This window comes from Asterias rubens, chromosome 22 (genome assembly GCF_902459465.1).
Source record: "Asterias rubens chromosome 22, eAstRub1.3, whole genome shotgun sequence".
NCBI lineage: Eukaryota > Metazoa > Echinodermata > Asteroidea > Forcipulatida > Asteriidae > Asterias > Asterias rubens.
In genome coordinates this window covers 4748143-4892321 of record NC_047083.1, presented here as the reverse complement: position 1 = coordinate 4892321, position 144179 = coordinate 4748143, and the positions used below count along the sequence as shown (strand labels likewise).

The window sequence follows — 144179 nt, the reverse complement described above, 5'->3', positions numbered from 1 at the left end:
CAAAGGTGTCCAGTGTCTTTAAAGGGAATGTTTACGTTTAAGAAAACATACTATTTGTTAGACGCCTATAGTAGCTTTCGATAGTATAGTTTAAATTATAGGTTACAAAATACAATGTTGTGTATCACAACGTTTGAATCCGAGAAGAGTTGCTCTCATCCATGCTTCTTAGATTGTGCATTCCTCACTTCGAAGGAGGTTAAACAAATTAAGATGGTTGTGCCCCAACGTTTAAGTCTGAGAAGCGATACTGTCAGCTATGCTTCTTATAGATTGTGCATTCCTCACTTCGAAGGAGGTTAAACAAATTAAATTGGTTGTGCCCAACATTTTCAGTCTGAGAAGCGATACTGCCAGTAATGCTTCTGAGATTGTTTGTGTAAATCCATTGAATGTTCTTCGCTCCGGAGTGTCGGCGATATCTATGGAAACGTAGTCTATTTTGCGCTCGATAATTAAAGGCAGTGGGACACTATTGGTAATGGTCAAAGACCAGTCTTTTCACTTGCTGTATCTCAACATAATATGCACAAAATAACCAACCTGTGAAAATTTGAGCTCAATCGGTTATCGAAGTTGCGAGATAATAATGAAGTAAAAAACACCCTTGTCACACGGAGTTGTGTGCTTTCAGATGCTTGATTTCGAGACCTCAAATTCTAAATCTGACGTCTGAAAATCAAATTCGTGGCAAATTACTTCTTTCTCGAAAACTACTCCACTTCAGAGGGAGCCGTTTCTCACAATGTTTTATACTACCAACCTCTCCCCATTACTTGTTATCAAGTAAGGTTTTATGCTAATAATTATTTTGAGTAATTACCAATAGTGTCCACTGCTTTTAAACACGCACTAAAAGTACATTCTGAAAATTAGTTTCTTGACGCAAAAGGCTTGGCCACGCAAAATCCAAAAGATTAACAAGAACGGAAAGCGCGGCATTCCTATTTATATTTATTTGTTTTTCAAATCATTGTGATTTTAATTAAAATGATCACAAGAACTCGTCGGACGGTCATGCAAAACGGGGCACTTCCAAACACAACTCTGCACAAAAACATGACCACCCTAAAGAGCCAATAAAGGATGATCTCAATATGTCAACTATTGGCTTTTTATGGCCAAATAGACATCGCAGATACCGGTTAATAACAATTTTACTCTCAAAATTTGCATTTAGTAATAAATATCTCGCGTCAAAAATGCACCCGGCCGCTCGGCTTTTTCAGCTGAGAGTCAAAAAGGGCTTATCTATTATAATGACCCTGGACGCCAGTGACGAATTTCCCCTATTGTTTTTGAACACATTTCTCCAGCTTTGGCATTTCCACACCAAATAGCCGCCACTGACGTCACGATTCCTTCTGTCGCAAGGGTTTGTTTGACCCCACGTTTTACAGAAATTGGGCTTGGAGCGTTCTGGAGAAAACCCATTTTTACCACGTTTAACGTGAGGTAAGAGACTCGTTATATTTTTGTTGTTATGTTTCCTGGATGGCATGCAGCTGTTAGAATACTGTAATATCTATATATCTATATTATTTGAGATCATTCTTATTGGCTGTTTAACATGCCTTTCACATGATAGTTTTGTTTTATACAGCCACACACTGAGGATTACAATTTTCGAACAATAAAAAAAAAAAAAAAAGTTTCACAATTTTATAGATTATACATTTACCTATTCAAATAATTTGAAAGACTTTTGTATTAGTAACAATATTTTCACTCTCAGTTAGAAGTAAAGTTTAAGAATATTTGCGTCACCTAACATGTTTACTCTCGAACACACTGACTACTATTTTGTTTTCGGCTGCCACAAACGAATTTATGAATTCTTTTTGTACGAAATGGTATTAAAACGCCAACATAAACTATTTCGTTAGCAGGTGAGGACTGTAAATTGGAATGTATATGTTGTTCTCCTCAAAAGTAAACACCTTTGTTCAGCCAAAAATGGCTGACATATTGTAGGTTTAACAAGGAGTGGTGATAAAATGTTTGCTTGGTTTTGTGTTCGTTGAGTTTTTTAAAAACAGACTGTTATCTTTAATCTTGTATACCAATAAATACAGTTTGCCGAGTGGTACATCTTCATAAATGTTGCACCTGGTTCGCAGTGTCTGTTAGACTTGACTCAAGTCCCAATCCCGTGCCATCACCAGAAAACTATTGTTTTGTGATGCTCCGCTCCCCCCCCCCCAAACCTGATCCGCACGGGACTACATTTTGTAGGTGAGCGCGCACTGTCGGCGTGTTTGCTATAGTTGGCGCGATATGCCTAGGGGAGGGACCTAAAACTGCCGGCCATATCTCGTTGGCCCCCTGCCCCGTTTTAAAGACAGTGGACACTCTTGGTAATTGTCAAAGACCAGTCTTCTCACTTGGTGTATCTCAAAATATGTATAAAATAACAAAACTGTGAAAATTTGAGCTCGATTGGTCGCCAAATATGCGAGATAACTATGAAAGAAAAAAACACCCTTGTCACACGAAGTTGTGTGCTTTCAGATGCTTGAATTCGAGACCTCAAGTTCTAAACTTGAGGTCTCAAAATCAAATTCGTGGAAAATTACTTCTTTCTCGAAAACTATGTTACTTCAGAGGGAGCCGTTTCTCACAATGTTTTATAATATCAACCTCTCCCCATTACTCGTTACCAAATGAGGTTTTATGCTAATAATTATTTTGAGTAATAATACCAATAGTGTCCACTGCCTTTAATGTTGGTTCAATTGCCAATCGTCTTCTGCGTTACAGTCAACATTGAGCGGGGCGGTGACAAACTTTTTATTCTCATTGGGAAATGGACAGGGAATTGTTTTATATAACGTTATGAATGGGTGGCCAAAGCATTTTGGCTGGGATTGTAGCCTCTCTCACGAGAACGGGACTTGAATCGAGTCTAGTTGTCTGTATGTTTAAAGTGTACAGTTTGTAATGGGTGAGGTCAACAACAAAACAATTCACACTTATGTACACACGCAGTGACAGAATATTTCTCACGCATGTAACAGTTTAAATAATATTTTCGTGTTCAAATATCGACTTTGAGTCTCTGATAAACTATCTGTTGTATTCTATTTAGACGTATAGGCTAGATGACGTACTTACTCGCATAGGCACTTAAGATAAATCCTCTCTTAAACATGTCTCAACTCGTGTTTATTGATAAACAAGTTTATTGATAAACAAAAGGTAAGTTAATCAATAATGTTAAAGACGCTGGACACTTATGGTCATTGTCAAAGACCAGTCTTCTCACTTAGTGTACCTCAACATTATGCATAAAATAACAAACATGTGAAAATTTGAGCTTAATTGGTCGTCGAAGTTGCGAGATAAATGAAAGAAAAAACACCCTTGTCACACGAAGTTGTGTGCGTTTAGATGGTTGATTTCGAGACCTCAAAATAATTATACAGTCTCGAAATCAAACTCGTGGAAAATCACTTCATTCTCGAAAACTATGTCACTTCAAAGGGAACTGTTTCCAACAATAATTTATACCATCAACCTCTCCCCATTACTCGTCACCAAGTAAGGTTTTGTGCTAATAATTATTTGGAGCAATTACCACCGCCTTTAAAGCCATTGGACCGTTTCGGTAAACAGTATTGTCCAAGGCAATCCCAACTTCTATATCAAACAAACCTGTGAAAATTTGGGCTTAATCGGTCATCGGAGTCGGGAGAAAACAACGGGAAAACCCACCCTTGTATCCGCGCATTTCGCCGTGTCATGACATGTGTTTAAAATAAATCCGTAATTCTCGTTAACGAGAATTGACATTGTTTTACTGTTTTCTCAAAAAGTAAAGCATTTCATGGAATAATATTTCAAGAGAAGTCTTTAACACTACCTTCTGTAAACCCTGTAAGTTATTTGTAAATCTGTGAACTTTTTTTTTTTCTTCCTGTACCGAAAGGGTCCAATCGCTTTAAGTGCACACATTACAACTATTTGATGGCCCTCACTACAAACACACCCCGACATAAGTTCGTACAGTCTATTAAATTTACTTTCAAAGTTCAAACATGTCAATCTCCTGCTAATTTATCTAAACTTGTTCACCATTAATCACCTACTCGGACTTTGCGATCATCTCAACAGTCATTGCTTTCAACTACTTTTTTAATTTTTTTTTATTTGTTATGTCACAACAATTCCTTTAGATTAAGGTGTGCATATTCGCGCCAGGCTAGTTCTTTACAATGTGTTAAAGGAACGTTACAGAATTGGTAAGAAACAAACATCGTAAAGCTAACACATTTACATAAAACTTACACGGTATAAATCGTTGAAAACATCCCTTGAAATATTTCTGTCTGAATTGTCATACTTGATGAGAAATAAATAATCTAACTTCGCGTTTGGAGTTTATCGCTCAGTGAGCGTTTTATTAATTTTTATTTTGGCATCGATAAAATGCAAAATTTGTAACCGGTTTTTAACTATTCTCTCGTGACCCAGATGGGCAAAATTCGTCCACGGTGAATTGTGCGACCGAAAGAGCGCAAAGCCTTCACGAAATGGGGTCTGTGACTCACCTAAGGGCAAGGGGAAAAATGCATTGTAGATGCTCTGAGATTCAATCTATAGAAGGCAAATTAGATGCACGTTGACGAAGAAAACGGAACAAAAACCTTTATTTTTTTTTAGAATTGGAAATTTGGGATTTAAAGCCAGTGGACACTATTGGTAATTGTCAAAGACCAGTCTTCTTACTTGCTGTATTTCAACATATGCATAACATAACAACCCTGTAACAATTTGAGCTCGATTGGTCGTCGGAGTTGCGAGATAACTAATAAAAGAAAAAATCACCCTTGTCGCACGAAGTTGTGTGCTTTCAGATGCTTGATTTCGAGACCTCAAAATAGTAAACTTGAGGTCTCGAAATCAAATTCGTGGAAAATTACTTCTTTCTCGAAAACTACTCCACTTCAGAGGGAGCTGTTTCTCACAATGTTCTGTACCACCAACCTCTCCCCATTACTCGTTACAAAGTAAGGTTTTACGCTAATAATTATTTTGAGTAATTACCAATAGTGTCCACTGCCTTTAATTTTCATTACGAAACATAGTGGGCAGTTCAAGAAATATGCAACACAATAGTCAGCATTAGACTCTTTCATAACTATGTTTTAGTTTGACTTACCCGTAAACTTTGCCATACTTGTTCTCAAAATCGGCAAAAGTTCGAGAAAAATTCCTGTTTGGATCATAATACGACAACGTAGTTAATAAATAACAAGCATCGGGAGTGAGAAAACATTCAAAATGTCAATAATGACGTGAAGATCACTTTGACAGTTGATGTGATTTCTTTAAAGGCAGTGGTAGCTACTCAAAATAATTATTAGCATGAAACCTTACTTGGTAACGAGAAAGAGGTAATTTTCCGCGGATTTGATTTCGAGACCTCAGATTTAGAATTTGAGGTCTCGAAATCAAGCATCTGAAATCACCCACCTTTGTGTGACAAGGGTGAGTGTTTTTCTTTCATTATTACCTCGCAACTTCGATGACCGATTGAGCTCAAATTTTCACAGGTTTGTTATTTTATGCATATGTTGAGATACATCAACTGTGAAGACACGTCTTTGACAATTACCAATAGTGTACAGTGTCTTTAACATTAAACTAATGTTGTATACATTATGCGCTTTTAATGTTAAACATGTCTATGTACTGAATACATCCCATAATAATTGTTATATTTGACGTCATTCCAGGGGCTCACCCAGGTCAACCCCAAGTGCCCTGCTTGTTGAACGGGTCACTTGGGGCTGGCCCGAGGTGCATAACGTCACCACGAGACAGTGAGTGACCGTTCGATTAGCGTACAGACCACTCCTTGCATAAAGAAACGCAAACATTTCCTTCGCTGACTATATAAACTGGTGTAGTTACTTCTTTCGTGGAACCATTCGCACAAACAGATTCTTTGGTGCCAAACCAACTTTGCCCAGTTGAAGAGGAATCTGGAATACAGATTGGATATATGTTTATTATTAATAATGGTTTTTAATTTATTTGAAAAAAAAATTGACACCATTCAAATTTACAAAGTGTTAACAAAGTTAACTATAAACGGGCTAACTCACGAGGCCTACACAAACACAAACGCATTTTTGAGAAAGTATAAATTAAGCATAAACAGACGACATTCATCAAATACAAACACAAAAAACATAGTTATGAGAATAGAGATTATAAATATACGGGTAAAGGCATTTACATCAATTCATGTATACAGTTTATTTTAAAACATGATTAAAAAATTGGAAGACACTTCTTTTATTATTAACCTCTACTGGCAGTAGCTGACATGTGCCGACATGCAATAAGTTTATAACATTTTATCGGTAAATGGAGCAGCTACTTTATGCTGCAGTAAACTCCAGCTGGTCAGAATTGACCCGGATTCCTGATAAAGTCCGATTCAAGTCTTGTTCTCGTGAGAGAGGTCCCTAATTAGCATATCGCGCCAATCACACTACTATAACCAAATAATCCGTTTAGCAGTGCGCGCTCGCCACCAAACTGTGGAACGGGTTGGGGAATGCAGACCGATAGCACGGAATTGGGACTTAAGTCAGGTCTAGGTTGCAGGGGCCTGACTCATTCTGGGTCAGGATGACCCGGAAAGTTGTACACACATTATAATAGACCATCATTATGCGGCCTCCATCTTGGCCATGATCCTCGCATCGAATAACAATAATGAATGCTGATAATATCAATTACCAAAAACCAAAACCACTTACCTGAGTTTCCGGACTGACCTCAAACCGGAAGTTCTGCATGACACGCAGCACCGCCATTTTGGTAACCAGTAAGGCATACCGCATGCCAGCACAGTTTCGAGGTCCAACACCAAACGGTAGGTAAGTACACGGTTGAATGGACTCTTTGTTCTCCGGACTAAACCTGTTTGATTGAGAAATATAATAAGATTGGAGTTGGACAGTAACAACGCAAAAAGATACAATCAGTCTATTCAATCACGGCCGTAGAAATTTACGAAATGAAATGAAGATAATGCAAGAGATTTTGTTATAATGACATGAGTGAATCATAGGCCCAGCTTACCTGAAAGATTTTTGACACTGAACGAGTTTTGTCAAGTGTGGACCGAATAAATCGTGGTGTAATGTACAGTAACATGGAAAAAACGTGGATCAGTTTATACAATACCTGAATTCAGTCTTTTCAACCACGTCCGCATTTGAACGCTCACTAGTTCATCCGACTTTTTAAAGATAAGGCTATGGCTTCCGGCTCCATAAAAGAAGAAGTGTGCTTTATTACGGGGCTCAATCGGGCGGAAACACCACAAGGTCAAGCCGCAGTTTCGAAAATGTAACAGTTGTTATAATTATTGGAATATCTTGTGAGCATTCAAATGCGGATGTGGTTGAAAGGAAGGGACGCACTGGATTACTGTGTACCTTTCGGGATCGAACTTGGATGGGTTTGGCCAGTACTCCTCGTTGTGATGAATTGTCCAGACGCTTACCATGATGGTAACTCCCTTTTCTATGGTGAGACCATTATAGGTAACGGTTTCGTTACAAAAGCGATCAAATCTGGAGAAGAAAAACTACATTTTAATGTCGATTTAATTTTTAAAGCTGGCAAAGAATCTTTACAAAAAAGCTAGAGCTTGAAAAAAAAACCCACAATAATTATAATAATAGTAATACTTAATTTTTTTTTAAAGACGTTAAAGGGTAAATTCGTCTTTAAAATACATCTTCTTACACAGCTCCTGGAGGATACATGCGAAGAGTTTCACTGACCACCTTATCAAGGTACTCCATCTTGAAGATGACGTCATAGTTCAGGCTGTCCCGCGTGGGGGCGCTGTCGTCAATTTCTGCATGGAGTTTTTCTTGGATGTCTGGGTTTGTAGCCATCGCGTAGGTAACGAAGATCAGAAGAGCGCTTACGGTTTCGTATCCAGCAAAGAAAAATATGATGCTCTTGAAAACAAAAGGCGGGGGAAAAAACAAATAATTGAACCACAATATGTTTTAACCCTCTTTCAAAAGAGTAAATACATCTTACTTTGTAAAATAGTTTTCTGTTCATTCACTGCTTTGCCTGGGTATATCATAATTCTGTTCTATCAGATATCAGTGACACCCTGGTTAAGATTTATAATGCCAATGATATTGAGAAAGATACATTTAACTATCTCCTCCCACATGACCCCCGTACAGCAAGGTTCTACCTTCTACCTAAGATACACAAGCCCAATAACCCGGGGAGACCTATTGTATCTGGGAATGGTAGCCCCACAGAGCGCATTTCTGAGTTTGTTGATAGCTTCCTCAAACCCTTAGTCTGCCGTATTCCTTCCTTCATCAAGGATACCAAAGACTTTCTCCACAAACTAGATGAGGTCAAGCACCAAATACCTGACTCTGCTATTTTGGTTACTTTTGATGTTTCATCACTGTATACTAACATACCCCATCATGAAGGCATGAGTGCATGTGTCTCTGCCCTCAATGCTAGTAATCAGTCCCGCCCCTCAGTGAGTCATATTAAGGAACTCATGAGCCACATTCTAATGAAGAATAATTTCACATTTTCTGACAGGCATTTTCTACAGGTACAGGGTACTGCCATGGGTACCAAAATGGCACCCTCATATGCTAACCTATTCATGTCTCAGTTGGAGGACAGACTCCTGTCCTCCGCCCCCAACCGACCACTAGTTTGGTGGAGATTTTTTGATGATATTTTCTCCATCTGGTGTGGTGACCAAGACAGCTTGGATGAGTTTATTGCCCATATCAACTCATTTCACCCCACCATAAAGTTCACTACCGAACAATCTCTCACCAGTGTGAACTTTCTAGATGTGACAATAACCAAGTCTCCTAATGGCCTTGTCACAGATGTTTACAGTAAACCCACCGACACCCACCAGTACCTTCTCTCCAATAGCTGTCACCCTAGTCACTGTAAGAAGGCAATTGCTTACAGTCAGGCCTTACGTATCAGGCGTATCTGTTCCACAGATACCCTGTACAAGAGGCGCTCATCAGAGCTAAGGAAACACCTTGTATCTAGGGGACACAGCGAACGTAGGGTCCAACTTGCTATCAACAGGGCTCTCAACGTACCTCGTCATACTCTGTTGACTAACACGGGAGCTAAAAAACCTCCTACCAATAGAGTTGCTTTGGTCACCACCTTCCACCCCAAACTACCCAAACTTCCCTCAATTCTCAATAATAACATGCCTATACTTCACTCCTCCAGCAGGTTACACTCAGCAATCACTGAGGTTCCCATGGTTGCATTCCGCCGCCCTAAGAACCTTGGTGACATACTAGTCAGGGCCAAACTTCCCCCAGGTACAGTCCAAACACAACCCCCGACAGATATACTGGGCTGTCACAAATGTACCCGTTCCAAATGCAAAACGTGTCTGCACATTAAGCCCTCACTTAAGGTGAAGAGTCATACCACTGGCTCTTCATACAACATCAAGACCGACTCTGAATGCAGCACGTCTAATGTAGTCTATGTCATATCATGTAAGAGATGTGGGCTACAATATGTGGGAGAGACTAAGACCAAACTTAGTCTTCGCTTTGCGAATCATGTCTCTTCCATAAAGACTAAGAAACCGTACCCAGTCTCTATCCACTTCAACAGCCCCAATCATAGTGTCATTGATGTTGAACTTCTGGTGATTGAAGCTTGCAATGGTGATGACACACACCGCAAGAATAGAGAATCACACTGGATTCACCAACTCAAGACAGTAAAACCCTTTGGACTTAACATAAACACTGGTGTTAAATAACTTCTCATTACCCTCCACTTCACTTCTGCCTAAGAGCTCATATGTTGTATATATTCTGTACATAAAGTATAAATTAACCTAGTTTAAAGTTGTTTTTATAAATTCATCACTGTAACTATCTGATGTAAGTAACCCCCCCCCCTTTTTTTCCACAGGTCCCTCATACCTATTTTTAAAATCATCATACCTTTGATCTTGCTATTCTTATTAATTGACCATTGTTAGTTGCATCATGATGCAACTTGCTCTCTAATCCTACCCTTTCATGTCTCCCTCCATTGTTGTCGAACAATACATTTACCACTTTTATGGTCCAGTAACCCTTCCTTTCATTCTAAACATCCTTTGTCCTCGCCACTTCACTCCTATTGGTTCATAGCCCCCAATATTGTTTCTGAAATAGGAACTTTGGTTGGCTGTTATTTTCCCGCTTCTTTCTGGATCCTTTCCTTAATCCCTTTCCCCCTCTCTTTTTCTATAAATGGATATGTATTTGTTTGTACTTGTCTTATGCCTCTGAAGAAGGTCCGGATTGGATCGAAAGCTAAGGCCATCTACCCTATTCATTATATTATATTATATTATATATTATATATTATATATATATATTATATATTATATATTATATATTATATATATCAAATAATAAACCACAAGGGAAACTGACTGGGAACATTTGTTTTAAATGATTTTGGATTGAACAAAGAAAATTGACTAGAGCGGGATTTGAACCAACGACCTCCGGTTTAACGTGCCGGCGCTCTACCAACTGAGCTATCTAGCCCTATGTTGGTGGTCTCCCAATTTTGTCAATATCTTTGTTCGGGGGTGCCTGTCAGAAGCCATTAAACCGCAAACTGCCGTGTAGCCAGGGATCACACCCGGGTAACGATACAACCTGGGAAGCGGCAGACAGGGGATCACCTTAAGGGGATGCGACTTTTTTATATCAGATATCAAATAATAAACCACAAGGGAAACTGACTGGGAACATTTGTTTTAAATGATTTTGGATTGAACAAAGAAAATTGACTAGAGCGGGATTTGAACCAACGACCTCCGGTTTAACGTGCCGGCGCTCTACCAACTGAGCTATCTAGCCCTATGTTGGTGGTCTCCCAATTTTGTCAATATCTTTGTTCGGGGGTGCCTGTCAGAAGCCATTAAACCGCAAACTGCCGTGTAGCCAGGGATCACACCCGGGTAACGATACAACCTGGGAAGCGGCAGACAGGGGATCACCTTAAGGGGATGCGACTTTTTTATATCAGATATCAAATAATAAACCACAAGGGAAACTGACTGGGAACATTTGTTTTAAATGATTTTGGATTGAACAAAGAAAATTGACTAGAGCGGGATTTGAACCAACGACCTCCGGTTTAACGTGCCGGCGCTTCACCAACTGAGCTATCTAGCCCTATGTTGGTGGTCTCCCAATTTTGTCAATATCTTTGTTCGGGGGTGCCTGTCAGAAGCCATTAAACCGCAAACTGCCGTGTAGCCAGGGATCACACCCGGGTAACGATACAACCTGGGAAGCGGCAGACAGGGGATCACCTTAAGGGGATGCGACTTTTTTATATCAGATATCAAATAATAAACCACAAGGGAAACTGACTGGGAACATTTGTTTTAAATGATTTTGGATTGAACAAAGAAAATTGACTAGAGCGGGATTTGAACCAACGACCTCCGGTTTAACGTGCCGGCGCTCTACCAACTGAGCTATCTAGCCCTATGTTGGTGGTCTCCCAATTTTGTCAATATCTTTGTTCGGGGGTGCCTGTCAGAAGCCATTAAACCGCAAACTGCCGTGTAGCCAGGGATCACACCCGGGTAACGATACAACCTGGGAAGCGGCAGACAGGGGATCACCTTAAGGGGATGCGACTTTTTTATATCAGATATCAAATAATAAACCACAAGGGAAACTGACTGGGAACATTTGTTTTAAATGATTTTGGATTGAACAAAGAAAATTGACTAGAGCGGGATTTGAACCAACGACCTCCGGTTTAACGTGCCGGCGCTCTACCAACTGAGCTATCTAGCCCTATGTTGGTGGTCTCCCAATTTTGTCAATATCTTTGTTCGGGGGTGCCTGTCAGAAGCCATTAAACCGCAAACTGCCGTGTAGCCAGGGATCACACCCGGTAACGATACAACCTGGGAAGCGGCAGACAGGGGATCACCTTAAGGGGATGCGACTTTTTTATATCAGATATCAAATAATAAACCACAAGGGAAACTGACTGGGAACATTTGTTTTAAATGATTTTGGATTGAACAAAGAAAATTGACTAGAGCGGGATTTGAACCAACGACCTCCGGTTTAACGTGCCGGCGCTCTACCAACTGAGCTATCTAGCCCTATGTTGGTGGTCTCCCAATTTTGTCAATATCTTTGTTCGGGGGTGCCTGTCAGAAGCCATTAAACCGCAAACTGCCGTGTAGCCAGGGATCACACCCGGGTAACGATACAACCTGGGAAGCGGCAGACAGGGGATCACCTTAAGGGGATGCGACTTTTTTATATCAGATATCAAATAATAAACCACAAGGGAAACTGACTGGGAACATTTGTTTTAAATGATTTTGGATTGAACAAAGAAAATTGACTAGAGCGGGATTTGAACCAACGACCTCCGGTTTAACGTGCCGGCGCTCTACCAACTGAGCTATCTAGCCCTATGTTGGTGGTCTCCCAATTTTGTCAATATCTTTGTTCGGGGGTGCCTGTCAGAAGCCATTAAACCGCAAACTGCCGTGTAGCCAGGGATCACACCCGGTAACGATACAACCTGGGAAGCGGCAGACAGGGGATCACCTTAAGGGGATGCGACTTTTTTATATCAGATATCAAATAATAAACCACAAGGGAAACTGACTGGGAACATTTGTTTTAAATGATTTTGGATTGAACAAAGAAAATTGACTAGAGCGGGATTTGAACCAACGACCTCCGGTTTAACGTGCCGGCGCTCTACCAACTGAGCTATCTAGCCCTATGTTGGTGGTCTCCCAATTTTGTCAATATCTTTGTTCGGGGGTGCCTGTCAGAAGCCATTAAACCGCAAACTGCCGTGTAGCCAGGGATCACACCCGGGTAACGATACAACCTGGGAAGCGGCAGACAGGGGATCACCTTAAGGGGATGCGACTTTTTTATATCAGATATCAAATAATAAACCACAAGGGAAACTGACTGGGAACATTTGTTTTAAATGATTTTGGATTGAACAAAGAAAATTGACTAGAGCGGGATATATTATATATATATATATAATTATTTGTCCTCGCCACTTCACTCCTATTGGTTCATAGCCACCAATATTGTCTCTGAAATAAAAACTTTGATTGGCTGTTATTTTCCCGCTTCTTTCTGGATCCTTTCCTTAATCCCTTTCCCCCTCTCTTTTTCTATAAATGGATATGTATTTGTTTGTACTTATTCATTATAATTCTGTTCTTTTTATATACACCGTTATAAATTTCACTTTTAGTTAAAGACACTGGACACCTTTGCTAATTGTCAAAGACAAGGGTATCTCAACATTTTGTGTACAAATCTGTAAAAGTTAATGAAAGAAAAAACACCCTTTTCACATATTAAGTTGTGTGCTTTCAGATACTTGATTTCGAGACATCACGCATGAGGTCTCGAAATCAATTCAAATATTTTACTGAAGTGTTACTTTGTAATTGAGAATATTGATCTTTGACAATAACCAATGGTGACCCAGTTCCTTTAAAGACAGATATTTAAATCTATGCTAAAGTCACCTGAGCTAAAATCTCATCAGCTGTTAGAGCCCTACGTGTCGAAGCGCCCTCTTTGGTAGAATTTGTCCGCTCATCCCCTGTTTCACCATGAGCATTTAGCATCAACTGAAGTATATCAATCCGCTATACAAGAATAAAATATAATAATATTGTCATTTTTTACAAGTAAACACAAGAATTAGATCTGAGCTCAATTTCATAGAGCCGCTGAGCAACATTTTTGCTGATCAGTATAAGTTTACCAGCTTCCTAATTACCATGTCCCATGTATAATTTGTGACTGGTATACTGTCCATTTCTACTAAAAGTAAAAAATTGCTAAGCAATAATTTATGCTTAAGCTCAATGAAATTGGCCCTGTGGTGACCAGTGTTTTAGTCAAGACGGGTACACCTGATACCAAGACCAGTGACTGGTATCCTGTCCATTTAGTAGAAAATTGCTAAGCAATAATTTATGCTTGAGCTCAATGAAATTGGCCCTGTGGTGATCGAGTGTTATAGTCAAGACGCGTACACCCGATAGCAAGACCAAGACCAGCATGACAAATACCACGACAAAGACCAAGACCATGCGTGTAAAACGTGTAAGTTTAAAGGCACTGTACACATTTGGTAATTGTAAAAGACCAGTGTTCTCACTTGGTGTATCCCATCATAAGCATAAGTTGCGAGAAAATGATGAAAGAAAAAACACCCTTGTTGGACGAATTTGTGTACTTTCAGATAGATTAAAAGACTTCTAGCTTGAAGTCTTTTATTATTTTTGTGAGAAATTACCTCTTTCTCAAAAACTACGTTACTTCAGTTGTTTCCCACAATGTTTTATACTATCAACAGCTCTCCAATGCTCGTTACCAAGTCAGTTTTTAAGTTAACATTTGTTTTGAGTAATTGCCAAACGTGTACCTTCCCTTTAATGCAAATCTATGGACATAGTGTTTTGTGTCATACAAAAAGTACCCAACCCTTTTAAGTTTGTGTTATTTATTTGACACTTTCTTACTTGGGAGGCGGACTTTCCTTCTTGTCTGCGAAGTTTACAAGTGTCGTTCGTTAATGCGGTGAAGAAGTCGACAGCTTTGCTGTCAAAAACACCAAAGTCGAAGTAGTCGAAGATAGGTCGAAGAATCGGGAAAATACCTAATCAGCAGTACAAATGAAACGAGAATAATGTGACTTGAAAAGTAAGATAAGAAATAGTTAATGGCATAATGTTTCGACCCCTTGCAGAGTCTTTCTCGGAGGCTAATTAAAGGCAGTGGACACAATTAGTAATTACTCAAAATAAATATTATCATAAAACCTGTTACTTGGTAACGAGTAACGGGGAGAGGTTGATAGTATACAAATATTGACTGCTTCGAGTGCTATGGTTAAAACTATGACTCCCGAGGTGATCCCCGGAGCGTTCTATTTTCCAGAGGCGAAGCCGAGGGAAAATAGAACGCTCCGGGGATCACCAAGGGAGTCATAGTTTTTAACCATTGCACGAGTAAAAGCAGTCAATATTTGTTTTATAACACCCCAAACATTTCTAAATACTGTACTATTATTATTAAGTTACAGACCTGAATGCTACAATCCACGGACGACGCGAATACAGATTGCAAACACTTTTACTTACTGTGTTGCATGTAGTGTCGTGCAATCCGAAATGGTTACAGACTATTAATTTATCATCCTCGTACACGCAACGGACGTCTGGGTACTGCACGCCGTGTGCTAGTCTGTCGGACTAGCGCACGGCGCCGTGTGCTAGTCTTCGGACTAGCGCATGGCAAACCGACGCACTATCACACGGCCGTCGTCTAGCGAAACTAAGACATGTCATGTGACGCGCTCTAAACCAATGAGCAGGCAGAATACTTGCAAGGGGTGTTATAATATAAAACATTGTGAGAAAAGTATAAAACATTGTAAGACACTGCTCCCTCTGAAGTGACGTAGATTTCGAAAAAAAAGTAACTTTCATCGACTTTACTTGATTTTTGATGCTCTGATGATTCCAAAACCTGTTCTACATTTTCCGGCACGCGCACTGTACTGTGTGTTTGCTACGTGTTCTTTTTAGAAAGTTGGAGTGACGTATGCTTAGGGACCTTTTACACGAGAATGGGACTGAATCATAATAATAACCGTATTTATAACGCGCAAGCACAATAAAAGTCCCCCATTGTCAATACTTACCACAAATCAACCTGGCTGGATTGTACAAGAAGAAATCGACGGCCTTCCTTGCATGCTCAACCAGAGGATCATCTTTGTTTTTCTGGGAGTCAACTTCCAATCCGAATCCACACAATGCGCTTGCATCCATAGCGAAACTACCAAATATCCTATAGATTGGTACAAATAAACATATTTATAATCGAAATAAAAGTTTGAGTGATTCATATTTGGTATTATGAGGAATGACAACCAAGCCTACAACCATAAAGGGTGCGTTCGTTTAGTTTCCCTGGGTCGACCCCGGTGTGTGGCGTTTTCTTTTCCCAGGACGAACGTGTGCAGATAATTACCCACGTTCGTCCTGAAAAAAAAAAAACCGCCACAAACCGGGGTCGACCCAGGGAAGCTAAACGAACGCACCGAAAATATGGACTGAAAAGGGGCAACCCTGCTTCAGCCATGCCATAAGAGTGGGTGGCAACGGCACCAGGAGTGGGTGGCAACGGCCCAACGGAAAAATTGGTTTGTAGTGGCCTTCAGGCCTCCGGGTGTCTGGCGACTTGCAAGAAAAAAGAAAAGAAAAAAAATGCAACAACAATTCAAATCAATTAATAATTCAATAAACATTTCTTTTTAGTATTGCCCTAACGTAATTTTTGTTTACATAATATTGGTGTTTCATAGTGTTAACGGTGGCAGTTAAAATGAGTAGCCAACATTATTAACAAGTCTGAAGGGTAAAACTTAGGATTGGGCGATGCCTTGGCTTTTGTACCATTACCTATTGACATACTACAGTGAATGTAAGACTCACAGAGACAAAGACAAGGGACAACAAGGACGGACGAACACGCGTAGGTGTGCCAACAATTATTTATAGCCGCTGCCAAAACATAGGATTCGAATTGCATAGGATTCTATAGCTACCGAGCAACCTCGTTAGTCTAGTTGGTAAGACACTGCTCTAGAATTGCAAGGGTCGTGGGTTCGAATCCCACCCGAGTAACATGCCTGTGATATTTGTTTTCACAGAACTCGGGAAAGTACTGAGTATACAGTGCTAACATACATCGGTGTATGGGTAAAAAAAAAATTGTCTTTATCACCGATGCAAATTTAACATCTCTTAATAATATTATACCTCATACTGTTAGAATCAACAGACAAATACATTTACAAGAAAACAACAGCAGACAACACAATCGGACTTACTCTCTGCAGTCGACAGATTTTCCCCCAGTCTGTGCTTTGTTGATATTAGCAACCAAGCTATCGCCGCAACCATTAATCAGTGGAGACATCTGGGGGAGATTAAACATTCATTCTTATTACACCTCAGACAGTTTCGCTATTCCTATTGGTGGAGAGCGCATCACGTGGGGGTATTTAAGAAAAATAATTGTGAAAGTTTTTACCAATTTCTCAAAAACAACAACATCAGCTCAGCAAAATATTTTAAGGGGAACTTTCTACCATCATTGTCTTCTTTAAGTTTAATGTAAATCTGTGGACACAGTGTTACAAAAAAAGGACCAAACCCTTTACGGTTTGTTTGTAAATTGTCACTAGCACTACCTCAGAACATGGATCTATGAGATATTGATCTTGTAATGTTTCTTATAAGCTGTATTCTTACAAGACGCATTTTAGAGGCACTAAAAGACGGCATGACGACGTTACGAACTTCCTTCCATTCTTGGCCCTTGAGTCGAGTCAAACCCTTGTCTCTCGGTTGCTGACACAATGGTAAAGTCTGCAAGGGAATGATAACAAGTCATTTAAAGGAATTGGACACTATTGGTAATTACTGAAAATAATTATTAGCAAAAAACCTTACTTGGTAACGAGTAGTGGGGAGAGGTTGATATTAGAAAACATTGTGAGAAACGTCTCCCTCTGAAGTAACGTAATTTTCGAGAAAGAAGTATTTTTCCACGAATTCGATTTCGAGACCTCACAATCCACGCTCGTAAATGTTGTAGCAATTTTGTTACTTCAATCAGAAATCTCACTCAAACTCCATGACAATAGGAGACTTTCCAACGCTAGGTGGCAGCAGACATACCGGGTAAATTTCCATTGTTTACGTAGTTCTGAACATGCGCATAATTCTGAGAACAATGGATTTACCCGGTAAGTCTGCTGCCCTCTATCGTCCCAGAAAGTCTCCCATTCCAACCTTCACATGAAAAATGTGCAGAATAGCAATTGAAGAACCGATGATTGAAATAATAAATGTCCACAAAAGGCCGTTTACAAACAATCCTACCTTACGATTGATGAAACTGGAGAAATTCTTGATGCACATTTTCCTGATGATCTCAGGATCGGTTACTATCAAAACAGGTTTCCTAAATTCATACATTCTGAAAAGAAAAGAGAAAGTAAGCTTTCATTGAAGTTTTCGTTCTCAGTGAACCTGCCGGAGCTGCATAATCGTAAAGTTTTTTTTTTTTTTTAGTTATGCCAAGGTTAAATAAAAACCTACTTTTAATTATGATAAAAAATGTAAAAAGGTCATTCAACTCTTTTATGATTTGTTTTAAAAAAGCAAAATGTAATAAGAATTCATAGAAACCATGTTATGGAGTATGAGTGAAGTTTAACCTTCAATTAATATTTTCAAACATTAATAGACAAACCAAATTACGATTCGTTGATGTCTTACCCAAAAACTTTGCCGTACTTCTTCGCAAAATCGGCAAAAGTTTGATGAAACCCCTGTTTGGTTCAAAACACAAAATACATAGTTAAGAGTCTTTGATGGTTTAACATGGGAAATGGCTCAAGATTCATAAAACTGTATCACCCTGCTGCAATCTTTGTGATGTTCCCTGAATACAAAACGGCAAAAATCATAGTTCAAAATCTATTTTTGGTACAAAGGGCACTCAGACTGCCCCCCCCTTCGAACCTCAATTTGGTCACACCGATGTGTATGGAGTAAAAACAATACTATGGTGACACCATTATACAGGTCTATTCAAGTAATGTTGACTCTTATTCACAGATATAGTTCAAAAGCACCAAAGCAACGCCACTGGACACTTTTGGTAATTACTACAAAATATAAGTTAGCACAAAACGTACATGGTATTAATGAGCAATGGAGAGCTGATGATAGTATTTTACACTATCAACCTCTACCCATTACTCGTTACCAAGTAAGATTTTATGCTAATAAATATTTTGAGTAATTACCAACTGTGTCCACAACTGCCTCTAAGCTATTGGCGTCATTTGAAAGGGATAATAATTTAGCAGTGGTATAGGTTAAAAAGAAACGTACATATCGCCATTGGAGTAAATTCCCAAAGATGGGGATATAGTCAGCAACGGGAATACCCAGTCGCTGGAAGTAGTGATGGCTCCACCAATCGTACCTAGAAGAAACAAAAATTGTAATGCAAATAATTACAATTGCATACTATGTAAATGGTTTGTGTTGTTTCAAAAAGTACTCAACGAAAAAGTTTGTTTAAGTCACACGTAGAATCGAAAATAAAAAGAGTTTGCAACACCAAGGCCCTATTTCAAATAAAGCTGCTTATTTTAGCACAAACCAAATTACGCTTACCAGTATATGGTTACCAGCCCCAAAAATAATGCCCCTCCTCATGTGCAGGCTATGACTGGTGTCCTGATAGTATAGCAGAAATTAATTTGTGCAAAGGAAATGTGTATACGGGACGCAACCCCCCCCCCCCCCCCCGTATTCTAGAATTGCCATTCTAAAAAAAGGTCATGATTTTTGTTTAAAGGCAGTGGACACTATTGGTAATTGTCATAGACTAGCCTTCATAGTTAGTGTATCTCAACATATGCATAAAATAACAAACCTGTGAAAATGTTAGCTCAATCGGTCATCAAAGTTGCGAGATAATAATGAAGAAGAAAAAAGAAAACACCCTTGTCACATGAAGTTGTGTGCGTTTAGATGGTTGATTTCGAGACCTCTAGTTCTATAACTTGAGGTCTCGAAATCAAATTCGTGGAAAATTACTTCTTTCTCCAAAACTATGGCACTTCAGAGGGAGCTGTTTCTCACAATGTTTTATACCACCAACCTCTACCCATTACTCGTAACCAATAAAGGTTTTATGCTAATAATTATTTTGAGCAATTACCAATAGTGTCCACTGCCTTTCAATGCTCCAATGAAAAGTGGTAATTTTGATGTACAGAACAAAATTTGCATACGGATCGTTTGGGATTCCAAGCGGAGGGGTTCCCATTTGAATGCACAATCTGTGTGAAGTAAAGGCACTGTCATGGCCACCTTTGGCAATTGTCAAAGACCAGCTCTTTTCACCTAGTGTAGCCCAACATAGATGCATAAAATAACAAACCTCTTAAAATGTCAGGCCTGAAGCCTTTTTAGGCATCTGAAAGTACACACGCTTATTTCAAACGTTTTTTTCTTTCATCTCTTGCAACTTCGATGACTATTAAAACGATAGTTTCTTTTTCACAGATTGTACACAAAATCAGAATAATTATATGTTCTTTGACAATTACCATAGGAATGCATATCCCGTGCCTTTAGGTTAAAATCCAAAGCAGGCCCTACTCGTAAATGTGCACATGCTAAGAAGAGTGCTTGTATGGTTTCTTCTTGTTTTCATACAGGGGTTATGCAAACTGAGTGACTCTTGTATATCTTGTGGTTATCAAGTATTGTCAGTGCCTTCTTCAATGGAGCCGCATTACCCTTAGACTTGATGCCAAGTCGTTAGGCGCTGCCTATTTGTCTGCCTTTCATGCAACAGTCACTGTCCAGTGCGATGTTACACATGCAACAGTCGTGTGTGTATCGTCTGGGATCGAGGGTGTGTGTATCGTCCCCGCAGCTACACCGCGCTGTAACTACACACCGCACTTAACAATTACCGTCTTGACTTCAAGACTACATTACCCTATGCGGCTCACCAACGTCAGTATAGGCTACGCAACAATTGTGTGTGATCACTAAGGGAATCAATGTGTGGTGAAGAGGTTTTCAACTAGTGGTTTAATCCCAACGAGACCTGGGCCCAATTCCATAGAGCTGCTTAAGCACAAAATTTTGCTTAAGCAAAAAATTCATTGCTTAGTAAAATCAGATAACCGGCCAAGATACCACTCAATTGTTATGCTAAGTAAACAACAGCTTAATACTGGTCATAAGCAATGTATATGGCATGAAATTTTGGCCAGTTTAAACATGTGTAAAAATAATAAGCGAGCTATTTTCGTGCTTTTGCTTATAAGCAGCTCTATGAAATTGGCCCCTGGTTCTTAAAGAACCAGGCCTCGGCGGGTTTAAACCACTAGTTGAAAACCAACACACTTTGATTCCCATTCATAAATACCTTTTCGGTCAAAAACATCATCACTTTTTGGTCAAAAAGTAAAATAAATGCCAAAATTAAATTGTTAAATGATTTCTTTCAACACAACACCCCTCCAGCTATGAAATGGTAAAGCCCTCCGCCGCCCTTGGGTAAACAACTCCTTATAAGGGAATGCTGTGCGCGTATCGCGTGATGTGGCACAACTGTTTCAGCCGTTGCTCTCGACCAATAGGAATGAAGAAACTGTCTTATACGAACAGGTGCAAGGTCGCGTGTAACGCCCATGAATTAACACCTTTTACCGGTCATAAACAAAGGTTTATGCACACCCACGTGACGCGCTCTCCACCAATAGGAATAGCGAAACATTCTGAGGTATTTATGAATGCATTTTCTTGCCATTTTGACTGGGCCACCATTTGTCCACTTGTACAATCTACAAGAGTCCTTCAGTTTTCATAAACTCAGTAAGGAAATCAATAGGCCATTTTGAGATGGTAGTGGACACATTGGGTGCGTTTGTTTAGCTTCCCTGGGTCTACCCCGCGGTGCTCACTCGGGTGAGCCCCTGACAAGAGCTAAACGTTGGATTTGAAACTTTGCATGGTGGAAATACGATATAGAAAGGTCATCTCCAGAAGACGATCAGAGCATACTGACGGAAACGTCGAGTTGAAACCAACGGTTCTTTTCAGAACCACCCCAACTCATTAGAGATAGTCATTGCATGGTGTTTACCGCAAACCTTTCTATAAAGAGCTAAACGAACAACCACTCACCGCTCTCGTAGTGACGTCGTTTACCTGTGGGGCCAGCCCCCAAGTGACCCACTCCACAAGCAGGGCACTGGGCGCTGACCTGGGTGAGCCCCTGGAATGACGTTGAAGGCTATTCTAACGCACCGGGGCAGACCGAGGATGACCCATGGAAGCTAAAGGAACGCACCCATTAGTATAACACCAAATTTGGTTTAGGGTAAACTTGTCTGTATTACACCCAAACCAAACAGTGCACTCATTTCTAAAAGGCTAATTCAAGCCAATAAGCCATTTTGAGATAGGGTGGACACATTTTAACTGCATTTGGTTTGGTTAATTTGTGTATACACCCAAACCAAACAATGCACCCATTAAAAGAGTGCGTGTGATAAGATTCCCTGGGTCGCAGTGCTCACTCGGATCATAGAGTACTGCTCGGATGAGCCCCTGACAAGAGCTAATCGAAGGATCACACTCACCCTCTCGTGGTGAAGTCATGCACCTCGGGTCACCCCACACGCAGGGCACTGGGGGCTGGACCGGGTGAGCCCCTGGATTGACGTCAAAGCTATTCGAACGTACCGCACCCAATGTGTCCGCCATACCTCAAAAAGGCTATACTGGAGCTGCATGACCCTAGTCAGGTACACACGCAACAGAGTGTGCTCCCTGTTCCGTGGGGGATAAGTCATGGGTAACCCAATTCAAATAACTTAATTATCAATCTAATCAAGTGGGTAACCCAATTCAAATAACTTAATTATCAATCTAATCAAGTAAAAAGAACACTGTAGGGTAGTGAATAAAGGATAGTATTTTTTATAAGCAAATGCAGTCATGTTAATAGAACAATTCACTTTAATTCCAATCCAATTAAGTTAACAAAACTTTATAGCGAATAAAGAACCCATAAAAAGATACCAACAAAGCGTCTATCAATAGAGCTGCAAAACCCTTATTGAGGCCCCACCATAGGGTGCATTCGATTAGCCTCCACGGGTAGACCTTGATCTTCCCCCGTACGTTTGAATATACCGATAGTGTCCACTGCCTTTAAAGGCAGTGGACACTATTGGTAATTACTCAAACTAATTATTAGCATAAAACCTTACTTGGTATTACGAGTAATGGATAGAGGTTGGTAGTATGACATTGTGAGAAACGGCTCCCTCTGATGTGACGTAGTTTTCGAGAAAGAGGTAGTTTTCCACGAATTTGATTTCGAGACCTCAAGCTTAGTATTTTGAGGTTTCGAAAATCAAGCATCTGAAAGCCCACAACTTCGTGTGACAAGGGTGTTTTTTCTTTCATTATTATCTCAAAACTTCGACCACCAATTGAGCTCAAATTTTCACAGGTTTGTTATTGTATGCATATGTTTAGATCAAATTTCCACAGGTTTGTTATTGTATGCATATGTTTAGATCACCAAGTGAGAAGAGTGTCCAGTGTCTTTAAAAATACTACGTCTATGAGCAGTACCACTCACCAAGCAGTCAGAGTTATAAGTCCGGTAACTAACACCCAAGTCACCGACACATCCATTCCCAAAATCTCCATCTCGAACAACCAGAGCCAAACTATTCTACCGTAGTAATTTATAAACACTCTTTGGCATGCATTAAGAAGAGAATGATTTGTAAAGTATGCATAAAGGCGTATTATAGCGCACAGGGTGCACTTGGCATCATGCGATGGCTCTATGCAAACCAATGTGCATCGAAGCGAGAGTGCAGTTAAAGGAACACGGAGCCTTGGATCGGTCGAGTTGGTCTTAAAATGCATATGGTTAGAAAGATGTTTTAAAGTAGAATACAATGATCCGCACACATTTGTCTCGAAATTGCTTGTTTTTCCTTTTACTTTGCGAACTAACACGGTCGGCCATTAATGTTATGGAATTTGACTCCCATAAATGGCCGACCGTGTTTGTCGACGAGTTAAAAGGAAAACCACGCAATTTCGAGTGATACTTGTGTGGATCATTATTATTCTACTTTTAAAATATCTTTCTAAACATATGCATTTTATAACAAACAGTTACAAACGATTTTTACAGACCAACTCGACCGATCCAAGGCAACGTGTTCCTTTAAGGTATTGTAATGTATAGCAATGTCATTACACAATATCGTTCACTTTTAGGGTATGTGTAATGTGTAATCCTTTTGGGTTGATTTTCTTTACAAGCATTGATAGCCCTCTGGGCCCCTGCCATTGATGAGCATCGGCGTGTGACGTCAGGTGTTCAGGCTATAATTATAACCTGGCCCTGGAGTTTTGTTAGGCCAAGTAAAAAAAAAACAAGGTTGGTCGTCCGCGTAAAAAAAAAAAGAGGAGGTCGAGGGCCTTTTTATTTGTTAGTTTTGTTATTTCTTTTAAAGGTGACCGCCAAGTATTTCAATTCAAACTGCCCACCGATTGCTCAGTATAAAGTCATTACCTACTTTATGTAGCTACACGTTCTTAAAAGACAGTAAGATTAATGAGAAATGCACAAACAAAATATGTTGTCTTTATAACAACAAATAGTAAAATCGAAAAATTAAAAATAATTGATGCAGCCTAACAATTGACAAGGGAGGGGACGATCAACTTGTATTTTGTTGGGCCAACACCCGCTTCGGAGATATGACTTTATGTATAGGATCCCTACTGCCTTAATCACGGTATAATATATTTTACAAGTTATAATAAACTATTAAAGTCACCTGGAAGTGGTATTTTGTCAAAATAAAGCTTTTGTCACTAAAATATGTGTTTTCGTGAGTGGAATATGAATAAACAAATAACTAAGTTTTAAAGAAATTCGTTTCCATGTTAGTTACAAAGTTGAAAAATAAGCCCGACCCGAGAGGGCGCTTTTCGTGACGTCAATCGCATGAATCGCATGCAGTGCCAACACAAGATAGTGACGCTTGGCGCAAGCTATAAACATGCCCTCACAGTTGAAACAATACCTGATTTTGTTCACGTTATGCAAATGCTCCTTAAGGTTCGTTACGTCTTTTACGTACCTTCTTCGACTTCAAAAAATGGTTGGGATGGCGTCATGTTTTAGAAAAGAACTTTTCTCTTCACGGCAAAATGTGTAGTGCATTCCGGATTCTCGAAGCACGACGGCTCGAAGTGTTTGCTGCAAAGCGCTGGAAAAGACTTGCAAACTGACCCCATCTTTAGTTGTTTTGCTGCATCCAGCAGCAATACACTTGGTTGACATTGCCGGAAAAATGCAAGATATTTTTTCTTTTCGAAACCACAAACTCACGACTAGGACTTGAATAAATTTGCACGTACGTGTGTTCGATGTTCGATCGAGGCAAAGTCTGCCTCAATTGACGTCACAAAAGGGGTAGGCGGAGTCACCCCACACAACTTTATTTATTCTTTTAAACATATAAACCGTTAAAAACAATTACTCAAAAAGTTATTTTATTGTTCAAAAACAAAATACTCTAATGTTTGAAGAAAACAAAAATTCTATTCTGAATAAACAGTTAACTGAGGTTCTAAAAAATTAGTTCTCATTTTATTTACAAAATTTAAGAGTAGACCCCGACCCGAGAGGGCGCTGTTCGTGACGTCAATCGAGGCGCGATATTTGAAGAAAAAAATATAATGTGTTTTCTGGCTCCGTACACTAGTCTGGGTACCTGGTCGGTATGATGCCTACGTACAGAACTACGGTCACGGAGCAGACTGCACGCACTACGGCTGCTGTGCATGCGGACGGTCCACTCGGATTACCCCGAATTTTTCGACTTGGCCTACGCTCCTCTAGGTTCGTCTCGTCTTTCAGGTATCTTTTTTGACTTCCCATCCTGAAAAAGTTGTTGAGATGCCGAAATGTTTTAGAATAACCTTTCTGGTGTATTCCGGATTCGAAGCACGACGGCTCGAAGTGTTCGGCTGCACAGCGCTGAAAAAGACGTCGGACCGGACCGCTATTGCTCTTGTGAGTTTGACTTTCGCGGCCCACAACCGCCCATATCAGCCGCTATGAGTGTATGAAGAATCCCTACTTCCTCAATCCTTCACAATCCACTGCTATGAGTTTATGAAGAATCCCTATACTACCTCAATCCTTCACAATCCACTGCTATGAGTTTATGTAGGATCCCTACTGCCTCAATCCTCCTAAATCCACTGCTATGAGTTTATGTAGGATCCCTACTGCCTCAATCCCCCACAATCCACTGCTATGAGTTTATGTAGGATCCCTACTGCCTCAATCCTTCACAATCCACTGCTATGAGTTTATGTAGGATCCCTACTGCCTCAATCCTCCACAATCCACTGCTATGAGTTTATGTAGGATCCCTACTGCCTCAATCCCCCACAATCCACTGCTATGAGTTTATGTAGGATCCCTTCTGCCTCAATCCTCCACAATCCACTGCTATGAGTTTGTGTAGGATCCCTACTGCCTCAATACTCCTCAATCCACTTCTATGATTTTATGTAGGATCCCTACTGCCTCAATCCTCCACAATCCACTGCTATGAGTTTATGTAGGATCCCTTCTGCCTCAATCCTCCACAATCCACTGCTATGAGTTTGTGTAGGATCCCTACTGCCTCAATCCTCCACAATCTACTGCTATGAGTTTATGTAGGATCCCTACTGCCTCAATCCTCCACAATCCACTGCTATGAGTTTATGTAGGATCCCTTCTGCCTCAATCCCCCACAATCCACTGCTATGAGTTTGTGTAGGATCCCTACTGCCTCAATCCTCCACAATCCACTGCTATGAGTTTATGTAGGATCCCTTCTGCCTCAATCCTCCACAATCCACTGCTATGATTTTATGTAGGATCCCTACTGCCTCAACCCTTCAACGAATATGGGTTTTAGTAAGATCCCACAGCCCAAGTTCCCCACAATCCACAAGTCATGCAATTATTATTGTCTTTTAAAATGTCACACACCAGACGTGAATATTGTAGTGGTTGTAGAAGATTTACTGGTGGTGATCATGTGGACATGCTTCAAAATACTATAGTCAACGTTTTTTTAGAGTGTAGGAAAGCGACCATCGGTTCCAAGGACGAAGCATTTTTTCAACTGGGATTTTAGATTGGTCTGCTCTTTGGGGATAGATGACGTAGTTGTAGTAGCGTGGGTAGATATGGGCGGGTCCGCAGTAGTAGATGTGCGTGGGTCCGGGATAGCTGATGTGTCTGAAATCTCGCATACAGTGTTAGGAATGTTAAAGTTCTCATTGCACTCCAAGATGTACCAAACTCCATCTGATTCGTGTACGACCGCGCACTCGCCGTCGTTCGTGGGTTCTAGCCATACCCAGTTAGTGTATGCTGTTTCACCATCGCATACATCCCATGTGCGTGTGGCAGTACAAGTGTAGCCCAGCCACGCCTTGAAGTTGCCCTTAGATGCCAATTCATCAGCGATGAATTCATTCTCTTCAGGCGAATCAATCACAACAAGTTCTGCATTCATCGAGGCGCAGTGTGATCTTGAGTTAACCCACACGTCCTGGTTATCGGTGAAAAGATACTTGGATGTTCCAAACGTAATCCAGTTATTGTTAGCAACACTTAGATGTATGTGAAGTACAATGGCAATGAGGGTTAGAGGGAGATGAGTACACAATCGTTCTTGTTGAACAGCCATCTTGAACTCAATCACAAAGTTTTGTAAATCTCAACAAAATGTATTAATTGACTCTGATAAGTTGTAAGAGCAAGCTTGTCGAAACGCTGAGAACGATGGAGAACTTAATGAAGTTAAAAACGATCCACTAAAAAAGTGATGTTAGTATAGTCCCAGTCGACACCCGCCGTCCAGGTAGTAGTTAAAGAGCAGTAGTTCTTTTAAGAACTGAGAAGTCTCCCGAAATCCGAAACCTACTCCACGATAGAGTAGAAGATGTAGCAAGCAAGTTCTCTACAGTACAACATCTACGTGTCAATTGTAAATACAAACATGGTGTTACCGCAAACCAACTAACAAGCAGTTACAATCCGTTCTTTGTGATGACTCCTCGCGAAAGTTTCAGTCATTACGGCGTAAAACATCATCCAAATACCATGCGTGGTGTCTCCTAAACAAAGTGTTATCACTTATAAAATGGCAGCAAAGAAATCTGAATCGCCAACACGTTCATTCACTTTGAAAAAGTAAGAAGTTTATCCCTCCTTTCTTGATGATGACGGATTGAAAACAGTGTTCAATCATTACGGGGTTTAACACACCCGAATAACATGCGTTGTGTCGCCAACTCCAACACCAATGGTGTCACTAAAATGGCAGCAAAGAAATTTGCGACACCTACAGGCTCTTGCTTTAAACAAGTAAAAACCTCCTTTCTGTTTGATGACGGATTGCGAAAATATTTAGTCATTTACGGCGTCAAACACATCCAAACTACTGTTCGTTGTCCCCAACATCAATGTTGTCCATTACAATGGCAGACAAATTTGCACCGCCTACACATGCTCTCATTTACTTTCAAACTGATTGCATGCAGTACAATTCTATGATGCTTGAAATTGGAAAAAAAGAAAGAAACGGATACCACAACCTCACAGACGATCGATATAGCACCCTGTCTCACGGTCACCTACCTCAATATGAAGAGCGCAAAGGGAGCTGCATATACGGAGCACCTGAAGTGCCATCCATCTTCGTCCTAATTATGACTCAGTATCAAGTCATTTTACGACTTGTATTTTATTAACAATTTTTTATAATATCAACATCAACAAGTCATTTTACGACTTGTATTTTATTAACAATTTGTAAACAATATAATTATGGCTTGTGCTAAGTCATAATTAGATATTATATATCATATTAGTGTTGCTTAATTATGACTAAATCTAATTAACTGTTATATATAAGTAATAATTATAATCACATACATATCATCGTGTGACACATGTCTACAATAAGTTGAAATCCCACGGCAAGATAGTGACATGATGTTAAAGGCAGTGGACACTATTGGTAACTACTCAAAGTAATTCTTAGCATAAAACCTTACTTGGTAACGAGTAATTGGGAGCTGTTGATATTATAAAACATTGTGAGAAACGGCTCCCTCTGCAGTAACGTAGTTTTCGTGGAAGGAGTTATTTTCATCGAATTAGATTTTGAGACGTCAGAATTAGATTTTAAGGTCTCGAAATCAAGCATCTGAAAGCACAAAACTTCATGTGACAAGGGTGTTTTTTCGTGCATTGTTATCTTGCAACTTCGACGACCAATTGAGTTCAAATTTTCACAGGTGTGTTATTTATGCATATGTTGGGATACACTAAATGTAAGAATGGTCTTTGACAATTACCAATAGTGTCCTGTGTCTTTAAGATGCACTGCAAAAACTGGTTGTTAAAAGTTTCACACATACCATTCTAGATACCACTTACATCAGGGTATTAAATTACTTCACTAATTTTCTACAAAAACAAACTATTAAAAATAAATAAATTAGGGAATTAATATGTGCTTGGCCGGTGTTGCAGTCTGGATGTGATATTACCCGATAATTACCGAAAAATACCTTTGCGTTAAACAAACAAATCAACAAATTTTGTCCTAAAGTAAAAAAGATGAAAAAATTATTGTTGTTCAATGAATTATTTCAACAAAACACCCCTCCATCTATGAAATGGTAAGGTCTCCTGATGGTGAAAACTCCTTATAAGGAGATTGCTGTGCGCGTTGCGCGTATCGCGTGATGTGGCACAACTGTTCCAGCCGTTGCTTTCGATCAATAGGAATGAAGAAACTGTCTAATAAGCATAGGTGCAAGCTCGCGTGTCACGCCCATGTTTAAACACTTTTTACTGGTGTTATCATCCGTTTAAACACCACACGTGGTGTTCTCTCAACCAATCAAAATTGAGAAATTGTAGTATTTACGAATTGGAGTTAATGTTACACTCTTAATTTAAATTATCCTTTCGTTTTTTTCGTGTATATTTATATATAAATGGATAACGTCCATGGTGTCAACTTCAACACCCCAGTTTTTGCAATGTGCAGTCTTCTCCATCAACTAACATGTGGTTCAAAAAGGTGGATGGCATTTCCGGAGCACTGTATACTTTGTCTCCTTAAAATACCTTAATTGGCTTTTCACTTTTCATAAGTTATTCAAGCAAAATATAGCGGTTTCGATTAGTAAAGGCCGTCGCTAGGCTACTAATGCAATACGAAGGCACGTATCTACCGTTGAAGAATATATAGATACTCTAGCAGCATATTAAACATATATAAGCACTTGGGCAGGCTCTTTATAGGTAGTCTGTAATAATAAACGACTTAAATTTCACAGAAGCATACTGTGTTTATGTTTTTAAAGGCACTGGACACCTTAGGTAATTGGCAAAGACCAATCTCCTCACGTAGTGTATCTCAAAAGTATGCATAAAGTCATAAACCTGTGAACATGTTTTGGTCGTCGGAATTGCGAGAGAATAATGGAAGAAAAAACCTTGTCACACAAGATGTGTGCTTTCAGATGCTTGAATTCGAGACCTCAGACGAGGTCTCGAATTCAATTCAAATATTTTAGTGAGAAATTACTTCATTCTCAAAAACTACGTTACTTTAGAGGGAGCCGTTTCTCACAATACTTTATACTCTCAACAGCTCTCCATTGCTCGTAACCAAGTCAGTATTGCATCCTAATAATTATTATAGCCTTGAGAATGATCCACAAAAATTTGCCTCGAAATTTCGTGGTTTTCCTTTTACTTCCGAACTAATAATGTCGGCCATTTATGCGAGTCAAAACCGTGTTAGTCGACGAGGTAAAAGGAAAACCGTGCAATTTCGAGGCATGTTTGTGTGGATCATTGTATTCTACTTTTCCACCCATATGCATTTCATAACAAATGGTTGCAAACGCTTTTCAAAGACCAACTCGACCGACCCAAGGCAACGTGTTCCTTTAATGTGCATTATAAACTATGAACAAGTGATGTGTTAATGAAAAACAAGTTTTTGTTTTAATAAAACACCAACGTATCATGTGAATACATAAATAAAAAAGTAAGAGTTTCATATTCGTGTTCTTTAACAATGCCTTTACAAAATTTGTATAAATGCCTACACTTGGTTATTTAAAGTGACCTCAAGTTTGAAGCAACTGCTAAAATTGTCTTTGCTGCACTAAAGACGTCATTTGTAAGCTGGACCACTGGGAATCGCACCCAAAACATGACCATCCGGTTTTCAAATTAAAGTTGCAGATGAAATGTTTATTGTGTACATAGATAATATGTATATGGGATTTAAACAACCGACTGGTTCCAAAAACCAAAGGTAAACTTTGCCTTTAAAGGCAGTGGACACTATTGGTGATATACTCAAAATAATTGTTAACATAAAACCGTACTTGGTAACGAGTAATGCGGAGCTGTTGATAGTTTGAAACATTGTGAGAAACAGCTCCCTATGAAGTAACGTAGTTTTCGAGAAAGAAGTAATTTGCCACGAAATCAAGCTTCTGAAAGCAAACAACTTCGTGTGACATGATGGTGTATTTTCTTTCATTATTATCTCGCAACTTCGACGACCAATTGAGCTCAAACTTTTACAGGTTTGTTATTTCATGCATATATTGAGATACACCAAGTGAGAAGACTGGTCTTTTACAATATACCAATAGTGTCCATTGTCTTATTATCAAAATAATTGATAGCATGAAAAATGTGTCGGTAACAAGCAATGGAGCTGAGAGCTGTTGGTAGTATAAAACATTGTGAGGAATGGCTCCCTCTGAACAAGTTTTTGAGAAGGAAGTTATTTCTCACTGAAATATTTTAAATGAATTTGAGACCTCATAAGCTGAGGTCTCGAAATCAAGCATATGAAAGCACGTAACTTGTGCGACAAATTAATGTGATTTTTTCTTCCATTATTTTCTCGCCGCTACTTCGACGACCAATAGGGGACTTTCGGGACGCTTGGTGGCAGCAGACTTACCAGGTAAAATCCATTGTTCTCGGTAATGTGCGAATAGTGATGAGCGATGCTTCGTGCACAAACGCAAGATGACAAGCGCGTCATTCTGCACGCGCGTTGAACATGAAATACACATAAAAATATAGAATTAAATAACTAGATCGGCCGCGCGTACATACGGGCCATTACCTGTGTAGAAATCAAAATTGTTCGCCATGGACGCGGTAAAAATTTTACGTTCGAAAGGCGACGCGCAAAAATTAACACGAGAGATAGGCCTTTGACGCGCTAAATGTAACGTGCTGACGGCAAAAAGTCACGTGCTGACGGCAACGCACAGAAAATGTACACGGGAGATAGGCAATGGCAGCCCCCATGCCAGAACCCGCGTATGTACGCGCGGCCGATCTAGTTATTCTATTCTATATCTATGGAAATACACGTTTGATTTTTTTAATTTTTATTGAACGCTCACGCGATGCTGTTTGTTCAACTTACAAAATGGCCGCACAGGCGAAAACCCATCAACACACGCTTCTCTGCAAGGACCTACCTTGTGTTATTGATCTGTTTTGGAATAATCTAATGCAATTGCACAGTGATAATGGAAATGCCAAGGTGGGAAATATCAATCGATTATAATTGCCTCTAAATTTTTTTTAAGATAGGTTTAAAGACACTGGACACTATTGGTAATTGTCAAAGACTAGTCTTCTCGCTCGGTGTACCTCAACATTTTTGCCAAAAAATAACAAACTTGTGAAAATTTTAGCTCATCCGGTCGTTCAAGTTGCGAATAATATTGAGATAAAAAAACACCCTTTTCACACGAAGTTGTGTGCTTCCTAATGCTTGATTCCGAGAGCTCAAATCATCAATCTGAGGTCTCGAAATCAAATTCGTGGAAAAATACTTCTTTCTCGAAAACTACGTTACTTCACAATGTTTTATACTGTCAACATCTCCCCGGAAAGCCCGGTTCATACTCCATGCGAACGCGAATGCGAAGCGAATTTGACGTGAATTTGGCGTCACACCCTCCTTTCGCAGCGATTATTCGCAAGGGAGTAGAGCAGAGTTCAACTGTTGCGAATTGTTCGTTGCGAATTTGTGACGTCAAGATTCGCTTCGAATTTTTTTTTGTAATTACCAATAGCCTCCACTGCCTTTAATGATTCCTGAAAGCAAAGAACGTATAATATTACGCTCTGATATGATTACTTGACCAATAAAGAAGAAAAAAAAGACACAATCTCCTCTGTACTGTTTTCCAGGGTCAATTGTGATTCAGACACCACCACGGCATTAATAATTGACTCACAGACAACTCATCAGGAGACTGATGTGATTATTATGACTTCTTGCTGAAGCACGCAATAAACTAATCAAAATCCATGGTTATCAATTTCAGCTTTATGTAGCTCTGGTGCCGTTGAAGTTGGGGCAGATTGGCTTCACTTAACTGCTTAGACAACAACAGCCACACCTCATTACCAGCAGCGATACGTGATTAATGTTTTGACGCGGCACAACCACTCGCATCAATGTACTATTGACGCCGTTTGCAGTGGCAGACACTAATGTAAAACTCCCTGCACCGACTTGTAACTTGGTGGTTTAGAAAAACAAAACTGGCGGAGAGAAACAAAAATCAACATCGACGTTTCGATCGGTATTACCCGAGCCGTCTTCAGGAAACGAATATGGTAGCCTATCTTGCGTCTGTATACGCTAGGAGATGTAAAACTGAAATGAGCATTATAACTCTATATGGAGGAGCGTATCAGAGTTACCCATAAGCTGAGCTCCCCCTGCCGTCTGTGGTTACCGGTTCGAATTCAACGTTTGACTTGCGGATAAGAGTTCAACCGTGTTTCCCCCAACATTATCAGAACAAGTGGTTGCTTCCGGACTGCTGATAAGCCTCGACTTCGGTGAGGAGTGTTTCATTCGTCACCACTAACAGTTACAAATGAGCTCTATCTGTCATTCACATCCGTGGTTACAGATTCGAACTCTACTTTGGACAAGAGTGAAACCGTGTCACTTCAAGGTAGCCCCACATCAGTTGTAGCAGAACAAACGGTTGCTTGAGATTGCTGATAAGCCCCGACTCCACGACTTCTTTTTCAATGGGTGTTTCAATCGTCACTACTATCAGTTACCTATAAGCTGATCTCTACCTGCTGGTTCATGTGATTACAGGTTCGAATTCAACTTTGGACTTGCGGACAGGAGTATAACCACGTTACGTCAATTGCCGGTTTTCTTACATAGGCATCACAACAAATGGTTGCTTCAGTTTGCTGATAAGCCTGGACACTACGACTACTTTCAAAGGGTTGTTCCAACCATTTACAGTTACACGTTAGCTGAGCTCAACCCGTCATTCACATCAGTAGCTACAGATTCGAACTCAACTTTGGACAAGAGTATAACCGTGTCACTTCAAGGTAGCCCCACATCAGGTACCAGAACAAACGGTTGCTTCAGGTTGCTGATAAGCCTCAACTCCACGACTTCTTTTTTTAAGGAGTGTTTCAATCGTCACTACTATCAGTTACCTAGAAGCTGAGCTCTACCTGCTGGTTCACGTGATTACAGGTTCGAATTCCACTTTGGACTTGCGGACAGGAGTATAACCACGTTACGTCAATTGACGATTTTCTCCCTTAGCATCACACAACAAACGTCCAGAGTCCAGTTTAAGATATTTGTTTGAAGAGGTGTGCTCTGAGTTGCCGTTTGAAGATTGACAGACGGTTGCTTCGTATATCTGACAAGCCTCGACTGTATGACTGCTGCTCTTCCAAGGAATTGTTTGAAATTCGTCACCAGTGAATAACAGTCGCATTGCAGTTAAGACAAAAGATTATTTTTCGCAGAAGGAACTTTGTGCACGACGTCCAAATCGGACTGACGACGGAGGTCTTCAAACGCTAGTTCCTCCAAAGGACAGATGCATTATCTATAATCAATAAGCTTTCAGATTGAAAAGATAAAAATCAACATGGTTATATTATAATCGGGATTGAACGTGTTCGATAGTACCAATCTGTAACTGGATCAATATGGTAACGTACGTACATGCTCGCTTGACTCAAATTGTTTTGATTTCCCTGGCTTGTTGTATGTGTGGACGTAATGCCCTATGCCCACCGACCTGGTCGGCCAACGGTACATCTTGTTATGCTACCTTTCCAGACGATCCGGTAGTTTTCCCCAAAGCAAGGGTTTACTGCAACGGGCTTAACAGCTCCCTCCTCACCATCGAGTCGCAAGAAGAAAACGCGTTCATCACGGCGGAGCTAGCTCGGGTTGAGAGGAACTACGCCTGGCTCGATTGCAACTCCACCACACTGGGGGACATTTGGGCGTGCCACAAAGAACGTAGCGGAAATCATCTGTATGGAAATTGGAAAAGGGGTTACCCCTACCGACCTTACGGTGAGTGTGGGGCAATTTACAAGCTTAGCACATGGTGGAACAGACCGTGCAATGCAACCAACTCACGCCCTATAACGATCTGTAAAATGCCAACTCAACAGCCAGTACTCTACGAATCTCGCATACCAGTGAAGTGCTTCGGTTTGAACCAAGATGGCCGCCTTCAACTGCCAAAGTACTAAAACGTGACATCGACACGCGTAAAGTGTCCGACTGATAACTTTGAGTTTTACAGCTGTTACTTCAAAGAACGACTATAAGCAAGACACTTGACCATTGCTTCGTCCTTCGGATGGGTCGTAAAGCCGTTGGTCCCATACGCAAGTGTTGAGCACTGCGCACCATTGCTGCGGTGTCTTCAGTGCCCAGTTTATGCACACAAGTACACCGCAGTTGTTAATTTTAGGGCGCTACCAATTTTGTTTCGTCGGCGGATTGGTCTATAAGCATAAGGAATACCTACAGTAAAATCTGTTTTATCTCCCGTGGACTAAAATTCCTTATTAAGGAGGTTTTACCTGTTAACGTGAACGCGAAGGTTAAAATCTCACGTTTTAAGCATAGGTGAAGTTACCATTTTTCACGTCAGGTGCGTACGTACGTGCAGACGTCATAAAATTATGTGAGCATGAAATAAACCCAAAGTAGTGACGTCCCCTATTAGAAACAACACATTTCTTTTACGTTCATGTTCACGTGTTTGCTCGCGTAACATGCAGCTAAACCTCCCCATTATTGTAAGGTATGGCCAATTTTAGACTGAGGCACAGAGAGTGGGAAATACAAATCAGAACGTTTGGGGCGCTTCACAAAGTATAAACTACCAAAATTAAATGGCCCATTATTTATATCATAGAGCAACACCCGGTGTCACGACAAAAAGTGTCCGCTGGTAACAAGTGTCGGCTCATTAGCATATTGCGTTCTGATTGGCCATGAGTCTATGACGTCACATCGTTTACATAAGCTTTCTAAATAGTGTCGCGGTTAGCGTGTATTATCATTCCCAGTGGGCACACGGCGACTTTAAGACGACTTATAGACGTAAATTGACGTCAACTTAACATAGTTTACGTCTATAAGACGACGGTCTTAAAGTCGACGTGTGCCCACTGGGTGGTGTGCCTTCTTCTCAGCTGTGAAGACGTCGTACAGATAAGATAAGTTTAAACCTTTTAGTTTTACGGTTTGGTAACGCTTTCCTGCGGAATATTATCCCAATCAGTTGATACAGAGAAGGCAATTGCTTACATAATAGGCTAACATGCCTTTAGTTAAAAAAAAATACGGAAGCCCCTCTCTGATCATCTTACAATAGCCTATATCCGCCGAACACACGACTAAAAACGGTTAAAATTCAGCAAAAAAAATTGTTGCCATTTTAGTTGAAGTATAATATGTCTGTATTAATGACATTCTGTATTAACGTATTTTAGGAGCACATGCAATTAAAAAAAATGTTCTTTGAGTGTGTGTGTATATACAGAAGTAATTTGGGGGTCTAAAACAACAAGTCGCACAACACTGCGCGCTTTAACTTTTCCGGACACTTTTGATAATGCTGTAACAAGAATGACTCACAAGTAATGCGTCTACGTCAAAAACATTGGATTTTCCATACATTATGTTTTGTTATCAGTTATCATGTTTATTGCAATTACATGTCATAACCTAGGTCTAATAAATATAGGTTTTCTCGGTCAATTCCGGCAAATAAACCGCCAATTTAACCACCAACCAATATTTATTTCGCGCGAAATCGATTGCTACTAAAAAGGATCATTCGATTTCGTTTGTGAAATGTAAGGTTTCGTCATTCGATTTAACAAAATATTCATTCAATTTAACAATTTATAAAAACAGCATTCAAATTCGCAGACGCTTCTTGAGGCGTGTGTCTCATGAAAAAGAATGACGATACGCTAAATTGAACAGAGTGCTCAAGGAATTTGACTTGACTTAAAACGAAACCGAATGGCCGAATTCTGAATTTGCAACACAGCAATAACTGGAGAGGCAAAACAGCTTTAATTCGAATGCATGAAAATGAAACTGGCCGCTCATTTGTCGAATTGGACCAAGAAAACCTATACAAGAAGTTACATTTAGAGTTATTGAGTTACAATAAAGAGTTTACTCCTGCACGACATTTACTTTGGTCTGAGGAAGAGTACAATCGGCCGGTGTTTGGTGCGGGTCGTGTCGTCGAGAGCTGACTAAAGTTTGCAGACCGCTGATTTATGCCAAGTAAAACAAAAAAACATGTTTCACGTCCTGCCTTTGTTTTAATAAGTGAAAAGGAAGGGCCCTTTTTTCCCAAAATGGCAGCCCAACTCAACCGGCTGAGCGATTTTTCAAATTGAATTACTTTTTGTCTGAGATCGTTAAAATGAAATTTTTTCAAATGAACTTGTTTGAACGTAGTATTATTCTTCTGTATCTGTATAATAATAGTTGAGCCGGCAAAAAAGAATGTCCAAAGACACTTCACACTGTTTGCGCATTGTGTGGATTGTACTGCTTAAAGTGCTTATTAGTGAGAGTGTCTTTGAAGATGTCTGATTATGAGTTGCTGGATATCAGACTACCGGAACCGGGAAAGGCATTCCAGTCCTTGATGGTGGCCGGGAAAAAACTTCTGCCGTAGATCTTGGTTGTCTGACGAATTTGAAGGAAATGCAGGTTATGTTTTCTGATTGAGGGTGGAGTGGAATGTTCTTAAAGGCAGTGTACACTATTGGTAATTGTCAAAAGACTAGCCTTCACAGTTGGTGTATCTCAGCATATGCATAAAATAACAAACCAGTGAAAATTTGAGCTCAATCGGTCGTCGAAGTTGCGAGATAATAAGGAAAGAAAAATGACCCTTGTCACACGAAGTTGTGTGCGTTTAGATGGTTGATTTCGAGACCTCAAGTTCTAAATCTGAGGTCTCGAAATCAAACTCGTGGAAAGTTACTTCTTTCTCGAAAACTATGGCACTTCAGAGGGAGCCGTTTCTCACAATGTTTTATACCATCAACCTCTCCCCATTACTCGTCACCAAGAAAGGTTTTATGGCAGAAATTATTTTGAGTAATTACCAATAGTGTCAAGTGACTTGATGCCAAGGGTCATAGGGTTTGATCATAGAGGAAAAAAAATATTGTTTTCCTCCATGGTTTGATGAGTAAACTTGAATAACATTTTAATTACTTTTTGTTTACACTTCAAATGTCACTAGTGTCACTGTTTTTTTCCTACTTTGTATGAACACGTACACCTGATGATAAAGAATTTTTAGAATTTAACATTACATGACTTTGAATCTGTATTAATAATTTTAAAAAGTGTCAAGTAGTTAAAAAAAATATGTAGGCCTACAAGACTTAAAATTCGATTGAATACTTTCAGCTACATGTAATAAATAAAAAGTTTAGTGAGTTAATGGAAGTTAGTATATGCAATTAAAGCACATTTGTCACAAAAAGCAACACCATTTTCATTTTGCCAACCGCACTTCCATTGAGAGAATGCAATTAAAGCACATTATGTCACAAACAACACCACAAAATTTTCTATTGATTGATTCAACACAGTTGTGTAAAGTACTTAAGTTCCGATTCCAAAAGTTGTGTAATTGGCAAGATTGTCCATCATAATTGCTTCTCTCCAACAGGGCATACATTCAACCTGTCATCACCAATATGAGCGATGAATCTCATCACTGGGAGTACTGTACATGTGGTCAGTGGTCACAAAAAGTAACACTGATATCCATTAACTTGTGTCATTGATGAGTCACTAACAAGACTGGAATCCATAATTGCTTCTCTCCGACCAGACCGCGAACCACTCTTATAATTGAGATTGCAACAAACATAGATGTGTTCACACCAACCACGGAGAACTTAAGTCAATGCCACGACCGTCCTCCATAAATGCCCCCATAAATGCTTCTCTCCAGCCGGGAATATAAGACCTGCTTTCACAGGCAGTGAAACTCGCAACTGATGAGAGTGGTGATATTCTAACAATCACAGTTGGGATGCAAACAAAACTTGAAGGTAGAGAGTGGGTTACACCTGTTACAGACAGGCGCTCCAGAGTTTGAAGTCGAAACAGTTAGGAGCGTCTGGACGAGCTAGTCATGCTAGTAGAAGTCGAAAGATCAATTCTTGCAGACGTTTGGAAGGACTCTGGAGTGCCTTGGTTTCAGACATCGATCTTGTTATGAGCCGAGTCAATGTACGTGTCATGTTAAAGGAACACGTTGCCTTGGATCGGACGAGTTGGTCTATAAAAAGCGTTTGTAACCATTGGTTTTATTAAATGCATATGGTTGGAAAGATGTTGTAAAAGTAGAATACAATGATCTACACAAATGTGCCTCGAAATTGCAAGGTTTTCCCTTTACTTTGGAACTAACACGGTCGGCCATTTATGGGAGTAAAAAATTTGACTCCCGTATATTGGCAGACCGTGTTAGTCAACGAAGTAAAAGGAAAGCAGTGCAATTTCAAGGCATGTTTGTGTGGATCATTGTATTCTACTTTTACACTGGTTTCTACCAATACGCATTTTATAACCACGGTTACAAACGCTTTTCAAATACCAACTCGATTGATCCAAGGCAACGTGTTCCTTTAAGTAAGCCTTTCTGAAACCACAATTTGTTTGGGTCAACCTGTTGTAGGTCTCGTGTCTCGGTCTTCCCCTCGGACTTTCAGGTCTCGGTCTTGGACCTCAAGGAAGCTCCTAGCCTTCTTTGGGACGCCTCCGGCGCGCGTGCTTGACACGGGCATAATACTCCCGTCACGTCACCTGCGTCTCACCAGTATTATTCGTTTCAGAGTCTTTGATAACTAATTGTATGCTCAATGTACAAGTGTTGCAACTGATGATAAGGTAGTTCTGCGTGATGTCATTATCGTTAGCGATATATTCCCCTCCACAACGGCAGGCATGGGTGTATACTTCGTCATCTACAACAAACATCCGACAACGACGGATTTATTAGGTCTGTAGTTTTTAATAAACACATCGAACAACCAGTTTGTTCTCACATTTATACTTTGATTGTCTTTGGTTATATATTTCATTTCTTCTTTGCTCAGTTGGTATTTTCCAAAAATTAATGTTTACATGGAAATTGTTTTTTTTGGTATCTTTTCAGGGGGTTGGGAACACCTTAATGAGACAGAGTTTAATTATACGTACACCATCCTTGTCGTGTCACATTTTCTTGATGTTACATTATTATGTCTCTAGTTTTTAAAAATCACATCGAACAACCATTCTCTGACAAATTATGAATTGTGATTCTGTTTTAATGCAAACCTTAAAAATGGTTTATGAGTAAACCGGGAGTTTTTCTTGGTCCTCCTATACGTACATGTTCTGTTTTCTTCATTGAGACAATCCAAACTAAGTGAGGATGTGGGTTTTTCAAACACTGTTTACCAGACTTTGAGAGTAATTCAGCAAAACAAGTTTCACTGGTCCAGGGGCCAATTTCATAAAGACCTAAAATTGATCTTAACTACAAATCAATCATAGTTGCTAATGTAAATCACTATGGTGATACAGACAATTTGTCTTGCGATGAAATTTATTGCTTTGTGAAATCAGCCCCAAGCCAGGAATTTCATCTTTGAGAGGGCAAGACAATTTTCATTTTGCCAACCAGCAGTCCAGCACTCTTCCATTGGGAGAATCGTCGAAGTCTATTGGAAACTTTTGAAGGGGCACCAAGGACACGACCATGGCTTCTGTGGCCTTCAGGCCTGGGCCCAATTTCATAGAGCTGCTAAGCAAACAAATTTGCTTAGCATGAAATTTCTTCCTTGACGAAAACAGCATTACCAACCAACTTTTCATTTGTTGCATATTGCTTGTTACTGGTATTCAACTGTTGTTTGCTAATATCCTGAAAAGCATGTGGAAATTTGGTTAGTAATCCTGTTTTTATCAAGGAAGAAATATCATGCTTAGCAAATTTTTGTGATTAGCAGCTCTATGAAACTGGGCCCTGATGGAGGATACGTTCTGCTGTTCTGGCATTAACTTTACAATCAGTGAGCTTTCAGACTGAAACTTATCAACTTTTTCTGATGATTGTCAAATGTACTTATGCCTTACCTTCCTGCCAGTCCATGTCCTCCAGAAACAGTTGTTCATTTACAGGAAACGGTTTCCTCAACTTTTGCTCTGAAAAGAATGAAAACAAATGTAACAAAGTAACCTATGGATTGAGATGTCAGTCGTCAAATACTAGCAACCTGCTCAAGTGATAGTATAATATTGACTCTATTCACTTTATGCTCAGTACATTCCGCATGTTTTGTGAAAACTAGTTGAGTTGTTCAAGTTACTAGTCAAAATTACATGTAGCTTCTCCTTCATAGCAAGATATTTAGTTCTTGAAAAAATATGGGGACAATCTTACTAAGTAGAAAGGCCGGACCTATATTGACATTACTTGGTATGGTTTTGTATAGACTTTTCAAGCTATTCGATATATTAGCTGCTTTGCTGATCTTTCCGAGGGCAAATGAATTTGAAATCGGACTTATGTAGGAAAAAGGATAACATGCCTGGTTGCCCTGATAAGAAAAAACTACCTTGTCCAGTTTGAATTTACAAAAAGAAAATAGCTCAGAAGCAAGGTCGAGCTTGGACACGCAGGCCACAAAGGTCATGGCCTATGTTGCCCCTGGTCTTGGCCTTGGTGCCCCTTCAAAGGTTTCCCATTGACTTAAAGATTCTCTAATGGAAGTGCCCTTTGCAAAATGAAAATGGCCTTGCTCTTTCAAATATAAAATTCCAGGCTTTATTTACAGGTATACTATCAACAGCTATCATTGCTTGTTTGATACCAAGTAAGTTTTTATGCTGTTATTTTGAGTATACTAATGGTGCCCAGTGCCTTTAAAGACACAAGACACTATTGGTAATTACTCCAAATAATTATTAACATAAACCTTACTTGGTAACGAGTAAAGGGGAGAGGTTGATGGTATAAAACATTGTGAGAAACAGCTCCCTCTGAAGTGCCATAGTTTTCAAGAAAGAAGTAGTCTGCCACAAATTTGGTTTCCGTTTCGAGACCTCAGAATTAGATTTAAGGTCTTGAAACAAAGCATCTGAAAGGACCAAAACTTGTGTGTCAAGGGTGTTTTTTCTTTCATAGTTATCTCGCAACTTCGATGACCAGTTGAGCTCAAATTTTCACAGGTTTGCTATGTTATGCATATGTTAAGATACACCAAGTAAAAAGACTGGTCTTTGACAATTACCAACAGTGTCCAGTGCCTTTAAAAAGGGCTTGTCATATGTACATGTACATCTCAGGAGAAAGGTAAAACAATCAAATCTTCAACGACGTTACCTGTCTGCGTGACATCGTAAGCTTTCCTGCTTGCATCGTTACATAGTGTTCTCCATGCCATATCAACTTGACTAAAGTGCTGTTTTGCTGCTGAGCGGTCTTCCTCGCTGACTGATCGTGGCAACTTGTCCGGATGACACTTGATCCCCAAAATGAAAAAAAAAAAATAAATAAAATATTTAGAAATAAAGTTTAATAAATAAAGAGCAAAAAATGTATTAAATTAAGTCAGTAGGATCTCAAATTACGGCTTACTGATTTATATAACACAAAAAAGAAGGAAATGTTATTCAAATGATGATGCATATTTGTTAGGCCTGGTCTTTATCTTTAAGTGGGCAATGGCCCTTTTCATTTTGCATAAAGCACTTCCATTGGAAAATCTATGTGAAACTTTTCAAGGGGCACTGAGGCCAGGACATGGGGCAAATAGACCATTGGCTCTATGGCCTCTGTTTAATTCCAGGTCTGATCCAATGATGGCTATGCTTAGAGATATATAAAAGTAAATTGACATCAACCATAACAACACTTCTCACTATTTTCTGGCAATTGAAGACAAACACAAAAAGCAACCATCACATTTCTTAAAAGCAATGTTCTAAAGAATTTCGTTTCTTCCTTTTTTACCTGTAGAATGGCTCTCTGGTAGCAGGCTTTTAATTCCTTGTATGATGCGTCTGGCTTTGCACCAAGAATGCTGTACAAACCCCCGGATGATGTTTCTGACATTGTGTTTGTGACATTCAGCAGGGCTTAGGCTTAGAATAATTATTTATTTCCTACAATAGGGAAAATAGAAAAAGGTAACATTTCTGACACTTTCTGGACTTTGATACTGGAAAGATTTCCATAAATCCTACCACCACTTTTTCAATAATTTGTACCGAAAGGAATAATTCTTTTATGTAACTAATAAGTTGTTCGGAATAAGTTATTTCTGTATTGAATGACAATGTAATGGCAAGACACAATTTTGTATATTGTTTTCCAAAACATCATAAAAGCTGCTATAGTGCTGTGTGAATTTCAAATGGGTAACTTCAGTACTCAGTAAGTGTACTTATGTAGTGTTTAAAGCCATTGGACCCTTTCGGTACAGAAACAAACAAAAAAGTTCACAGATTTACAAATAGCTTACAGGGTTTACAGAAGGTAGTGGTGGAATACTTCTCTTGAAATATTATTCCATGAAATGCTTTACTTTTCGAGAAAACAGTAAAACAATATCAATTCTCGTTAAACACGTTTAAACACATGTCATGACACGGCGAAACGCGCGGATACAAGGGTGGGTTTTCCCGTTATTTTATCCCGACTCCGATGACCGATTAAGCCCAAATTTTCACAGGTTTGTTATTTTATATATAAGTTGTGATACACGCAGTGTGGGCCTTGGACAATACTGTTTACCGAAAGGGTCCAATGGCTTTAACTGATTGTGTTAGGTCAAAACAGTAAATAATAATGTCACTGTTGTTCTAAGTGTATTAAACCAAATGGAGGAAGGAACAAGTATCTCGCGCCAAAAGTTCAAACTCTTCACACAAGCACGCTTAGCCTTTTAATCCAGAGACTGCAGAAAGATGGCGCTGTTTAAAAATAAAATTGTTTACAAAATAGTATATTACTATATTAGTATCTTATTTACCCAAATAAATAAGAAAATTTGTGTCACAACGAGTGAAAACAAGATGGTGGAATGGGATGTAAGGCACATAAAGTTATACAGAAACAGACCCCAATAATTTCCAATTTGCCAATGTTTTTGGTCACAAGCAGCGACTTCGATTCGAAGCAGACGGCAAGTCCTAGCATGTTCCGATATGGCGCCTGTCTATCCTCTTTAGAAGAAAATACAGATTTGTCAAGCACAACATGACGTCTGGGAACCGACCATTATAGCTCGTCAAACTTTTCGCAGAATTTACAAACATGAGAGAAAATAATGAGAGAGTATAACATTATTTTGGACCGAATTAATCCCCCCAAAACTTACCACTTTAAAGTTCACTTCTTTATAACCTAGATATGTACCTTTCTTCAGCTGTAACTTTTAATAAAAGAGCTCAAGCTTAAGATGTTTTTCGCGAGGAATGTCGGCCCTGGCGACGTCCATTCGTCAACTGCAACAGCTGATGATCTCACTGGTACCCTGTACGTCATCATCGTGTTGGTAAATAATGTGACCTTGAAATGATTACCATTGACGCAGCAATACGGAAGTGAAAATGGAAACAAACAACATTCTCGGAGTCTAAAGACAGATGTTCAAAGAGTTTAGGGAGGTGGCGGTCAATTTGAGAAAGTTCCTGCAGGATTTGTAAGTTGCCAACAATCTTGGTTTGTTCCTATTGTTTGATATTTGACCTTTTCTCTGTATTTTTGGGTTGATTTATTTTATGATCGCTTAAGAAAGAAGACACATTTATTTTGTTTGGCCTTCTTTGGGGACTCTGCTGAGCGCGTGAAAATGAGCGGGTTGGGATGGGCGCTGATGTACACTCGGTTTCTGCTAGTCCAACCTGGGCTAGGTTAGGTATGAGCACAGCAGTAAATATGGGGAATCGAGTTGGCAATGGCCAGCCAGACTGCATTGAACCTGTTATTGTTGTATTATGTGATAAGTTGTGTGTGTTTGTGAGAGCATGGACAAAGAAAAATACTAATGCCTAGCCTAGACTAGAGGCTAGCCCTGGTAGTAGGAAGTCCGTCATCAGTGCCACTGCTGCCTGCAACGGAGGAGTCCAACCTGGGTTAGCTAGAGGCCTGATACTTCACGGAGGCAACGAAGGCGATTGCCTCCGTGGCCCCTGGTCATTGCCTTGGTGCCCTTGAAATGCTCCAGTAGAAATGTACAATTTCCTCATACGGTGCCCTTTATCCAGAAGAAAATGCCTTGGTGCCCTTGCCCTTTCAAAAACGAAGCATACGGGCCTGTAGCTTCTTCCATGGTGAGAGCATGGAGGTAGAATTGGTGAGAGTAACATTTATCATAACAGTTTTAGGAAGATCCAAGTCTAACAAAAAACAAAGGGAAGGGAGATAAAGGGTTAGAAAGGTTGGGGTGGGGTGGGGGGGGGGGAGGCAATACTTCACTTTGACAGTAGTTTTAAGGGCTCACCACTGGTTTGTGTGAGCCTAAAATTCAGACAGGAATCTAAACTTGATGACCAAATAAAGTTCTTATAAAATAAATTTATAAAGCCAACTACCTACCCCCCCCCCCCCCCCACACACACACTTAATTAAGGGGGGTGCTTTTGAGGCCTACTTAACTAGAAACTATGACTATGGGCCTTATAGTTTCTAGAAGTAATTTAGGCCTAATTGAACTTTATTTGGCCATCAAGTGACATTTTCGTGTGTATGATTATAATATGACCCCCCCTTTTTTTTTCCTTTTTTTTTTTTTTTTTCCACAGGTCCCTCATACCTTTTTTTTAAATCATCATACCTTTGATCTTGCTATTCTTATTAATTGACCATAGTTAGTTGCATCATGATGCAACTTGCTCTCTAATCCTACCCTTTCATGTCTCCCTGCATTGTTGTCGAACAATACTTTTACCACTTTTATGGTCCAGTAACCCTTCCTTTCATTCTAAACATCCTTTGTCCTCGCCACTCCACTCCTATTGGTTCATAGCCACCAATATTGTTTCTGAAATAGGAACTTTGATTGGCTGCTATTTTCCCGCTTCTTTCTGGATCCTTTCCTTAATCCCTTTCCCCCTCTCTTTTTCTATAAATGGATATGTATTTGTTTGTACTTGTTTTATGCCTCTGAAGAAGGTCCGGATTGGATCGAAAGCTAAGGCCATCTACCCTATTCATTAAATATGACAGAGTGTACGTGTATCAAATAAGTTATTTGGATTGTAACCACTTTAAAACTATGTAGCTTCCTCTCTGACTTCACGGTGCAACATAATACAACTCTTCCTTCCTCCATGTTCTGATGTGTCTGCATTACATCAATTAGCATCAGCAATGTAGCCAGCTTTGATCCTGCCGGGCCTGTATGCTTCGTTATTGGTGCAAGAGAACCAAGTGATTTTTCCCTTGATAAAAAGGCACCAAATGACTATAATGAGGAAATTGTAAATTTCTACTGAAGCATTTCATGGGCACCAAGGCAAATGACTATAATGAGGAAATTGTAAATTTCTACTGAAGCATTTCTACTGAAGCATTTCATGGGGCATGGAGACAATTGCCTTTCTTGCCTCTGTGAAGTATAAGGCCTGCCCTCTCCGAAGAAATTCTCTGTGGGATATAGAACAAAGAATAGCATAGTTGTAATCGATGTTCTTTGTTGCTGATGGAAAAAAAAAAGAAAAAAAAAAGAAGCTTAGTGGAGATGTGTAATTTGGATATTGTATTAAAGGCAGTGGACACTACTGGTGATTGTCAAAGAATAGTCTTCACAGTTGGTGTATCTCAACATATGCATAATATAACTAACCTGTGAAAATTTGAGCTTAATCGGTCATCAAAGTTGCGAGATAATAATGAAAGACGAAAACACCCTTGTCACACGAAGTTGTGTGCGTTTAGATGGTTGATTTCGAGACCTCACGTTCTAAATCTGAGGTCTCAAAATCAAATTCGTGGAAAATTACTTCTTTCTCGAAAACTTACTTCAGAGGGAGCCGTTTCTCACAATGTTTTATACCATCAACCTCTCCCCATTCCTCGTCACCAAGAAAGGTCTTATGCTAATAATTATTTTGAGTAATTACCAATAGTGTCCACTGCCTTTAAATGTAGGCTAGATACATTACATTTTGTTTTTTGTGTATGCTCTATTGATGGAAACATACACTTTGAACTTCCTGTTGAGGATTTGTTTATGAAGTGATACAGTCACAAAAGTGACAAGGAAGTAACAATTCATATAACTATTTCATTCAGAATATCAAAACTTATTCAGATGAAATTTGTTTCCCTTTTGTGAGGGTTTTACAGGGTGTGTCCTTCCTTTTTATAAAATTTTAATATTTTATTTTCTTAGCACTAAAAAATGTCTTTTTCCCTCCAGGTTGTTTGTATTACACTATGCTGATCTTCGTAGTTAGTGCATCCTAAAGCTATCATGAGTGTCGTCATTACTGAGCGTGCTCGGAGTAATCTTCTCGTTCATCGAGCAGCCATCGCGCAAGATCTCACGGTAGACTACGTGATTGATGAACTCATATCAGATTTAAGCGTCACTCCTGAAGACTCAGAGTTGATAAACGCAGAGGTAAGGCAGGTGGTTTCACAAAGATCTATCGGTTACCCAGGGGTATAAATGCATTACCTGGTGTTGTGTATGAAAAAGCCACTGTAGCACCACAGCAGCCCACGGCAGTACTCTCCACCCCAGGGAGCTGAGAAAGGTTAAAGTAATGTTATTGACCAGGGCCAAATTTCATGGCTCTGCTTACCGTAAGCACAGAATCGGCGCTTACGGAAGCAGGGAATTCTGTGCTTACGGCAAGCGTATTTCACAGGTTAGCGGCGAATTTTGGCTTTTGCGCGTGCGTACTCCACGTTACTAGGCATTCTATGCTTACAAGGCTAGCACAGAATTCGGCGGTAAGCAGAGCCATGAAATTAGGCCCTGGGCACTATAACATGAAGCAAATTGAGACGATAAATTGTGAATTGCGGTATAAGAACTAGTTAATATTATTAATATTGTTATTGTAGAAATGAACATTCCAACTTTGTTTTTCTCGTTTTCAGCAAACACGGAGACGCAAAGCTACCAAACTTCTGGATATTATCGCCACTAAAGGACAACAAGCGTACAACAACTTGTACAAAGTACTGTGCGTGAGGCATAAACATCTGGCAGTGCTCCTTGAGGATGGAGTGACCGTGGACGGGGTACCAGTTTTACCTGGAATGTCTCCGGATATACTATCAGAAGATGAAGGTAAACCTACGAGACTCTAAATCAACCAGTTTGAACAAATAAGAGGTCACCCTTTGACCTCTGGGAGGTCGCTGTTCGAGCTTGCTGTAAAATTTAATTTATTTAATACTGACTCCGAAAATCTACTCCGTAGTAGAAGAATATAAAGCAAGACATTTACTTGGCACTGAAGCCTCTGAACCCCTCTTATCTCTTCAGTCTCCTGACGATGACTAGAGCAAGCTAGACGAAACGTTGAGAACTGACTCTGCGGTAGTGCCGTTAATTATGATCCTATAAGCTAAAGTAGTAGTCCCAGCCAATCTACCTTCCACTAGTGTAGTAGTTGAACAAAACAGTCTGACAGTTCTTTTTATAACTGAGAAGTCTCCTGAACATCTGATAAATCTACTCCGCGGTAGTAGAATAAAGGAAGACAGTTTTCTAAGAACAAACGCTACCTGGCAAGTAAATACACACATGGTGTTACCGCAAACCAAATAAAAATTGATACCTTACCATGCAATGCCTCAAATGCTACTTATATAAAGGGGTGACTTACCAGTCCGGTAAGTTACAGGCTGTTCGCACTTGGACTTAATATTGGCAAGTTAACAATTGGCGGCGGTAAGTTGACCCTTTTAAGTCCAATGCGAACACGGCTTTTGTGTCCCAGGGAAATCTGTCAGCTGGAGATTATGTCCCCCCATATGTATGGGAAATTAACAAAAGATTCTTAAAGGACGCTATAAGAAGAAGTTTGTTCACAACTAGTTGTATTGAGGGACAGAATCTGATAAGTTCTTTTTATTCCAACCTTGTACCATCTTTCTCTTTAAAATGTCTCCCTTTATAGTCCAAGTGGTGATGACGCGAGGTGGGGTACCGCCACGGCCAGCTGTATTCATCAGCCGATCAGACAAAATAAAAGAGATACGCGAGAAGTTGAACAAGCTACAAGATAAGATAGGATGGGTTCTTGTCCACGGTATGGGCGGCATAGGGAAATCTGTCCTTGCATCGGAAGCTGTGAGATATTCCAAGATCCTCTCCAGTAAGTGTGAAAATAAGGCAATTTGTAATTTCTGATACAACAAGACAGGTGCAAGATAATAGAATTAGCTCTTGCACACGGCTTACCAACCAAAAGGACCTATTGCATAAAAAAATTAATGCAAAAAATAGTAATGGCCTGACATTTCAACCTCAACAGAGTCTTTCTCGAAGGCTAAATGAAAACAAACATAAACAGGGTAAATAAACTAAGTGTAACATTTAATTAGTGCAGTGGAAATACATGAATAGAGAGAGCAAGTCGGAAAGCACACAGAAAAGGTTAATATATCAAAAGTTCATATCTCAATAACTAAGTATCATTTTGTCATAATTTTTACCTCAGTTTTGTAGGTCTGTATGCCGACTCAATTGACTCATTGAGGTGATACCTGTCTAAAGGCCATCTCTGGTCGGAATTGGGCGTTAAATAGGAAGACAAAAGGGAGGGAAGGGGCTGGTGTTTAAGGAAAGGCCAACAATTTCAAAATAACTAATCTTGTTGTTCTGCTTTGACTTCTACAAAAGTTTTTCCTGGAGGGGTCTTCTGGGTGTCTGTCAGTAACCGACAAGTCCAAACTGTTTACCATCAGTTTCAAAATAACTTATCCTGTTATTCTGCTTTGACTTCTACAGAAGTTTTTCCTGGAGGGGTCTTCTGGGTTTCTGTCAGTAACATCGACAAGTCCAAACTATTAACCAAGCTGCAGAATCTATGCGCAAGGCTCGATCGGGAATCCAGACCTCCGCCACTGAATCTTGAAGAGGCTAAAGATCGTCTCAGACTTGTTCTTGTTGAACAACATCCCAGGTAAATTTACTGGGTAAACTTCTTGACCCATCTCAACCCAATTTTATAAAGCCTGTAAGCACAAAAACTTGCTAAGCACAGAATAGTATATTGCTTAGCAGACACAGATTATCAGGCCAAATTACATTGAGTTTGTTCTGCTGGTGCCGACTCAGTTTTTGCTTAGCAAAGAAATTTATCAAGAAGTAACTTCTGCTTAAGCAGCTCTATTGAAATTGAGCCATGATAAACTGCTAAGCATAGATAAAATTCTAATGTCTTATAGAAGGAAAAGATTTGGGGACCCCACATGGTGTTACCGAAAACCAAATATTTAACAACGTTATTTACTCTTTTTGTTTTTGTAGGTGTTTGCTTATCCTAGACGACATTTGGTCCCCAAAAGTGGCAAGAGTTTTTGACGTTCAGTGTAGAGTTCTTGTCACAACTAGAGATAAAAGCGTTGCTGATGCTGTCGGAAGTAAGACAATTATTTAATTGTTAGATATCTTGTGATCAAACAGGTTCCTAATTGATTTGTAAAACTTTTGATAATTGAAGCTTTTTATGGTGTGGAAAATAAGAAGCAACTAGAACTAGTAAACATGCGGGTGCAATAATGTGAAAATAACCTTTGGGAACAGTTAATTCGTAATTAACATTTTGTTCAGTGTCAAAAAAGCTCAAAAAGCAAAAGAAAAAGCAGGCACTGAACGAGTTTTAACAAAACAACAAAAACAGAATGTGGTGCAATGAGAGAAATAATGTCTAAACTTGCAGGGTTATTTTTAATATTAAGTAAATGGCTGATTAAAGGAGCTTGACTTACTAGACAAGAGCTATGCCTAATAATGACGTGTCATGGCTGAGCGGACAAGAACACTTGACTCGAGTGGGTTCAAGTCCCGGTCGTGACACTTGCAAGACACGTGCAAAGACAGTAACCATTTTTGCTGCGTTTTAAAGATGGGTCGTTAAGCTGTTGGTCCTGTGTGTTGTGTAACACACTTATAAAAGAACTCAGTGCACTTATGTGCCTGGACTCAAGCTCTGGTGTTTTAAATCAGCAGAGTGTGGGTTCCAGTCCCGCTTGTGACACTTGTGACACGTGCAACGACAAGTAGCCATTACTGTTGCGTCTTAAGGGTGGGACGTTAAGCTGTTGGTCCCGTGTCTTGTGTAACGCACTTAAAAGAACCCCAGTGCACTTATGTGCCTGGACTGAAGCTCTGGTGTTTTAAATCAGCAGAGTGTGGGTTCAAGTCCCCGTTGTGACACTTGCGACACGTGCAAAGGCACGTAACCGTGTTTGGTGCATCCTTAGGATTGGGATGTTAAGCTGTTGGTCCCGTATGTTGTCTTACGCACTTAAAAGAACCCAGTACACTTTGGTTTGATCTGCATCATATTACGCCACAGCACATTATAAACCATTACATGATGCTATAAAAGAATAATCCTCATGCTTTAAATCATAGCCTCACATTCCTTGCAGGAAAAAAGTACTGAGCGCTTTGATATATCTGTTGAGATATGATAAAGCGCAATATGAACCATGTATGATTATTATTACAGGTAGAATGGGAGAAGAGAACTCTTACAACTCTCCAAACCTCACATTCATTATGTTGATCTCTAAAAAAAAAAAAAGTATTCCTATTTTATGAGATTAGCCGTTATTATTATTTGTTCTTAAGGTCCTGTTGATATGTAGTTTCCCTGGAACATGGACTCTCAGAGGGTCAGGCTCTAGAGATGTTCGCTATGTGGACTGACAGACCAGTTGGAAACCTTCCTCATGAAGCTCACGCCATTTATGAAGCTTTAAATGAGATTTTACCATCTGTATTTATTCCTTAGGTCCTGTTGATATAGTTAGCCTAGAACATGGATTCTCAGAGAGCCAAGCTCTAGAGATGTTCGCTATGTGGACTGACAGACCAGTTGGAAACCTCCCTCATGAAGCTCACGCCATTTATGAAGCTTTAAATGAGATTTTACCATCAGTATTTATTCCTTAGGTCCTGTTGATATAGTTAGCCTAGAACATGGATTCTCAGAGAGCCAAGCTCTGGAGATGTTCGCTATGTGGACTGACAGACCAGTTGGAAACCTCCCTCATGAAGCTCACGCCATTTACGAAGCTTCAAAAGGTAAACAGAGTTCTTTATTGCTTGTACTAAACTCATCATAGCATAACAATTAAAATTTATCGGGGTGGTCTAGTTGGTATGACATTGCTCAAGAATTGCAAAGGCCTGTGATTTTTTTTTCCACAGAGCTTGGGAAAGTACTGAGTAAACAGTGCTAACAGACATCAGTGTTTATTGGTGAAACCAAAATTATTACAGTTATTGTTGTTGTTCTTTTTGGATGATCAGGTAACCCTCTAGTCATCTCGCTCGTCGGTGGCCTACTCCGAGACCACCCCAATCGCTGGGAGTACTACTTGAAGAAACTACGCGATAAGAAGTACAGCCGCCTGCGTAAAGCGTCGTCGTATGAGTACGAGTCGGTCGACGAAGCGATGGGTGTGAGCGTGGATCAGCTGCCGGAGGAGTCCAGGGAGTTGTACTTTGATTTTGTTGTATTTGATGCGGGGGTCAAAATTTCTGCGAAGGTGAGTGCAGTGTTTCAATTTTGATTCATTTGTGGGTAAAACGCGCCCTCACTGGGGTCAAAGAAGGCAAATGATTGGACAATATATGTTTATTCTGCGTACAAATGTGTGCCTGAGCTCAGCGTCCCTGTAGCGTTTTGCGTTATGCAAGGGATTTATTGGTAGAGCGCCGGCATTTTAATTTGGAGTACGTAGGTGCAAGTCTTGCTTTTTGCATTTTTCTTTGTTCAATTCAAAATTATATTTCTTTGGATACACATCCAACACAAGCACCAATAACAGGATAAACAGGAGATAAGAAATGATCAGATTAAAGGCCGTGGACACAATTGGTCATTGCTCAAAATAATTCTTAGCATAAAACCTTACTCGGTAACGAGTAATGGGGAGCTGTTAATGGTAGAAACAAATCCCTCTGACATGTCTGAAGTAACGTAGTTTTTGAGAAAGAAGTAATTTTCCACGCTTTTGATTTCGAGACCTCAGATTTAGAACTTCAGAAGTCAAGCATCTGAAAGCACACAACTTCAGGTGACAAGGGTGTTTTTTCTTTCATTATTATCTTGCAACTACGATGATCGATTGAGCTCAAATTTTCACAGGTTTGTTCTTTTATGCATAAGTTGAGATCAGCTGAGATACAGCAAGTGAGAAGACTGGTCTCTGACAATTACCATATTTTCCAGTGCCTTTAAGAATTTGGAGGAAAATCCCGTCAAAATTTGTTTTTTGCAAACTCTCTTTGAAAACTTGCTGGAAATGTTAATGATTTTTGAAATTCCTGACTCTTTTGATCTTCAGGTTCTGAGCGTATTATGGGATGAGGAGATGGAATTTGTGGAAGATGAGATGCTTAAACTAGCCAACAAGTCCCTCGTGCGTCAAGAATGGGACGATAAACTTCGCTGCATGAGCTACACAGTTCATGACTTGCAACTGGACTTCATCAAACAGAACTCGGAAAATCAAAAGGTAAAAAAATCTCTTCTCAAAACCAATAACAGATATGACACAACAGCGCCCTCAGTGAGGGCAAAGGGAGAACTTTCATTGGCTGAGAGTTTTGCTAGTGTAGTATTAGCCTGAAAGTCTGACGTCACACTTCAAGGCTTGTGAATAACGCCAGAGACGGGCTTCAAAAACTGGCGTGTGGTTTAAAGGCAGTGGACACTATTGGTAATTGTTAAAGACTAGCCTTCATAGTTGGTGTATCTCAACATATACATAAAATAACAAACCTGAGAAAATTTGAGCTCAATCGGTCATCGAACTTGCGAGATATGAATGAAAGAAAAAAACACCATTGTCACACGAAGGTGTGTGCCTTTAGACATGTTAGATGGTTGATTTCGAGACCTCAAGTTCTAAATCTGAGGTCTCGAAATCAAATTGTGGAAAATTACTTCTTTCTCGGAAACTATGGCACTTCAGAGGGTGCCGTTTCTCACAATATTTTATACCATGAACCTCTCCCTATTACTTGTCACCAAGAAAGGTTTTATGCTAATAATTATTTTGAGTAATTACCAATAGTGTCCACTGCCTTAACCTTTGACCTCAGTCATGCACATAGAGATACACAGTCAAATTTTATTGCGGACCCGAGAGCAGTGTACTGTTTGGGCATATTGGGTGCACGTTTATCCAATATCATTGTATCCAGCGGAATCACTGGATTTGAGAAGCTGGGACCTGTCTTTATCCTTGCGGATAAAGACAGGGGCCCAATTGTAGTGTAGTATTAACTAATGGAACCTACCTGGATATCAAAGCTACCAACTCTCCCCTCCAGAAACTGTCATGAAATAAACCAATCTTTCCATGTCTGATGAACAAATTCAGAAGTTTTCTTGATTATGGAAACTGTTTACCTACATGTATTATGATGAACGTAATTCTAAGTATCTCCCTTATTTAATAGATGTAGATGTTAATACATGTTTAAGTTTGCATCGGGGATAAAGAATATATATTTTTTTTTAACCCAAATACACCGATGTCTGTTAGCACTGTATAAGCCACTTCAGAGTTCCAGCTGCGCATGTCTGTTACTGCTGACAACGCATGTTGTCTATCTCCAATAACCTTTTGACAATACCAGCGGGTATTGTCAAAAGGTTACGGGAGATAGACAAAATCAGTTGTCAGCAGCAACCGACATTCCGAAGTGGCTTATAATCAGTACTTACCCGAGTTCTGTGAAAAAATTACAGGCATATTACTCGGGCGGGATTTGAACCCACGACCCTTGCAAGTCTAGAGCAGTGTCTTACCAAGTAGACCACCGAGATTGCCCGGTATATAGCTAGAGGCAGCTCGAATGCTATATATTTTATCTGTGGCTACTGCAAAAGATTTAATGATAAATCTCCCTGATTGTTGTACAAAATATCCCTAAAATGTGGGCAGCTCTAGGATTAAGTGTATTGCCAGGGTTACATCACCATTATGACAAATTCTTTCATCATTTTGTACAGGAAGTCCACAAGAAACTCGTGTCAAGATATAAGAAACTTTGCAAGGGGAAGTACCACCTACTTGAAGATGATGCCTACATCCATGAGTATCTTCCAATGCACATGGCAAGAGCACATCTAAGTCTTGAGCTTAAATCCGTCCTCCTGAACCTAGACTGGGTTGATAAGAAACTTGAAGTTATGGGGTCCACGGCTCCAGCCTACGTCCTTAGCGACTACGTCAAGTACAGTCTACTCCTCTTGTCAAAAGAGGTATGAAAAAATGTGGTTACTTTTCCCACTACTTGTGGTATTATAAACCCTCTTTCATTTCGCCTTTAGCAGTCTTGATTTCATCTCAACTCTCAACAAAATTAATAATAACAAATTCTTATACAGCGCATTTCACAATGACCGTATCAATGTGCTTTACATTAGTGCCCTGGTCATAGGGCCAATAACATCCCTGTAACGTTTCTCAGCTCCCTGGGGAGTATACAGCCCTGAGCTGCCTGTGAGGTGCTTGTGGCCTCTACCCTCGCAGGTATCCATTTACCCCTGGGTGAAGAGAAGCAATTATAGTAAAGTATCTTGCTCAAGGACACAAGTGTCACGACCGGGATTTGAACCCACACTCCGGTGAATCAGCACCAGAACTTGAATTCGATGCTCTTAACCACTCGGCCATGACACTCTAGTAAATATGGTTTTAGATGTATCTCTATTTTGACTCTTGGTCCACAAGTGTTGAATGTTTTTAATAATAATAAAGAAAATAATAACTCCCTTGGAGTGTGCAAAACAACATCCTGGTTGAGCCGATAAGAGCACTGGACTCAAGCTCTGGTTCTCTTGTGTTTTTGATCAGCTGAGTGTGGGTTTGAATCCCGGTCGTGACACACTTGTTACCTTAACCATGATTGCTCCGTCGTTCAGATGGCGGGTAAAACAGTTGGCCCGTTGTCTTTGTAACGCACTTTATAAAAGAACCCAGTGCACTTATTGAAAATGAAAATGAGTTCTCCAAAGTATTCCTGGTTTGATTGGCTGCATATCGTTCCACAGCACCATGTAAACCATTACTAGCACTACGTAGGTAAAAGGAACAGGTCTTGAAATACAAGCGTAGCCCCACACATGCCTAGTGCTATTTAAAAGGAGTAGGTCTCATACTTTGAACCTTGGAGGTAAATACTGACTGTTGCAGCCCCTTGTGAGCGCCACTGATGAGTGAGGGATATTAGTGCTACCTGTATACAACAAGGATGTAATTTCTTTGTTTTCTTTGATAGCTTTCGCGCTTGCAAGTTCACACTTTGCGTTTGCAAGATTTATCGCTTGCGCACATAGTTTTGGGTTCTTTTTTTTCAAAAGCCTATCACGACCCCGATAATAAACACCTATTATTATTATGAAATAGGCAATACACTCTTTTATTTTTCACACACAGGAAATGGAAATTGCTAAGGAATTTCAACTCTTTATCAGCGTCAATGCTCATCTTCTAGTTCAAACCCCTCGACCGGACGTGACGCAACTTGCCTTGAGCCAGTCCTCCGACACAGTAGTTTTTAAACAAGCTCAAGCGAGGGCGCTGCAGAGCAAGTCTGGTTTCTACATAGATTGGGGGTTAGTATTAAGTATTTTGTCTAAAAAGGGTTTGGGTACGACACAAAACACAAATGGCCACAGATATTACATTTAAGGCAGTGTAGACTACTGGTGATTACTCAGAATTGTTAGCATAAAAATTTACTTATTAACAAGAAATGGAGAGCTGTTGATGGTATAAAACATTGTGAGAAACGGCTCCCTCTGAAGTAATTTAGTGTTTGAGAAAGAGGTTGTTTCTCACTCAAATAATAAATGATGTCAGGCATGTCGGGTCTGGAGCTTTTTGTTTTGTTCAATCATACTTTCCAATTTTGTGCTGGAATACAGGTTGCTTTTAAATATAACTAGAAAATAATATTCTATGCTGTGATTTTCTGAAAAAACTTGTTGAATGTTTTTTTTAATAAATACTTGGTTTGCGGTAACACCATGTATGTAACTACTTGCCTGGTAGTTTATTTCATTTTTTCATTTTTTATTTATCACAGCCACGTTATTTCCAATTTAGTGTCGGAATGTACATGTAGGTTGCTTTGAAATTAAACTAGAAAATAAAATGTTGCTAGTGATCTTGTTTAAAAACTTTTTAAATGTTCCTTTTTTTTTTTTAGCAATAGACCTTCAATAATGGACTCCATTTTAATGAGATGTAAAGCACATGAGGGCAGTGTTTGCTGCGCAAATTTCTCCCCGGACGGTGAAGTGGTCGTCTCTGCTGGTGAAGATGAAAATATCAAGGTAATGCTAGTACTGGAACGTTCAGGGCCAAATTTCTTAAAGATGCTAAGCAAAGATTGATTCAGGCACCAGCCACAAACTTATAAATGTACAGTTAAGTTAGGAGAAGGGTTCGCCCCGGTGTTCCTGATCTTATCGGCAGCATATTTTGCCAAAGTACAGCACTTATAAGCATTTCAAAATGTACATTGTGCTGTTAGAAAGAATCGGTTTCACATATTTAACACCTTGCTCCAAATACACCTTGAAGGAAAATACTGACAGCACATAGGGACCTTGCGTTGACAGTGCCCAGGTCGAAATTCCAGTTGAACCTGGTTAAACTGGGTTTAACTGGAACTAGTTGAAACCAGTTGATAAACTAGTTAAACACAGTTACAACCAGTTGGTTTAATATGGAAAATGGACAGAGACCAACTGGTTTATAATTTCAACCTAGTTGAACATGTTGAACACAGTTAAACCTAGTCCAAACCAGTTGGTTAATATGGAAAATGGACGAGTTTGATCACTATTCAGTTGAACCAGTTGACCCCAGTTAACTAGGTTCAACTGGAATTTTGACCTGGGTGTGCTACATAACAATGGGTTAATTAACTATTATTATTATTATTAGTTATACTAATACTAATACAAGTCTTTTTCACAAGGTAATTGTCGAGTTTCTGGAAGTACATGTACAATATAAAAAATATATTTTAAACTCCTTCTTGGAGACTTGTCATAAACATTTCAGTCACATTCAATAGACATTGGATTTTCTCATTTTTCTTGATCTTTGCCGCGCTGAAGGACAACCAAGAGGGATTTTGTTTATTGAAGAAAGCGCCATGAGCACTTGTTGTGGATACCGATGCTGTAGAAGACTTTATCGCTGTTGTTATTATTATTGTTACTATTTAGATTTGGGATTGTATGTCAGGCCGAGTGAACACCATGTTTGACCATCATGAAGACAAAGTGAACTGGTGTGAATTTTCTCCTGATGGGACAACGATTCTAAGTTGCTCATCTGATAAAACGCTAAAGGTTTGTGAACACTCATTCACAAATATTAAACCATACTCTTTGTAACATTTTGAGGCAAGTTGACTTAAAGACTCTGGACACTATTGGTAACTGTCAAATACCAGTCTTCTCACTTGGTGTATCTCAACATTTGCCTAAAATAACAAACATGTGCAAATTTGAGCTCAATCGATCGTCAAAGTTGCGAGATATTAATGAAAGAAAAAACACCCTTGCCGCACCATGGTCACACAAAGTTGTGTGCTGTCAGATGCTTGATTTCGAGACCTCAAATTCTAAATCTGATGTCTCAAAATCAAATTTTTGGAAAATAACTTCTTTCTCGAAAACTACGTCACTTTAGAGGGAGCTGTTTCTCACAATGTTTTATACTATCAATCTCTCCCCATTACTTGTTACCAAGAAATGTTTTATGCTAATAATTATTTTGAGTAATTACCAATAGTGTCCACTGCCTTCAAGGCAATGGACACCTTTAGTAATTGTCAAAGAACAGTATTCTCACTTGATGTACTCAATGATGTGGCCAACCCAACACCATGTCTGGTTTAAAAGCACCCGGACATGGTTGTAATTGTCAAAGACCAGTATTCTCACTTGGTGTATCCAAACATAATTATACAATAGCAAGTCTGTGAAAATTTTGACTCATTGGTCATCGAAGTTGCAAGAGAACAATGAAATAAAAAAACACCCTTGTTGAACAAAATGTGTGTGCTTTCAGATGCATAAAAAGGCTTCAAGTCTGAGGTCTTTTAATATTTACCCGAGAAATTACCCCTTTCTCAAAAACTACATTACTTCAGAGGTTCTGTTTATCAACAGCTCTCCATTGCTCATTAATACCAAACAAATAATAAGGGAATCAATGTGTGGTGAAGAGGTTTTCAACTAGTGGTTTAATCCCAACGAGGCCTGGTTCTTGATAATTTACCGAGACGAAGTCGAGGTAAATTATCAAGAACCAGGCCTCGGCAGGTTTAAACCACTAGTTGAAACCGATTCAACACACTTTGATTCCCATTCATAAATACCGTCCCGGTCATAAACATCATCTCTTTTTTGTCAAAAAGTAAAATTAATGCAAACATTATAATTGTTAAATGATTTCTTTATAAAACACAACACCCCTCCAGCTATGAAATGGTATAGCCTTCCGCTGCCCTCGCGTAAACAACTCCTTATAAGGGAATGCTGTGGGCGTCGTGCGTATAGCGTGATGTGGCACAACTGTTTCAGCCGTTGCTCTCGACCAATAGGAATAAAGAAACTGTCTTCATATTTGTGCAAGGTCGCGTGTCACGCTTATGAATTAACACTTTTTAACCGGTCATTAACAAAAGGTTTATGCACACCCATGTGACGCGCTCTTTACCAATAGGAGTTGAGAAACTGTCTGGGGTATTTATGAATGTATTTTTAACAATGTTTGTTTTTTGTCAGCTGTTCGACGTTGCCGGAGAGAAGATTATTGTGACTCTTTATGGTCATCTAGAGGAGGTTTACATGTGCGTCTTTTCCCACGACGGTAAAAGAGCAGCTTCCTGTTCAGAAGACAATACTGTCAAGGTTCGTTGAAAATTCTTTGAGCAAATAGAGTTTGGTAAGCAGCAATTGCCTAACCCCTAGAAGGCGGAAGGTGGCTATGGCCGCTTATCTAGTCCGGAATGCTGTGGACTGTGTATGTGGTAAGCCGTGGAATGCTGTTTGTGGCCGGTACAGCTGTAGGGAAACAAAGGCTGCTATGCAGTCATGCGTGTAAGCCGGGCATTGTTGCCCTGGATCGGTCGAGTTGGTCTTTTAAAAGCGCTTGAAACCATTTGTTATGAAATCGCTATGGATAGAAAGATGTTTTAAAAGTAGAATACAATGATCCACACAAATATGAAAGTTTAAGGTTTTCCTTTTACTTAGCAATCTAACACGGTCGGTCATTTTATGGAGTAAAAAACTTTACTACCTTTTATACCTAGCAAGAAGACACACATGGTGTTACTGCAAACCAAATATTGATACCTCGCCATGCAATGTCTTAATGCCCATATAAACTCCTATTTATATTACTGTGATTATTATTTGTAACTTCAACAGGTGTGGGACATGGGTGAGCGGCCACATTTGTTGCGGACATTGACTGGTCATTCTCTAGCTGTCAAAGGTTGCCTGTGGTCAAACGATGATAGCTTCATTGTGAGCTGTTCAGATGACGGAATAGTGAAGGTAAGAGTCAATATGAAAGAAGTGGCGTATCGTGACCGAGCGGATAAGAGCACCGGACTCGAGGTGTGGTGTTTTTCTGATCAGCAGAGTGTAGGTTTGAGTCCCGGTCTTGACATGGTGTGCTGTGGCCGAAGGGATAAGAGCTCCGGACTCAAGCTCTAGTGTTTCTGATCAGCAGAGTGTGGGTTTCAGTCCCGGTCTTGACATGGTGTGTCATGGCCAAGTGGTTTGGCACACTGGACTCAAGCTCTGTTGTGTCTGATCAGCAGAGTGTGGGTTTGAGTCCCGGTCTTGACATGGTGTGTTGTGGCCAAGGGGATAAGAGCGCCGGACTCAAGCTCTAGTGTTTCTGATCAGCAGAGTGTGGGTTTCAGTCCCGGTCTTGACATGGTGTGTCATGGCCAAGTGGTTTGGCACACTGGACTCAAGCTCTGGTGTTTCTGATCAGCAGAGTGTAGGTTTGAGTCCCGGTCTTGACATGGTGTGTTGTGGCCGAGCGGATAAGAGCACCGGACTCTAGCTCCGGTGGTTTGGATCAACAATAGTCACCATATTAATGGCAATTCAAATGGATAAGCAATGGATATATGCTTTCTTGGTCTTTCCAGATGGAAATAGTGTGATACACGGGTATTAATAAAAGGGAATATAAGGGTAGCAATGATTTCAGATACGAGTCAATATGAAACAAATGATTCCTGTCTGTGAAAATAAATGTAAATATTTTCTGGAGGATTGGTGCTGGTGCAACATTTTGAATCAAAGATCTTTCAGTTTTGAAAGTAATGATTTTGTGTATCAGTCTGTATTTTCTCCTGAAGAGGAGTAAACTGTTTGAACCGTCGAGACCACACCGGCTCTTTTCAGAGCCAACACTCAAACATAAGAGATTTAAACGTGTTTGACTGGGATGAAGACGAGCAGAGTATTCTGTTCGAAATGTCAAGACCAAACTGGCTCTTTTCAAAGCCACCACTCCTTCAAATAAGATTTTACTCATAGTTGTACCTGCAAGTTTACTATTCATATTTATACTTATAGTTATTCTTAAACATGTTTGTACTTAAAAAGTTACTAGTTATAGTTGCTTATTATTTTTCCACACCCTGTAAAGCTTAAGCATTCTCCTGAAGATGAGCAGAGTATACTGTTTTAAACGTCAAGACCACATCTATAGGCTCTTTTCAGAGCCAACACTCTCACAAAAGAGATTTAAAAAAAAGTTGTTCATGCAAGTTTACTATTTATTCATTTAAATTTTCTTCCTTTTCTGTATTTGTGTCTTTGAAGGTTTTCAACGCAGAGAGTGGCAGTATTATGCACAGTTATGAATCCCATAGTAGTTTTGTCGCCTGCTGCTCCGTATCCCCCAATGATAAACAGATTGCTTCTGGTGCTTCGAATGTACTCCACGTAAGTATAGCATCTACCAAGTTTCTACTTCATGAAATAGCTACTATAATAATAATAAGGTATCCTAATGTACTTAAAGGTAGAGGACACTAGTGGTAATAACTCCAAAATAATTATTATCATACATTTAAAAACCTCACTTGGTAACGAGTAATGGGGAGAGGTTGATGGTATAAAACATTCTGAGAAACGGCTCCCTCTGAAGTGACATATTTTTCGAGAAAGAAGTAATTGTCCACGAATTTGTTTTTGAGACCTCAGATTTAGAATTTGAGGTCCAGAAATCAAGCATCTGAAAGCACACAATTTTGTGTGACAAGGGTGTTTTTTCTTTCATTGCTATCTTGCATCTTCGATGACCGATTGAGCTCAAATGTCCACAGGTTTGTTATTTTATGCGTATCTTGAGATATGTGAGAAGACAGGTCTTTGACAATTACCAATAGTGTCCACTGTCTTTAAGTAGATTTGATGAGAAAGTGTAGATTTTGTGGATAGAAGTAGGAGCCGAAGGCGAGTTTGTGTACAGTAGTAATCTACACTTAAGAGTCTATCATCTGACTTGGTTATGTAGCAGTTTCAATAATTAAAACATTTATGAGTCTTTTTTTTTTTGGGTACTTTGTCAAACGACGATTGGTCACATTTAATAACTATTTTGCAAAAATAGGCATACTTTATAGTGCTTGCAACATTATTAAGTACAATGTCAGCTGGCCAAGTGAACAACAATTGTGTTACATGGGTGAGTTTTCTTAATTGGAAAATGTCTTTGTAAATTGAAAGATAACATGTTTTCAGCTTTGTTTTGTTCCCTCACCATTTTATCTTTCAGTTTGGAAAAACAGTGATTTTTAAGTTGAAGTACATTTACTTTACTTTGTAATCGATAGTTCAAGTGTAGATTCTTGCGCTGTTGGGTGTGCTGAAACAATAAGAATAAAAAAAAATAAAAATAAAGTGTACGAATCCTCCAATACTGAATGATTTAACTCTATGGTTGTGTATTGTAGGTTTGGGATGTCGCAACTGGTAAACTTCTTGGTTTGTGCGAGTGTCGTGCCCAGTCAATACTATGCTGTGCCTTCTCCCCTCGAGGGAACATTATTGCAACTGGACTCTCCGATTTCTCCATATGGGTAAGTCCACTTCTTAGTGTTAAAAATTAATTAGAAATTGAGGTTTATGTTAGGTCCTTAAAGGCAGTAGACACTATGGGTAATTACTAAAAATAATTATTCCAATCCAACCAAGCAAACTGCTGATTTCGTAATGACTAGAACAAGTATTGACTTAAAGGCAGTGGACACTATTGGTAATTACTCAAAATAATTAATAGCATAAAACCTAACTTGGTAACGAGTAATGGGGAGAGGTTTATAGTACAAAACATTATGAGAAACGGCTCCCTCTGAAGTGACGTAGTTTTCTAGAAAGAAGTAATTTTCCACGAATTTGATTTTGAGACCTCAGAATTAGATGTTGAGGTCTCGAAATCAAAGATCTGAAAGCACTTAACTTCGTGTGAAGAGGGTGTTTTTTCTTTTATTTGTTATTTTATGCATTATGTTGTTTGTCAAAATCTTGTGTTACAGCTGTGGGATGTGGCAACATACAAGTCTCTGACAGTTTTCCGAGGTCATAGCAGTTGGGTTCTATCCGTTGCTTTTGACAAAATCGGAGAGAATCTTATCTCTGCCTCTGACGATGAAACGGTTATGGTACGTAGATGGAGTAAGACTAAAAACAAATAATAATATTACTAAGGAAATTTTCTATTGTGCAATATCCACCAAATAAGGTGCTCAAAGCGCATGAAAAGAAAAGAAAAAAAAAATAAGCACCAGAGGGAAGAGGGAACAAAGGGAAACAAAAGAAAGATTCCGGATTCAAGACTAAACCCCACTGATTTTATCGAAGGTGATTATCCTAATTCTCTTTTTATTACCCCTATAACTAAAAGTGAACTTCTGAAGTGTATTGATGGTTTATCGTCTAACAAAAGTCCTGGCCATGATAAATTAAACAGCTATCTTATTAAAAAGACTGGCACCATTATTGCTGGGCCGTTGCTGAAAATATTTAACCTATCGCTGGAGTCAGGAATTGTGCCACATGATTTTAAGAAGGCTAAGGTTATTCCTTTGTATAAAAATGGTGACCCTAAATTAATATGCAACTACCGCCCTATTTCTATATTACCATGTCTCTCCAAATTGCTCGAACTCTTGGTTGCTAATCGTCTTAATACCTTTATAACTAAGTATAATATTCTGCATAACTCCCAGTATGGTTTCCGTGCTAACTTCTCAACCCAAACGGCACTTATAGACCTTGTTGACAAAATTAGTTCGTCTATTGATCAATGTAACCACACTATAGGATTGTTCTTGGACCTTTCAAAGGCATTCGACACTATTGATCATGTTATCTTACTTTCAAAGCTTGAGAGGTATGGAATTAGGGGAAAGGCCTTGGACTGGTTCAAAAGCTATCTCTCTGATAGGAAACAATTCGTTCATTGGAAAGATTATGACTCTACATCTAAAACTATTAAATGTGGCGTACCTCAAGGTTCAATTCTAGGTCCAATACTCTTTCTCTTATATATAAACGATATCTGTAATTCTTCGAAAGTGTTATCCTTTATTCTTTTTGCCGATGACACCAATGTTTTCTTTAGTCATAGTAACTTAAAGGAGGCAGTTTCAGTAATGAACTCAGAACTGCATAAGGTTTCATTGTGGTTTAAATGTAACAAACTATCAATTAATGAAAAGAAAACTTGCTTTATGTTATTTTCAAATATATGTAAAGATGACAACATCAATATTTATATAAACAACTCTAAAATAAGCCAAGTAAATTCTTTTAGATTTCTAGGTGTTATAATTGACAGCAACCTTACATGGAAGTCTCACTGCCAAAAGATTCACACATCAGTTTCCCAAATTTTGGGTGTTCTACGTAAACTTAAACATATTCTGCCTAGAAATGTGCTTTTCTCTATTTATAATACGCTGGCATTGCCCCACTTTCAATACGGGATTCTAGCCTGGGGAAATACTCATGCTTCTTACCTGAACAAGCTATTAATCGTACAGAAGAAATCCTTGAGAGTTATAGCCAATTCTAGCTTTAGAGAGCACACTGCACCCCTTTTCAAGCAATTTAAAACACTTGATATTTTTAAACTGTATAAATATCATCTTGGGGTCCTTATGTTTAAGTTTGAATCTAACTTGTTACCAGGTAACATAAGACTCCTCTTTACACGAAATATTGACATCCATTCACATAACACTAGATCAGCTACTAAAATTCATATTGGCAAGGCTCGGACCACTTTATTTATGAAAACAGTCAGACATCAAGGCCCCCTACTCTGGAATCAGCTCACCCCAATACCTTCATTTAGAACTGTGCACAGCTTCAAAAAATACATGAAAAACCTACATGTACTTATAACCAGTATCGTCTAAAATGACACCACCTGTAACTACACGCGTACCATGATTATCCATTCCAAATTATCAAGTTTTTGTAATTTCCTAAATAATGTTCTGTTAATTTTCCTTTTTGTTATCAACTCTCAATATGTATTTATGGCTGCATAGCAAACAAATTTTTTTCAAAACAGTTTAATTACAAACAATCATTGTTTTGTGTTATTTTTTGCTGTATGCACTATACCTTTCACCGTACCCTAATTTCATTATTGTTATTGGTATAAACTAAAACCTATTATTTATATTATAAAGGGTCCAGGCTCTGTACAAGCCTAGGCTTTTTCCTGGTGCCCTCCTCTTATCACTCGTTGTTCTTATTTCTTGTATGTTTCATGATTATTTATTGTGATATTTGGAAATAAAAAACAAACAAACAAACAAAGAAACAAACTACTGCGGGTGGGTTTCAAACCCAAGACCTTTGCAACTCTTTGGATATTTACTAATATTAATAATAGTGTTGTAATAGCGCTTGTACTGTATCTATGCTCTTAAACTACTCGGTCATGACACCCTAAACATACACAATATCAATCTCTTCCCCTCGGAGGTACCCATTTATACCCCTGGGTGAAGAGAAGCAATAATCCGATTCTAGTAAAGTATCTTGCTCAAGGGCGCAAGGGTCATGACCGTGATCCAAACCCATACTCCGATACAAACTTAACCACCAGAACTTGAATTCGATGCTCTAAGCCACTCGACCATAACTACACATGGTGTTACCGCAAACTGAATTATATACATTTATCAATTTCTTTTACTTTCGACCGACGTCTTCATTATTTTGTTGTCAGATCTGGAAGATAGATGGATTTCATGACGACAGTAATGTGATTTTAAAGCGTGACTTTGCCGCTCAATATGTAGGAGAAGATGTTAGAATAGTAGCCACTGATAGCACTAATGCTTGTATGGTAAGTGACTCCCGTCATTAAAAGTTTTTTATTTTTTTATTTTTATTTTTGTTTCTATGCAATGCAACCAGACACACAAGGCCTGAAGGCCACTTCAAGGTGTGGGCTACAATACATTTTCTTTTCCAGAGGCCGTTGCCACCTTCTCCTAGGGCTGAAACAGGGTTACCCCCTTTTACAATCCATATGGATGTAGGCTTGGGTATCATCAGTCCGAAGCCTTGCCAGTGGAGCAGAAAGCACTAATTTAAACAATTTAATGTAGCAAGTGTCACGACCGGGATTTGAACCCACACTCTGCTGATCAAACACCAGAGCTTGAATCCGGTGCTCTTAACCGCTCGGCCATGACACTCTTGATGATGGAGTTTTTCTTTGTGCCTTTGGATTTTTTTTATTTGGCGATACATTCATCAGCACATGGGCCACTAGCAGAAACAGAAGCCTTAAGTTGTTCACGTTTATTGTTTGGTTATTATTTCATTTTAGGCAACAGGGCATTGGTGTTGTCTGTTAGTCGTTTTGTTCATTTCTCTGCATTCTGTGTCTGCCGTTTATCATGTCTCTGTCTGTCCGTTTTTCTTGTCTCTGTCTGTCCGTTTTTCTTGTCTCTGTCTGTCCGTTTTTCTTGTCTCTGTCTGTCCGTTTTTCTTGTCTCTGTCTGTCCGTTTTTCTTGTCTCTGTCTGTCCGTTTTTCTTGTCTCTGTCTGTCCGTTTTTCTTGTCTCTGTCTGATCACTACAAGCCTCTACTCGGTCTACTACACCATACCGTTTCCTTTCTTTGCTTTTTCAAACCTATATTTTGTTTTGATTATTTTTGCATTGTATATTAAGGGAATCAATGTGTGGTCAAGAGGTTTTCAACTAGTGGTTTAAACCCGCGCCGAGGCCTGGTTCTTGATAATTTTACCGAGACGAAGTCGAGGTAAATTATCAAGAACCAGGCCTCGGCGGGTTTAAACCACTAGTTGAAAACCGATTCAACACACTTTGATTCCCATTCATAAATACCTTTTCGGTCAGAAACATCAAAACTTTTTGGTCAGAAGGTAAAATAAATGCAAAATTATAATTGTTCAATGATTTCTTTCAACACAACACCCCTCCAGCTTTGAAATGGTAAGGCCCTCGGGTAAACAACTCTTTATAAGGAGATTCTGTGCGCGTCACGCGTATCGCGTGATGTTGCACAACTGTTTCAACACTTTTATCTACTCGGTCTACATACACCATACCGTTTCCTTTCTTTGCTTTTTCTAAATTTTATTTCGATTATTTTTACATTGTATATTGTATAATAAACCATTGTTTAAATCCATACAAATGTCTTCTTCTTATTATTATTATTATTATTATTGTTATTATTATTATTATTATTATTATTATTATTATTATACACTTTCGGTACAGAAAAAAAAAAGTTCACAGATTTACAAATAATTTACAGGGTTTACAGAAGGTAATGGTGAAAGACTTTTCTTGAAATATTGTTCCATGAAATGCTTTACTTTTCGAGAAAACATTAAAACAATATCAATTCTCGGTAGTGAGAATTACAGATTTATTTTAAACACATGTCATGACACAGCGAAACATGCGGAAACAAGAGTGGGTTTTCCCGTTATTTTCTCCCGACTCCGATGACCGATTGAGCCTAAATTTTCACAGGTTTGTTGTTTTATATATAATTTGTGATACACGAAGTGTGGGACTTGGACAATACTGTTTACCGCAAGTGTATAATGGCTTTAATAACATTATGGAAACAAATGTTAACTGATTGATTATTTGTTTTCTTTAGGTGATTGATCACAATGGGACGAGACAACGTGTCGTCACACAGAGTAACTCTAGAGTCCGCAGTCTGGCCATATCACATGATGGAAAAGCTGCGTGTGGGAACGAAGCTGGGAATATACACGTAATTATATCAAAAATGAAATTATAACAAATAAATAATCAGTCATGTCCTCCAATGTCGGTTCACCTTGTGTTTTTTGTTTGTGTTTTTTTTTTTCTTTTTTTCTTTTCTTTTATTTGGGTGTTTAGGTGTTTGTTTGTTTGTTTGTTTGTTTGTTTGTTTGTTTGTTTGTTTGTTTGTTTGTGTGTTTGTTTGTTTTGTTTGTTTGTTTTGTTGTTGCTGTAGATGATTTTCCCATCAATGGAGCTCAGCAATCTCCCACAGGGGGATATAAGCGCCAAGCTACTGATATCCAATCTCTTGCATACAAACATTGGTTTAACGCCTTTGATTATGAATTGCACAAATCAGGGAAAGTGTGATTCGGTAACTAAACAACAATACTTTCGAGATAATAATGAAAGAAAAAAACACTCTTGTCACACGAAGTTGTGTGCGTTTAGATGGTTGACTTCGAGACCTCAAGTTCTAAATCTGAGGTCTCGAAATCAAGTTCGTGGAAAATTACTTCTTTTCTGAAAACGACTCCACTTCAGAGGAGCCGTTTCTCACAATGTTTTATACCATCAACCTCTCCCCATTACTCGTCACCAAGAAAGGTTTTATGCTAATAATTATTTTGAGTAATTACCAATAGTGTCCACAGCCTTTAACAAATTATTCTGGACTTGACATTTGATCTTTTTGTTTTTAGATTCTGAGTGTAGTTTACGCCAAAGAGTTATGTGTACTTAAAGGCCACACAAGTTCAATCAGGAGCTGCACGTTCAATAAGAATGGGACGAGTCTTGCATCGACATCAGCCGACACGGATATAAGGGTCAGTGAAGATTCATTTGGTTTCCTTCTTATCAATCCTGATTTTGTTTTTCAGTCCTTCTGATTTGAGGTTTGCGATCACACCCGCACGCCATCACACCCCTCAAAGCTTACCCAGGAGTGCGAATAATCACACGCCTGATCCCTCTAAAATACACGCCTTGGCATTCACTTTTGGCGTAATCTGTTTTGGCGTAATCTGTTTTGGCGCAAGCAAAATCACACCCCTCGGGAAAATCCAGGTGTGTTTTTTTCCACACGCCTGTGATTTTCAAATCAGAAGGACTGGTTTTATGTTGTTAACTAGGAGTAAAGACTATTTCTATCTTCCAGATAAGATTACTCTTATCCCTTCGACACCTTTGGTAATTGTCAAAGACCAGTATCCTCACTTGGTGTATTCCAACAACATATGCATAAGATAAAAAAATTTAGGCAAGAGAATAAGTATAGGATAATGCCCAATATTTACGATCATTTTGTAATACATATGAGCATTGTGAACAGTTTTATCCATCGCGCCATTCATGCAAAATAACGAAGCGTTTTAACAATAGCATGACATCACAGGTGTGGGTTAACAAAAGAAAAGAAAAAACCTTTTTGCACATATTTGTGTGCCTTCAGGTGCACTAATAAAAGACTTCAGGCCTGAGATGCCTGAACCCTTTTAATATTTGAGTGAGAAATTACTTCTTTTTTTTTTTACTATTACTACTTCAGAGGGAGCCGTTTCTCACAATGTTTTATACCATCAACAGCCCTCCATTGCTTAAGTAATTTTTGTTATGCTTTCAATTATTTTGATTAATGTCTAGTGCCTGTAGATTGACCCAACTTCATGACCCAAGTAAACACACTGTCTTCCTGAAAAGGTGTTTTCTTTCTGAGTATTTGTGGCCAAACTCAGAAATTTTTATATGGAGCTAGTGGCTTCCACTTCCACACCAGAATAACTAACATGTTCACGTTGGTTGACTTTCTTTGACTAGTTATGGGATCTTGCAAAATGTGTATACCTTCTGAGTTTTTGTTTGGCCAAACTCGGACATTTTTAAATGGAGCTACATGTAGTGGCTTCCACTGCCACACCAGAATAAGTAACATTTCCTCCTTGGTTGACTTTCTTTGTTTAGTTATGGGATCTTGACGAGCCTGGTCAACATCTGAGCTTCAGGGGTCATACTGACTCGGTCAACTCATGCAAGTTCTTCAAGAATGACACCAGGCTACTATCTTCCTCGCATGATGGCACATTAAAGGTCAGGAGAATTACACGATAATAGTTTTAGTTGTCTTAATAGGTAACAGTTATAGTTCATCTACTTAAAAGAACGTTACAGAATTGGTAAGAAACAAAAATCAAAGAAGATGTGAAGATCACAGATTTACTTCAAACTTACACGGTCTAATGATGATGAAAGTAGAAAACATCCCTTGAAATATTTTTGTCTGAAATTTCATGTTAATTTGATGAGAAATAAATAATCTAAGTTCGCGTTTGGAATTTATCGATCAGTGAGCGTTTTGTTAATTTTTGTTTAAAAGGCAGCGAGGCAAAGCAACATTTGTAATCGGTTTTTCACTAATCTCTCCTGACCCAGATGGTCGATCGATCTCAAACTTCTACAGGTTTGTCAGTTTATGTGTGTGGTGGATTACATAAAGTGCTTACACTGCTAGCAACTGCTTTGTTAGTAAAAACCAATTCTGTAATGTTCCTTTAAGTTCCATTGAGTGCAATTTGTTGGGATTTATTGTAACTGATTTTATTTTGTGATCAAGAGTTGTCTTCAAAGAATTTGTTTTGCAAAAAGGAACACCTTTTTTAATTCAAAGTACAAGAATCATTTTTTATTTTTTTTTCAAACCTTTTTTTTATTATTTTTACCTGTTTTTTACAACATTTTTACTGGACCAGAATTTATGGCAAAGACCATTCACAATAAATGTTAAAGACACTGGACACTATTGGTAATTGTCAAAGACCGGTCTTCTCACTTGGTGTATCTCAACAATATGCATAAAATAACAAACCTGTGAAAATTTGAGCTCAATCGGTCGTCGGAGTTCCAAGATAATAATGAAAGAAAAAACACCCTTGTCACACAAAGTTGTGTGCTTTCAGATGCTTGATTTCGAGACCTTAAATTCTAAACCTGAGGTCTCAAAATCAAATTTGTGGAAATTGACTCCTTTCTCGAAAACTACATTACTTAAGAGGGAGCCATTTCTCACAATGTTTTTTACTATCAACCTCTCCCCATTAATAATTATTTTGAGTAATTACCAAAAGTGTCCACGGCCTTTAATAAGTATATGAAGTTGCCATTATAATGACCTTATATTTATGAGCAGACGATTTATAGTTGGAAGTTGTAGTTTTTGTAATGGTCATCAGGTCATGGTTATGGTTATGGCTATAGCTACAGTTACATCGTGTTGTGTAAGTGCAGGAGATAATTATCACATCATGTGGATTTTGCATGTTGTATTTCAGTGATTGCTCGTCCTTTTTAATTAAAGGGTCGGCCTCTAATTCTTGTGCTTGTACAGTAATTGTCATTATGAAACCCTGTACTTTATAACCCTTGACCTCAGGTATGGGACGTCAAGACCGGTAAGATCGTGTTAACCATGAAAGCTCACGACAACTGGATCTTCTCGTCTGACCTATCAAGGGATGAGAAGCTTGCGGTGTCTGCCTCTGCCGACAACACGGCCAAGGTAAAAATAAGTTCAACTATTTCCACAATGTTTGTATTTGACAGGAGTTTCCTACCAGCCCCAGAAAACACCCCCTCTCCCTGATATCATTGGGGGGGTAAGCAGAGCCATGAAAATGGGCCCTGAAACTTATAATAATATCGAAGTCTTACATAGCGCACGTATCTACCAAACAAGGTACTCAAGGCGCTGAGTATATACATGTACAGGTTATTGCAGTGATGAATTATGAGACCCAATTACTTAGCACCTTATAAGGGTTTACAAGGTGCTACGGCGCATAACCAAACAAGGTACTCAAGGCGCTGAGTATATACATGTACAGGTTATTGCAGTGATGAATTATGAGACCCAATTACTTAGCACCTTATAAGGGTTTACAAGGTGCTACGGCGCATAACCAAACAAGGTACTCAAGGCGCTGAGTATATACATGTACAGGTTATTGCAGTGATGAATTATGAGACCCAATTACTTAGCACCTTATAAGGGTTTACAAGGTGCTACGGCGCATACAGCAGCCACAGCCAGGAACATCGGGCGAACCCCTTCTCTTTTTGAAAAGTGTACTGGGTTCTTTTACATGCGTTACACAACACATGGGACCAACCGCTTTACGTCCCATCTGAAGGACGAAGCAACGGTTTTAACAGTTGCTTCGTCCTTAAAAGTGTCTTGCTTTAGGACACAAGTGTCACGGCTGGGGATTCAAACCCACACTCTGCTGATCAGAAACACCAGAGTTTGAATTCGGTGCTCTTAACCGTTCGGCCATGACACTTCCGACTACATGTATTATGTAATTTCCTGCATATAACTGTATGCTTCTTATCTGATATTTGAAGGTCCAAAAAACATGATAACAAGGACTAGCAGTCCGTTTGCTAGTCTTTTGTACATGTCAATTTGACTTAAAAAAAACCTAAAAAAACAGAAGCCATGTTCTACTCATTATCCTAATAAAACAAAATACGATCCCTTAATCATGTTAATCTTATGGGAGTGTTCTTACATGTATATCATCACAATGACCTCTGTAGGGGTTGATGTACCAGCAGTGAATGGTACATGACAAGCCTGAGAGAGAAACTCATGGTGTTGCATCTTATACAGCGGCACACTTTATATGTAAACACTCAGATTAACCAGCTTCGATTAGACGGTACTGTCGATGTCAAATTAGCCATTGTGTGCCAAGTTAAGTCTACAAATGGAGCTCCTATAGGGAACGCTCGCTAGGGCAACTGTGATACACATGTAAGTGCAGTCACTGTTGATGTGGGCAGCTGTTTGGAGGGCAGCTCCATTCTCACAAATTATTCTGGTAATTTAAGGGTATTGCGCCTTGTGCGTGGATCACACCTAATCTATGCAACAGATTACGGTACTCTCGGATATTGATGTAGGTGTTTTGAATTTCGTTCAATAAACAGGTATGGAATGTTGAAACTGGTGCACTCCTACAAACACTTAATAGCCACGGGGATCTGGTTCGAACATGCTGCATCTCACCAAACAGCCGTTGCCTAGTAACCGGGAACGATCAAGGCATCATTAAGGTTAGTTACTTAGTAACAACTTTGTTGAGGGATTTGAGGCATTGCATGGTGAGGTATCAATATATACTTGGTTTGCGGTAACACCATGTGTGTCTACTTGCGGGGTAGATTAAGGGAACCGTCTTGCTTTATATTCTACTACCGGGGAGTAGTTTTTTGTATTTTCATGAGACATCTCAGTTCTGAAAAGAACTGTCCTGCTTTTTAACTTCTACCCGGGTGGAAGGTAGGAAATCGGCAGGAAATCGGCAGGGACTACTACTTTAGCTTTTAGTAGATTATTGTTAACCGCACTACCGCGGAGTCAGTTCTTAATTGGTCTCCACGTTTCGACTAGCTTGCTTAAGTTATCGTCAGGAGACTAAATCGGCCGGGACTACTACTTTAGTGGATCGTTAACTTCACTACCCTAGAGTGAGTTCTTAAAGGCAGTGGACACTTGGTAATTGTCAAAGTCTAGCCTTAACAGTTGGTGTATCTCAACATATGCATAAAATAACAAACATGTGAAAAATTGAGCTCAATCGGTCATCAAACTTGCGAGATAATAATGAAAGAAAAAAACACCCTTGTCACACAAAGTTGTGTGCGTTTAGATGGTTGATTTCGGGACCTCAAGTTCTAAATCTGAGGTCTCAAAATCAAATTCATGGAAAATTACTTCTTTCTCAAAAACTATGTTACTTCAGAGGGAGCCGTTTCTCACAATGTTTTATACCATCAACCTCTCTCCATTACTCGTCACAAAGAAAGGTTTTATGCTAATAATTATTTTGAGTAATTACCAATAGTTGTCCACTGCCTTTAATTGGTTTCAATGTTTGGACTAGCTTCTGCTCTAGTCATCGGTTTTATTTTGTTTTCTTCTAGATATGGGACATGATTACGGGCAGTGAATTGGCATGCTGTACCGGACACAACTCTTGGGTCACTGACCTCCAATTCTCATCAGACGGCCAATTCATTGTATCTGTTGGCGATAACGTAAAGGTAAGCAACCATTGAGGGCAGGCTTCATCTGGTATAGGTTTAACAGATTTATGATTCTAATTATCATTGGTAGTACTGTGATTAAGTTTGATTTTTTCTGAGAGTGCTTCGCTTCACAACCAGAATTTAAAAAACAAAATGAAGTGAAATGCCAAAAGGTAGTCCCATTTTGAAATCTATATTTACCGTGGAAATTACAATTTAGCTTCTTAAAGGGGAAGGTATGTTTATGTTTGGTAATTACTCTTTAAAAAATGGCAATTAAAACGAACATCAGCTTTCGATACAAAGAATTTGCGAAGCATTTCACTTCACAGTTATATAAAAACATATCGATTTTTATACCCCAAAAATAGAATCTGAGACGCATTACTGTCAGTAACGCTTCTCAGATTATGTTTTACTATTTTAGATAACTCTTCATGCATGGACATGACTTCCTCCGGATTTTTTGTGGTATCTCAAAAACTCTTTTTTTTGGGATGAAATTTTCATTAACGCAGTGATGCTCATGGCGCTTCAACATTATTACCCCTGGTCACTGGGCCTTGAATCGCTCCTTAAACAATCTCAGCTCCCTTGGGAGTATACAGCAGCCTGTGCCGGCAAATACGTATGTAGCGCACTAACAAGCGCACTAAGCTAATCATATCACAAGAACCAACTCTGCCCTCACAGGTACCCATTTACCCCTGGGTGGAGAGAATCACGACCAGGATTTGAACCCTCACTCTGCTGATCATAAATACCAGAGCTCGAGTTCAGTGCTCTTATTCGCTCGGACACGACACCCATACATCTACAGAATTTGCCTGTAACGATTGCATGATTGATAAAGAACGATCTCATCATCTCAAGATTAAAGGGATATTTATTGGCCCAATGACCAGGGGACTAATGTAAAGCGCATTGATACGGTTTATTGTGAAATGCGCTATATAAGAACTTGTTATTATAAGAACTTGTTATTATTATCTTCTCTTTGTGACCCTACAGTGGTGGAGAGTTGACGGGACCCCAGTCCAGACGTTCCATATAAGAGGAAGTTTTGTCCGACTCGTCCAACCCAACGATGACTTCAGTCGCTTTGTTACCATCGGCAACACCGGTTTACTCTACCTTCTTACCGTAGTCAAAAATGGATCGGACAAAGTCTAAGTATTTTTAATTTGAAATGTTTATTGCTGAGATGCTGGAATTAGTAGGGGGAACCTAAGACGAGAGCTAATCGAATGATCACTCACCCTCGTGGTTACGCCATGCATCACGGGGCTAGCCCCAAGTGACCCATTCAACAAGCTGGGCACTTGGGGCTGACCCGGGTGAGCCCCTGGAATGACGTCAAAGCTATTCGAATGTACAGGGGGCAGAATGGGGTCAACCCGGGGAAGCTAATCGAACGCACCCAAAAACATACTAAACTAAAAAGGGGAACCCAGAACAAAAAGTATTGGCAACAGAAGTTGGTAGGTAATGTACAAAAAGTCAATCTAAAATGTCTTCAAGATTGACTTTTAACTTGGGTGTGAACAGGGCCCAGTTTGCTTAGCATGAAATTTCGAACTTCCTTGATAAAAACAAGATTACCAACCAAAGTTCCATGTGGTTTTCAGGATAAGCAAACAGCAGCTGAATGCCATTAACAAGCAATGAGCAACAAATGGAAATTTGGTTGCTAAGCAAATTTGTTGTGCTTAGCAGCTCTATGAAATTGGGTCCGGGCTTGAACCTGCACTCTTTGGATTAAGCAAACCCATGACATTGCTTGCCGTAAGCACAAAATTCACTGCTTCTGCAAGAGCTTTTTTTTTTGTTTTCTTCTTTTTTTTCTGCAAGTCGCCAGACACACAAGGCCTGAAGGCTACTTCAAGGTGTGGGCTACATATATTTTTTATTCCATAGGCCGTTGCAACCTACTCCTAGGGCTATAACAAGGTTACTCCTTGCTTACGAAGCAGAGCCATGAACGTTTCATTTGTTGCATATTGCTTGATACTGGTACTCAATTGTTGTTGCTAAATCCTGAAAATCACGTGAAATTTTGGTTGGTAATCCTGTTTTTATCAAGGAAGAAATTTCATGCTAAGCAAATTTTTTTTTTGCTTACAGGCTTTATGAAATTGGGCCCTGGTCAGTAGTCTAATCTGAGCGTGACTTTTGTTTTTGTTGCAATATCATAAAAAGATTAATCAACGAGTCTGAAAGCGATGTGTTTGTTATGTAAAGGTCTTGATAAAGAAAATGTGACATTTGTCATCGAATATATTCTGTAAATACTAAGGTTTTTGAGTGTTTTTGTTTCATAAAGTCAGACATTGTGGCTTAAAGTTCAATTTCTGTACTATTTTCTTAAAATATTATTGTTTGTGTTTTGGACACATTAATGACGAAAAAGTGTTTTCATTTCTTAAAGGGGAGATGCTAATAATATGATTTAAAATCAGTTATAAATTTCTACTCAAAATAAATCTTGAAACATAGAATTGTTTCTGACGCAGACGGCAAGTCTATAAAAAAAAAGTTAAACTAAAATTGGTTTAGTTTTTCAGAAAAACGGCTCGTCTTGCATTGTTGTTTAGTCATTTTGAACAAATTTAATTGAATTTTTTTTTCTTTGCAAAGGTTACCGCTTTAAACAAAATTCTAACCAAACTTCAAAAGTAGTGACAGTGTGTTTGGAAAAACTATGTCTAAAGAACACACCAAACTCAAACAAATGCAAAGTTAATGTTCAAAGCTTCAATGTGTTCCTCTGAAATTACAACAAGGATGAACAAATTTCTACTCTTGCCATTCAGTCAACTTTTCTGTGACAAAAAACCTCAAATATTAACCTTAAATGAGTCTCTGATATTTAAGTACTTATTAGCTACACAATTTTGTACAATGGGTAATAAGTTGGTACTTTCACTTCATTTCAGTTCTGCAAGGAATTGTTGATGCCTTCTTTTTATTTTGGTTTCATTGCTAGAAAGGGTTTTATCCAGAAAGGGTTTTATCCATATACATGTACGTACTGTATACAATGATATACATAAACACAGATGTGTGTTATCACTGTATACTCGGTACTTGCCCGTGCTCTGTGAGTGAAAAAAATCACAGGTATATTACTTGGGTTGGATTTGAACCCACGACCTTTGTATTTCTAAAACTGTCTTACCAAAAGGTATCATAATTTTCAATCACTAATAATAAATCACTATAAATCACTATAATGCGTTAAGTACATGTAACTAAATTTATGTGTGCTACATGTACTTTACAAAACGCTTGGTAGTATATAATAAGGGAATAAAAGGGTAGCGATGAGTTCTTAACCGGTCGTTTAAAACCTTATAGGGTTGTTGCCGTGTGATAAAGGCCCTCGCCTTCGCTTCGGCTCGGGCCTTAAGCACACGGCAACAACCCTATAAGGTTTTAAACGGACATTAAAAATACAATTACAGATACTTTGACATTTGAAAATTCGGGGGTTTGAACATGTTGAAATATTTTTTTAAACAACTTTGTGAAGAATCTGTTGCGCGTGGGTTGTGTGTACGCGCGCGTGCTTAGAAATAGATTAGACGCTGTTACTAATAGCTATGAATTGCGTTCCGCGTGATAATCTTGCGCGCCCGACACGCAGAAGCCAGCCGGTTATAAACAGCTCCAGCTGGTCATTATCAACCGTTTAAACACCCCCACGTAACGCGCTCTCCACCAATAGGAGTAGAGAAACTGTCTAGGGTATTTATTAATGTTTGTTTAAAGGCAGTGGACACTATTGATAATTACTCAAAATAATTATTAGCATAAAAAACTTACTTGGTAACGGGTAATGGGGAGCTGTTGATGGTATAAAATATTGTGAGACACGGCTTCCTCTGAAGTAACGTGGTTTTCCACGAATTTGATCTCGAGAATTCGGAATTAGATTTTGAGGTCTCGAAATCAAGCATCTGAAAGCACACAATGATTGTGTGACAAGGGTGCTTTTTCTTTCATTATTATCTCGCAACTTCAACGACCACTTGAGCTCAAATTTTCTACAGGTTTGTTAGTTCATGCATATGTTGAGATACACCAAGTGAGAAAACTGGCCTTTGACAATTACCAACAGTGTCCATCGTCTTTAATTCTTACAGGATTGGTAAAAATAAAATATTGAAGAATCTCTGTCTGGAGGCTTTCTGATTATGAAATATTTCCCTCTGAAATTAAGTTATTTTCAAGATAACTATATCTGAAATCCTAAAAAGAAAAACACAACAGCTGATTTTGGTTGTTTGAGAACCCAATTAATATTAAGGACATTGTGACGACATGCTGAACATTTTGCATTTTATTTTGTTTTCACTTTTTTTTCCTCCCGCCTCAAGCCCTGTTCAAACTTGCGAATGCAATGCCACACAAAATGTTACATCACAAATTCGCAACAAATAATTCACATCCATTGACTTGTGCACAAAGAAACATTCCCTGCGAAAACAGGGCTGTGTTCTCAACATTTGCAGCAAGTACATGTATGACTTGGGGTTTACATGTAACTTGACTAATCATGCAAATTTGTGCTATTATATGTCTGTATTGATCAATTAAAACAACACTGCCTGGGACTATTTGGTCAGCTGTGCCAATCCTGTGTATATAACCTTTAACATTGGCAAAGATGAGGTTTTAAAAACCAGACTCTCTGAATAGTGTAGTCAGTTTCTTTCTGTCTTTATTAAAGGGACACGTTGCCTTGGACCGGACGAGTTGGTCTGTAAAACGCATTTTGCATCATTTGTTATAAAGTGAATATGGTTAGAAAGATGTTTTAAAAGTAGAGTACAATGATCCACTTAAATTTGCCTTGAACATGTTGAAAATGCATGTTTTTTCTTTGAATTTGCAAACTAACACTGTCGGCCATTTATGGGAGTCAAAAATTTGACTCCCATAAATGACCGACCGTGTTAGTCGACGAGGTAAAAGGAAACCTGTGCAGTTTCGAGGCATGTTTGTGTGAATCATTTTATTCAACTTTTTCAACAGCTTTCTAACCATACATGTATGCATTTTATAACAAACGGTTACAAACGCTTTTCAAAGACCAACTCGACCGATCAAGGCAACGTGTTCCTTTAATGAAACCACTTCTAGGGGCTGGAAGGGGGGGGGTAGATGGTGATTTAAAGAGTTTTGATACAGTTTGTAAATCAAGTTTTTGACAATGATATGATGCATTGCAATATAAGTTGTGTGTAGACAAAGGTTTCAGCGTCATTCTGTCATTAGTCTTCAAGTTTTTGAGAAAAAGGGAAATAAAGCAATGTTTTCAGGAGAGTCATGTCAATCTGTCTAACATTTTAAAATGATTTTTATGATGTTTGTTTTACTCATTGCTCAAAAACTGCAGCACCTCAGCAAGTAATATTTGAAGGGGAGATATCTACCATCATTACTCGCATATTTAAACAGTGCAAGTTTAATGCAAATCTGTGTACTTGTGTGTTTTGTGTCGCATAAAAAGTACCCAAAACCTTAAAACAAAATTGTAATTATTGGTATTCATATAATACTGTTATTGCAGTCGGGGGCTCTAACAAAAACTATCATTTAAAAATGCTGAATTAAAAAAAAAATGATTCTTTTGGAGAAAACAAAAATGGTACTAATAAATAGTGTAAGCATGAATTAATAAACTAATCAGATAAATTGTGACATTCAAAATTGCATGTGTTTTGTATTTGTATGCTCTTTCAGATATGGGCCTGGCTTCATATTGCTGCTTAACGCTTAAGTCTGTGCTTAGCACCTAAATAGTTTATGTAAGTTCTTTATGGGATAATGCACATGTAATTGTAAGCAGGCTTTTGTGGTAAGCAGCATCATGAAATTGGGTTTATTTTATGCTACTTACAACTTGTAAGTTACAAGTGCCTACTATACTGCTGAAAAGTTTATCCGTTGCAGGCATAGATAAATCCGTTAAAGGCAGTGGATACTATTGGTAATTACTCAAAATAATTATCACCATCAGTAATGGGGAGAGGTTGATAGTATAAAACATTGTGAGAAACGGCTCCCTCTGAAGTGACGTAGTTTTCGAGAAAGAAGTATTTTTCCACGAATTTGATTTTGAGACCTCAGAATTAGCTTTTGAGGTCTCGAAATCAAGCATCTGAAAGCACGAAACTTCATGTGACAAGGGTGTTTTTTCATTCATAATTATCTCGCAACTCTGTGACCAATTTCACAGGTTAGCAAAAAAATTACAATTCAAGTAAAGTACGGTCAAGTACATGTAGGCCTACATGTACCATCATTAAAACGATTTAGGATTGAACAAAGAAAAATTGACTACAGCGGGATTTGAACCAACGACCTCCGATTTAACGTGCCGGCGCTCTACCAACTGAGCTATCTAGCCCTATGTTGATGGTCTCCCAATTTTGTCAATATCTTTGTTCAGGGGGTGCCTGTCAGAAGCCATTAAATCGCAAACTGCCGTGTAGCCAGGGATCACACCCGGTTAACGATACAACCTGGGAAGCGGCAGACTGGGGATCACTATTTGATATCATTAAAACCTCAAAACTATGCAGGCAACAGGGAATGGACATTCATTTCTTAATGATAAAAAACAGATTTGGGTCAAGTATAATTGATGTTACAATAATTCAGTACTTACATGAATTTTATGATTAATATTACATTCTTTGTATGAAATTTTCTTAAAGTTGTCGTAAAGAATTGTAAGAATTTATTTTGAGTTGTATTTTCTCTAATGTGGCGAAAGGATTTGTCAGTAACTCACACATTCAGACATTTTTATTTCTTTTCAAAAGTTGTTTATTTTAAAAAGGCAATGTTCCACAACCATGATATCTGTAATTGAATTAACTTCAACTAGAACTATGTGTTTGTTACTGAATAAATAATACAACAAATTGTGAATTTATGAAAAAGCAAAGAAAAATTTCCTCATTATTATGTGTAATACTAAATTTCGCACTAGAAAATAAGTTATAAAAATCTGTGTTTATTATTGAAACCACAGGCTTGATTTGTTTGCTGTATTGGTCACCCAAAAATATGAGGATACAGCAGAAACCGTTGGTCCGACATTGAAAATTTCCAGGTTCGTCAATTAATCCTTGAATCCATCGAGTGAGTCAAACCATGGAGGAAGGAAGAGAAGGAGCACAAATGCAGGGACTTCAAAACACGAACCCGTGGTACCGCGGTCATTTAACAACACCACGTAATCACCCACATACCTTTAATACAGACAATGGGCGACTTGGCGTATGTGAGTTTGCGCGTGCGCACTTAGTTCTTCACTCAACTATGGTGTCGTATGGATATAATACAGAAAAAAAATAAAAAATTTTGAGACCCGATAAAAATTGTGTACACTTTCTCCCACCTAGTCAAAAAACACAATTGAATACCAACCACCCTCGTGTGCTAATACCCAAATTTTGAACCGCCGCTAGTGACAGGAAAGTCACCAAAAATGTAAAAATATGCCATGTTCTTCAGTAAAAAACCACAAACGGCAAATGAAAACGTGTACATTCACAATTCTTGTCTCCAATGATTCAACTTAACATGAAGACAACGGCGCAGTCTGGCGGTACCACACATTTCTGTACAAAGAGATCTAATCCTGCTTGTTAATCGGCCGTCCAGCTGGAGGTCTTCTATCTTTTTCCACTGGTCAGACAGGGGCATTGTCAGGGTATTCTTTTGTTACTCTGCGGTAAGCGGGTCGTTCGAGCTCCTTCTCTTCCTTCCTCCATTGTCAAATAATCCAGGATTATTTCAACACAGTATGGCAACGCATCACCTAAATTGTTAGCATGGTGAAGGACATGTACCAGCCTCGGCCCAAATCCCGCCTCAGTCACCGTTGAGGGTAACTGTCGAATTCACACAGAAGTTCAGGTATCTCGGCTGTGACATCCATTCCTCAGGCTACTCCTCCCTGACATTCTCCGACGTCTTGGGCTTGCCTCATCTACCTTTGGCCAACTAGATCGTGTCTGGAGGAACAAACGCCTCAAGCGTACAACCAAGCTGAGGGTATTTACGACCTGTGTCCTCCCCGTCCTATTCTACGGCTCAGGAACATGGACACTCCGAGCTGATGACACACGAAAGCTCCACGCCTTTGTCAACGTCGCATTCTCGGTGTCCGGTGGTCTGATTTCATCACTAACGCAACAATCTCGGAGACCACCGGCATCGAGGATGTGACTATCTCCCGGAGACGTCATTCCCTCTTTGGCCATGTCAGACGGCTCCCAGAAGATACACCTGCCCATGTGGCCCTCAGGCTGAGCATTAAAGCATGGGGAGGATCCCGCCCTTGCCCAGCCTGGAAGAGACCAAGAGGCCGACCTCGCAGCACCTGGGTGGGCCAACTGGAAGCGGACTTCGAGTCCAGGGCTGGGCAACTGTGGCACCTGGCAGCAGAGCGCATTGGTTGGGCGGCTCTACGTCCCCCCTGATGGATCAAGAGGATGATGATGATGATGATGAAGGCTGGGTGACACTAAACCAGTTCTCAAAACATCCAAACCCATCCTAAAACCATAGAGTTATATATAAGAACTAGAGATTTGATGCTTCTTGCACAAACGCGACGGGACCGCAAGGAGACACGTGCGCGTACGCATGTACGCACGTTGAAAATTAAATACCTGTTGGAGTTTGTGTTTATTGAACGCTACACGATGCTGTTTTGACAACTTACAAAATGGCCGCACAAACACACGCTGTGCGATGCCCGTTTTGTCAACTTAAATGATGGCCACCTGCGCGCATGCCGGGTCGCGTATTTAGGACAGTGGGCCCTCTAGTTCTTGTATATAACTCTATGGGCTAAAACACGTAGCTCTGACTGAAAAATGTCTGTAAAGTGACCCTAACTTATTTGTTAAATTTGGTAATGAGTTGGTCTGTCTATAATGGGATGAACATGCTACAAACAGACCCGGTCTATGTACATGTACATGTACACACAAACATCCAAATGCCGCCCGGCTGCACCAGGGCCCAATTTCATGGCTCTGCTTACCGCCCAATCCTACGCTTACGATCACGATTCCCCGCTTACGTGCAACCACAGAATTTCTGCACTAGCCTTGTTAGCGTAGAATGACTAGTCACGTGGACTTCGCATGCGCAAAAGCCAAAAATCCTCGCTAACCTGTGAAATTCGTTGCCATAAGCACAGAATTCCCTGCTTCTGTAAGCGCCGATTCTGTGCTTACGGTAAGCAAGGCCATGAAATTGGGCCAAGGTCTAGCACGTCCCTAGTATGATCCAAGTATGAATTCGTTTGTAGTGCGTGCTCATTTTAAGCACATTGTCACTCTTTCTAATTGCAGGAATTGCACAATTTTGCCCAAAGTTCTGAAGCACCAGACCATTTCTGATAAAATCCGTCTGAACCCGTCAACGAAGTTTGTAAACGGACCGTAAAAAGTTGCTGCTACGTTCACTCAATTGCACAGAATGAAGTGGAAATGATTTCGGTGGATTTTTGCCAGAAAAAAAACCCTAATAAAGTTTACTGAAGTAGTAGAGGCGAGTTTGGTTGGCTAGGACCTGGTTGATTAATTGGTTGTGGTGTTCCGTGGCTAAGACTCTGTTGATTAGTTTGTTGTTGTGGTGTTCCGTGGTCTAATTGATGGTGTGCTGGTGTGGCTGATGGCTGTGCAAAAAAAAAAAATAATTACATGATAGTAACAGTGAAAGCTCAAGTCCGCAAAATATCAAAATTGAAAGACAAGACAGATTTCAATTATGAGCAGCAAATATCACTTGAAAATAAACAATTTTGACTATTTATTTTAAAACTCATGAACAATGTTCAAAGCGAGGTGTTTATATAGAGATAAACATCGAGGATAAGTTTGTGATTTTGTTGAAATAAAATGAATGAATGGTCTTACCTGTGATGTTTTTTTGGATCCAAGTTTGTATCTACAGCAAACTACAGAGACAATAAATTCTAAAAACGAGTGCAGAATACCTGAGGGAAAGGAAATCCAAAAATTAAATTATTTGACGTAAAACTAACTACGCAAAACTAACTAATTGTTAAAGTAAAAAGGCAGAATATCTAAGAAAGTATTAACAATAAAAGTATTATACACAATTAGTTTTTGACAAGCAAATCTAGAAAACATGCAATTCTAAAAAGGAATGTAGAATACATAAGAAAGTTTCAGCAAAGAAAATATTTACATTGTATACACAATTATTTGATAAGAAAATCAAGAAAACAATCAATGCTAAAAAGGAATTCAGACTACTTTTAAGAAAGAAAAGACAAATGAAAATAATTATGTAATAATTATTTGACATGTAGATTTGGGGAACAATCAATTCTAAAAAGAAATGCAGAATATCCGACACATTGTCAATGAACAAATTCTACACAATAATTAAAAGACAAGAAAATCTAGAAAAACCACTCAATTCAAAAAAGGGATTGTAGAACAATTGAGAAAGAAAAGACAATGAAATTAATTACACGACAAAATAACTATACAATAATAATTATTTGACAATAAAATCAAGGAAACAAAAAGTCCTTAAAAGGAATGTAGAGTATCTGAGAAATTGTCAACAATGAAAAGAATTTTACACAATAATTATTTGACAAGCAAATTTGAGAAACATTCAGGTATAAAATGGATTGCAGAGTTTTTGAGACACTGGCAATGAACAATACTATAAGACAAGAAAATTTAGGAAACAAGCAATCTAAAAATAATTATATGACATCAAAATTATACATAATATTTATACGACAAGCAAATCAAGAAAACAATCAAATTTTAAGAGGGAATGAAAAAAACTTGAGCAACTATTAAAACAACTGAGGAAATGAAAGTTTTACATAAGAATAATTAGTTGACAAACAAATCAATGAAACAATCAATTTAAAAAAAGGGATGCAGGATACATGAGAAAGAAAAGACAATGAACAATGAACAGTTTTTCAGTTTTTTTTACTGCCAGTGTTTTTTTTAAAGGCACTGTACACGATTGGTAATTGTCAAAGACCAGTGTTCTCACTTGGTGTATTCCATCATAATCATAACAAAAACAAGCCTGTGAACATTTGGGCTCAATCGGTCAACAAAGATGCGAGAAAATTATGAAAAAAAAAAAACCTGGTTAGACGAATTTGTGAGCTTTCAGATAGGAATAAAAGACTTCTAGCATTGTCTAGCTAGAAGTCTTTTAATATTTTAGTGAGAAATTACCTCTTCCTCATAATGTTATTGAAATACTATCAGCAGCTCTCCAATGCTCGTTCCTAAGTCAGTTTTTTAAGTAAATATTTGTTTTGAGTAATTACCAAACGTGTACCTTCCCTTAAAATATTGTTGAAAAAAAAAAAAAACTATTAATAACGAAAAGGAAATCTCAATACTTGGAATACCAACCTGAAGTTGAAAAGATCCCCCCAACAATGCCACATAACCTGACAAGGAATTGCCAGTAAGGTTCATGGACTTCATTAACGGTAATTTGTAACGAGGAAAGATCGTACTTGAAGAAGACCCCCGCGACTCCGTGACTTCCCGCATTATGATCTAACGTTCGCTCCTGAAAAGAAGTCACAAAAACTGTTTTTAAGAACAATATTTCTTTGTTCAGTTTAATGAACATTGCAGACCTGGAATTTCATCTTTTAAAGAGCAATTCTCTACCCTCGCAGGTACCACTCTTGGGTGCAGAGAAGCAATTATTATAAAACAAGCATCTTGCTTTAAAGAAACAAGTGTCATGACGGGACTCGAACCCAGACCCAGATGACTTAACCACGACAGCTTTAATTTGATGCTCGAAACCACTCAACCATAATCATGATAATGACCTGTTGAGCACTGTATACTCAGTACTTTCTCCGGGAGTTCTGTGAGAAAATCCACAGGCATTTAATACTCGGGTTGGATTTGAACCTGAATCCTTTGCAATTTTAGAGCAGTATTCATACATGTTTGTTTGTTTGTTTGTATGATCTTCCCGTCAAGGGAACTCGGCAAACTCCAAGGGGATATAAGCACCAATCTGGCAACAGCCAATCTCTCTCTTACAAACATTGGTTTAACGTCTACGACTATGAATTACACAAATCAAGAAATTGTGATTCAGTAACTAGATGACAATATTGATTCTAGTTATTGTGAAATCAGTGGTTGGCTGGGGGATTCAAACCCACAAACTTGTGGTTGCATGTACTACTAGACTGCCTTGATAACCCGGTAGCAAGAGATCGTGAGGCCACGTCCAAAACAATGACCATGGTGACTTCGGCTACAGCTACAGCTAGATCATCGCGACTGTCAGTGTTGAAGAATAGGCAGATCTAGCTGTAGCTGTAGCCAAGTTCCAATTTCGGACACATCCTTGAAGGTCCTATAGTTTAATAGTGGGTACTGCAAATATTTGTTTAACATTTTACCTTTTCTGTGACAGCAAACTGGTGTGAGTTCATGCGAGCAGTTCTGGTGTTAAGTTTTGTAGGCACGATTTGTAGAAAATATTGATACATTTTTCTGTCTGGAATCAAAACAAAAGCACTTCAATTATTTATGAAATTATCAAGAAACTTTTTTTTTTTTTTTTGGGGGGGGGCTTTCTCTCGGCTAATTGCAAAATGAATGACATAAATAATATTCATACAAGAATTACACAAACCTTACACAGTATGTAGATTACAAAATTAGCAAAAGTTAATGGAAATAACACATCCTTGAGAAATATTGCAAACTTACAGAGACATGAGAGAAGAGATTAACTTTGAAATAATTTTAACTAAACTAAGTAAAAGAGATGTTAAATTTGCATCCGGGATAAAGAATATTAATTTTGTTAAAAACTAAGGAAATACAGGTAAGTAAACAATGTTAAAACATTTGGGTCACAAGTAAGAAATAAAACGGGGGTTGGGGGGTGGATATGGGAGGGTCTCTGGTCATTGACAGTTGACACAAGGGGATAATGTTTTGAGATCCTAATACATGTACATGTCATTACATACATGTATACAATGCGCGCTGTCAATCATTCTCTGTGCATAAGTCTGTCTGTTGACACCCTAGTGGGCGACGCTAATTTGTTAAGAATGATCTAGAATGATCTAGGCTCTGGAAGTTTGTAGTTAGTTTGAGTTCTTTCCAGAAAACATTGGGGATGAATTTTTCGACGAGACACAATTATTCCAGACTGGTGGAAGCTAGGACTTCTGTGATTCAACTCATTGGAGGAGTTTGTGATAGAGTTCGCTTTTAACTGAGTGCAGTTTAAGAGCTTGTTTTAAATCTGGAAGACATTTTCAAACTTAACTTACAGTTCGGTATTTTGGGGCCTTTTTTTCCCATATTTTGTGGAAGGTGTCAGATTGTGTACCCGTTTTTGCTTTGTCTTCTTCTGGACTTTTTTGGGAGTGAGTTTACCCCGTGATATGTAGCTCATAGTCACATCCAAGAACTGATTTATCGCCCCTGGAGTTGGTCGTTGTCTTTTTTTTAGAGCCAGTGTATGTGATCCGCCCCGTATCTTCTGTTGCTGTGATCCTAGCCTGTATTTCATCCCAGTGGACGTATTAACCCGTAAGATACTTGTTTTGTATAAGATCTAATTTTAATACTGTACACTTGTTTTACTCAATCATTGTACGTTTTGTTAAACCCAATTGGTAAACTGAAGTGGTTGGTAGTTTGATCATTAAAATCACTTTGATTCTGTGTTTTTTACATCGGTCATGTCACGGAGAGTTGGGAGATTTTTGGATCGTAACAATAATGGTCAATAAATAACATACTGTACCTTGTTTACAACACAAATTAAAACATTTGGGTGCCAGTGTCGCAGCCAAGATGGCCCAGCACTCTGAGCAAAATACACTGTGTTGCCCAGGGGTGGATTTCACACAGGTAGTCCTAACTTAGGACTAGTCCTAGGCAATGCTAAGAGATAGGACCAGTCCTAACTTAGGACTAGTCCTAGTCAATACTAAGAGATAGGACCAGTCCTAAGTCCTAACTTAGGACTAGTCCTAGTCAATACTAAGAGATAGGACCAGTCCTAAGTCCTAACTTAGGACTAGCCCTAGGCAATGCTAAGAGATAGGACCAGTCCTAACTTAGGACTAGCCCTAGGCAATACTAAGAGATAGGACAAGTCCTAAGTCCTAACTTAGGACTAGTCCTAGGCAATACTAAGAGATAGGACCAGTCCTAAGTCCTAACTTAGGACTAGCCCTAGGCAATGCTAAGAGATAGGACCAGTCCTAACTTAGGACTAGCCCTAGGCAATGCTAAGAGATAGGACCAGTCCTAAGTTAGGAAGAGATAGGACCAGTCCTAAATTAGGACTGGTCCTAGGAAATGCTAAGAGATAGAACCAGTCCTAACTTAGGACTAGTCCTAGGCAATACTAAGAGATAGGACCAGTCCTAAGTCCTAACTTAGGACCAGCCCTAGGCAATGCTAAGAGATAGGACCAGTCCTACTAAGAGATAGGACCAGTCCTAAGTTAGGACTGGTCCTATCTCTTAGTATTGCCTAGGACTAGTCCTAAGTTAGGACTACCTTTGTGAAATCCACCCCAGCACAGATTTCCCCCAGATTGCACTTTAGCAATGATGGCCCTATACATGTATCTAAACATGAATGTTTTTTGTTGATCTGCTCACCCTTGGTGGATTTAGAGCCCGCCACTAAAATAGTCTCGCTACAACTGTGTCAAGCAGAGTGTGGTACTTTGGGGAATAAAGACGATGTGACCTATGTTTACATTCAAACCGCCCTCTGTTGACAAAACAGTGTGTACGTCATGTTTCGCCGGGCAAAAAAGACACGTAGTCATGGTAAGATTGCATACACTTTCTAGCCGGCTGCCAAAACACAAAGGTTTTGCCCGGCGGTATGCGCGCCAATCATGTTATGGTTTTCGAGTGACGACAGAGGTCACATCGTCTATATTGGAGACATTTAGGTGTTGTAGTTTATAAAGAAAGACAAAAATGAAAAAATCTTACTATCTGGTGTAACTTTTTCGTCCCCGTCTAGAGGGTTAATGATTCCTGGCGCCAGTTCACCGAAGGATAAATGATCGATACGATGACTGAAATTATACTCTGCAAAGAAAACAAAAAGATAACAAGAACAATTTCAATCTTGGTATTTCCCTTAGTTACACCAATGTACGTTAAAGGGAAGGTACACGTTTGGTAATTACTCAAAACAAATTGATTTGGTAACGACCGAAATAGTACAAAACATTGTGGGAAACAACTCCCTCTGAAGTAACGTAGTTTTTGAGAAAGAGGTAATTTCTCACTAAAATATTAAAAGACTTCTAGCTAGAAGTCTTTCATTCCTATCTGAAACACACAAATTCTTCCAACAAGGGTGTTTTTTCTTTTATCATTTTCTCGCAACTCCGATGACCAATTGAGCCCAAATTTTCACAGGCTTGTTATTTAATGCTTATGATGGGATACACCAAGTGAGAACACTGGTCTTTGACAATTACCAAATGTGTACAGTGCCTTTAAAGGCAGGGTACGCTTTTGGTAGTCAAAGACCAGTAAAAATGTTTGTTGCATATCATAAAAAGTAGTACCTTTAAAAATGTTATAATAGATGTTAAATTTGCATCGGGGATAAAGAATATTAATTTTGGTTTTTACCCATACACCGATGTGTGTTAGCACTGTATACTCAGTACTTTCCCGAGTCCTGTGAAAAAACAGGACTCGGGAAAGTACTGAGTATACAGTGCTAACACACATCGGTGTATGGGTAAAAACCAAAATTAATATTTAAAAATGTTTGTTGTAAATTGAATTGATTTATACACAAAAAGTACACCATATGTCTGTTTTTGTCCACATTGTTTTGTTAGGAATGGAAATCAATACAGCATTGAAAATGTCAACAACACTGTTTGATGTTCTACATGTATTCTGTTAATTGGATTGGACACTGTTGGAACCGATCCTTCCATATGGATGACACTGATGCTGTATTGAAATCCATCCCTAGACAAAACAATGCGAAAAACAAAAATACGGTGTGTTATTAAAAAAATAATAATAATTTTTTAAGTTACTACTATTTATAAAAACGATCAATAGTGATTGATAAGGCAAATTATTGTAACTACAAAAAAAAATGTATTAACATAATAATGTGCAAATTGTTGACTGTGGTATCATACAGAAATAAACTGCGCCAATAAAGTATCTAAACACTTACAAATGGTCAGATATATCGGAACCTGAAACAGTATGCCAAAAAATAATTATTCATATCGAGTCACCGTTAATTTCTGCACATTTTGACACATCTTGTGTTGCGCTACGATGTTGTTTGGTGGATTTACGGGCACTTGAGTGGCTTAAGGTCGAATTTCAAAAGTTGCAAAAGCCCCTATTCAAGCTAAATCGTTGTATTGTGACGAGTAAGATCGGCGTTTCTTTTGCTCGCCTTTTATAAATGATGTTTTTTTGGTCGCGTTTTGGATAAATCGGTTGCGATGAACATACTCACCAATAATTGTCAGTAACCAAGCAAAGGGGTGAAAGATGGGAGGCATACAACAATGGTAAGACAGGGAAAGGTGTTTCAAGATAACAGGAAAGATGGCTCAAACGACCAAACAGAAAAGAGGACGGATCGTTGGTTTGATAGAAGCCGGTACGTTGATGCGAGGTAAAAACGTCACCAGCGACGGTCAGTAAATGGTGGAATCGCTACCAAGCTCAGGGAAATGTGGACGACCTGCCAAGGAATGGCTGTCCGAGGGTGACTTCTGCAGCAGAAGAAAGTAAACAAGTCCATAAAGCCTGACACCTCTCTCGAGGGGTTTGCGACGCATCCTGATCAGGAAATGGCAGGGGATTGACCAGGGACAGATCAGAGGTCTCATTGAGAGTATGAGAAGACGACTCCTTGCCGTTCAGGACAATGATGGAGGACACACCAAGAATGGAGGACAGGATAACAGCAGTTTTAGAGTTAAAGATACGGCAATTAATTCATGGTCATGTAAACGAAACGAGTTTGTGTCTTTTGTCTTGATTTTGTCTGAGTGTGATGCTTATGTGAGTTCCCTTTTGGAATTGGGGTGAATAGGGGCTTTTGCAACTTTTGAAATTTGACCTTAAGCCACTCAAGTGTCCATAAATCCACCAAACAACATCGTAGCGCAACACAAGATGTGTCAAAACGTGCAGAAATTAACGGTGAATAGAAACGAACAATTAAATTTTTGTATACTATTTCAGGTTCCGATAAATCTGACCATTTGTAAGTGTTTAGATACTTTATTGGCGCAGTTTATTAATAATGATAGTCATAATACTGTGCAAACAACACAAAGAACAAAGCTCATACATGTAGACTTAGTCCACACATGTACATGTAGTAAAGTCCACACATGTACACGTATCTTGTTCATATCTATAATTTTAACCTTCATACAAAACTTATCTATATGTAAATAAAAATGCACATCTGTCGAAAAATACAGTCCCCAATTAAACCGTTTAAATCAAGATGACTAATAATTGTAATTTTATGTACATATTTTCCCCCTTGTTAAACACAGGCAAGCTACTGTACATGTGTATGTAAGCACCATTTTCATTTATCAATTTCACAGGTAAAAAATTCAAGTACAGACAACTAGAAGAGAAAGAAAAAAACATTATTATGGAGAAACAATTCAAAACATGCCCATGGAAAAAAAATTCAAAAACATTTTTTGTGGGGAAAATTAATTGCTAAAATACATCTTTTTTTTATAATGGTACATTGTAACTTCCTCACTGATAAATAACATCAAAAAGGAGTAGGAATTGACACTGAACAAATGTGCCGATGTATGTTCAACAAACAACTCGACTTCAAAACCCATTTTTTTCTCAGTTTCATTCTCTCTCATCTCTTGGCGTTTCTACATGTACTTTCACAACTTTTGAGCCAAAGGTGATATCAACATGGGGTTTCAACAGTATAAAAGCATAATTTATAATGCACTTTTTAAATGTACAATGTATAAAGAATTTTTAAAATGACCTGGGTCGACAAACGACTCATTTTGATTGATTGCACCACATTAAATTTGTACAGTCTATGTCAATACGTGTGCCTGTGCCACCAGCATTTTCCATTCAAACAGATATTTCAACTTTTACGACTTTGAAAATAAATACATGGTTTACTTAGCGGAGCCTGAGGTGCTATAAATATTCTACAGAACTAGTCACGAGTTGCCAGTATACATGAACATGTACATCATGCCTTCATGTACATGTATGTACATGTAGTTAATATTTTAATAAAATACATTTACAATAATGAAAAAACTGCTTGCTACATGAGCCAGAAACACCGGGGTTAAAGCCATTGGACACTTTCGGCAAACAGTAGTGTCCAAAGGCCCACACTTCGTGTATCTCAACTTCTACATAAAATAACAAACCTGTGAAAATTTAGGCTCAATCGGTCATCGGAGTCTGGAGAAAATAACGGGAAAACCCACCCTTGTTTCTGCACGTTTCACCGTGTCATGACATGTGTTTTAAACAAATCCGTAATTCTCACTATCGAGAATTGATCATTGTTTTAGTAATGTTTTCTCAAAAAGTAAAGCCTTTCATGGAATAATATTTCAAGAGAATTCTTTCACCATTACCTTCTGTAAACCCTGTAAGTTATTTGTAAATCTGTGAACTTTTTTGTGTTTTCTGTTCCGAAAGTGTATAATGGCTTTTAACATGTTTAAACCTACTCTTCCACCATAAGTCTTCTGGGTTATTTCATGTTCACTACCAATCCTGGTCATGCTGATACAAGGGACCAACGGCTTTACATGTATGTCCCATGCTAAGGACAAAGCAAGTACCGTAAGGTAACTTGCTCATGGACACAAGAACCACTACAAAAAATTGCTTAGCATGAAATTTCTTCCTTTATAAAAACAGGATTACCAACCAAAATGTTGTTGCATAGTGCTTGTTTTTGGTATTCAGCTGTTGTTTGCTCATCCTGAAAATCACGAGGAAATTTGGTTGGTTATCCAGTTTTTATCAAGGAAGAAATTTCATGCTAAGCAAATTTGTGTGCTTAGCAGCTCTATGAAATTGGGCCCTTGACTCGAGCCCATACTCTGCAGATCAGAAACACCAGAGCCAGTGTGCTAAACCACTCAGCCAAGTTCCCACACAAGTTCCTGTATCACAACTTATACATAAAATAACAAACCTAGGCTCAATCGGTCATCGGAGTCGGGAGAAAATAACAGCAAAACCCACCCTTGTTTCTGCATGTTTCGCCATGTCATGACATGTGTTTAAAATAAATCCTTTATTTTCGATAATAATCCAGAATTGATAATTGTTTTAATGTTTTCTCAAAAAGTAAAGCATTTCATGGAATATTATTTCACGGGAAGTCTTTCACCATTACCTTCTGTAAACCCTGTAAGTTATTTGTAATTCTGGGAACTTTTAATATTTGTTCTGTTCAGAAAGTGTCCAATGGTTTTTAACCACCGGTTCTTTTCTGAAGCAACACTACTCTCAAGAGATATTCACATGGTGCTACCGTAAACCTCTCTTATTAGTTACATAATGACTGCTCATGCTTCCCACGCTCATTTCATTTTATTGGAATCATATTTCCTGGCCCACATGCCAAATTGCACATGATTTACAATAATTACATAGTAAAAACATTATTATTATTGATATTATTATTATTATTATTATTATTAATATAAAAAGATATTAAAAAACACACACGAACAGAACTGGTGGAATACAAACAATCTCATATTATATCAAAAGATGTTCACCACTTTTCCAAACCCATGAAAATCTTGAGACTTACGTGAGGGTTCGACCATCATCGCCAGATGTGCGTGTCCTCTAGGATGGGGAATACTTTTACCAACGGTCACATGGAAATTACCCGCAACCTGCCAAAAATTTCAAAAATTCATAAATCAAATAAATGGTCTCCAACTGGTTGTATTTATTATCGGAATATGTGAAATCTAGACAATGGTAAGTACTCGACATGTAAATGTGAAAGTGATATATTTTTTAACCTTTAAAGCCATTGGACCCTTTCGGTAAACAGTATTCGTGTATCACAACTTCTATATCCAATAACAAACCTGTGAAAATTTGGGCTTAATCGGTCATCGGAGTCGGGAGAAAATACAGGAAAACCCACCCTTGTATCCGCGTTTCGCCGTGTCATGACATGTGTTTACTATAAATCCGCAATTCTCGTTAACGAGAATTGATATTGTTTTACTGTTTTCTCAAAAAGTAAAGCATTTCATGGAATAATATTGCAAGAGAAGTCTTTCACCATTACCTTCTGTAAACCCTGTAAGTTAATTGTAAATCTGTGAATTTTTTTTTTTTTTCTGTACTGAAAGGGTCCAATGGCTTTAAATTAATGAAAACAAACATCTTCAAGACCAAGGCTAGCCAAATCAAAAGACAAGTTGATCTAAACCTTGGAATACACCTCAACACAACTGACACCGATTTGTGTTAGTGCTGTATACTCACTACTTGCCCGAGTTCTGTGAAGAAAAAAATCACAGGCATATTACATGGGAGGGATGCGAACCCACTACCTTTGCAATTCTAGAGCAGTGTCTTATCACCGAGATGGCCCGGTAGCGAACCCACTACCTTTGCAATTCTAGAGCAGTGTCTTATCACCGTGGTGGCCCAGGAGCTACAGGCAGCTCAAAGCCTATATTTTGGCTTACATGTATTATGAAATTTCTTACCTTTTAAACTGAGTGTACTACATATGCTAACTTACATCAGTGTAACCTAGGGTAAAACCAATATTAATACCCCCTCATACCCCAAGTTCCACCCGGGGGAGGACACACTCGGCCAAAACCACCATCCAGTGGCCGAAGCAGGCAACAGCGCCATCAACCGACTGGCAGGTGGTGCCTCGTTCTGAGGATGACTAGTGAAACTAGTCTAAACGTAAACAAAATTACGTGAGTATTTGGCTGTGTTTCTTAGAAAATTCATTTATTAATTTGATTTTTTACCAGCCTGATGAACGTCTTTCATAATATTAATATTCTTTATCCCCGATGCAAATTCAACAATGTCTCTTACCTTATTAACAACCAAAGTGCCATGTATCCTGCATGCATCAGGGACTCCTTTACCGGCTTTGTTAGCATGCCCCTTGGATGGACTACTGTCGAAACCGGTCTGGAATAAAAGATCCTGAATGGCGTGTTCATCTTTTAAGGAGCTTTTGATCATTTGGAGTAGCCTGCAAAAATGAGCACTTTTGTTTAGAATGATTTCACTTATGACAATAAGTAAAAAGACATCAGTTTTTATGCCCCAAAATTTGAATCCGAGAAGCAATACTGCAACGCCCATTTGAAATATCTCAAATAATAATACTTATCTTCAACAGGTTTAAAATAAGCATTAGGAGTAATGATTTCTCTCCTTAAAGGAAAGGTACAAGGTATTTCTTTTGTAAGCACCAAACTTTTGGTGAAGAAGCGTACAGCAGCTTTCGATAGAACTAAGCTTAGATAGAACAAAGCAAGTTATGCGAAAGATTTTATTTCCAAGTAACAAGGTTTTAAGTAAAAAATATAAGTTTTTTATGCAACAAAATCTGGGAAGCGATACTGCGACACCTTTTGAAATGAAATTTGTACGTACAATTGTATCAGAATTCAAACAATTGACCAGTATCAACAAACCAAAGGTTTACTTTGCCTTTAACCAATGTGTGACAGGCATTGGTTTGGTGGGATTCGATGGTCCGACACCTTAAATAAAAAAAATAATAAAAAAACAGTGTAAAGAAAATCAGAGCTACATTGTATGTTTTACCTCTGCCTTTCACGTTGCTCCGACGACATTTCAAAGAAGACAGCCTCTTCACCTAATGCTCCTTGAGCTGGACTAGTCGTCATGCCAGAAACGTCAACGACGTCCGCTCCTATCCCTGATGGGTCATTCAAAGGGAAGTACATGTACATGTAACAATTTTCAACCCTTCAATTGGAAAAACATCACGTCTATGGGCAACTTTTAAGGGGGCAACAAGGCCAAGAGAGGGGCAAAAGATGCCAAGGCCTTTGTGGTCTCTGAGTTAATTAAAAAAAAAAAAAGAGTTAATCCAAGCATTGCAATAATCCAATGCCATGAGATATTTGGTTTTGCATGTAAAGTGCTTTTAGCCACAATTACCACAGATCAAGCTTGGGTCTTGGTAATAACCAAAACTTGAATTTCATGATCTAAACCACGACACCCTAAAGGAGCCCAATAGCACTACACACACTGTAGAGAGTTCATGAGGCAATGAGTTTTGAGGCCAACCTTGAAATCACCAAGGGCATTGAAGGAAAGGATAGGCTACGAATTCTAAGTTGGAGCTATACAAAATAATAATAACATGGCATTTTATTTACATAAGCTTTTACATGAGATCAGAGTGCTGTGCAATATAATATACCAACAACCAACTGCAATATCAAAGGCACTCGACACTATTGACAATTACTCAAAACATTGCTACAATAAAAACTAACCAACAAGCAATGGAGAGCTGTTATTATAGTACAAAACAATTTGTGAAACGGCTCCATCTCGAGTAACATAGTTTTTAAGAAAACAGTCATTTCTCACTAAAATATTTGAATTAAATTTGAGACCTCAACTAAGGTCTCAAATTCGAGCATCTGAAAGCATGCGCAACTTATGCGGCATGGTTGTATTTCCTTCTATTATTTTCTTACAGCTTTGACGAGCAATTGCGTTCAAATTTGCACAGGTTTGTTGTTTTATACAAGTTGAGATACACCAAGTGAGAAAACTGGTCTTTGAAAAACTAACAAAGGTGTCCAGTGCCTTCAAACAACAAGGAATACACAACGGAAGAACTTACAACCACATTTCATGGCCACCGTGATGTCCAAATTGATGCGTAGTTTACTTGTCAAATCGGTATCCACATTGTATTCATACTTCATGCGTGTTTCCATGTAGTAACGGACCTCTGATACGACCAAGATGATTATCAGTGAAAACGTCAGTAAAGCCACTGCAGGGAAAGCAAAATAATAAAAAAAAGCAGTGGTTTTTCAATAAGGTTTTTGTTTTAGGGCAGCCAACCGAGCTAATAAACTCAGGGTTTAATGGCAGTGGACACTATTGGTAATTACTCAAAATAATTATTAGCATAAAACCTTTCTTGGTGACGAGTAACGGAGAGAGGTTGATGGTATAAAACATTGTGAGAAACGGTTCCTTCTGAAGTGCCATAGTTTTCGAGAAAGAAGTAATTTTCCACAAATTTGATTTTGAGACCTCAGATTTAGAACTTGAGGTCTCGAAATCAACCATCTAAACGCACACAACTTCGTGTGACAAGGGTGCTTTTTTCTTTCATTATTATCTCGCAACTTCGATGACCGATTGAGCTCAAATTTTCACAGGTTTGTTATTTTATGCATATAATTGAGATACACCAACTGTGAACTGCTAGTCTTTGGCAATTACCAATAGTGTCCAATGTCTTTAACTTGTCTTCAGGAAGTTTGAGTATTCCTGATTTTAGTTATGTGGGCCTTTTGTCATAAATGTACTTGTATCTTTCTGATGCATCAATGTTAGCAATCACAACTTGTTAGTATAATGCTATCGGACAATAGGCAAATAGAGTTACCCTCAGTCACTAAAAAAAAAAATTAAAATGTATTTAAAACATGTACTTTTCACACTGAATGGAAATCAATATGAACATTTTAAACATTTATGTAGGATGCACAGTTTTTGGTAGCCCGCAGTGCAAGTTGAGAGGTGATGTTTACTAGCCCCTAACAGTTTTTACTAGGAAATGTACGCCGGACTAGTGTTAAGGGCCAGCCCTGTGCAGGCATTTCATTTGTTCTTGTTACGAAGCCAAGGACAAGCCAACTTAATCACTGTACTACTAGCCAAAACCCCAGTGGAGAGAAGACACTGCGGGTAAATTAAAAGAAACCCAATGTCTTTTAACAGTAAAGAAAGCATTTCGTTTCATTTCATTTATTCTTAATACTAACAGCCAAAGGACGAGAGAACCCAATGAAGGAAATTTCAGTTTTCAGATTTAGGGAGGATAACCATCGAGTTGGGATGGACTGATCGAATATGCTTTTACAGTTTGAATATACCCAAGTATACAATATGTATGTAGCTTGAATGCCCAAGTATAGCTATGATAAGCCCAAGTACAGTGTTTAGCTGAAACGTATGCCAAAGTATACTTGGAACTATGCCCAAGTTTAGTTGGAATATGCCAAAGTATATTTTGGAATATGCCCAAGTTTACATGTAGTTGGAATATGCCAAAGTGTTAGTAAGTGACATATGCCCCAACTACATTGTAGGCATACATGTATCATGTGAACCTTATTCACAATAGGCCTATTACATGTAAGTGTGACCTTGTACATTCTTTGAGTATTCAGGCAGGCACTGTACTACACTGGTCCTATGGGAAAGTTGACAGTTTGTGTCATAATTTGCACATAAATCCAAGAGTTATGAAAGTAAAAGCTGGACAAGTTTTGAGATGTCATCATATCAAAAGTTGATAAGAATTAGACAGTGCAATTTCCATAAAATATATGATTTTATGTTTGCTTCCATTGAGCTGTGTACAAACCATGCCTGCAGAAAGTCCAGGCTCTGTGGCTCTTTTGTAAACATGTGATGTCACAAGTCCCATCGTCTATATATGTTCATGAACTCAAAAACATTCAACATATATGTTTAAGCCAGACATACAATTGGGATAATCCTGACTACATACATACAAAACAACATTTATCAAGCTAAAAGCGTTTAATGAGCTGTGTCAATTCATTAGGGTCATTCTGTGTCAAATCATACAATGGGGGTCAAGTCACCTCTCAGATTTGGCTGAATTAATGTTTCCCCTGGAATAAATTAGTGTTTTCAGCAGCCAGTGAGCCAGATGAAAGAAAGAGGGATGTGATACATTTGTTTTAAGGTCAGATTTGAGTTCTCCTGAGAGTTACCCTTGGTACTAATTTACAGCTTTTCGCCTATTATTTTTTTAAAGGGTACCTTGCCCCCTTTGAGGGACCTTAATTCCATGGAAACGACTTGGAATTTGGCAATTTTGTTTTTGCATAGTGTTCATTATACACAAAACACAAATGAGTATTTCAATCGAATTTCAGCCAAATCTGAAAGGTGACTCGTCCCATTTTCAGAATGTTGGTTGATGACCCTACATGTACCTACATGTATATTGGGGAATTAATAAAATAATATCTAAGTCTCATACATGTAAAGCGCAAGTATGTATCTACCAAACCCGGTCGCACTAAATACTGTCAACTCACGACCCCTCACAACAACAATTTTTAAATGCACTTTAACAGAACATATGAACGTAATTCAACCGTTAAACATGTGCACAAGAGTCATATGCATCTAAATCACTTTCAAACTGTTGAAAAAGTTTTTTACCCCGAATTTAGTAATAAAGTAAAATATTCGCCATGTTGTCTTTCGACGTACTTGGACGATTCTATTACACCGCAGGGGGCGAGGTAATTTCTGAGGGTTGAGTTTTATTTTTTCGTTTTGGTTTTAGCTGATTTGTTCTTTCTTGTTAACTAAGCCGCCACTCGGGAATTCGAAGTTAAAAGGGGAAACTTAAATATAATATTGTTTTAAACTCCAATTTTGTTTTAAACTCCATGAAAAACATTTGAAAAAAGGTAAATAACCATCTTGCATATTGTATCACCCCTGCAGTATAATAGAATCGTCCAAGTGTGTCGAAAGACAACATGGCGGATATTACCTTTCGTTACTAAATTCGGGTAAAAAACACTTTTTTTTACAATTAAAAATACAATTTTTTCAACAGTTTGAAAATGATTTGGGTACATATGACTCTTGTGCATATATTCAACGGTTGACTTATGTTCAAATGTTCTGTTAAAGTGCATTTAAAAATTGTTGTCGTGAATTGTCGTGAGGGGTCGTGAGTTGTCGGTATTTTGTGCGACCCACCAAACCAGGTACTCAAGGCACTGAGATACAAACTTTCAGAGAGATAGGTGATTGCAGTGATGAATTTTGAGACCCAATTATTTAGCACCTTATAAGGGTTTACAAGGTGCTACGACTCATAATAATAATAATAATAATAATAATGAAAACTTATAAAGCGCACAAATCCACAGAAGTGCTCATGGCGCTAAAATACAAACAATAACATTAATTAATATACAATAACAACAACAAAAATTAAAATGTAAACCTAAGTTGAGAGAAATCTAGAACATGTGGTATAGAATACAATAATACAAATGCAATATTTAAAAAAAAACATCCTAAAAGGTAACAAAAATAACAATAATTAAACCATTGAATCAAATGCCTGTTTGAAGAGATGTGTTTTCAGTTGTTTTTAAATTGGGTCAAAGAAACGGATGATTTTACTAGTGCAGGCAGTTTGTTCCACAGACGAGGGGCAGCATGTGAAAAAGATCGGTCTCCCCATGAATGTTTAGAAATGGGCTCAATAAGGAGGCTAGAATAAAAGACCGGAGTTTTCGAGGAGGATTGTATGAGCTGAGAAGATCATCAATATATGCAGGGGCATTACTGGTGAGCAATTTATACACGAAAAGCAACCACAGCCACTAGGAACACCGGGGCGAACCCCCATCTCGTTTCGATAAGTGCACTGGGTTCTTTTACATGTGTTACACAACACATGAGACCAATGGCTTTATGTCCCATCCTAAGGATGAAGCAATGGTTTATTTTATGAGTGTCTTGCTTAAAAAGGACACAAGTGTCACGGCTGGGGATTTCAAAACACACTCTGCTGATCAGAAACACCAGAGTTTGAATTTGGTGCTCTTAAATGCTTGACCCCAACAACCACGACATGGCCCTACATTGAACCTACATGTAGTTGGGTCGTTGGTTCAAATCCCGCTTCATTCACTTTATCTTTGTTCAACCCCAAATAATTTAATTTATTGTCTTACATGTCCCTCCTGTGCTGCTGGTTTCTTGATAGCTCTCTGGTATCTTAGGGAAGGCATCCAGCTCTTTCACCACTTTCAACGTCTGCTTCCGATTTAAACGCCTCATTTTTCTTGTCTTATTTAGGAACTCTGGAACAAATTATTTTAATAAAATTAAAAGGCGGGGTAAACACAAAAGGGCGTAATGCGGAGCCTTCTAAATTACTTTTGGTTTATGGTATTGTTTGACTTTGATTGCTTTTAAAATAAATGTAGCCTAGATCAAAGATGGTTTAAAGCCATTACACACTTTCGGTAAACAGTATTGTCCAAGTCCCACACTTCATGTATCACAACTTATATAAAATAACAAACCTGTGAAAATTTAGGCTCAATCGGTCATCGAGTCGTTAGAAATAACGGGAAAACCCACTCTTGTTTTCACGCGTTTCGCCGTGTCATGACATGTGTTTAATGATAAATCTGTAATTCTCGCTATCGAGAATTGATATTGATTATTGGTTTTAATGTTTTCTAAAAAAGTAAAGCATTTCATGCACGGAAAGTGTATAATGGCTTTAAACTAACCTGAGTAAATATCATTTCGAAACATGCAATTGCAAAATATGGTCACGTTTTTCAGATTTATCGTAACTGTTCATCCTCAAGGATGAACGGATCAGTTCAGATTATACTTCTTAATAAATACTTATATTATACTTATATGGATAAACTGGTGGCGAGTTCATGAAAAAAAATTCCTACGTAATTAAATTATAAATAAATAAACTAATTCAAATTCTATTTCTAGGACTAATATAGTAATGTAATCAGTTCAAATAAAAAATGAGATATTCCTTTTTGATAAAAATTTAAATGAGTGAACAGGTGAAGAATTAGTGGCAGGCTACGTAAAATGTTCCTACAATCTTCGGAGATCGCTTTGAAAATAACAACTAAAGGAAGTTAAACATTCACAAAAAATACTGGAAAAAAAAATAAATCACACATTCACATAACAACGCAAGAAAAAGAGTGACCGGAAACTGGGCAACACAAATAAAATGATTTTCCGCTCAGTTTTTAATGTAATTTTATGCCTGTAATAAATTATGGATGAACATTTTTATTACCTTGATCAAACTACTCCTGTATTTTACCCAAAAATGAGTATTTTTGACATTTCTGTCGACTGTAAGCCGCTTCTCTAGCGCAAATCTGTGTTTTAATAAATTTAACTCTGACCATATACAAGCATGTGTACGGTACGTGTACATCTGTTACAACCCAACTTCGCTCTCAGTTTGGTGATCGATCTCGCTGAACACATTGGAGTCTTTTGCAGTTGTCCTGCAGTACACATACTTCCCTTCCAGGGGTTAGTAATGAGAGATATTGGTACTCTGCACTTATAAGGCAGCGAGGTGGTAACGAATTTAAGGAAGCAATGTACACACGCACACTACACATTAGACTTGCAAACAAGTCGTTACAGTAGTCTCACGAGAAAGCTACGAGATAGCCGTGTAGCTATCACCGCTTTAGATATGTAACCTACTTGTTTACAAGTCTAACTAAACGCTTTCACTCCCTCACAACCTTGTTGGAGTACCATCTGCGTTAAAAGTTATAAGGGCTCGAATATCACTAACACGAGGTTGACCTTGAACTCTTTTTTTTTTTTAGCTGTTTCGTAGCGAAGCGCAGCGACCTAGTGTGGTTGTTGTATTGTTGGTTTATTACATTCTCGTAGATGCTACACTATTAATGCTTACATTGATTAGTAGGCTATAGCTCCAACACACACTAAAAACTCTGATACAAAAGTCTGAAAATGGGAGGTTTAAAAACTCATGGTCCTGCTGTAAAATGACGGACCGCAATGAAATTAAAGAAAGGAAAAAGGTTAACACCATGCATGGTGATCGGGGTACACGAAGCCAATAATAATGATGCTTGGCTTTTTCTTTGTGCTATTAAGTCGGGCACCAGCCACAACTGAATAGCAACACTTTTCTGTGCTGAGCAATGTGCTTACACAAGCTCATAGGCCTGTATGGGCAAGGGCAGCGAATGCACCATTCAACTCGCAGTAGTAAAGGGCATGCCCTATGATGAAATTGTGAATTTCTACTTTTGAGCATTTCCAGGGTATTAAGTCAATGACCAGGTGGCATCAAGGCAATCGCCTTTCACTGTACATATTCGTGAAGTGTCGTGGCCGAGAGGTTAAGAGCACCTCAAACTCTAGTATTTCTGATCAGCAGCAGAGTGTTCGTAAAAAAATACCAGGCCAGCCGTGCACTTGTGCCATTAAGCAAGACACTTAACCATTGCTTCATCCTTCGGATGGGACGTTAAGCCGTTGGTCTCATGTGCTGTGCAACGCATGTATAAGAACCCAGGGCACTTATCGAAAAGAGAAGGGGTTGAGCCAGGATGCGCCGTGGCACTTGTAAGTGTAAACCCTGATAAGGTGCTACATAATTGGGCCTCAGAATTCATCACTACAATAACCTATCTTTCTGAAAGTTTGTTTTTTATACTCGCGCCTGTAGATACGTGCGCTATATAGAACTTCGATATTATTATATCACTTATCAGGCTTGCAAGCTTTATGAACTTGGGCCCAGGGTCCAATTTCATAGAGCTGCTAAACACAAAAACTTGCTTAGCATGAAATTACTTCCTTGATAAAAACAAGATTACCAACCAAATTTATACGCGATTTTCAGTATAAAGCAAACAACAGCTGAATACAAGTATAGCAAGCAATATGCAACAAGTGGAAATTTGGTTGGTAATCCTGTTTTTATGAAGGAAGACATTTCATGCTAAGCAAATTTTGGTGATTAGTAGCTCTATGAAATTGGGCCCAGGGGCCAATTTCATAGAGCTGCTTAAGCAAACAAATTGCTTAAGAACGAAAATAGCTCGCTTATTTTAAACATGTTACTGGCCAAAATTTCATGCCATTATACATTGCTTATGACTAGTATTTAGCTGTTGTTTACTAAGCATAACAAGAGTGGAGTCTTGGCCGGTAATCTGATTTTACTAAGCAATGAATTTTGTGCTTAAGCAGCTCTATAAAATTGGGCCCAGAACTCTTGCTGCATTGGAAGTTCAATGTATAGGCATATATTATCTGCAACCCAATTAGAAACATCCGGTATATCAGGAAATTGAACAATGGAAATAAAAACCTGGGCACCATGTATATATCCATTGCATTCACGTGATTTTCACGAGTTGAGATTTTAGCAGCTTCTGTTTTGGTTGCAAAAAGAAAGTGCTCTGGGGTCAAGATCAGTTTGGTTTCGTTTTCATAATTTTAACGCGACCTGCACTAAAACAACTTTGATCTTTTGCTTTTACTAAAAGTAAAAACCAAAACCAAGGTAGAATTATTTACTCATTAGAGAGTTTCGCTGGGATAACCAATTATTTTCACGGCTTAAAACAACAAGGAAACAATATTGGATATCTTAAAGGAACACGTTGCCTTGGATCGGACGAGTTGGTCTATAAAAAGCATTTGTAACCGTTGGTTATAAAATGAATGGTGTGAAAGATGTTTTAAAAGTAGAATACAATGATCCACACAAATTTGCCTCGAAATTGCGTGGTTTTCCTGTTACTTTGCGAACTAACACGGTCGGTCATTTATGGGAGTCAAGATTTGCAGACCGTGTTATCCGACGATGTAAAAGGAAAACCGTGCAATTTTGAGGCAAGTTTGTGTGGATCATTGTATTCTACTTTTACAATATCTTTCTAACCATATGCATTTGATAACAAACGGTTACACACCCTTTTTCAAAGACCAACTCGACCGATCCAAGGCAACGTGTTCCTTTAATTTCATTCAATTATGCCTACTTTTTATACAAATCTATCTACGAAATACACCTTGATTAAAAGAAAAGCAAATCCATTTATGAACATTTTCACCAAGTTAAACATAACTTAAACATTAATGCAAAAACTGAAGGAAAGGAATTAGGGTCTAAACGTAGGCTACTTTTTTGTTGGACACAAAACACAATGTCCGCTGACTTACATTAAACTTACACGGTTTGAAGATAATGATGATAGAAAGCTTGGTTTCCCTTAAATATTACTTGCCGAAGTGCTGTAGTTTTTGGAGAAATGAATAAAACAATGTCACGAAAATACGTTTTAGGCCAACATGTTAAAATAATTTTCGTGACTTACGGGGAAGTAATGGGGAAGCTTTCTACTATCATTTTTCTTCAAACGGTCTAAGTTTAATGTAATGGACATTGTGTTTTGTGTCCTACAAAAAAACTACCCTTGAGTATCACTAATCACTGGGGAATATTAAAATGGCTTTGACCAAGAACTGTATTTAAATGCAATACACACGACCAGTAACAATGACCCTATACAACCATGGCCATTATTGGGTCCTGGCAAAAAGTAAAAAGTTCAACTTAAGTCATTGGACACTTTCGGAACAGAACAAATAAATAAAAGTTCACAGATTTGCAAATAACTTACAGGGTTTACAGAAGGTATTGTGGTGAAAGACTTCTCTTGAAACATTGTTCCATGAAATCTTTACTTTTTGAGAAAACATTAAAACAATTATCAATTCTCGATATCGAGGATTACGGATTTATTTTAAACACATGTCATGACACGACGAAACGTGCGCAAACAAGGGTGGATTTTCCCGTTATTTTCTCCCGACTCCGATGACCGATTGAGCCTAAATTTTCACAGGTTTGTTATTTTATATATATAATAGATGTTATTTTATATATAAGTTGTGATACACGAAGTGTGGGCCTTTGGACAATACTGTTTACCGAAAGTGTCCAATGGCTTTAAACAAAATAATGTATACAGCATCTGAAGAAAAGGAATTAAAGGGTCTACTTCTTGTAGGACATAAAACACAATGGCCACACATTGAAGTCAAATTCACACAGTTTGAAGATAATGATGGTAATGATGATCTTATTATTTTTACTATCTATTGTTTTGTAAAGGCATCCCAGCCTGCAAGCTTTTGCTTTCATGGGCCATTCCTCCAAACAGTTTGTTTGTATTTGTATTGTGTTTGTATGGAAATAAATGTTGATTGATTTGATTTGATTTGATTTGACTTAATGGTAGAAAGCTTCGCTTAAAGTCTTACTTGCTGGATACCTCATGTAGTTTTTGAGAAATGAGTAAAACAATTCACGAAAATAATGTTCGTATCATGAGACGACAACTATTTTTTAAGCTTGATAAAACCTATTTTTCGTAAAATAACATTTTTTTTACTCAATTTTCAAAATCCACAGCACCTCAGCATATTCTTCAAATGGTTGCAAGTTTAAAGTATATGTTTTTTGTTACAAAAAGTACCCATGACCTTTAATATTAATTACATTCAAACAGTTACATTTTTCTGTGACACGATATAATTCAAGTTTTAAAATTAAAATTACACACACACATAAACAATTACATGTATCTATATAGGCTGTATAATACTGATGACACTTCAATCACGCAAATTTCAAGGGGGTTTGGTCGCCAAACCTAACGATGACAATGACAACAATGACAGCCAGAATTGCAAACGCCACGTGACATGAGGCAAGTCCAATCAACACACTCATGGGAATATCTGAAATAAAGAGCGATATGTGTCGAAAAATTACTGAATAATTTTAGCAGTACAACATCAAAATATTAACAAACAATTTGTACGGCACACAGTATCCGGAATAGAACCATTAATCAAAGGTACCGGATGCTAGCGAGCTGAAAAAATGAACAGATGAGTCTTGAGGTTAAATGTAGACGGTGACCCTACCCCTCAGCTCGTCTGGCAAGAAATTCCAGAGACGCCGCGGTGCGCAGCTGGAAAAAGGCAAGGTGTTCGTAACTTGCCAGACGAGTTTGGGGGAACGGTGATGAGTATTTGTGTTGAAGAAGACGATCTAAAGCCAGGGGTCGATATCAAAAAGAGTTAGGACGAGTAACTCGTCCTAACTCGAGATAACACTAGTCTGAACTCTTTGTGAAATCCACCCCAGTTGTCTTTTAGTGGGACAGTGTTTTGGTCGGTCTTGTTAGACTTCTTTTATTTTATCCTAATTTTTTATAGAAATATTATTACTGTTTTTACTTTTGAAATTGAGAATTTCATGGGATAAAATCTACTCCATACCGTAATAGAACTTGACTTGAGCGGTGACTTCCAATGGCTCAATGTTCATATAACCACTGAAATGACACGTGACGGTAATCACTTCATCTTGATATTCATCCGCCCAGCTAGCTACATACAAGGAACTGCGCATGTCTCTCAATCCATATTGACCGTTCGCCGGAGTCATAGCTGACGTCACATTAACCTCATCCCCATTGATTGCCCAGGTGATGGTCGAGGCACCATCTGTGTCTGTGATGTTGTAAACAGTGCAGTTGAAGAGGTTGCTTCTGGTAGTTGGTACGCAAAAGGGTCCAGTTTCACTGATACCAACCTCGAGCCCGGTGCATGCATCTTGGAGTTCAATAGTAGGATATGGGACTGTCGACACAACAAAACAAAACAGTTGACTCAATAACTAGTGCAAAACAATGAGGTATCATAATGGTCTCTTGTATCGACTTATAGCATCTAGAAGAGTCAAAGGCAATTATGACAATTTTTAATTCTTACTTTCATTCAAACAGGTCAGTTGTGGAAAGTAGGTTGCAACTCTAATTCCTTATTTTATATATATATATATAAGTTGGTAGAGCGCCGGCACGTTAAACCGGAGGTCGTATTGTTCGACAACAATGGAGGGAGACATGAAAGGGTAGGATTAGAGAGCAAGTTGCATCATGATGCAACTAACAATGGTCAATTAATAAGAATAGCAAGATCAAAGGTATGATGATTTTAAAATAGGTATGAGGGACCTGTGGAAAAAAGGGGGGGGGTTACTTACATCAGATAGTTACAGTGATGAATTTATAAAAACAACTTTAAACTAGGTTAATTTATATTTTATGTACAGAATATATACAACATATGAGTTCTTAGGCAGAAGTGAAGTGGAGGGTAATGAGAAGTTATTTAACACCAGTGTTTATGTTAAGTCCAAAGGGTTTGACTGTCTTGAGTTGGTGAATCCAGTGTGATTCTCTATTCTTGCGGTGTGTGTCATCACCATTGCAAGCTTCAATCACCAGAAGTTCAACATCAATGACACTATGATTGGGGCTGTTGAAGTGGATAGAGACTGGGTACGGTTTCTTAGTCTTTATGGAAGGACATGATTCGCAAAGCGAAGACTAAGTTTGGTCTTAGTCTCTCCCACATATTGTAGCCCATCTCTTACATGATATGACATAGACAATTAGACGTGCTGCATTCAGAGTCGGTCTTGATGTTGTATGAAGAGCCAGTGGTATGACTCTTCACCTTAAGTGAGGGCTTAATGTGCAGACACGTTTTGCATTTGGAACGGGTACATTTGTGACAGCCCAGTATATCTGTCGGGGGTTGTGTTTGGACTGTACCTGGGGGAAGTTGGCCCTGACTAGTATGTCACCAAGGTTCTTAGGGCGGCGGAATGCAACCATGGGAACCTCAGTGATTGCTGAGTGTAACCTGCTGGAGGAGTGAAGTATAGGCATGTTATTATTGAGAATTGAGGGAAGTTTGGGTAGTTTGGGGTGGAAGGTGGTGACCAAAGCAACTCTATTGGTAGGAGGTTTTTTAGCTCCCGTGTTAGTCAACAGAGTATGACGAGGTACGTTGAGAGCCCTGTTGATAGCAAGTTGGACCCTACGTTCGCTGTGTCCCCTAGATACAAGGTGTTTCCTTAGCTCTGATGAGCGCCTCTTGTACAGGGTATCTGTGGAACAGATACGCCTGATACGTAAGGCCTGACTGTAAGCAATTGCCTTCTTACAGTGACTAGGGTGACAGCTATTGGAGAGAAGGTACTGGTGGGTGTCGGTGGGTTTACTGTAAACATCTGTGACAAGGCCATTAGGAGACTTGGTTATTGTCACATCTAGAAAGTTCACACTGGTGAGAGATTGTTCGGTAGTGAACTTTATGGTGGGGTGAAATGAGTTGATATGGGCAATAAACTCATCCAAGCTGTCTTGGTCACCACACCAGATGGAGAAAATATCATCAATAAATCTCCACCAAACTAGTGGTCGGTTGGGGGCGGAGGACAGGAGTCTGTCCTCCAACTGAGACATGAATAGGTTAGCATATATATAGATTTGAACCAACGACCTCCGGTTAACGTGCCGGCGCTCTACCATGGTTCAAATCCCGCTCTAGTCAATTTTTCTTTGTTCAATCCAAAATCATTTAAAAAAATGTACCCAGTCAGTTTCCCTTGTGGTTTATTATTTGATATCTGATATAAAAAGTCGCATCCCCTTAAGGTGATCCCCTGTCTGCCGCTTCCCAGGTTGTATCGTTACCCGGGTGTGATCCCTGGCTACACGGCAGTTTGCGGTTTAATGGCTTCTGACAGGCACCCCCGAACAGAGATATTGACAAAATTGGGAGACCACCAACATAGGGCTAGATAGCTCAGTTGGTAGAGCGCCGGCACGTTAAACCGGAGGTCGTTGGTTCAAATCCCGCTCTAGTCAATTTTTCTTTGTTCAATCCCAAATCATTTAAAAATGTTCCCAGTCAGTTTCCCTTGTGGTTTATTATTTGATATATATATATATATATTTATATATTTGTCTTTTCTTATTTGTTTGTGAACTTCGTTTATTTGTTTTAATTATTTCTTAAGAAGGCCCTTTTAAAAACACAGCATTATGAAGTAACGAATACAAATAAATAGGGAGGCATATGCAAGTGCAGCTGCAGCAATTCCAGCAATAGCAATTAATGTAAAACAAATCAGTGTTTTAATTAACAAAGTCATCAAAAGCTGGGGGCGGGGATTGGGGGGGGGGCTACTTACCTACATGCAACTCTGTACTGTTCGTGAAATGTTCGCCACCAACAACTCCATCACAAGTATACTCTCCGCCCGAAGACTCTTCAACTGACTCTAGAGTCAAGTTGCAGACTATTGGACCTGCTATCTCTAGTGTCTCATTAGTACAGCTAACAAGTGCCCTAGTAGTGTTTACAGGGTTATTAGGCCTACTCCATTTTACAGAGGATGTAGTTTTGTTATGAACATTTTGCACCGTGCAGACAAGAGTCACATTGGAACCAGCAAGAACAGTGGAGTGAGGTAGAAGCTCAATTGACTGTTGACCTGAATTTGTACCATACACAAAAATGACAAGAAAACAAAACATACTTGAATGGATGCTAAAACATAGGATCCGAACTGCCTACAGCTACCTGGCAATCTCGGTGGTATAGTTGGTACAATAACTTTGCTCTAGAATTGCAAGGGTCGTGGTTCGAATCCAACCGAATCCCACCCGAATCCCACCTGAGTATGCTATCATGGGTAAAACCAAATTGAATAAAATATATGTTGTTAAAGGAACACGTTGCCTTGGAATTGGATCGGTCGAGTTGGTCTTTGAAAAGGGTTTGTAACCGTTTGTTATAACATGCATATGGTTAGAAAGATGTTGAAAAAGTAGAGTACAACGATCCATACAAATTTGTCTAGAAATTGCATTCAAATTCACGCAGTTTCCCCTAATCCTCTCAAACGAGGGTGTCTTTTTAGCTCTTAAAGCATTCAATTTCGTTTTCGTGCACACATAATTGCATTTTTCTCGTTCAGATTCGCTTCAGTCGTTCTATTTCATTTTTAGGTAGTTAAGACTACACTTTGACCATTCTTAAGTAGAATTTCTACTACCTATTTGCAATTGATGCATTCAAATTTAGACCCACCGAAGCGAACATGATTTTGCTGCTGGTTTGAGTTTTCTTTTTCATTTATGTGCAACGAGTTTCAACTTCTTTGCATTCAAATTAAAAGATGAGTTATGGCTTTGTGAGTAGACTGGAAGTTAAAGCTCCTGTACTGGCACATAAGCTGTCCTTTATAAGAGGTGTTTCCATGTACTTCACATTATGTTTACATCATTTTTTTTTTCTAATTGAAATAACTGTTCCTTTTGCTTTGTTAGCCTTAAAGTTAAAGCCTGTATCCGATAACTTTAAAATGGAAACCAAATCTTTTGCTTTAGCCTTGAGATTTTGTTGCACTGGTTTTCATGTTGTTGTCTTTGTTTCTGCTAATGTCCGGAACATGTCAAATTAGAAGGTAACACAAACAATAGGGAAACAAAAAGCTTAAAATTATAAGGGGTCGTTATAAAATTTGAAAACATATTAATCTCAATTTTATCTTGCTTTGTACCGACCACGGGCAGCCATTTTTTATTCACAACCGTTGGGCATAAACGTCAAACCAGTGTAGAAATGAGTTTTCCCTGAAAGTATCTGCCTTTATAGGCAGCAACGAATGAGTATAAGCACATTACATAGAATTTGAATTTGAATGCAAACACTTGGAAAATGTTTGCCCATTAATGAAATTGAATGGTTGACCAGCTCTTGCTGCTGGCTTTAACGAAATTGAATGAGTCTTGCAGCCTGATGAAATGTTATGATTTTATTTGACCAGTGAATGCTTAACTTTTGAAATCGAATAACTCTTTTTGACTCTTGAATGCTGATTCAAAGTGCATTCATTTTCCAAACGAAATTGAATGAGCCAGGAGTTAAAATGAATGGATTTTTGTTGAAATTGACCGGGAAAACCTATTATCAACTCTCATCATCATTAGACCGTCGTGTTCAGTTGGTATGGATCTTAGACGAGTTTTTAGTCTTACCGATTCTGTAATGTTTCTTGAATAAGATGTAATCTATTGTACACTTACCCTGTGTAAACTCCATGGCAATCACGACGACGATGGTGTTAACGAGCAATAAGTACATGTTTAAAGCCACTTGTTTGTACAATTAAAACAAATGCAACACAACACTTCCCTATGAAGTTATTAACGGTGTGTGACTTATAATTTTTATGAATTTACGGTGGTTGGTGTTATTAATATCATCGTCTTAATTCTTGTTTCGGAATCGTTTTCTTTGAACCTTCAGTTGGATTACTACACTACAAGAACTGGGGTGTTGAAATTTACAAAATGGATGCTGTCACGTATAAATTATTAACAATAAAACGAATAAAAATGTACATTACAGGGTATGGGTGACTTCTCTATATTCCGAGATCCCTAAGTCCCGACATCCCTATAATCCGACACCCCTATATTCCGACACCCCTATGTTCAGACACCCCCTAAACAAATTATTCCGACAACCCAAACACCCCTATGTCCCGGCACCCCTATGTTAAAATAACAATAATAATAACTTTCGATTTATATAGCGCCTAATAACTAACACTTAATTCTCTAAGCGCTTTACATTAGTGCCCTGGTCATAGGGCCAATAACATCCCTTTTTAATGTTTCTCAGCTCCCTTGGGAGTATACAACCTGGGCAACAGTTTATATCGCTCCAAAGGCTTTTTCATTCACAATATCAACCTCTACCCTCGCAGGTACCCATTTATTCCCCTGGGTGAAGAGAAGCAATTATAGTAAAGTATCTTGCTCAAGGACACAAGTGTCACGACCGGGATTCGAACCCACACTCCGATGAAAACGCACCAGAACTTGAATTCGATGCTCTTAACCACTCGGCCATGACACTCTACAAAATAGCACTTAACTCTGCCAAAACAATAATAATTGTGTTGTTTTAACCCTTTTTGAAGTTGGTATTTTGAGTATATTATTTTCGTTGTTGATAAGTGACAATACCCATGTCAAACACCATATAGTTGTGCTGTACAGCACAGTATTTAATGATGGTGTTGTTCTCAGCACTTCAAGACTGTTAACTTGAACAAAATAAAACTGCACATTGTTACGTAGTTTGGATACGGCATAAAATCTCCCTAAACCGTATTCTATTCAAATTGAGTCATTGACTGGGATTGCGAGGGTAGAGGTTGATATTGTGAATGAAAAGCTTTCGGAGCGCCACGGCAGCTCGGGGCGGTATACTCCCTAATGGGAGCTGAGAAAGATTAAAGGGATGTTTATTGGCCCAATGACCAGGGGACTAATGTAAAGCGCTTTGATACGGTTTATTGTGAAATGCGCTATATAATAATTTGTTATTGTTATTATTATTATTGCTGGTGCATATAATTTGACCAGGAACATTTATAATGGTCAGTTTCAGATTCTCAGGTAGCAACAATGAGGTCTTAAAGGTACTGCAGCCGATTTCACGAAACGCTAGGATCAATCCTAACTCGAGTTAGGACGAGTAACCCGTCCTAACTTAAGACGGGTTCAATGCGTCCTAACGTATAAGTATACGGAACTGAACACGTCCTAAGTTCTAAGATTAATCATAAGTTAGGATGAGTTTGGTGAAATCGACGGCTGGACACTTTGGGTAATTACTCAAAATAATTGTTAGCATAAAAATCTACTTGGGAACGAGCAATCGAGAGCTGTTGATAGTATAAAACATTGTGAGAAACGGCTCCCTCTGAAGTAATGTAGTTGTTTAGAAAGAGGCAATTCCTCATTCAATTAATAATAAAAGACTAAGCTGAAGCCTTTTAATTTTTATTCAACAGGGTCGTTATTGTTGTTGTTGTTGTTGTTGTTGTTGTTGTTGGTTTTTTTCCGTTGGTTTATGGGATACACCAAGTGAGAATACTCGTCTTTAAAACACCTTTCTGACATGCATTTTATAACAAACGGTTTTCAAACGCTTTTTATAGACCAGCTCGACCGATCCGAAGCAGCCTTTAAAATGTCGATCTAAAAATAACCTTTGACATTTGCTAACCCTATTGTGGAAGTAAACTGCACACAGCCATTATCACCCAGCATACAGCGTAGCTCATTTTTAACTGTAAGTATAACATAACTATATCATTGAGGTAGAAATATGTCTGCGCCTTGAACACCCAGCAGGGTGGATACGTGCGCATTACAAGTCTTATTATTATTATGTTATTATTAATATATCCATGTTGATGTTATTTTATCAGTTACAAAACTACAATATGTTAGTCCTGCATTATCCAACCTCGCTGTTTGCTTCGTCAGTGACACTCAGTACATGACACCCAGTACATGGTGTAGGCTAGGCCTATTATATTCTTGTTGAAGTTTTAACGTAAATAAGTATTAACGTCCTGTTTTACGGCAATTATGATTGCAGGTGATGCTAGTTGTTGTGTATCTCATCATTTTCTAGTGAGTGAGGCAAAGTCCTATAACCATTATCTCCTTTCTTTTTAGGTGTTCGTGCATTTCAGCACGAACACCTATTGATATTGCTCTGTTTTTTTGTTTCTTCGCCATCTTCCTTCTTCTTCACCGTCAACTCTTCTCTACAGCATAACTCAAGATTCAAGCCATACTGAACCTTGAAACTCATCAGACAATTGAACCTCAATACAGATAATTACAGTACAGTACAGTTAATTACGATCCTATAAGCTAAAGTAGTAGTCCAGTTTAATTTCTATACCATCCGCCCTGGTAATAGTTAATAAACAGGACAGTTCTTTTCAGAACTGAGAAGTCTCCCGACCCTCCGATTATCTACTCCACGGCAGTAGAATAAAGCAAGACAGTTCCCTAAGAACAACTCTACCTGGCAAGTAGATACACACATGGTGTTACCGCAAACCAAATATATATTAAAAAGATGTAGTAATACAATGATCCACACAAACATGCCTCGAAATTGCACGGTTTTCCTTTTACCTCGTCGACTAACACGGTCGGCCATTTATGGGAATCAAAATTGGCCGACCGTGTTGGTTCGTACAGTAAAAGGCAAACCTCGCAACCTCGAGGCAAACTTGTGTGGATCATTGTATTCTAACTTTTAAAACATCTTTCTAACCATTATGCATTTTATAAAAAAATGGTTTCAAACGCTTTTTATGGACCAACTCGTCCGATCCAAGGCAACGTGTTCCTTTAATATAGGATTCGATCAATATTGTGCATGAGTGTCAGTCATTGGCGAACATTACATCATTGGCTAGGAAACAACTCATATAGGATCACACCTACATACAAATTACACGGTGTTATGATGATGATCATAGAAAACATCCCTTGAATTATTTCTCTCTTAATGTCATATTTGATGAGAAATAACTAAAACTACAAAGCTATGTGTCACGAGAAAAGAAATATAAAATTAGAACAGGTCATGCAGCGGGCAACCTAGCAGTATGTATGCAATACAATACAACACAATGCAACAAAACTGTATTGTTCCTCCACGGGAGTTCTTTTGGCCTTTTCGCTCACATAAAAAAAACACCAATAAAAAGTACAATCTTAAAGGGGTTAAACCGTACCACAGACAAAACAGTTGGCATAAATAAGTTAAAAAGTGTAAGACGATCAGAAAAAAGGGCAAATACAGAAAAATAACACTAACTATACAAAACAATTGAAAAAAATAAATAAATAAATAAATATAATAGATTCTGACACCATGAGAAAAACTCAGGGTTTGCAACAACTTTGTTTTGATAATGACGTGTAATTTAAAGGCTGGACACTGTTGGTAATTGTCAAAGACTAGTCTTCAAAGTTAATGTATCTCAGCTTACGCATAAAATAAACAAACCTGTGTAAATTTGAGCTCATTCGGTCGTCGAAGTTGCGAGATAATAATGAAAGAAAAAAACACCCTTGTCACACGAAATTGTGTGCTTTCAGATGCTGGATGTTGAGACCTCAAATTCAAAATCTGAGGTCTCGACATCCAATATCGTGGAAAACTTACTTCTCGAAAACTACATTACTTCAGAGGGAGCCGCTTCTCACAATGTTGTATACTATCAACAGCTCCCCATTACTTGTAATCAAGAAAGGTTTTATATTAATATTAATTTTGAGTAATTACCAATAGTGTCCACTGCCTTTAAAGAGAAATGGGCAGGAAATGTTTTTCAAAGGGGTCATAATATAGAGTCCCATTGGGCCCCCAATGTTCTTGAATTTTAGACTCTGCGCAGCCTTGCTGTGTAATTTTTGGATAAGGCAACATGTATATAGCTTGTTTTTACGACATTTTGCATGCTGTTTACATTCTTCTCGATGTTTGCATAACAAAACAATTGTCAATATTATTTGCAACTAGTAAGGTTGAAATTTTCTTATAGGTGATGTGCACTGAACAACAACCGAATCGGGCGAAGAATGGGTATTTGTTTCATCGCACAGAGTTTGCTTGGCCAGACCTATTTGAAAACGGTGACGAAGTGAGTTGGTTTGGCCAATAATTCTTGAAAGTGTTGAAGACGGTCGAACCTGTGCTTACAGCATTAAGGGAGTCAACGATGCCAAGATCGTCTATAGGCCTGCGAGTGGCTTTTGTCTACTTCGTGATTGGACTTGCAAGGAGTAGCATTTGTCCAGCTGATAGAGGTTTAATAAAAAGTCATACTTATTTTAAGCATTTCAAATATTAATTTCGCTCATCTTTAGTGTGTATGCAACAGAAGATCTTGCGTGGCACTTCTGTTCGTCCCTTTTTTTAACCACATTTTACTTGCAACCTTTATAATAGAAACATTAATCTCGAAGAGAAACGTTATTCTCAAAGTTGTGTCTGGTTTTAATTCAAACTTACACATAAATTCCCCCAAAAAGTTTGCCAATCGATTGTAACCTTGATTTTAGAGTCCGCCCGCCCCTTTATAACTAACAGTGTCATATGAAGTGCACCCTCTCGTGTCCAGGTTATTCGAGTGTGAACCCTAAGGGTGCGTTCGATTTATAGCTTCCCCCGGTTGACCCCGGTCTGCCCCGTTACGTTCGAATAGCTTTGACGTTATTCCAGGGGCTCACCCGGGTCAGCGTCAAGTGCCCCGAGTGGAACGGGTCACTCAGGGCTGGGCCGAGGTGCATGACCTCACCACGAGAGGGTGAGTGATCGTTCAATTAGCTCTTGTCAGGGGCTCACCCGAATGAGCATTTAAGCTAATCGAACGCAACCAAAATCATTTCCCATTAGACCTGCGTATAAATACTCGGCACGCGCGCCTTCGGCGTGGAATGAGATGCATGCTGGTCTAGCTAGCGATTAGACCAGACTGCACCTCATTCAACAGTTAGTGCTGGCGAAATGTGTTGTTGTATTGGGAAAAGTTTTATGGCAAACAGTGAAAATGCTACACAAATAAATAAAACGAAAAAAAAAAAAAAGATACACACAGAAAGTTCCGCAACTTCTGTAACGAGGAAATATTCCATTAACTTTTGTGCCCCTTGTTAACATGCCTGGAGAGTCTTTGTGCCCTTCGAGTGATTTCACAACCAAATAAAACAAATCCAGTGTAACTCTCCGAACATCCGAGCAACAACCGTACAAAATGTCCCTCTCAGCAAAAAGCTATTATCCAAACTTTATCAAAATTGGATGTCACAAACCCCCATGTAATAGTGGGCAGAATTTGTACCCATGACCACGTTTGGGACCCTCTTATCTGTCTATTTTACAAACTATTTTGAAGTGCCTTTAAACCAATTATTACTTGTTTTCTCCTTAGTTATTGGGGTGCACCCTCCTTTCATCCAATCGTACCAAAATAATTTTATTTTCCACAATGTGCAGCTCTTGCAATCCATGATGTAACGAGCGCCACCAACGGCCAGGTCACAATCCAGCAAGGTATTCTTCAGCAAATTCCGTGCACTACTTTTCGACCGGGCGAGAGTGTAGCCGGTGTTCTTTGGTACCGTGGCAACAGTGACATCGACCCTCGAAAAGAAAGACTGATTGGGCAGAACGACAATAGGGCAAACCAGAAGTATGCTCTAACGTCATACAACGGACTGATCATTAAAGACGTCACCAAACAGGACGAGGGGAATTATGTCTGCATTGTTGTTCCTCACGAAGCGATCAACAGATATAGCGTGGTTGAAGTACATGTTATAGGTGAGACGTTGTTCTAGGGAAATATTTAGGGAGGTTCAGTTGCACGTTCCGCGTGATCGTGAACATGAAATCAACAAATCATTACGTTTAAAATATTACGTTTTTTATAACATACGTGAAGTTACCATTAGCATACGTGAAGTTTCCATAAGGCACGTTTACGTACGTGCGCGCAGACGTCACACTTGAGCATGCAATAAGCCCAAAGTGGCGGCGTCACGCACACAAAAACGTCACCATATTTTGACGCTCACGTTCACGTATTTGCTTGCGTAACGTTCAGCTAAACCTCGCTAATGTGACTTCCTATTAAATGCGCAATACTTTACTCAGTGACGCGCGTGAGGCGTTTAACCGACCAGTGTTTTCCGGCAAGGTGTGGGGATACGGTTTTTTTTATGAGACCTAATCCTTTTACAACCGGGGTGAACCCCTTCTCTTTTCGACAAGTGCAATGGGTTATCTTTAAGGGACTTGCACAACACACACGGGACCAACGGCTTTCACGTCCCATCCTAAGGGCAAAGCATCATAGTTAGGTGTCTTGCTTAAGGACACACGTGTCGCAACCGAGACTCGAACCAACACTCTGCTGGGGGGGGGGGGGGGGGCAACGTTTCCGAGGGATAGAATCTCCTGCAAAACCGTTACCGTAAAAGTGACCATAGCCATAAACAGTTTTAACATTCCAACAGGTAAACACACAACATTTTTTTTTTTTTTTTTTTCGTGAATCATCATATTATTATTCTATCATTCTTCATTCTTGGTAAAGTGTGACCATATTTTAATACGTTACGGCACCGCTGCTAATAATAACAGGAGTCGAACTGCCTCTAGCCACCGCTAAATCTCGGTGGGTTAGTTGGTATGACACTGCTCTATAGATGCAACGGTCGTGGGTTCGAATCACACGCAAGATATTATGACTGTCTGTGATGTTGTTCACAGAAATCGGGAAAGTACTGACCAGAGCCTGTACAGCTGCTCACACACATCGGTGTTTGTGGGTGAAACCAAAATATATATTAGGGACTTTTCGTTTTCGACGACGGATGGTTCTGCGACGGTAAAGATGACATTTGGCGTCATCTGCGCATGCGTCGGCTTTGAGGACGGTCGTCCTTCAATTTCTACGACAATACTTAGGATGAATCTTCGTTGTGCTGAAAACGACAACGTTTAGCTGAACAACCGTCGCAGAACCATCCGTCGTCGAAAACGAAAAGTCCCTATTCTTTACCCTCAGGCAAACTTTCATAAGAGTATTGCCATCATACAACTAAACACACTGTTATCTTGTCAATACAGAAGGCGTGTTTCAAGCCGTAGAAGCTGACCTCATAACTACGTCTAGCTTGGCTCAATCTTTACGTCACAGAATACCATGCCGGTGTGGTATGACGTCATCTTCAACGGTGTACTGGTCACAGGGAACCGGTGTTACGAGTGGAACTGATATTCTCGGTGCCAGGTTCCCCGGTGGAACTGTACTTCAGTTCCAAGGTCGAGTTGGTATCGGTGTAGCTTCGACCGGTTCGCTAATACTCAACTCTCTTCAAAACACCCGAGAAACTGCGAGGTTTTGGTGTCACGTTTTCGAGCTGGACGGGTCTTTGATGAATTGTTACGTCGACGCAAAGATAGTGAAAGGTTGATAACATTAGTTAATAAGAAAAATCACAAAAAAAACTAAAAATGAAGAAGAAAAGAAAATGAAAAAATGAAGACATTCCAGATGGTATAACTGACAAGAAGCATCACATGTTATAGAAAGATAATTAGAGTACTAAGAGTGTACATCTTAAACTTATGACAACACAAATTATTGTTATCTACAGGGAAAAGAACAATGAAAAACGTATAGAAAAAAGCAAGATCAAAGAAAACCAACAATTATTGTGTGCTTTCGACGCATAATACAAGGTTTCAGGCCTGAAGTCTTTTAGTATTTTGAGTGAGAAATAACCTCTTTCTCAAAAAACTATTTCATAGGGAGCCGTTTCTCACAATGTCTTAGTTTATCAACAGGTCTACATTGCTCGCTACTAAATGAAGTTCGTTTTTTTTGCTAACATTTATGTTGAGTAATAACCAATCGTGTCCAGTGTCTTTAACATGTGTTTCTTTCTCAATGTAGATGATGAAAAACCGTCAAACAATGCCCTTCAATCTTCAACAGATTCCTTCTACGTTCTTAAAGGTGAAGATCAAACACTGCCGTGTACCGATGGACCAATTAGCGAGCAGACATGCGACGTACAATGGTTTAAAAATGCCTCATCAGAAATAGAACTTCTTGTGAACTATACCGCCTTGAATGATGTCACGTATGACGATGCGGGTTTTGGTCTCGGTAGTGATTTTGCTCTTTTAATAAAATCTGCAGATGAAGAAAATGACGGGATATACATCTGCAAGATGAAGTCTGGATCCCAGCGTATGGAGGTCCGAGTTATTGGTAAGGAATGAATAGACTGGTTCATAGAATCTACTGCACTCTATAAGCTTGTAATAACCGAGTAAAAAAAACTTATTTAGCGTTCCCGCCCGCTTCCTTTTAAGAGGCCGCCTCCTTTTGTCTTTTTTGTATGAATTTTATTTTTTATTTTTTTTTTCGAATGAAACACGGGTTATTTTAAACGATCTCAGCTAAAACAATCTGAATGTCTTGTCTGAATTTCTCGTCCAAATGTTTCATTTATGTGTTGTGTATTTGAGCAGTAGAAAAAACACGGATATTTTTGACATTTTAAAAAGAATGGCGGCCATCTTGAAATAAAAAATAAAAAGCCCTTCCTCCTTCTTTTTTTTTAGAAACCCGGACGCTAAACATGTTCCTTTTTTTACTCGGCTTAATCCCATAATTTTCAGTACGGCATAGCTTTACAACTCTTTTAACGAGAATATATTTTTTTTACATTACAAAATTGACTGTATGTACTTCTCCAATCCTTCAATGCAGGTGATACGTTTCCACTTGACAAGGGCAACATTTCAAGAGTTGAAGAAATAACTTTTGAGCCTGGGCAGAATTACACGCTAGAATGTACGGTTGGTTTGAACACCACAAAAAGCAGAACAGCATTTTGGTCATTCGGTCAAAAAGATGCAATAAACACCACCGTTATCGGAACATTCAAATCCCCGGATAGTTTGGTGAACGCAGAGAGCATTGGAAGGAACAGCTGTTATAGTATCACCGTTGATGGCGCTCTACTGCTGACCGGCTGCCTGATTGATAGTGACGTCAGATACTGGTGTCACGTGTTCCTAGACGGTGTACTGTACCGATACTATGTGGATTTGGTCGTCGTACAAGGTAGTGTGTTTGTTGAAGGTTGGGGAAAGGTGGGGTTGATCACCGCTTGGGATTGTCACGTTGGGTTAGAATGACGAAACGGTAAACATTGCCCCGAGTTGCAGTTTTCAGCGCAAGGAGTCAATGACAATACGCCTTTCTTAATATTTATGCATGAGGTACGTCACAATGCTAACCCAAATCGAGGCAATGGGCGCAGCCACTGCAAGTGATGGGGGACTTGCGCCCATAGCCTCATTTTGGGTAAGAATTATGACGTCATGTATAAGCATTGAGAGAGGCGTGTGAAGTTGCCTGGTCAAGGGTTAGACTGCTCGATTGCAATATCACAATTGGGTTGTGGGTTTGAATCATACCTGTGCTATCTTCTGATTTCACAATGACTAGAATAAAATGTTGTCGTCCAGTTACTGAATCCCAATTTCTTAATTTGTGTATTTCATAATCAACGTTAAACCATGGCATATGAGAGAGATTTGCTGTTGTCAGCTTGGTGATTAATTAACTCCCATTGTGGGAGGTGGCCGAGTTCCCTTGACGGAAAGAACATCTAAACAAACAGACAAACAAACATACAAACAACCAAACATAACCAAAGTAATGCCTAGCAGACAGAGGTTTTATACCGGCCAAAACATAATGGACATCCTCTTCAATTAAAAAGGTTACCAATAACGAGCAGTTTCACAATTAAAAAGACCTATACAACTTAAAGATGGCTTCATATTTTTGTGTTCACTCGTTGTATGTTAATACTCCACATTCTTTTGAGTTACTTTGATAACTGTGTGTTGTCTCGGCCTTAATAAAAATTGCAATTATCGTAAAGGAATTTTATACTATTGTTTTCTAAATACCGTTTGTTTTCTGCAGATTCGTCGAAGTCTTTCTTGGGTCCCTTCTGGATAATAATCCCCATTATCGCAATTGTCATCATCGTGTGTTTAGTGACTGTGCTCTGCTGGAAATCCCGAGTAGTCAAACCGTCTTGCTCCAGTTACGTCATGGTTGATGTCGAAGGTAACTTGAACGGTAAATTTCTATTGATTATATAAAAAACTCAGCCAATCTAGAGCAAGTTCGAAGACAAACATTTAGTCGACAACTGACCAGCATTGATGCAGCAGCGATGGATTTCAATTGAGTACCACCGCGGTATACAACATGTCATTGCCTTTCGCTATAGTGTCACTGGCTCCACTCTGCGCTTTGCAGAGGTTAGCATGGAACTGGCTAGAAAATATGGTTATGAGGCTGGTTCCAAATGGTCGATCACATTAGTCAACCAATGGCCGATCAGCCTTGGATCGAGTCAAAATAGTCAACCTTTACTATGGGGCACATTTGAGAGTGACATCATTAACAAGTGCGCCACCAAGAGGCTGCGATGAAGAACAGACCCTTGCCACGGAAGAGGCAAAGTGGATTGATCAAACCCACTTCTTTTTAGTAAAGTAGAGCAAATCTGTCGTTTTAAAGTAATACAAGCTTCTCCATCTTCGATTAAGACCAACTTTTCCAGTGGTTGATAAGCATAATAAGTTATCCAACCAATGTGTTTTGATAGTTAACCACCTACAGGCGTCATTATCCTTTTTATTATAGGTTTGTCAACGGCGCATTTTTGGGTTGGGTGTATACCCATATAAATTTACCCAGTTTAAATGGTGCCCCTTGTTTACCATAAAAGGGCTACTTGTGACAAATCTTGAGAATGGGGCTTACTTTACCATTTTGTTTATATATATTTTTTTTTTAATGTTGTCAGATTCTGACGCAGAGCTGATTAGAGTAGTCAAGGACGAAGTAATGGTGAGGGTTGCAAGAGTTCCAATAACACCTTGGGCTACAGACGACACCCCATCATGCTACAAACCAATGGTAGACGTCTACATACCACCCCAATTGTTCATCAAACACAAAGCAGCCGAGCACACCATACGGTATCAGTTAGAATCAGACGACCAACTCTTTGACGATGGTATCTCACAGTTAAAAAGTAAGCATGTTATCCTTGAGGGTAGGGCAGGTAGCGGGAAAACCACTCTCTTGCACAAGATTGCGTTTGAAATGTGCATTGGGAAAGCCGAAGCATTGGAGAGACAGGTTAGGTTGGTGCTGGTCTTAACAGCTAGGGTACTCCTTCAACATGGAAATCTTGGTGACGCAGTCTTTCAACAGTTAGGTCAACCACAACACACAAAGATATCGCCAAGTTCTATCAATTTATTTTGCAAAAGACACACCTTGGATGTGGCGATTCTTGTTGATGACTGCGAGGAAGTTGGACAAGTCTTGGAGTTTATCAGAATGCAAGGTCTGTTTGGTGCTTACGTCGTTTTGGCAACAAGACAAATACGGGATGCAGATTTTAGATCTGAGTTTGATTACCGTCATGTCACAGTCTCTGGCTTCACACCGACAAGTTCTCGAGGGTTCATCAAATGTGTTCTTGACAACAGCAAGAGGAGCGAAGAACTTGTCGGGTATCTTGACTATCATATTTTACCTCCCGATGTTGAGTCTCTTCCATTGAACCTTACGGCTCTGTGTCAGCTATCTTTGTGGACAGACGGTGAAGTTTTCAGACGTCGCCTTAAAACAAGCGAGTTGTTTTGTAAACTGGTCAAGTGTTTGTTTGATGGTGCTGCGTGCAGAACAAAACAACAGGGCGATGGTAGTGGTCAAACCATGGAATGCCATCAATCAACTCGAGATCAACCGCGCCATGGCAGTAGTCAAACCATGAAAGGCCATCAACCAACTCGAGATCAACAGGGCGATGGTAGTGGCCAAACCAACGCAGGCCATCAACCAACTCGAGATCAACAGGGCGATGGTAGTGGGCAAACCAACGCAGGCCATCAACCTACTCAAGATCAACAAGGCGATGGCAGTGGCCAAACCATGAAAGGCCATCAACCAACTCGAGATCAACAGGGCGATGGTAGTGGGCAAACCAACGCAGGCCATCAACCAACTCGAGATCAACAGGGCAATGGTGGTGGGCAAACCAACGCAGGCCATCAACCAACTCGAGATCAACAGGGCAATGGTGGTGGGCAAACCAACGCAGGCCATCAACCAACTCGAGATCAACAGGGCAATGGTAGTGGGCAAACCAACGCAGGCCATCAACCTACTCAAGATCAACAAGGCGATGGCAGTGGCCAAACCATGAAAGGCCATCAACCAACTCGAGATCAACAGGGTGATGGTAGTGGGCAAACCAACGCAGGCCATCAACCAACTCGAGATCAACAGGGCGATGTGAGTGGTCAAACCAACGAAAGCCATCAACTAAGCCAACATCAACAGAAAATGCTGGTTAATTTGGGAAAGATAGTAATACCAAGGGTTTTACAGAATCATGGCCTATTTTGTGAGCTGTCCCGAAAAGATGTTGATCAGTTTGTTGAAAGCACGAATAGTGCCTTTGACGAGGGTGTTAGAGTTGGGCTTCTCCGTGAGCGAGTTGGAGGTTCTGCATCTCAAACAGAACGAACGGCTTACTTTGTCCTAGAGATTCTCCAAGATCTCTCTGTCGGCATCAGTTTGACCCAAACCGATAAAAGTCTGTCTTCCTATTTGGAAGAAATGGTGCTTTTTGGAACGACATTTGCCAAAGCGTTCCTGTTTGCTGGTTTGCCAAGTCATAATGCTTATCCTTCCATAAAGGGCGTAATAAAAAAGACACTTGTAGATATTACAAGCAAACTGAAAAGTCTGACACCAGTGTTTGGACAGTCCTTAGCTCCAATTGATCAGAATAAGTTTTTGAAACTAAAACAAAGCTACATGCACATGATTGAAATGTGTCTCCAACTCCAACATGAATCAGGAGGTGGAGTGAGCTTACCGATCAAGGTCAGATTATTGTCAGTAGGGAGTTCCCCTAAAGTCAAAGGCAAGATTCGCTTAATAGGGGTCTCAAGTCATAAGTTACAGTTGCTTTCGTACTCTCTCACACACCTGCAGACAAAATCGAAGATCAAGTCCATCAAGTTGCTTCGATTTGGCAAACACCCGTCGAAAGAGCTGAGGAAGTATCTGGGGGATTTTCTTCCATACGTGTTTGAAGACACTGATAAAGAAACGTCCAAACTTGAGGAGACAGAATTGGTTAATGTAACGCTGAGTTTGTTGTTGGAAAGGTTTGAATCTAACCTAAGGGGTGAGGTTGATGGGAGTTCATCTAACCTTGACCTAGACACCGGTGTCATTCTTGCCATGCAGTCTCCATTTCTACAAGACGCCATGCTGTCGCAATCAGGTGAATGTTGCTCGTCAACCCCTGCTAGAGACTTTGCCCATTGTCTCCTCAAGCTGACGAATTTGGAGGAGATTGTCTTGATTGGGTCGATTCTAGACTCAAAGACCATCTGCGAGATGGCGAGAAACCTGAAGAATTTCAATCAGTTGAAGATGCTAGATCTTCGTCTGAACGAGAAGATTGACGACTCTGCTTTCAGTGAGGTCACACAATCAGTCTCTTCTTGCAGAAGCCTGGTTGATCTTAGACTATCTCTGTACGAGGTAACTCTGCAAGGGTACGATGAAGTCACGCGATGTCTTGAAAACGATAAAAATGGTTGGAAGAGATTGAAGAAACTGTTTCTGCTTCACGGTAATCAAACAGAAAGGTTTGTGGTATTTCTATCCGAAGTCATGAGGTACCTGAAGAATATCAATGAATTCAACATCGCAGCACTCAACTCGTCTGAGGAGTTGTCACATGAAGCTATTGCCGGTTTTGAAAGTGCTTTCAAGTCGATGAAGATCGGTCAGAAAAACATAGAGATTGAGAACATGGAAGATTTGAGGGCTAAAATAAAACCGGCTTCCAAGGATCAGAAGCAACAAGCTAGGAGTATCGAGCCGGCAAAGGAGAGCGAAACATGCGGTGTATCTGAAACCTCTCTATCAACAGATGAAGATTTCGAGCTTGTCGAACTACTCAACCAAGATGAGGGTAGCACAGAAGAGCTAGAGAGTGGAGTCTAGCAATCTAAAAAATGTCCGCCCCCACCAATTGTTGTTTTGTTTTATTATCAATAGAAATATATAAAGTATAATGTATATAGTAGACTGCTCCTACTTTTATAATAGTATTCGTAATCATGAAATCAAAGTATTTAATGTGAACTGAATTACGTTCCGTGATACTGACATGTAAACGTGAGCTAAAACATTGCGGCGCCCTTGGCTGGCTACGTAACGTCACTTAACAATCAAAATAGACTCGTGCAGTCGTAACATCAACATTCATGTCAATTTGTTCTTGCTCCCGCCACACAGAAACATAATCGTCGCTGTTTAGGTTTTGAATGGGTGACCCTTGACCAAGTTGGCTCAATTAAAATCCAAGATGGCGCACTTCAAGGTCAAAGTGGCGCAGGTGGTTAAGTAGTACACATTGGCGCTATTACCAGAAACAATACATACCACTATCTACCACTTGTACGCTAGATCGCCAGGTGGCCACTATTGTGTACAAAAAATTACGTTTAAGCATTTTAGGTGCTACACCGTACCTTAACTTGTTCTTAATCTAAACTTGGGTTCGAATGTAATTTTGCAAACAATGTGCCTGTATTTTACAATTTTGTTGTTGTTTGATGAGATACGAATATGTTTTTAAAGTACAGATTCATGTTAAATAGTTTGTAGTTTAAATTTGTATAGACTGTTATACGTGTTACTGATAGAAGTATTTTTTTTTTTCATATTTAGCAAATCAAACGTTCCTCCGTGACAAGATACGACTGCTTTCTGAACAAGGGCGTTTTAATACGTTTACATTTTTCAGCATTAGTAAGCATTCAAAATTTATTTATTGACGAAAAATGATATCTTCCATTTTATTAAACATAATACTATATTTTTGAAATGGTGCTCGAATGTAATTCAGCACAAATTGCCAAAGTCAAACTATTTCCAGCATTTTTAGCATGATTCTAATACAACCATTGACTTTAAAACGTGTCTTCCATTTTAATACACAGATAATATTATATTATTTGAAATTCTGCTTTAACGTAATCCCTCCCAATTTCCAGTGTTTAATCATAATCTTTTTAACATTTATTTTACGTATTTTATATTTTAAAGTCCCAAGTTTTGTTTTCTTATGTTTTAAAGTTTACGGATATATTGACAGTTTTATTATGCGCTTCCATGGGCGTGGCCATCGTATGTCGTCCGATGATGAATTTGTCATTTTATGTCATGTACATGTAGGTAGGATTTGAAACCTTGCATGGTTGGAGTACAACTTAAAGAGGTTTGCGATAACATCATGTGAATAGTTTTGATGGTGAAAAGAACCGCTGGTATAACTACTCCAAAAATCTCGGGTGGTATTCGAACCCACGACCATTTTTCACAGAACTCGTGAAAGTACTTGAGTATACAGTGCTAACACACATCGGTGTATGGTTAAAAACCAAAATTAATATTATCCCGATGCAAATCTAACATCTCTTATGACTCCTAAATCAGTTAACATCAGTTCTTTTCAGAGTCAACACTACTAAAAAGATATACCGCGAACCTTTCTTTATTTTATTTCAAAATGTAAAATGGAGACTAATTTTGTTTTTGTTACAGTAAAATTTTGAATGTTTAATATTACCCGCGTTAATTTCGGACATTGTTTTTTAGTCGAAACCCCCCCCCCCCAAAAAAAAAAAAAGGAAAAAAAAAAAATTGTATAGTTTGATGATCTTCCCAAGATATGCTTAACTTAAGTTTTAAGTGTTATTGAACAAGGTTTCTCTTTTTCTTCATTTTTGACAAAGATTCCCACAACAGAAATTGTATAATGAATTTTATAGGGTTTGTATTTTGTAGGTTTGGTAATGAGTCTGAAAATACTATGGCGGTACTAAAGTTACGTGGTGGGAAGTACAGTAGCTTCGGGCATTTTAATGCACTTGTAAAATATTTAACTTAAAGTACTATAATAATGGAAACACTTGTCATAGTTTATTTCTCCACAAATTTGAATCTGAGAAGTGTTACCGCACTAACGTTTTTTTGGATTGTGTATTCCCTTATTACAAGGACGTCCTTTTGCGTTCACATGACTCACTACATAATTACGGCGACCACCTCTTTTGAATGAAATTTCCACATGTTAATCTTATTGTATAAACAACTACATTTAGATATAGGCTGAAAACAATACAACAGTTCAAAAACAAAAGATATATATAAATATATATATACACTGCCTTTAACCTTGTTTGTTGTTGTTATTGCTGTAAGAATAAAACTCAGATCAATTCTACTAAGGGAGAGAAATAGGCACAGAACAAGTAGTTTTATCAAATTGTACAAATCTCTCTGTGTCCTCGATGAAGACCAGACTCAAAAATGTACGTTTTGATTTATATCAAATTTCATCTTTCCAGTGTCCTTTACGTTCGTTTTAAGTTTTTCTTGCAAAAATTTACTTTTTATCATTGGATAAATGGTGTTCTTTTTGGATTTGGATGTTCTTGTTGTTTGATATGTAATATCACCTTTATTCATTGTCTTTTAACTAACCTCTTGTATCCTGAATGTATTGATCTAACAGTATGTGTTAATGTTCCATTGAAGATGTTTGTACTTTGTTTTCACTGGTGATGAGTACGGAGTCTTAGAGCTCCACTCAAAAGAAGAAAAAAAAGAGAAAAAAGCCCGGTTCATACTTCATGCGAACGCGAATGCGAAGCGAATTTGACGTGAATTTGACGTCACATCCTCCTTTCGCAGCGATTATTCGCAAGGGAGTAGAGCAGAGGGCAACTGCTGCGAATTGCCCGTTGCGAATTTGTGACGTCAAGATTCGCTTCGCATTCGCATTCGCAGGAAGTATGAACCGGGCTTAAAACTGAAATCATACTGATACTGTTTATGCTTGCTGGGTTGCATTACAAAAAGGATAAAAACAAAAAAGTTAAGATCGAAATAAGCATCCTCGTCAAAGAGTTATACATTTGTTTCAATAATAGGGGCCTACACTTTGTTACAATAAATAATAAACATTTTGTGTAAGGAGTGTTGTTTCGATATTAGTTTTCAAAGATATAATTTAAAGATGCTATGTCAGATTTTTGGCCGAGTTGACCCAACAATTTTGAATTTAAAATTCAAAAGGTATTTTGATTGGGGTCGAGAAAGTTACAAGCTTTCATTTAAGCCATTGCTCGAAAAAGTCCGCCAATTATTAGTAGCAGAGAAATAAAGTGCTTTTTTCAGGATCCCGACAATATGTCACGTGACCAATTCTTATGTGTTTTATAAGAAACGTTTCAAATTTTTGTCATGGTTCCTGTCCATTAAAAGTTAGAGCGGGTGATACTCTTTGAAATACCATTCGCTCAAAACAAACTATTTTTTAATGTTTGGGGCAACAAATCTGGGGTGCGTTCCACTCGCGCAAACGACTCGCAACTGTTCGCGCAAACGTTTTGTTGTCTTTTGAACGATTGGTGCGTATACGCGATGTCAACATGGCGGCGCCCTGAAATGAAGATGGCGCGCACCATACGTATTTTTTTTTTACTTTGTTTTTGCTGCAATAGTCCTCTTTTTGACACCATTACATCAACTAATTAACTTTGTTATTCCAAATCTGCATTATCATCCACCGAAAATACAATGTAATTATGTTTGTGACAAAGAAATAATACCGTATGCTTGTCCGCCATTTTAAAAACCACTCGCCAACACCTCCGAAGTATGTTCGCCTAAAGTTGCCAACGTTCGCCAACGGTGGCATCGAACAACTCGTTCCACTTAAAATTGTTGGCGAACGTGCGCAACTGTTGGCAACGTTTGCGCGAGTGGAACGCACCCCTGACATAGCATCTTTAAAACAAAATCTGATTTCAGAAACAAGAAATGCTCTTCGTTTTGCGCACACAAGTTCACGGGCGCTTATTGCGAGGAAGTATTCAACGTAACCTTTATGAAGCACAATATAAAGGCAGTGGACACTATTGGTAATTTACTCAAAACAATTATTAGCATAAAACCTGAGATTACCTGAGAAACGGCTCCCTCTATAGTGCCATAGTTTTCGAGAAAAAAAGTGATTTTCGACGAATTTAATTTCGAGACCTCAGCTTTAGAATTTGAGGTCTCGAAATCAACCATCTAAATGCACACAACTTCGTGTGACAAGGGTGTTTTTTCTTTCATTATTATCTCGCAACTTCGACGACCAATTGAGCTCAAATTTTCACAAGTTTGTTATTTTATGCATATGTTGTGATACACCAAGTGACAAGACTGGTCTTTGACAATTACCAATAGTGTCCACTGTCTTTAATTAAACCTTAACATCACGAAACAGGGAACTTGGCTTTTCAAGATAAGATTTAGCTGAGGTCCAGTGAGGGCGTTTTCTTCATCTCAACTTGTATTGAACAAGGTATCATTATGACACGCAAGCTCACGGGCGCTATTTACGAGTCAGTACTCAACGTAACCTTTATGAAGCACAATATCATTTTCTGACTAAACCTTAACACAAAACAGGGAACTTGACTGTATATACAAGATAAGATTTAGCTGAAGTCTAGTAAGGTGGGTTTCTGAGCGATTCACATCAACGTCACTTCATCTCAACCTCACGGGCGCTATTTACGAGTAAGTATTCAACGCAACCTTTATGAAGCACAATATCATTTTCTGACTAAACCTAAACATGAAACGGGGAAATAGGCTTTTCAAGATAAGATTTTGTTTCGATTCTAGTTCAAATTGATTTTCCAAATAATCTGCAATGTTTGTATAATAGTAGTACGAACAAACATTGGGCACAGATACGCTGTTATAAACAGTTATGCCCTTGACATTTTGCAATAGTGAAACTGCTCGAGATTAAAATCATTGAAGGAAACAACTCTTTCGATCGGCATTGCTTTCCATCGTCATGATTATTGTGTTTATTAATATTATGAAAATCAAGCTATTTTAAAGGCACTGGGCACTATTGGTCATTACTAAAATAAAAATAAATTGTTAGCATAACAACTTACTTGGTAAAGAGCTGTGGAGAGCTGTTGGTGGTATAAAACATTGTGGAAAACGGCTCCCTCTGAAGTAAAGTAGTTTTTGTGAAAGAGGTAATTTCTCACTCAAATAATCAAATCCTTCATGCCTGAAGCCAGTTCTAGGCATCTGAAAAAGAGCACGCAAAATTTGTGCAATAAGTTTTTCTTTCTTTCATTTCTCTCTTGCAACTTCGATGACCAATTGAGTTCAAATTTTCACAGTTTAATAATTAATTTTATGCATTATGTTGTGATACACAATGTTAGACTACTAGTCTTTGGTAATTACCAAACGTGTCCAGAACCTTTAATGTAATTGTCATACTTTTTTTGTGATTTATTTTGACTCAAAATTAGGTGTGGATGTGTGGTAGGAGGAGTGGAGGGGGGGGGAAGCTCGGAAATTTTGACGTCATCTGCTGCTCTTTGTTCACCCAAGCGTCCGGACATCATGGACACGTGCGTGCAGTACTTACTAGTGTTCATAGGTTTTGGAGGTACGTCGGACGGTCGACAACGTCAGAGCCAATGAACAGCTCTCCCTGGGTAGCTCCACCCATAATTTACATACAGTACGAACGTTGCACAAGGATCCTTTATTGTGATTCATAACAGCAGGGTGAATATTCATGCGTCGGCCTCTGTGATGACGAAACACCTTGTAAGCTTACCTGTGCTATTCAAAGGCGAATGAATTGACAGTGTGCTTGTGACATACCGAGTGAAACAAAGAGTTTAAAAACAGCCAGCGTGAGTGGAGACAGTCCTCCACTGGGATATGAAGCAAAATATAAAGACTTGCTATGGTCTCATTTCGCGGGTGCGTTCACAAGCACGCCGTATATTCATTCCCGGGTAAGCTTACAAGGTGTTTCGTCATCGCAGAGGCCAATGCATGAATATTCACTCTGCTGTAATGAATCACAATAAAGGAACCTTGGGCAACGGTCGGCGTATTTTTTTTTCCTTGGACGAACGTGGGCAATTTACATAAATGGGCGTAGATAACTATACATTTTCCCATGCACATGCGTACTTTGACGTAATAATAGTTGTGGAAATACACTCACGCATATTAAACATGTACACATGTTACATGTACAATGTACATGTATATTTAGTACCATGTAAAACTGCGGTTTTTTTTTTTTACAACTCTACCTTTTGTCCATAAAATGCGTCGCGCTTGCTTTCATTGCCAAGTCTTAATTGCCCAATAAAATATGTCTGGATATGGTTGGGAGGGGGAGGGAGGGCAATTATGAAAATAGACTGACGGTCATAATGAACAGTTGTGGTCCGGAATGTTTTTTGATGAAATTTAATAGTACACTGCATTACAAACAACACATATGCATCTGGAGCGCACACACAATTTTGCAACAAAAATAATGTGTTTTTTTCCACAGGTTTGTTGTCTTATGCATGTTGGGATACATCAACTGAAAGTACTGGTCTTCAACAATAATTACCAAATCAAGTGAAAATACTAGTCTTCGACAATAGTTACCAAATGTGCCCAGTTTACAAATAGACCATGGATGGTATATCTCCATAGACCATGGAGGAAGAATTAGGAGGTAGACTGGTCCATCACAACCTGTACACCATTGTGTGAAGCGATAGCAGAAGCAAGGCAGGTTGTGGGTCTCCATTAATTTACCACAACTATTTTCATTCCACATACCACCACCAGTGGCCCAAGGTCCCTTGCGGTCGTCACTAAAGCTCGTGCTAAAACACGCCCATTTTATGTTAATTGCCCACGTTCGTCCTAGGAAAAAAAATACGCCAACGGCACAGGTTTGTTATTGTATGCATATGTTGAGATATACCAAGTGAGAAGACTGGTCTTTGACAATTACCAATAGTGTCCATGGTGTCTTTAAGTCACATGGAAGTACAGAAATGTTTTGCAATGGTTCACATACATCTAAATAAGATGTAGTCAATTCGATCATGATTCGATGAATAAATTTGTACACTTACCCTGTGAAAACTGCATGGTGACCACGATGGTTATGATTTTAACGAGCAATTCATTCATCTTTTAGACACCTGAAATAGTTTGTAAAAAGAAATTTCAATTCAAAAGTGTCCAGATAAGGTTAATAATGTACTTACGGTGTGACTTGCACTTTGCATTTGTATCGTAATAACAATGGATATGCATTTGTTTACTTTCTGTTTCGGAATTGTTTATCATGGAATTTTCTTTTTAAAGATTACTACGCAATAATGTAGGTCCTACTAGTGTTCATAGGTTTGGAGGTACGTCGGACGGTCGACCACGTCAGAGCCAATGAACAGCTCTCCCCGGGTAGCTCCACCCACAATTTACCATCAACCTCTCCCTATTACTCATTACCAAGTAAAGTTTTATGCTAATAATTATTTTGAGTAATTACCAAAAGTGTCCATTGCCTTTAAAGGCAGTGTACACTGTTGGTAAGTAGTCAAAATAATTATTAGTATAAACCTTACTACGTAACGAGTAATGGGGAGAGGTTGATAGTATAAAACATTGTCAGAAACAGCTCCATCTGAAGTGATGTAGTTTTCGAGAAAGAAATAATTTTCCACGAATTTGATTTCGAGACCTCAGATTTAGAATTTGAGGTCACGAAATCAAGCATCTAAATGCACACAACTTCGTGTGACAAGGGTGTTTTTATTTTTCATTATTATCTCGCAACTTCTACGACCAATGAGCTCACAATTTCACAGGCTTATTATTGTATGCATTTGTTGAGATACACCAAGTGAGAAGACTGGTCTTCGACAATTTACCAATAGTGACCAGTGTCTTTTATGTTTGAGTTTAGTTTTGAATTTTTTTAGTTTTAAAAGGTGAATATAATGATCCACACACGTATCACTCAAAATTGCACGGTTTTCACTTTACGTCGCAAACTAACACGGTTGGCCATTTATGGGAGTCAAAATTTTGACTACTATAAATGGCCGACCGTGTTTGTCGACGAGGTAAAACGAAAACCACGCAATTTCGAGGCATATTTGTGTAGACCATTGTATTCTACTTTTACAATATATTTCTAACCATATCGATGTTATAACAAAAGGTTACAGGACGCTTTTCAAAGACCAACTCGACCGATCCAAGGCAACGTGTTCCTAGTTATTATGCGTACAATGACATCCAACAGTTATTACTGCCGGCTCTTGTAAATACATGTTTCAGAAGTATGTTTTAAGTTTGTTTGGGAACAAGAGTGACAAATTCACTTTTTTTTGTCCGAGTGTTGTCAGTTTCACTCTTTTGAGAATGAAAATCAATCTGTTTCACGCTTTTTGAGTGAAATCGGAACGAACTTCACTCTCAATGAGTTAAAAATATCCATATTTCACTCTAGAAAGAATTCTCGCCGCCTTTCCTTAATGTGGCTCTTTGCAAGAGTGGCATGGCAGACAAAACAAGTGGTTTTCACTCTTTACACGATAGACTATAATTACTTTTTCACTCTTAAATGTATGACATTACAAACTTTTGGTTATGAAGTCAAGACAGCAGCTTTCTAACCATGTGGAGAAACATTTCAATTCGAAGAATAGTGTGGTTGTTTAAAAGTATATCAGTCTTTTGCCACGGATTTTAAATGTGAGAAGCGTAAAATTGAATTTTCCTTCAAGGGTACCTCTTCCTGCGTGGACATAGCCGCTCCGGATGTTCAAGTCAAATGCATAAATTAATGACGGGTAAAATTTTCGTTTAGTTTAGCTGATGGCATGAGAGGCCATTTTGATTCATTTTTGTATATGTTATCGAATCGGAATGTAAAAACTGTATTTTTATTTTTACTTTTTTAACCACAAATCGCGGCACAAGGGCCAAATTGCACGTGTCTGTACAAATTTTGAAGTGTTTCGAAATTTAAAAGAAACATCAATACATCAACTAAAACCAGTTTTTTTTAAGACACTGGATACTATTGGTCATTGTCAAAGACCAGTCTTCTCACTTGGTGTATCTCAACAAATGTATAAAATAACAAACCTGTGAAAATTTTAAATTGATTGGTCGTCGGCGTTGCGAGATAACTATGAAAGAAAAAACACCCTTGTCACACGAAGTTGTGTGCTTTCAGATGCTTGATTTTGAGACCTCAAGTTCTAAACTTGAGGTCTCGAAATCAAATTCGTGAAAAATTACTTCTTTCTCAAAAACTTCGTTACTTCACAGGGAGCCGTTTCTCACAATGTTTTATACTATCAACCTCTCCCCACAATCAAGAAAAGGTTTTATGCTGATAATTATTTTGAGTAATTACCAATAGTGTCCACTGCCTTTAAATAATGTTAATTTTGTTTTGTTCACAGTCCCATATCCTACTGTTGAGCTGCAAGACCCATGCAATGTCTGGCACCAAGTTGATAACATTGAACCTGGACCCATCTGCATACGAACTACAAGAAGCAACCTCTTATTCAACTGCAATGTTTACAACATCACAGATGGTGCCTCAACTATCACATGGACAATCAATGGGGATGAGGTTATTGGGGACGAGGTTTATGTGACGTCAGCTGTGACCCCGGGGAACGGTCAAGATGGATTGATTGACACGCGCAGTAGCCTGGATGTAGCGCGCTGGGCGGATGAATATCAAGATGAAGTGATTAACGTCACGTGTCATTTCAGTGGTTATATGAACATTGAGCCATTGGAAGTCACCGCTCAAGTCAAGATCTATTACGGTATGAAGTAGAGTAGATCTTAACTTATGAAGTTCCCACGTTTCAAAGGATTTGGGTACTTTTGGTAACACAAAACAGAATGTCCACAGATTTATAATAAACTTACACAGTTTGAAGATAATGATAGTAGAAAGCTTACCTTAAAATATCAGTTGCTTACATAGTTTTTGAAAAATGAGTAAAACTGTGTTACGAAAGTACGTTTTACATTCTGAAATAATGTTCGTCTCGTGAAAGGAAATTATTTTCGTGACCCTTTTTTACTAATTTCTCAAAAACTACAGTACCTCAGCAAGTAATATTTCTTCAAACGGTGAAAGTTTAATGTAGACCTGAATAAGGACATTGTGTTTTGTGTTTAAAAAAGTATCCAAATAATTTAACTAGTAAATAAGTAATACGTACAACAAACATGCATTGACCATACGAATGTTGAGACATCGACTTTGAATCTCAAAAGCAAAAAAGATAAACTAGACATCAAGTGTTTGTGAACAAACACAGAGCTGTTCCGTTTTTAATTTTCAATGTTCAAGGGGTCTATAATTGAAAAGAAACTGAAGATCGGTTGCATGGTTCTTGAGATATGGTCCCACTTCCGGTTGACCCGGAAGTAAAGGTCAATTTGGGGTCAAGGTAATCCAGGTTCAATCTTTAGAGCTCAAAGGGTCTATAACTGAAGAGAACTTGCACATTGGTTGTGCAGTTCTTGAGATAAGGTCCCACTTCCGGTTGACCCGGAATTAAAGGTCAACATGGGGTCATACCTACCCGATGGGATTGTCCGGTTGACCCGGAAATAAAGGTCAACATAGGGGTCTTAGTTTTCAAAGTTAGTTTTTAATGCCTAAGTAGTCTATAACTAAAAAAAGTTTGAAAATCGGTTGTGTAGTTCTTGAGAAATGGTCCCACTTCCGGTTGACCCAAAAGAAGAGGTCAAAATGGGGTCACGGAATTTCCCCAACAAAATGTAATGCCTTAGGAATCTATTACTAAAGAAAAAAATTAAATCGGTTGTGTAACTCTTCAGATATGGTCCCACTTCCGGTTGACCCAGAAGTAGAGGTCAAATCGGGGTCACGGTTACCCGAGGCAATTCTCCTATGCCTAATGAGTCTAATACTGAAAAAACTTTGAAATCGGTCGTACCTTTCTTGAGATATAGTGCTGCAAAGAAAAACTCATTAAAGCATCTAATTAGCATAAATTAACATGTGATGACGTCATAGTCTTAAAATTGTATTTTTTGTACTAATAAATTTCACAAGGTACACGATGGTATGCAACTTACCCCAATCCAATGCCTTTTGCAAAATCTCAATTTTGTATTGCATTAACCGTGGAGAAGCTATTGCAATGCGTTAAAAGTGACTGCATCCAGTTTATGAGGTACTACGTTGTACCCATGATGCCAAGATTTTTAATTAATCGTTAATTATAGACGTACTTTGATTGATTTTAATGAACTGAAACACTACAAGGACAGATTTAACGCACGTTCTAACGAAAATCCTAAATGTCCGTACTTTGTGCGTGTAGAGAGTAATGTGTCCAGAACGCGGGTAGGAAACAAAATAGTATAGACTCCTCTCAAGAAGTCAACAACTCATAGAAGGGTACATACTGTGTTGTATTACCAAAGAGAATAATTCACAATAACATGAAAGTGACTGCATCAAGTTTACAAATTAAAAATTCAAATGAAGACCACGTGGTTCATTAATTAAGAATTTTAACACTTTTTTGTTACAGTAAAGCTTATGTTCTAAGCTTCAATTTGATATATGATTTAACTCTTTTATCCTTATACTTTAGGAGACGGGGCCTAAACAAAAACGCTGTACAAACGCTATGGGGTTTTAGGCGGAAACAAAGAATAATAATAATAATAATAATAATAAAAATAATAAAAATCTCGACGAAAACAATAGCTGTTCCGACTGGATCGGAACAGCTAATGAAAATAATAAAAAATCTCGACGAAAACAATAGCTGTTCCGACTGGATCGGAACAGCTAATAAAAATAATAAAAATCTCGACGAAAACAACACCTGTTCCGACGGTAGGTCGGAACAGCTAATAAAAATCTCGACGAAAACAATACCTGTTCCGACGGTAGGTCGGAACAGCTAATAATTATTCCCCCTCCAAGTTAAAACACACCGGTGTAATTTACCAAACGTCAGAGCATGGATCTTGAAAAATGCCCCTACACCTCTCAGCAAATAGAACCAATTTGTGTAGGGCCCAACGTCATAAAAAACAAAAAGTTGGTTCTAATTGCTGAGAGGTGTAGGGATTTCAAGATCCATGCTCTGACGTTTGGTAAATTACACCGGTGTGTTTTAACTTGGAGGGGGAATAACTCGATAGGCCCAAGGACTCCCCATATCAATCGGAACAGGGGGTTGTCGTTCAAGAGTCAATAATTAAATTTCGAGCCTTCGTGGTCCAATATCAATTTCGAGCCCTGGTCTTGATCAACGGACAAAGCTAAATGCCACAACCACTTGAACCAACACTGTGTTGTTTAAAGCCAGTGGACACTATTCGTAAATGTCAAAGACCAGTCTTCTCACTTAGTGTATCTCAACAAATGCATAAAATAACCAGCCTGTGAAAATTTCAGCTCAATCGGTCGTCGAACTTGAGCTCGAAATTTGAGCTCGATTGGTCGTCGGAGTTGCAAGATAACTATTAAAAAAAAAAAAAACCTTGTCACATGAAGTTGTGTGCTTTCAGATGCTTGATTTCGAGACCTCCAATTCTAAACTTGAGGTCTCGAAATCAAATTCGTGGAAAATTACTTCTTTCTCGAAAACTACTCCACTTCACAGGGAGCCGTTTCTCATAATGTTTTATACTATCAACCTCTATCCATGATTCGTTAGCAAGTGAGGTTTTATGCTGATAATTATTTTGAGTAATTACCAATAGTGTTCACTGCCTTTAACACATTTACCTCCTTGGGTGAAACATGGCACAGATTGCATGGCAAACAAAAAAAGTTAAAAAATACCGGCTGCTGAACTTGTAACAGGGAACATGCAGATATCGCCGACTTTATCATCAAGTAATTAAAGAAAAAAAAAAGAAAAAAAAAAAAACTTAGATAAAGAAGCACTCGAGAATGTGTGGGTTGATAATTATGTTTTGTTATCTTCTTAAAGCCATTGGACCCTTTCGGTAAACAGTGTTGTCCAAGGCCCACACTTCGTGTACCACAACTTCTGTATCAAATAACAAACCTGTGAAAATTTAGGCTCATTGGGTCATTGGAGTCGGCGCATTTCGCCGTGTCATGACATGTGTTTCAAATAAATCCGTAATTCTCGTAACGAGAATTTATAGTGTTTTGCTGTTTTCTCAAAAAGTAAAGCATTTCAAGGAATAATATTTCAAGAGAAGACTTTCACCATTGCCTTCGGTAAACCCTGTAAGTTATTTGTAAATCTGTGAACTTTTTTTTTTCTGAACCGAAAGGGTCCAATGGCTTTAATGTTAAGTTTTCAGATGCTTGTGGAACAATTCTGTAGTTGTGCTAGTTTTGACGTATGTGGGAAGTGCATTCCACAAAGTGGGGCTGCTGCAGAGAAAGACCTCTTAGACATCGATTCAGACATCGAACTATGGCGGGTTGTTGCTGTGAGCCCTTAATTCAGCTTGTGAAGATTTGAGCCCCGTGCACGAAACCGCTGCTTACGCTTGGATTTCAGCTAAGGCTCCCCCCGTTTGAAACCCAAAGTGATCAACCCTGATTTACAGTGTGTCTTCGAGTGAGTGAGAGGTTGTCAACCAAGCCTGTTTCAATGCGTTCAAATTTAGACCCTTTCTTATATAAAGCAATGTTTTTTTTTTTAGTTTTTTTTTTACAGATCATTGGAAAATTACCCTTGTTAAAGCAATGGAAACTATTGGTAATTACTAAAAAATGATTATTAGCATTAAACCTTACTTGGTAACGAGTAATGGGGAGAGGTTGGTAGTATAAAACATTGTGAGAAACGGCTCTCTCTGAAATGGAGTAGGTTTCGAGAAAGAAGTAATTTTCAACGAGTTTGATTTCGAGACTTCAAGTTAAGAATTTGAGGTCTCGAAACTCAAGCATCTGAAAGCACACAACTCCGTTTGACGAGGGTATTTTTTCTTACATTATTATCTCGCAACTTCGACGACCAATTGAGCTCAATTAATTTTCACAGGTTTGTTATTGTATGGATAATATGTTGAGATACACCAAGTGAGAAGACTGGTCTTTGACATACACCAATAGTGTCCAGTGTCTTTAAACAGCAGTTAAATTGTTAAAAAGTTCTGAACGATCAAACTTTAACCTCAAAGTCCTCAAAAACTTGTCGATTAGTAACTTGCTTGCTATAGAAAAAACAAAACATTATGGCATGAACTTTGACCGATGTGATTGTAACTAAGCAACCAAAAGTTTCGAGCTCTGAACATTGAATAATAAATTGAAAGGTGGAACATTTAGGGTTTAAAATTAGGGTGATCAGACTACAAGTCGCACATCGAATGACTCCTCTGATGGTACAGATGTACGGGATAGCCACACCAGGCGTCTGAACTACTAGACCTGGATCCAGATGCTCAGATCGGCAAACAGGGAGTCAATGACGTCATGTGGGCTGTCATAGCCGCCTTCATCAAATGATCCCATGTAAAAAAAAATCTCATTTCATCATCTCTTGACCGGTTATATGAACTTCTAAATTAAATATATTGAATCGGTGACTTTTGGAACGCTAGGTGGCAGCACACTTACCAGGTAAATCTGTTGTTTTCGGTAAGGTGCGCATTCACAGAACTTTGTAAACAATGCAAATTTACCTGAGTCTGCTGCCACCTAGCGTTCCACAGTCTCCCATTTGGTGGTGTTAACATGACCTATTTGTTTGTATAAAAAATGATTACATGTATTAACAAAAGACCCATTGCACAATGCGGAACGCACTTCCTAAGAATGCGCGTCCACCATTCCAATCATTTTGGAAGTTTGGATGTAGGGGGGGGGGGGGGGGGGGTGGGGATGTGTATGAGTGCGACAACATTTTTAAAAGAGTAAACGCTTTTGTGGAAACCATTGTGAGTGTGTAAACTGTTTCTTGGCGCTCAAGCAAAATCACTGGTTTAAAAGAAAGTATACTTTTGGTTTTTTTAACTGTTCAGTTGTTTCAATCCAGTATAAATGTAGAAATATACAAAACAACTTACTTTAAAGAATTTTCATTTCAAAAGACGGCAGCGTTTTTGAGATTTAATGGCATTTGATAAGTTTTGGAGTAATTACCAAAGCTGTAATACCCTCCCTTTAAACACCGTTGTTTTAAAAAAAATACTTTGTGATCCTAACAACGAGAAAGAAACATTGTCAACAAGCTTTGGTCTATGGTTAACGTTACTTGGATTATACTTAAGTTTACAAAGATTATTATTTTATTGTAAATAAAGGGTCTTAGAGGGTGCTGTAAGTGTAGAAGAAACAGAAGAAACAAATCTTTGTAAAAAAAACCAAAAAACTAATTTGAATATAGTTTCTTTAGGATTGTATGTAAAACACACAAATCTAATTGACCAACGCCATACCAACATCAAGTTTCGAATACAGTCATAGATTCCTAAAGAAGAGACTGTCAAATCTTCCAAAGTACATCCCCCGATTGTTTGAAAATTGCTAGATACCAAGAACAACATTCAACAAAATCCAACACCTATGCACTTGTTGGACTTGTTTTTTGATGGGCTCAGTGAAGTTGAGTTGGGGGAGGGGGTGGACAATTCTTTTTTTTAGCTGAACAGTGCCTGCATATTTTGCATTACAAATTTGTGTAATTTTGGGTCATTAAAATAATCTGTCAAAATCCTCAAATTTTCTATTCAATATCTAAACAGGGCTTTAACCACAGTTAGGCCAAAAACAAAGACATTTACATTAGCAATTTTTTATTATCATGGTTGTGCGATTCTGTTTAAAATAATTTCAGTTCAATTATATTTGGTTAATTCCTTCTTTAAAAGTTAAATTTAGTAAAAAAATTCAAACAAATATCAGAAGAATTGAAAACAAATTGTTTAAATAGTATTTTTTAAAGGCAGTGGACACTATTGGTAATTACTCAAAATAATTATCATCATAAAACCTTTCTTGATTACCAGTAAAGGGGAGAGGTTGATAGTATAAAACATTGTGAAAAACAGCTCCCTCTGAAGTGACGTAGTTTTCGAGAAAGAAGTAATTTTCCACAAATTTGATTTCGAGACCTCAAGTTAAGAATTGAGGTCTCGAAATCAAGCATCAGAAAGCACACAACTTCGTATGACGAGGGTGTTTTTTCTTTCATTATTATCTCGCAACTTCGACGACCGATTGAGCTCAAATTTTCACAGGTTAGTTATTTTATGCATATATTGAGGTACACCAACTGTGAAGACTAGTCTTTGACAATTACCAATAGTGTCCACTGTCTTTAAATAGTATTTTTTAAGGCACCCCCAGTTCATTTATTCATGAGGCGTGATATTCTTCAAACTCAATTCTGATTTTAGATTTTGGTTGTGCCTGGGAAATATCTGCAAAACTGGTTAAAGTGCCTGCAAAGTCATGTGTACGTACATACATTGCGGGTCAGCTCTTCTACGAGAAAATTTTCCTACCTTTTTTTCCAATAACCAAATATCATGCCTGATTAATACTCATCCCAATATGAATTTTTGTTTTACATGTATTTTTGTTAATTATCTCTGCCCGTGCAACGGCAGAGATATTGTCCTTGTGGTGGATATTCTTCTTCTTCTTATCTCTGCCCGTGCAACGGCAGAGATATTGTCCTTGTGGTGGATATTCTTCTTCTTCTTCTTCTTCTTCTTCTTCTCCTTCTCCTTCTTCTTCAGCTTGCATTTGCAAAACCGTGGCCACATATTGGGCTTGGGCTTAGGCTCCGTCAGTTATTTAGAAAACATGTGCTTTTCTAACGGGGCTTCAAACAGGCAGACGAAGCCCAAGCCGAAGCCCAAGTGACATCCCAAGCTAAAGCCGCGGTTTCGTAAAAAACGGAACCAAAAATTCCAACCTCGT

The 144179-nt window shown here is 38.8% G+C and overlaps 6 protein-coding genes across 7 annotated transcripts; 2 read left to right on the top strand and 4 right to left on the bottom strand.

Annotated features, from left to right (window-relative positions):
• Nucleotides 1-5579: 5579 nt before the first annotated feature.
• Nucleotides 5580-23615, bottom strand: LOC117305235 (cytochrome P450 3A24-like). The gene is made up of 13 exons (XM_033790056.1): nucleotides 23370-23615; nucleotides 19079-19172; nucleotides 18458-18510; nucleotides 18059-18155; nucleotides 17426-17542; nucleotides 17002-17090; nucleotides 15808-15956; nucleotides 14624-14760; nucleotides 13619-13741; nucleotides 7771-7991; nucleotides 7458-7595; nucleotides 6774-6936; nucleotides 5580-5987 (listed from the first exon to the last, which is right to left on the bottom strand). Exons 1-13 carry the CDS (start codon nucleotides 23438-23440, stop codon nucleotides 5913-5915), a joined length of 1527 nt encoding a protein of 508 aa, XP_033645947.1. The 5' UTR covers nucleotides 23441-23615; the 3' UTR covers nucleotides 5580-5912.
• Nucleotides 23616-39830: 16215 nt separating this feature from the next.
• On the bottom strand, nucleotides 39831-44785 carry LOC117305315 (dnaJ homolog subfamily C member 24-like). 2 transcript variants are annotated; one of them, XM_033790175.1, is made up of 5 exons: nucleotides 44634-44785; nucleotides 43265-43416; nucleotides 42635-42773; nucleotides 41386-41454; nucleotides 39831-40229 (listed from the first exon to the last, which is right to left on the bottom strand). In XM_033790175.1, exons 2-5 carry the CDS (start codon nucleotides 43364-43366, stop codon nucleotides 40060-40062), a joined length of 480 nt encoding a protein of 159 aa, XP_033646066.1. In that variant the 5' UTR covers nucleotides 43367-43416; nucleotides 44634-44785; the 3' UTR covers nucleotides 39831-40059. The 2 variants fall into 2 exon arrangements, with proteins under 2 accessions (XP_033646066.1, XP_033646067.1); XM_033790176.1 differs by having other exon boundaries at nucleotides 44672-44774.
• Nucleotides 44786-44852: 67 nt separating this feature from the next.
• Nucleotides 44853-76749, top strand: LOC117305212 (apoptotic protease-activating factor 1-like). The gene is made up of 26 exons (XM_033790031.1): nucleotides 44853-44957; nucleotides 47679-47882; nucleotides 48368-48560; nucleotides 49396-49593; nucleotides 50229-50403; nucleotides 50751-50863; nucleotides 52404-52535; nucleotides 52764-53002; nucleotides 53804-53974; nucleotides 55480-55731; nucleotides 56909-57087; nucleotides 57684-57810; nucleotides 58714-58839; nucleotides 60283-60408; nucleotides 60931-61059; nucleotides 62350-62472; nucleotides 63486-63611; nucleotides 64068-64193; nucleotides 66779-66898; nucleotides 68701-68820; nucleotides 69515-69640; nucleotides 70776-70901; nucleotides 72241-72366; nucleotides 73800-73925; nucleotides 74796-74915; nucleotides 75912-76749. Exons 2-26 carry the CDS (start codon nucleotides 47733-47735, stop codon nucleotides 76071-76073), a joined length of 3711 nt encoding a protein of 1236 aa, XP_033645922.1. The 5' UTR covers nucleotides 44853-44957; nucleotides 47679-47732; the 3' UTR covers nucleotides 76074-76749.
• Nucleotides 76750-82615: 5866 nt separating this feature from the next.
• Nucleotides 82616-104556, bottom strand: LOC117305131 (endoplasmic reticulum-Golgi intermediate compartment protein 2-like). The gene is made up of 11 exons (XM_033789904.1): nucleotides 103145-104556; nucleotides 102033-102161; nucleotides 97895-98050; nucleotides 96835-96949; nucleotides 96091-96253; nucleotides 94820-94907; nucleotides 89959-90057; nucleotides 87379-87476; nucleotides 86357-86519; nucleotides 84851-84930; nucleotides 82616-84609 (listed from the first exon to the last, which is right to left on the bottom strand). The coding sequence occupies exons 2-11, from the start codon at nucleotides 102136-102138 to the stop codon at nucleotides 84466-84468; spliced, it is 1212 nt and encodes a 403-aa protein (XP_033645795.1). The 5' UTR covers nucleotides 102139-102161; nucleotides 103145-104556; the 3' UTR covers nucleotides 82616-84465.
• Nucleotides 104557-106810: 2254 nt separating this feature from the next.
• Nucleotides 106811-112991, bottom strand: LOC117305243. Its single transcript, XM_033790073.1, has 4 exons — nucleotides 112875-112991; nucleotides 110975-111277; nucleotides 108205-108567; nucleotides 106811-107658 (listed from the first exon to the last, which is right to left on the bottom strand). The coding sequence occupies exons 1-4, from the start codon at nucleotides 112930-112932 to the stop codon at nucleotides 107537-107539; spliced, it is 846 nt and encodes a 281-aa protein (XP_033645964.1). The 5' UTR covers nucleotides 112933-112991; the 3' UTR covers nucleotides 106811-107536.
• Nucleotides 112992-114881: 1890 nt separating this feature from the next.
• On the top strand, nucleotides 114882-128992 carry LOC117305123. Its single transcript, XM_033789890.1, has 8 exons — nucleotides 114882-114936; nucleotides 117221-117485; nucleotides 118675-119001; nucleotides 120313-120654; nucleotides 121142-121462; nucleotides 121967-122323; nucleotides 123197-123343; nucleotides 124092-128992. The coding sequence occupies exons 2-8, from the start codon at nucleotides 117398-117400 to the stop codon at nucleotides 127325-127327; spliced, it is 4818 nt and encodes a 1605-aa protein (XP_033645781.1). The 5' UTR covers nucleotides 114882-114936; nucleotides 117221-117397; the 3' UTR covers nucleotides 127328-128992.
• The last annotated feature ends 15187 nt before the right edge of the window (nucleotides 128993-144179 follow it).

Excerpts from the sequence above, each read along its gene's own strand:
- LOC117305123 (XM_033789890.1), top strand. The coding sequence starts at position 117,398 with ATGCCAAGATCGTCTATAGGCCTGCGAGTGGCTTTTGTCTACTTCGTG. Across the intron at positions 117,486-118,674 it reads CATTTGTCCAGCTGATAGAG|CTCTTGCAATCCATGATGTA; the intron begins GTTTAATAAAAA and ends CACAATGTGCAG. Across the intron at positions 122,324-123,196 it reads GGATTTGGTCGTCGTACAAG|ATTCGTCGAAGTCTTTCTTG; the intron begins GTAGTGTGTTTG and ends TGTTTTCTGCAG.
- LOC117305315 (XM_033790175.1), bottom strand. The coding sequence starts at position 43,366 with ATGTCAGAAACATCATCCGGGGGTTTGTACAGCATTCTTGGTGCAAAG. Across the intron at positions 42,774-43,264 it reads ACCAGAGAGCCATTCTACAG|TGTCATCCGGACAAGTTGCC; the intron begins GTAAAAAAGGAA and ends TTGGGGATCAAG. Across the intron at positions 40,230-41,385 it reads GGACATGGACTGGCAGGAAG|ATGACGAAGTATACACCCAT; the intron begins GTAAGGCATAAG and ends TGTTTGTTGTAG.
- LOC117305131 (XM_033789904.1), bottom strand. The coding sequence starts at position 102,138 with ATGAGGCGTTTAAATCGGAAGCAGACGTTGAAAGTGGTGAAAGAGCTG. Across the intron at positions 96,950-97,894 it reads GGTGGCCATGAAATGTGGTT|GGATAGGAGCGGACGTCGTT; the intron begins GTAAGTTCTTCC and ends ATGACCCATCAG. Across the intron at positions 84,931-86,356 it reads GGGGATCTTTTCAACTTCAG|GTATTCTGCACTCGTTTTTA; the intron begins GTTGGTATTCCA and ends CCTTTCCCTCAG.
- LOC117305235 (XM_033790056.1), bottom strand. The coding sequence starts at position 23,440 with ATGGAGATTTTGGGAATGGATGTGTCGGTGACTTGGGTGTTAGTTACC. Across the intron at positions 7,992-13,618 it reads CTGATGAGATTTTAGCTCAG|AGCATCATATTTTTCTTTGC; the intron begins GTGACTTTAGCA and ends TTTGTTTTCAAG. Across the intron at positions 5,988-6,773 it reads AGGTCAGTCCGGAAACTCAG|ATTCCTCTTCAACTGGGCAA; the intron begins GTAAGTGGTTTT and ends TCTGTATTCCAG.
- LOC117305212 (XM_033790031.1), top strand. The coding sequence starts at position 47,733 with ATGAGTGTCGTCATTACTGAGCGTGCTCGGAGTAATCTTCTCGTTCAT. Across the intron at positions 55,732-56,908 it reads TACTCCTCTTGTCAAAAGAG|GAAATGGAAATTGCTAAGGA; the intron begins GTATGAAAAAAT and ends TTTCACACACAG. Across the intron at positions 69,641-70,775 it reads CAGCCGACACGGATATAAGG|TTATGGGATCTTGACGAGCC; the intron begins GTCAGTGAAGAT and ends TTCTTTGTTTAG.
- LOC117305243 (XM_033790073.1), bottom strand. The coding sequence starts at position 112,932 with ATGTACTTATTGCTCGTTAACACCATCGTCGTCGTGATTGCCATGGAG. Across the intron at positions 108,568-110,974 it reads CAGTACAGAGTTGCATGTAG|TCCCATATCCTACTATTGAA; the intron begins GTAAGTAGCCCC and ends TTGTGTCGACAG. Across the intron at positions 107,659-108,204 it reads TCAAGTCAAGTTCTATTACG|ATATTCCCATGAGTGTGTTG; the intron begins GTATGGAGTAGA and ends TCTTTATTTCAG.